The sequence below is a fragment of the Rhododendron vialii genome, chromosome 12a (genome assembly GCF_030253575.1).
Source record: "Rhododendron vialii isolate Sample 1 chromosome 12a, ASM3025357v1".
NCBI classification, from domain to species: Eukaryota; Viridiplantae; Streptophyta; class Magnoliopsida; order Ericales; family Ericaceae; genus Rhododendron; species Rhododendron vialii.
This window is the reverse complement of record NC_080568.1, coordinates 6,621,335-6,757,824: the sequence shown is the minus strand read 5'-3', so window position 1 is coordinate 6,757,824 and position 136,490 is coordinate 6,621,335. Positions and strand designations below refer to the sequence as shown.

The following is a 136,490-nucleotide window of genomic DNA, read 5'->3' as shown; positions in this document are numbered from 1 at the left end:
AGACAATGCTGGCTGCTACAATTGTCTATTTACATTCAACTTTGTGTGCTGATTTTACAGTTGTTTTGCTTTTCTTTCCATTAGAAATGAATTTTTTTTTCATATATATCTTTCAATCTGGTTCGTAAATGATTAAAAAGAGCAAGATATACTATTATCATAAGAAAATAAATTTGGCATAACGGGTGGAATTCTTACTTTTGACTATATGGAGTTGCAATCTGGCAAATAGACAAATGGTCTTCAAATTCCATTTTTGCCAGCTTCAAATTTAAATGGTTAAAAACTTAAAATGCTCTAATAAGTCAACTTAGATCAATTAAAGCCTCAAATGAAAAAATCACATCATTTTTCTGTTTTTGCGTTGATACTGCAATGACCTCTACAGTTCTGTTTATGTGGAATCCATACACTTAATTGTAAACCCTACGAGAATGTTTGGTTGTGGAATGATCCGGAGCACCGCGTGGCAATGCCCCTGGAGTACTGAATAATTTCACCATTTGTCCCCTTTTTTTCTTCCCTTCCTCTTTTCTTCTTCCATTCTTGCTATTTGATACTCACGGCCACAAAGGCCAAATATTCCAAATTTTGAGGTCATTGGAGGAGTTGCCTGCTCATTAGCTTCAAGAATTAGTTGAGATGCTGTTTACACCATATATTACCACCTGTCGATATCGATCGAAATGTGGCAATTATGGGAATGCAACCTATTTTATTGTTATTAGTATTTCTATTATTATTACTTGTATTTGGATTTCAAATAAAGTGCAGGACACTTGACATGTTCCTATAAATTTGGAAGTTGAAAGGAAGTTATTTGGACAAGTGGAAGCAAAGAAGAATGGTCACTTTTAGAAAAAGAAGGTAATTTCAAGGTCAAAAGTCATGTGTTTACGTAAATAATTTTTTTACCAATATGGATCTTGTTTGATAGGTCTCATTGAAATCTTTTAAATGGTGCAAAAAAAATTGAAAAATCATTTTTCATTTTCGTTATATTTGAGTTTGAAATTACCTTCTTTTTTAAAAAGAAGATTTTGAGAGAAAGCAAAACGGGGCCTGAAGAAGTTAGGAAGTTATTTCCTACATATTTGTTGTTTCCTATAAATAGTTTTTTTAGACTTCATTGTAAACTCTCTCTAACAAATCAAAGTTTTATCTGTATTTGTTCTTAAATTTTTGTCTTACTAACCCAATTCTGGGTTATAATTAGGATTGTTGAAGATGGAAGAATCTCTTTCATTCATCTTCAACTTGTAATTGGATTCTCTCTTATCTCGTGTATCGATTTCATTCTTGAAGATCGTTATGCCTTGCATCAATGATTTTCTTTTATGTGTTGATACACTTTCATTTTTACTACTAATTTTACATTTGACTCGACTGCCATTTCACATCCGATGAAGTCCTACGGCGAGAAATCACGGGTTTGCCTTTGGAGATAAGCCACATCGCTCTTTTAATTTTGTTGTTGCCCAATTTTCTTTCTCTGTCCGGTGCTCCGGAGAAATAAAATATTGGTAAACAATTTTTACCTTTGTCAGCAGTTGTTGGTGAAGGAGATTGATTTACTTCTTTGGAGCCATGACAGAATTAGGGTTTCTGAAGTTCAAAGGCTAGAACGACGTTTGAGAGTTGGAATTATTTGCCTAATTTATTCTAATTTAGGCAAAAGGGGCATTGTTTACACCCTAATCTGACACTGTCGAGCGAGATATTGAAAGGGACAGATGGCGGAAACCTAATGTTGTCGTGGACACTTGGCATCCAAAATGCGCCTCCACAGAGGGTAGGTCTTCAGAAATGTTAGAATCAAGTTTGAATTAGAGAGGGAAGTTTCAAGTTTACTTGTAAAACCTATAAATAGAGAGACTTACAAGTACAAGAAGAGCCTGATCAATCGCCCAAAGGCTTTAACTTTTTAATCTGTCATTTACTTGCTTTTCTTAGGAGTAATTCATAACTGTAGCAACCATCGACTGTAACATTTAGTTACATTCGACTGTACTTTTTTTGAAGTTTAATAAAAGTCACTTTTGTTAATTTTCATCCACCTCCATTATGTTTGATTCTAGAGAAGTCTTTAAATACGGCAAGGAATCAAACGTCACCTTCACATATCCACATTCCAACACTCTTTTCATAAACCCAGTCGATTCTCGACAGGGTAAGATATTTTGTGAACAGATGCGCACAAATTGGCCTGGATGTCCGGTTGGAATGAGAAAAAACTGAACCTACTAATACCCCCACCTAACCGTGGAGGCGTGGATGCAGCACGCCTTTGTTTACTTCTTCTACCTAATGGCCCACAATAAAATCTGCAGCAAAAGGCCAATAACAACCAAACTTTCCATAAAGGCCACTTGGCAAACTTTTTTTTTTTCTTCCAAAAATAGCCTTTCAAATCTCAAAAGATGAAATGTTAATAAAATAATAGGTGAACAGAATGCGAGGATAAAAAAAAAAAAAAAAAAGTGAACAGAATAATCCACCAATTACATTCATATTATCTTCTTGTTTTCGTTCTTATCCAGTTTATCGACTTCAGATATGTTATTTTGTGTATAATTGCCAAATTTATAATGTACCGATACTTGATATTGTGTTCTAAAGAATGGAAAATCAGTAATACAAAAGGAAAATGACGGCCCAGGACGTGTTTTGATAATTAATATCCGTCAAGGACATTTTCAGTATTAACAAATGTTCTTACAAGTATTTTTTGCTAGAAGTGTTTTGAATTAGCAATAAAGTGTTTTTATATTCTATTTCTATGCATCTTTAGTTTTTTATTTTCAACCCTTTTATTACCAACCTTAAAAGTCTCCAAAGTCATCTCATCAAAACATATACAGTATAAATCTCCAACCATATTTGACTGATTTTGATGGGCAAATCAACTGTTTGGTTATCATTCATGGCCTCACAAAATAGGAATTCAAAAAATAAAAGAAAAAATAAATCTATAAAAGCAAACCTTGAACAAATTTGGCTTGTGGGCACGGTTAGCCAACACTAAAATGACTTCCACGAGATATTAAAACTTCATCGAGCCTAGAACCATCAGATACATGAGGATCCTATATCATAAATACGTGGATTACGTAATTTCTATACATGAGATGGTTGCAAATACGTCCGTGTCTCGATTTGTAGACGACAATCTGTGTTTGTAACATTTTTGAACATTCATAATATTCCAACGAGTCACCAACCAAAACTTGGGGCAAAGCAGAACCCCACGAATCAAACTCGTAAGTCTGCTAAATCTGTTGAAAGAAGGAAAAGCTTCATACTCCTAATTTAGTATACTTTAAATGTCATTTTCAGACCTTTTTCTATTCTTACATTTCCCCTTTCTCTCTCATACCCATTTGAGGAGAGAAACGAGAAGCATTCAACCAATCCAAACGAGCTCATGGAAAAAAATTTCAGTGCCGAACGGGTACCGCAGACCAATCCAAACAAGCTCATGGAAAAAAATTTCAGTGCTGAGCGGGTACCACGTGAGATATACCCGCTCGGCACTGTAGAATCTCTCGAGCTCGTGGCCTTCTTCCAAGACAGTGACGATGCGCCAGATATTGGACATCGAAGAAAAAATAACGTAGACTAACACTAGCAAATAAGGGTTGGTTAGCCTTGATATTATTTGAGATGATTCAATTCATGCACAAAAAAAAAAAAACATGATTAATCTAAAAAAAAGTAAGTCACCAAAATGATTAGACCCAGTTCCGCTTAAGATTCTTATTTTTTAAGTATTTATTTTTTATTTTACGAGACGTGTCATTTTCTCACAATACATCACTTTAAATTCAAAAAATAAATACTTACGTATCTTAGCGGAAGGAGCCTAATTACGTGGGGTGTACCCATAAATCAATATTTGTAGCTTTAAAAACAAGGCAAGGTCAAATTAAATGCTTTTATTCCAAATTTGCCCTTAGTTTTTTGGTTCACTAATGATTAAGTTAACTTATTAGCTTAGCACATAATACAAATTTGTAACTAATAACTAGTGAGCCAAAAAAATATACATACTATCAAATATATGCGTATCATGTAGTGGTGCAGGCAGTGCATGGTTAGTGGGGGCACATGCCCCATATCACTTTCTAGTCATTTTAATTTCACCCTGAACTATAGAAGTCATGACAAATTGTATCCCAAAAATTATACACTTTTCCCATTTATATCACTTACATGCATCTCCTAGTATTTTTGTTAAGTTTTTAAAAATGCTTTTTTTAATGGTTTTACACAAAGACTCAATACATATATTATAGCAAATTTTAGGTTTTAAGTTCATTTTTTTATTACTTGTTTAGTATAAGTAAAAATAATAATTTCTACGACAATATTTAATGATGCCCCACCAATACCGAGCAAGATTTCTGGATACGCCACTAGTATCATGCACTGTTTCATCAAACTATACATCCAAAAGGGACCAAAACTATGAGTGCACCAACTAACTAAATTTTTCACTATCCTTGTACTAATAAATGTATGCAGAAACCAAAAAAGGGAGTACTATCCTTTCACTTCTTCTTTTTTTGTCTTTATTATTTATGTAAAATGATAAAAACGCCCATCATATATGAAGGTGACTCAATAAAGCAAGGATAATTTCGTAATTTCATTTAAATAAAAACAAAAAAGTATCAAATAATAAAATGGAGTGCAAAAACAATTACTCCTACTAATTAAAAAAGGTACTACTAATATTTCTACCTGGCTTTCCTTTATTTTTATTTTTATTTTTGGTTGAAATTCTACCCAGCTTTCTCCTTCTCCTTCTCATTTTTTTTTTTGGTTGACTCAACCCCTCTCTCTCTCACCTAACCCCACTCTCTCTCTCTCTCTCTCTCTCTCTCTCTCTCTCTCTCCAGTTTCTCGGGACTCCATCCTAGAGAGAGAACCAAGAACCATTCACAGATCGGTTGAATCGAAAATTCCTATTTTCCACCGATCGAGATGGCACTAATCCACCGCTCCTCCATCCTAAAACCCCTCTCCACCGCCGCCGCCGCCTCCTTCCCCTCCCTCCGCCGCCCCTTCTCCTCCTCCGACACCATCACCGTCGAGACCAGCATCCCCTTCACCGCCCACAACTGCGACCCCCCCTCCCGCTCCGTCGAGACCTCCCCCGCCGAGCTCATGTCCTTCTTCCGCGACATGGCCACCATGCGCCGGATGGAGATAGCCGCCGACTCGCTCTACAAGGCCAAGCTCATCCGCGGCTTCTGCCACCTCTACGACGGCCAGGAGGCCGTCGCCGTCGGGATGGAGGCCGCGATCACCAGGAAGGATTGCATCATCACGGCATACAGGGATCATTGCTTGTTCCTTGGCCGTGGCGGAACCCTAGTCGAGGCCTTTTCTGAGCTCATGGGACGCCAGGTGATTCGATTTTTCTATTAAGTTTCGATTTTTCTACAGACTAATGACAAAAGTCAAGTTGTTTCTGCTATTGCAATTGATGCAGGTCATTCTCCTCACCTACATAAACTAAGATACCATTTAACAGAAACAACTTGACTATTGTCATTAGGCTTAGTCCATTTAGTTTAGCGGAAACAACTTAACTATTGAGCTAATGGGATGCCAGGTAATTCAATTTCTATTGAGTTGCGAGTTTGAACTAAATTAATTTGTATTAAATTGTCACAATTATGTTATTTTAGTGGTCGATGACTGGGACTTAGGATTTTCTCCCTCCCAAGGTCTTAGGTTCGGTATCAACTCCTTTGTGGCCAGTCCATACGCAGCTTTCTCCAGCTTTAGTTGGGCTCCCCACAAGTGGTTCCGGTGGAATTGGGCCATTAGAATTAGTTGAGGTGCACATAAACTGGCTCGGACACCTGAGTTATCAAAATTTTAGTGATCTTTAGAAAATTTTGTTTGTAATTTTTGGAATTAATCCTTTGTTTTGACTTAGTGTTAGTGTGTTTGGTCTAAATTAATTTGTTTTGAAGACTGTTGGCGTTGTGTACTTTTAGGGTGCATTTCCACTAAACTAACTAAAAGCTCATGTTTTCACGGATTTCTAAGCAGGTCATTTTTCTCACCTACATCAACTAAATACCATTTAGCAGAAACGACTTGACTGATGCCATTAGCCTGTAGGCCATTTAGTTTAGTGGAAACAACTTCACTATTTATTAGACTCCATCTTTGTATATTTTTCGTCATAATTTTTGGAATCACGCCTCAGTTTCAAAGCCAGGTGATATAGTTGTTACTTGTTAGTGTGTTTGGCATAAATTAATTGTTTTGAAGACAGTCTGTATAAAAATATGGACCGAAATTAAAAATATGGTCAGATAAGACGGCACAAAAGACAATAAAGACAGCTGTTGGTGTTATTTAGTTGCCAAATTTAATTTGTTTGATTCCTGTCAATACATGATTCTAGCAAAAGAGAGTAATGATGTTTGATAGCAATTCTGGATTATCACTTATTTGACCTACAAAAATGAGATTTTTAAGTTGCAGTTTGTATCTTTTTTGCTTTCTTAAAGTATTTAAAATGTGTAGGGACAAAAGACCACTTGACTACAAGAGTGGAGAACGTCTGTAGAACTTTTAAGGGCAATTTGAATATGTGTTTGATAAAAAAGCATTTTTACAGCTAATTTTACCAAGCGGGTTAAAATTTTCAAGCGGGCAATTTGAAGCTAAGAAAGCCGTTCAGGATGCTAAGTTGAAAGCCTATATGAATTTCTACGCTAGACTTGATAGTAGAGATGGAGAAAAGATTTTTTATAAACTTGTCAAGTTGCAAGAAAGGAAAGCTAGAGACGTTTCTCAGGTTAAGTGTATAAAAGGTATTGATTCGGTGGTGTTAGTGATAGACGAGGCGATCAGGGATAGATGGGAGTCGTATTTCGAGAAGTTGTTAAATGAGAAACATGCAGGAGGCTTTGGTAGGGAGGAAGTGTATGAAACTGGCGAGAACATAGAATATGAGTTTTATCGGAGAATACAAAAGTTCGAAGTGGTTAAAGCTTTGAAAAAGATGAAACCGGGTAAGGCCTAAGGACCAGATGATATCTCTATTGAAGTGTGGAAAAGTCTAGGTGACTTGGTTGACGAAGTTGTTTAACAAGATTATTATCATTCGGAAAATGCCCGGCGAATGGAGAAGGAGCACCTTAGTACATATCTATAAGAATAAAGGGGATATTCAAAGTTGCAACAACTATAGAGGTATTAAATTGATGATTCATACAATGAAGTTGTGGGAAATAGTTATTGAGCATCGTTTGAGGATGGTGACTACGGTGTTAGAGAAACAGTTTGGATTCATGCCTGAAAGATCAACCATGAAAGCTATCTACCTATTAAGGAGATTGGTAGAAAAACACAGAGCAAAGAAGAAAGATCTCCATATGATTTTCATAGACTTAGAAAAGGCTTATGATAGGGTGCCTAGAGATATCATATGGTGGGTTTTGGAGAGAAAAGGAGTGATCAAAGGGTATATCAAGGTGATTAGAGACATGCATGAAGGTGCCATCACCAGTAGGGGAAACAAGTGAATTTCCAATCACTGTAGGATTGCATCAAGGGTCAGCGTTGAGCCCGTACCTCTTTGACTTAGTTATGGATGAATTGACTAGACAATTTCAGGAGGATATCCCATGGTGAATGATGGTTGCAGATGACATTGTCCTCGTAGATGAAACCGTTAGAGGTGTTAGTACGAAACTAGCAATTTGGAGGGAAGTATTATAGTCAAAGGGTTTTCGGATAAGTAGAAGTAAAACTGAGTATATGGTGTGCGAGTTTAGTGGTACCAGCAGTGCGCATGAAGAAAGAGTGATGATTCAAGACCAGGAGATATCAAAGAGTGATCATTTTAGGTACTTAGGCTTAATTATTAGTAGAGATGGAGAGATTGCCGATAATGTGACCTATAGGATTCAAGTGGGGTGGCTCAAGTGGAGGAGCGCTACTGGTATATTATGTGACAAGATGGTACCCACAAAATTGAAGAGAAAATTCTATGGAACTGTTATCAGACCAGCGATGCTCTATGGAACAGAATGTTGGCCTATTAAAAAACAATAGTTGAGTAAAATGAGTGTAGCAGAAATGAGAATGTTGAGGTGAATGTGTGGTAAGACTAGACGAGACAGGATTAGAAATGAAACGGTTCATAAGATGGTAGGTGTAGCACCTATAGAGGAAAAGTTGATGGAAAATAGGCTACGGTGGTTTGGGCATGTATATCGTAGACCAGGAGATGCAATAGTTAAGAGAGCGGATAAGATAGTTTTGGGTAGCAATGTTACGGGGAGGGGTAGACTTAAATTGACATTAGATGCTGTGGTGCGCAAAGATATGGGTATAATGGGTTTCTGTGAACAATTGACCATTGACAGAGCTCAATGGAGGAAAATGATTCATGTAGCTGACCCCAAGTAATTGGGACATGAGGCTCGGTTTGGTTTGGTTGGGTTTATAGTTTTTTCTTTCATCAGAAGTGCGGAATTCTATTGATTCTGAGTAGGCATAAGAAAATCTAGGGCCTCATCCTCAATACGGTAGAGTCAAACGACAAAATGAACATTTTTTTGATAACTAGGTATCCCTCCCAAGGGAATGACTAATTCTAATTTCTAAGACCAATCTCGCCGTCAACTGGCGGGACCTTTTCACCTAAGTACCCAACACAAAAATTATTGATAGCACACAAGTGGGTGTCCAACACAGACCAAAGACTTCTAGAAGCCCCCAAAAGAGCATTTTTAGATGAAGAATGTGTCTTGGTTTACCCGTAATCCGTTCAGCAAACAACCCTATACTCAACCAGTCAACCTTTCTGTGTTTATCATTGCTTAAAGAAAGTTGCACCAAACAAACAACAAATTTGAAGTCCTTCAAGCAAATAGTCTAAAAGTTCACGATGTAAAAGGCTTAGGTGGTGTTCCGGTTTACACCCTTAAAAAATAAGTACTTATTTGTAATTTTCAAGCTTAAAAATAATAGGCTTACTGAAATAAAAAAATATTCAATATAGATCTTGTTTGATACCCTGCACAAAAAATTGGAAAATTATTTTCGTTAGCTCATTATTTTTAAGCTTGAAAATAGTTTCTTATTTTTTAAGTCCTTATTTGAGAAAGTGGAACGGAGCCTTACTTATCCTTATTTGATGTTATTTTGTTATTGTGCTTCTTTTTTAATTGAGTCTATATAAGACATGTAGATGTTGTACGGAGTATAACTTAACAAGAAATCAAAAAGATTGGCGGCCTTATGAGTTTTGGAGGTTAGAAACCCCACCCCAAGGAGGTCTGATCGCCACAAAGTCGTATATTACGCCCCCATTATTCGATTTTGCGTTTAATATCTAGAGTGATGCTCTCTCCAGGCTGGGTGTTCAAAGGGCAAGGGTGGATCTATGCATTTCTACAAGAAGGAAGGTGGATTTTACGGAGGCCATGGGATTGTTGGGGCTCAGGTGCCCTTAGGTATTGGATTGGCCTTTGCTCAGAAATACTCAAAGGAAGATCATGTGACTTTTGCCTTGTACGGTGATGGCGCGGCAAATCAGGGGCAGTTGTTCGAGGCCCTTAACATGGCTGCGCTTTGGGATCTCCCTGCAATTCTAGTGTGCGAAAACAACCATTGTAAGACTATTTCCATCCCTTACTCAAGCATCTACCTCAAGTTTGAACGTAACTAGTAACTGAACTCGACAATGAAAATGGCTGAGTTATAAGATTCATTAGCACTCCGATGGTGAAACTCTATCAAAGCTTAAATTTGTATAAAAAGATTCATCAACTGGAGAGCTGTAGATGGAATGGGAACAGCTGAATGGAGATGCTCTAAGAATTTAATATTTGGACACCGAATTCAACAGTCTGTTACATATATGTATCTGATTTGATTGATTTTGAAATGTTGTTGCAGATGGAATGGGAACTGCTGAATGGAGAGCTGCAAAGAGTCCTGCCTATTACAAAAGAGGGGACTACGTTCCTGGTTTGAAGGTAACATTGAATTCTATATGGTTTTGAGGTGTTTGTTTTTGCCTGGACAGTTCTTTTGATCTGTTGTTATCTGAACATTTTGGTTATTTTTTTAAAGACCAAATCGGTTAGAAATGTTAGTTCTTTTCGATTATGTTATTGCTGTCGTATACCATTGGAAAGATTTTTTCCTCTACATTTTTTTGATCTTGTTTACAAGGTAATTCAAGCAGTAGATGTTTCACTTTTTTTCAGTGACAGCCCTGAGTGCATATTTAAAACAAGATGTTAATTTATCTGATTGGAGTTTCGCATTGACAACTTGTAAAATTTCAAATTGTTTGACAGTTGGTTTGTTTGGCAGTATTGAACAGCATTTATGTGTCGTGAGGAAGTAACATTATCTGTGGAATAAAGGATGGAATGAGAGATAGCATAATGCATCAGGTTGTCAGTATGATATAAAGTTTGGAGTCAACAAGGATGAAGTTTTTGTTTTTTCTTCTCTTGGTTGCCATTTTCTTCATTGATGGACAATTATTAAGGGCTGGATTTGATTATGAAAGGTTTTGCAATTGATTTGACAATCTCTTTTCTCTAATGTGCCTTTTGATTCTTAATTTTTTGGTATCAAGTTTTCAATTGAATAGTTTTTACCTAGGAACTGCAAAATGCCTTTTGGGCCTTTGGCAATTTGCAGGAAAGATTAGTGAGATCCAACAAACGCAGCTGAACTTGTGTTTAGAAGATCTGGATGATGGCTTTCTTGTTGTGAGCGTACATTAGTAGATACTTAAAGTTTGAACTTATTATGGTGTCTTCTTGTTGTGAATCTTTTCCCTCCATATTATGCCATTATTGAATTCTATTTCTAGGTGAATGAATAGAAGAAGTTATTGTCATTCTACTGCCATGCATGAGCTGTTTTTTTTGTGTATCACATAGTTCATATTCTGAAACAGGTAGATGGTATGGATGCCTTTGCTGTGAAACAAGCATGCAAGTTTGCCAAGGAACATGCTTTGAAGAATGGACCCCTTGTGAGTACATCTATCAGGTTTATCTGTCATTCGATGATGTTATTGCTTTATATTGGCAAAACGGTCTATAGAACCTGCATATTGTTTCTTCCCATTTATACCCCTCGCAAAGCACATACTACATTGCCGTACAGAGGCTACATTGCCGTACAGAGGCCGCTAAGGAAATGCCATGGATGAAGAGATTTCTCTATCCCAATTACTTGGAACTAAACGGGGTGTACTTTTTTTCCAAATAAATTTAGTTTTCTGTTTAGTTGCCTTTTAATTTGCCGTAGCCCGTAAGAAGCAAGGATATTTCTAAGGAAGTGTCTAACGTGGATCTTAAGCGTTGTAGCCTTTTAGCCGTTGGCAAAAATAGTGGGACATTTTTTTGTGAAATGCTGTCTGTACAAACAGGATAAAACTAGGTTCTGGAAGAGATGTATAATCCTACTTATTTGTTTTTGTACTGTCCCATAATGGTGGACATAGGTTACCCATGCCGATTCTTCATAATTAATTCTCCTATTTGACCTAAGTTGCTTGGAATATTTTCAGCTTCATTTTTGTTGTTATATTAACCTGGAAATGACTAATTTCTTCTCATTTGTGATGTCTGTTTTCAGATTCTTGAAATGGACACTTACAGGTACCATGGTCACTCTATGTCTGATCCTGGGAGCACCTACCGCACCCGTGACGAAATTAGTGGTGTGAGACAGGTGGATATGTATTCTCAGTAACATTCTTTCTCTCAATGGAACTAGTACTTGTTGATATTAAATGTTAGATGTATGAACTTTTGGGATGCGTAATTCATATGCCAGGAGCGTGATCCACTTGAAAGAATTAGAAAGCTGGTTCTGTCTCATGACCTAGCCACTGAAAAGGAGCTAAAGGTATTTAATGACTTAAAATCCTTATGCATGTTTGCATTTATGAGAAATTCTAGATTTCGAAACAAAATTCTCCATTTTGAAACTCGGTTATGAAATTTTTCTTTGCTAATTTTTCTCATGGCATCTTGGTGAAGATTTTGGTCATAGCTTGTGTAAGAGCATCTGCATAATGGTGATTTTTGTTCTCGTCCTATCTTATATGTTTGCATACGCCTTTGTAGGATATTGAGAAGGAAGTGAGAAAAGAGGTTGATGATGCCATTGCTCAAGCCAAGGTGAGAAACCTGTCTTCTTTTATATCTTCATCGTTATTTTGTCATAGTGAAACACCTTTGAATTTAACCTCCTTCATGTATTTCCCTTTATAAGTAAGTTACATCCGTTTTCCCTGGAATTTCAGGAAAGCCCAATGCCAGAACCCTTTGAACTCTTCACCAATGTGTATGTGAAAGACTTCGGAGTTGAGGTAAGCTTTTTTGTTCCTAAAATTCTTTTCAGTAGATTAGACTGAAATAAAAGCCCTTAGATAAACCGAATCAAACTAAGCCTTGTGTTCCAATCAATTGAGATTGGCTAAATAAATCATTTTTCTTCATTTTGCTCTACTAAAGGCTATACAATCAACTAAGTTTAAAGCAGAATGCTATACACTGACAGTCATTGCAATTCTGACATGTTTTTTTCCGGAGTTGAACTCTACTACGTTAGAAAGAGTATGTATTGAATGGTGCCCTACCACTTGCGCAGATGATTTGGTATTGGATTGTCATCGAGTGTTATCGATTAGTAAAGTGAAAAATATGTCTTGGTTAGTCTTTTGGGTCATTATTTGGAGAGTTTCATTGCAATGGCTATATCATATCAATTGGTTTTGGATCTTTGTTACAGTCATTTGGAGCAGATAGGAAAGAACTCAGAGCTGTGCTTCCTTGAGAAAATCCAATTGGCGACGTCTGGACCAATAAGACATCAAAAAAAAGAAGAGAATATCCCCAAATAAATGTTTTTGACAATTTCATCCCGTTACACCAGCAGCCTTTTTGTGGTGTAGGTAGTATTTTTTTACGTTCCAGTTATTGGGTACAAAAATTACCCTCAAATGATGTATTCATTTTTTGGGTCCCACGTTTCATTTTTACCTGACCTTGAATGTGCTTATCAGGTGCCCCTGGAGTTTCTGAATATTGTGGTGTGTAAATTGATTTTTGGCTTGAATTCACCATTGATTTCTCTTAGAGATGGCAATCTCTACCTATATTTTGTAACTAACCCGGCCATATTTTATAATGAGTTGAACCCATATAAATCTACATTTACATGGGTTACAAATGGGTTCAATATGGGTTGGAATTTAAATATTTGTCCTTGCAAAAGAGTGAACTACTCTCTTGCTCCTGTACGTGCGCCTCCTGTACCAGCCAAAACAAGAATGAACTACGAGAGGCCCGTTCCTGTACCAGACAAAAAAAGAGATAAATACATGCTCACGAATTCTCTCTCTCTCTCTCTCTCTCTCTCTCTCTCTCTCAAAGACTTTAATCTTCAAAATCGACCAATTTGACAAGGCTCGTTCCGCGAGAAACTATTTTTTTTTAGCACTTTTTGTTCTTATTCAAATTTTTTTTTTGTGTTAGTTAGCTTTACGTCAAACTTTTGTGGATTATTGATTTGTCTAGTCAAGATGAATCAAAATTAGAAGAAAAATATTACTTTTACCCAAATATTTTGAAAAATATGCACTTTAAGTGACTTTTTTGATATTTAAAAGTGGTTATTTCCCAAAACATCTAGGTAAAAGTCATAATTTTTACTTTTTCAATTTATTTTGACGAGATGAATCAAAAAATCAAAAAAGTGGAGCAAAACTAACAAATGCGAATTTTTTTTTGAATAAGGATAAAACAAAAAAAATCCTAAAAGTTCTAAGTATAACAACACCCAAGATATAATTACAATTGATGCTGCTTTTTGGCTAAATAAGTTAATAAATCAATTTTTTCGTTTTTATTAAAAAAATTAGGTTTGGACCATAATTTTTTACTTTTCCAATTCCTCTCATCAAAAATCAAACCAATAAATCCACAAAAAATTAATGTGAAACTAAACTAAAGTAAAAAATCTTAGATAGTACAAAAAAAAATATCAAGGTAAAAGAAAAAAAAATTACGAATCAACAAAGGTAAAAAATTTATCGCAAAATAAACCAATGCAAAAAAAAAATTGCATTAGGACAAAATGAAAAGGAGAGAATGAAAAAATGAGTCCCATTCCTGCGTTTCACTAAAACTGATAGTAATTCGTTTGCATGTTGTAGAGAGGCCCATGATAATACAACTGAAGTTCTGATTTATGTCATTCTTATTTGTTATCCGAATTGCTCTTTGAAGCATCCACAAAATGGACTCATATTCAACCCATACCGGGGAAGAAAGGGGAGATGGAAAAGGAGGAGGGGAAAAAGAAGGGAGGAAAAAAAAGAAAAGAAAATTGGGCCGGGTTGGGTCTGGTCGGGTTTGCATTGACCCATATTCGATCCGACCCATTTTCAACTCACCTACTATTCAACCCATATTCGATCCGTCCATATTTGACCCGTGACCCATTTCAATCCGTCCATTTGCCACTTCTAATTTCTCTCTTTCATGTTCTTTGGGCTAATTTTCGTGACATATTCAACCAATTTTCAATTTCTCATATGTACCAATAAGCCGCAAACAAGCCGAGCCGAGCTTTGTCGAGCTCGAGCTCGGCTCGTTTACTAAACAAGCAAAAAACTTGAGCTCAAGTTTTAACGAGTCGAGCTTAGTTATTTATTAAACGAGCATCTCTAATCAAGCCGAGCCTCCTTGCTTACTAAACGAACCGATAACTCGAGCTTGAGCTCGTTCGGCTCGTTTAACTAAACGGCCGAGCCAAGCCGAGCGTTAACGAGCCGAGCCGAGCCAAACTTGCGAGCTGCTCGGTTCATTTGCAGCCCTGGACAGTACCACTTTAGATGAGCATGTGAGCATCTCCTATTTGTCACATGCTCTTAAAATCTTTTTGGCATACAGTACTTTTGAAGATCAATAGTCTAATGTGGCCACTTTTCCCTTGTGTTCTCTATGCCTTGCCAGTTCTAAAAAGGAAGTACTACTAGGATATATAGTGGGAAGATAATCCAGGGAATTGGAGGAGTTGGTTATTATGACTAGGGCTTCCAAGAATGGATTGTGAAACATTGTAAATTAAAGACAGAAATAGTCTTCGTTTCTAAAAGCATGAAAATGGTAGTAGATTGGTTTGTTTATAGGTCGAGTTAATTTCAAGTGAGTTTTAATTGAATTATTAAACAGTAATCATATCTTAATTTCCATATCCGTTATTTTTTTTTTGGGAAATTTTTAAAAATGGTCCCTCTAGTTTGCACGAGTTCTCATTTTCGTCCCTCTACTATTAATTGTATCAATTTTAACCCTATAGTTTTCATTCCATCTCAATTTCGTCCTTCTCCCTGACGCCGTCCATGAAACAAACGGAATTGAAGGGCAAAATTGTCATTTTCTCTCACAGAGGGACCAAATTGAAATTTTATGCAAACCAGAGGGATTATTTTTAAAATTTTACATTTTACTTTCTTTTTTTGCAAATAAAATAAAAAAGACCATAAGTAATGTATTTGACAACAGAATTATTGGGTAATCAAACTATATTGAAAAAATTATATTTCATTACACATTACAAAAATATTAGAAAATGCACAAATCAACCTCTTAGCTAATGTCTTTGTATCATGTTCTTATAATCTTCTTATTTTTTCACCCAATAAAAAAATATTTAAAATCCATGTTTATTTGTTATATGAGTGATCTTATGAGTAAGTCCCAAAATAAATACACTTATATCCATATTTTAATGTATTTAATCTCTTAATATTTAATAGTGTTTCATTGCTTAATTAAACACAATTACAAGATTTCTAAATACTACTGAACAACTTTTTCTTTTTAATCATGTGACAAAAAAAATAGCGATAGTGAAAATTCAATTGAAAAAAAAATACAAGACCAAGACAATTAACATAAGGGTTGTTTTTCGAATTTTCTCATATTTTTTGTGATGTATATAATAAAAACTTTAAAAAATTTCAACATATTTTTTACTATTCAATATAAAATGAGATGAGAAATATATTATATATGATGTATTTTAAATTTATTTACAAAACAAAAGTAAAAAATAAAATTATAGAAATAGTCCCTATAGTTTGCATGAAATCTCAATTTAGTCCCTCTATGAGGAGAAATGACAATTTTGTCCTCCAATTCTGTTTGTTTTATTAACGCCGTAAGCAAGAGGGACGAAATTGAGACAGAATGCAAATTATAGGACTAAAAGCAACACAATTGATACTAGAGGGACAAAAATGAAAATTCATGCAAACTAGAGGGACCATTTATAAAAATTTCCCTTTTTTTTTTTTGATAGGCTTCCATATCCGATAACTTCCTTCTTCTTTTTTTCCCCCTTTCTATACAATAGTATTATAAACTTAACGAAGCAAGTTTAAAGTGCTACAATACACATCTCTTATTTGGGTGTGTATCATATGCACTCTCATTGAAATACATTAAAATGTTATGATTCCCAAAATGTTATGAATGTATTACTCAAAAGTTACGAATCATATGATGAAAAGTTACGAATTTTTAGTATAAAAGTTACGATACGAAATAAAATGTTATGAATGATCGGTCCTACAAGTAATTTTTTTATGAGGTGGCACAATATGAACCACACAATAGGTGCATATGATACACACCTTAAAGGGGTGTGTATTGAAGACTTTCCTTTGAAAATTTAAGACTACTGATTGACGTTCAGGTTTTACGTTCAAACATTACAATTTGTATAGTGAAGTACAATCGAACCTCGATCGGACCTTATCACAGATCACCTGACTAAATCATAATGAAGTACGTAATCGAACTTCGATCGTTAGATTTAGGCTGAATTTTTCTAAAAAGGACAAATCGGCTTTCTACTGTAAAAAGATTGTGGCCTCGCAGTTAGTCCTCACAGACGATCTGGATTATGGGCCATCCAAAGGATAAGTTTTTGGGTGCAAATTGGATATCACGTGACGGTATCTAACTCGCATCCGAGCTATCCAAACGTGACTTAGACAGCTTAGATCCGAATACTCTTTTTTCCCCTCAGCCGACCATTTCTCTCTCTAAAATCCTGAACGTCCAAAACATATTTGAACAACTCGAATGCGCGCTCGAATACTATGTGAATTATATCCTGCTTGCACCCAAAACCTTCTCCATCCAATGACATGGTCCACCGCAACCATATGTCTTCCAAGAAACCTTGATTACGCCGTCGTTTCAAAGATTCAACTTTTGAGATCACTAGTCACCCAAGTACTAAACTCGTGGAGTCTGATCAATAGAAATAGTTAAGTTAAACGGCTCCACGTGTCCCTCCCAATCCCCTCTCTCTCTCTCTCTCTCTCTCTACACTGTTCTACTTCCCTCTCAGTGGGCCTTCCTTCTACTCTACTTCCATGGCAGATCTCTTCAATACTACGGAGTATCTCCGTAGATGAGAAGTCTACAGGTACGACATCTTCTCTCTTCTCAAAAACTTAAAAAAAGAGAGAGACTATCTTGTTTTTTATTTGCTGGGTTTTTATCAAATTAATGTGCTACATTTTCTTTCTTGAATCTTCATAACTCAGGCAAAAGTACTCCTTTTTGAATTTCATTAACAATGTCCACATCGCGCTCACTTTCCTCTCTCCCATTTCCAAAAAATCCCAGTAGCGCTCGAGAGGAAAAGCTACCAAAAGTACATCCTTTATCACTCCCCATAGAAACAACATTATTATTAGTAAAAAAGATCTACCCTTTTTTTTTTTTGGAGTCATTTCACAATCAGATGCAAACTTTTCTGTTTCTCCCTGTTCATCGTACTTCTGTTTTGGGGTTTCCTTTCTTTCTACGAGTTTCCACCTGACACAGGGTTTTCCATACAGAAAGAAGAAGAAAAATGTTTGGGTAATTGGAATTTGGATAGCCACATTATTTTATCACCTATTTCTATTAGGAAAAATATGGCCGAAAAATTAGAAAACAAACCATTTATGTTTTCCAAGAAAAAGAAGATGTGTTGAAATGCTATGTGAACAAATGGGTGAAAGACAAGGATTAAGGTTTTGATTTTAAAACAAGAAATATTTTGGGCACGGATCTTGACACAGATACTTTTGCAACCGTCAGATATCACGGGGTCTCACACGCATCTTCTGAGTCTTGAGAATTTTTTTTTTTTCCTAATGAAACGGTTACTTGTAACGTCCCTACCTAAGGTAGAAGCTACCCATGTAAGACCGGCATTCGACGGCTACGGATATATAACAACAGTCTGCTCCTTTAAATTTAAGGCGTGGCTAAGATTACCGAACCAAACAATAGGAGGAGTAGTTTTTTCCTGTGTTTAATTAATCTATTTGTGGGCTCCACATATAGCATGGTCCATATCCCACGGATAGCATCATAGCATGGTCCACAGTGGACTGACTGGAGCCTTGATTGCATCTGACAATATAGACCATAATCGAAACACAGCACATGCTGATTTCTCTTGTTCACGTTATTGTTTAATCTTTTTTTTGTCTTCATGAGAGATCCTTCTTGTTCTAGGGTCCCTCAGAAAGGTTTGAGTGTATCCATGAGTCCCCCTTGCCTTTACAGGTGATGTGAAAATGTACATTGTTATGGTAGCTTTGTGATAATTCAACCTTCATAGATTGAGCTTCAAAGAGAAATCAATGGGTGAATCAACTGCAGCAGCTGCACTTGATGTTGAAAACAAGGTAAACCCATTTGTCCTTTGATCAATACTGACAAACCCAGTTGTTGAAATATTCCCTACTACTAGTCTACTGCAGATAGAGAGATTTAGCTTCTTTGTTTGTAGATTTATGTTTGGTTTCCAGTTCATAGTTGCAGAATTTTCGTACTGTGTGTGTTATTGTGAGTTGCCAATCTATTTATAGGTTGAAAATTTCCATGGGTGTGTGATTTTGTGTTATTGTAAACAGGTGGGAGAGTCAGTTGCCTCTGGTGCTGCTCTGGAAGCATCGGTTTCTTTCGGTAGGTTTGAGCGAGATTCGCTTTCGTGGGAGAAATGGTCGTCTTTTTCGCAAAATAAGTACTTGGAAGAAGTTGAGAAGTTCTCAGCACCTGGATCGGTAGCTCAGAAGAAGGCTTACTTTGAAGCTCATTACAAGAAAGTCGCTTCTCGGAAGGCTGAACCACAGGGGCAGGAGGAGAAGCAAACTGAAATTAAGGCGTTGACGATGAATGATTTAAATGGTGAAGAAATTCATCACAGAAACACTTCTGGGACTGACACTGAGGTTGATATAGTCATGTGTCAAAGCTCAGCTGAAGAAGTTGAGCAAGTTAGTGATTCAAATGATGTATTGGATAGCAGCCTCTTAGATGAGTCCAACGACAGTGCCACGAGCACGATAGAGTGTCGAAACTCATTGGTAGATGGAGCAAAGGAGGAATTTGATAGCATACCAGATGGCCTTGAATTGAGCAAACTAGAAGAGGCTGTTGTAGTTCAAGAGGGCACTTGTATTAGTGGATCTCAGGAGAATGTGAATCTTCTCCCTGTAGTTGTTCAAGAGGAAACTAATCTGAATGGAGCTCAGGACATGGTGCAATTTCGATCGGTATTGGAGGAGACAAGAAACAACATGGAAATCGAAAAGGATATTGCAAATTTGGATTCATCGAAAATTTCTGAGAAGGTCAAGTTCTAGATTTTCTAATCAGTTTTTGTTTGGAGGACAATTAGGACTGAGTTTTTTTATTTATTTCTTAAGGTTCTAATTGTGGAATTTTTTGTTATCTTACATGTTGTGGTGTTCAGATAATTCCGACCAGAAAGGAGAGGGATTTGGAAGGAACAAAGAAGAAGCCAGCATCTCCTTTACCCAAAAAGTCACCACAAATTTCCACACCGAAACTAGCAAAACCAACACCAAGCCCCACTCTAATGTCTGCTTCGCGGTCCATAACAAAAAGGGAAAGTGGTTTAGCATTGCCGAGGAGCAAGAATCTCTCTGCAGGAGAAAGAAAGGAAATCGTTCCTCCACCACTGCAGATGTCACCTAGTTTGAGTCCTGCAAATTCTGAATCAACTCCTCCCACCATGACTCGAAAGTCTCTTATTATGGAGAAAATGGGGGATAAAGACATTGTTAAGCGGGCATTTAAGACATTTCAGAACAATTTCAACCAAGTTCAATCTTTTAGTTCTAGTTATGAGATGTCTTCTAGAGAAACGAAGGTTGGTTCTCCTTTAATGATTACTATGGCTCGTATATCTATGGCTATCTTTTCTGAAATATATTGTTACATTGATCGCAGTGAGTTTGGAAATTATTCAATTTTGTGGATTTTGATCTCAGCCTCATTGGGCAGGTGTCAACTGCCAGGCCGGAGCAAAAGTTCGGAACTTCTTTGACTTCTCGAAAGGAGAACGAGGGGTAATTTTGAACCGTGTTTTGGTTAAAGTGGAGTGTGGATATTATTTCTTTTCTTCTTTCCTGCACTTTTGCTAACGTCAACTCTTAAACTAGATTTGACCAACATAGTTACTTGACAATAATATGATCGTTTTAAGTGCAGAACTCTACGAATTTTAGTACATACCTTGTATGAAGTTTACGGAAAGGCTTGGTGGCCTTTTAATTGCTCTGTTTGCGTTCCTTGTCTCACCCATTACTGTTTTCCAAAGTCTGTTGGCAGATCATCATTGGAGAATAGTTTTTAAAATTATACTCCTACAGAGTTAGATTTCGGTAAAAAATATTTCCTGCATTGTGTCCGATGCGGTCACTGTAGTACAATATTTGGCAATGTGTAGTAATTATACTGTGTTTGCGTGGATCACATTGCCTCAATGTTAAACCATGGTGCATATGGGAAGGTTGTCATCTCTGTTGTTCTTGTGTGCATTTTGTAATTTCACATAGACAATCTATCTCCACTGTGTATGTGTTTAATCTTTTCTTTGATTTAATCGAATTACTGGAGCTGTAAACTGAACTTTGTTGTTCTCAGAGTGAGGAGGGCAGCAGAGAAGATGGATGCTCAAAAAGGTCAATTGGGAAGAAGCTTGAATTCTCCCTTGGGGAGGTATAATGTTTGAGTCTGGTTTATTTGAAACGTTCAAATATCTCATTGTGTTAGAAAATGCCAATGTTGTTCTGGGGTCTGAATTCTGATATGCAGTTCTTTCATCTAATTTTCTCTTGCAGCCTTAGCCGGTGTTATTCTTTCTCTTCTGCACTCCATGTAACTCTCTTTAAGTAGAAGTACTTAAGAGCAGCTACGGTGCTACAGTGCATATGAGTTTGACCAAACAATCTCAGTGGGGCTTTCATTAGCATTCAAAGTAATTTGATATGGCTGACTAGAACCTGCTGTAACTTGAGTCTACACATTGTCACGAATGATTTATGGCATCCAAAGCCCTTGTCTTTCCGAGCTGTATGTAGTCAAGCAGTGCCATTTTCACCCAATATTCCAATCAGACAGATTACTTAACTACCTCACTTATATGCTTATTCTTTGATGCTCCACCGTTGTAAACCAGAAATAATTGTAAAACTCGTTTTACAATTTTGTGAAAATAAAATGTTCCCAGAGCATGTTATCCAGAGTATTGGTACCAGATCATGAATGCAAATTTATGACATAGTATTGTCAAAAACTATATTTGATTCTCTAATTTGGAAGTCATAGTCAGTCTTCCCCCTGAAAACAATCTTATTGACTTACCTAGATCAGGTCGCTAAAAGGAGCTAGTATGGATCAAAGGATCGCAAAGCCTGCCCCATCTTCTATTGGCTCGATAAGTGATGGAAGAGCTGAAAAACAAAGAGAGGTATATGTTGATCTCATGCCCTTTCTATCTCACGTAAACCATCTTCACATTTGAAGATGTAATGGTGACTTCTGTTAACCACGTGCGGGTGTTTATTTACATTTTTTTTTTGGTTACAGTTGTCGAATAAGCTGGAGAAAAAATCATATGCCAAAGAAGTGGAAAAAACACGCCTTCACTCAAAGCCAAAGGTAAACTTTAACTGTTTAGAATTTTGTCACTAATGTCTCGTCATAGGCTATTAAATGAAGCACCTCTATTTTGTTTGCATTTAGTTTATCTAAACAGCTTTTTAAACTGTACTTAGGAGGAAAAGCTCAGACAGAGCCTGAATTTGAAAGCCACTCCGATGCCAGGTTCTTATAGGGGCCATGGGATATCAAAGAATCTTTTAGATAAGGTATGTCTTGCAACAATAGTCTTTCTGACCGTAACTTAAGAATTAGTTTCTTAGTGAAGGGCAGTTACCTTTTGAATATATCCTCCTATGTGCTTGAAGGAAAATATACAGATACATTGAAATTGAACCTACCATGAGGAGTCGTCGGGGAATAAACATGGAGTTTCTTTTTATATTGGCAAAAGCTATATACAAGAGACAAATATATTACTCAATATATGTTCTCTCTTCCACTTTATCACTTCTTGAAATTACAATTCTGAAGTTCTAAGATCAAGGAACAGATCAACTTAGAGTAGATTTCTACTGCTACAAGCGTGAGATAAGTAGACAATGGTTGGGAATGACTGGATGGGCCAATTGTTCCGTCTTTGGTGTTAAAATTGAAATTGATTGATTGTCAAGTGGGCATCAGAGTGAGTGAGTCACATATTCTCTATTGACTTTTAGGGTTCATTTGGTTGGCCGGGTTAAACATGAGATTGGATTACCATTCCGGTGGGTGATAGTTTATAGATTTGGAATGCACCAATTGACTGAGAGACTACTTTTCCTTTGTATAAAACCAATCCTACAAACCATGCGATATACAATACCTTGGGAGATGAGTTTTTAGATCATTTTGCACTTACATGAATCTGCGCAGCTTTTACAGAGAAGACATTGTGATGACTAGGACAAATGCACCTCTGTATGGTGTATATCATGTGGTTTTCTACATGTCCCATCTTGATAGACATCGACATTTCGGAAATCGGCAGACTTGAGTAAAAGTTCTTGATATCTTTGTTATGTAAGACTGCAAAATATTGGTCAGCTTTAGTGGTCCTTGTTACAAGGTCTTAGGTAGAACTCAACCCCAAAAGCTAGCTATTGAAGTGAGAGTGCCCTCACGCTTATAATCTGCATATTACTTTGGTACCCAAGCGATGTGGGACTTCGCTTCACACCCTCCCTCATGCCCAGCGTGCTCACTCGGCAGCACCTGCCACGTGCCGGCCAAGGACACGCACCCTACCCATCCTTGGCATACCCGGTTCTGATACCATGTTACACGGTCTTAGGTAGAACTCAACCCCAAAAGCTAGCTATTGAAGTGAGGGTGCCCTCACGCTTATGTTCTGCATATTACTTTGGTATCCAAGTGGTGTTGGACTGCTTCTTGTCATTTTGACTGGTTTGCGCCTTGTAAATCTGTAAAAAGATAGCTAAAGTCAGATACTTCCGATGGTCCGTGGAATTCTTGATAGAAGTTGATACCAATTGTGTTATAGGGTCAAATAACATACCCAAGCCCTGAAATTACTAGGAAAGTTTTGATTCTGAATCTCTGATCCTGCAGTATCAGGACCTCATTGGTACTTCTCTAAATTCCAGGTCTGATACTCCTAGAAAATAGTAAAATTTCAGGTAAGTAATGCTTATTGTCATAAGACGAAAAGAAAGAAAGAGATAAAAAGATATATAGAGATAAGCATAGGATCACTTAGTTCATTCATGATAACATTTGGCTTTTCTAATGACTTAGTTTTCTTTTTTTGTGGGACAAGTTGAAAATGATCCCACTAATACAACCTTAGTTCGCCTGGTCGCACCATAAACCAAACCCCCTACCAGAGTCATTTCACACCAATGCAACTAAAGTCTCTGGCTTTCAACTGCGGGGATCTAATGACTTTCTTTGTAAAGTCATTTCGCACCAATGCAACTAAAGTCTTTGTTTGTTTATCATTTCACACCAATGCAACTAAAGTCTCTGGCTTTTCATTCTCGTATTTCCTCTAAACTTACATGAGATTCTCTGATGCAGGAGGGAACCCAGAATCTACACCATCTTCGACCAGAAATGCAGAGGTGAAACACACCGGCAAGTATCCAGATTAAATGAAGGCACAAGTTCCTTTATCTGAAATTGGGATGTGGGCAATGGAACAAGCTCTTGAGGAGAAATACAGGAATGGATCTTGGCCATCTTAACAATGACCCACTCTTCTTCCCTTGGCCCCCCTCTGAATGGCTTTATTATGCATACAGAACAGGAAATGACCATAACATTGATGGATTTGCTAGACACTGCCCAACTATACGGACATGAATTTGTGTAATTTGCATCTTTATATATATTTTAGCTCCAGACTAGTTAAGTCATCATTCCGCAATGCGTTGTATATTGATGCATTCCTGTTTCGGCAACATGGGACTAGTCTGGTAAGAAAGGCCGAGGTCCATTTATAAGAATAAGTTTCTAGTTCAACATGGAGCAAAATTCCTTGGGCCGTCCTCCCCTTAGGCGAAAGCTTGTCAAAATGGTTGTGGTAAGGGGGCTTTGGTTTACGGTGCAGTCACGGGACCTTAAGGTTGCAGTTGGTGTAATCGGTTCTTGGGTTGAAAGAAATATCATGAGACTATTCTTGTGCCTAAAATAAGCTTAATGAATGATGGAAAATTTGAATTTGATCATAGAATATTTGGGGACTTTTAATCTAAATTAATGTGGGATTCCACACCATGTGAGGTGGGCCATGTGGGTTTAGAACTCCAACTCTAGGGGTTTAAGCCGGTGAAAGATTGAGCAAATTTCAATAAGAGATGAATGAGAATTGTCTCATTATGGGCGTTGAAAAGGCCAAGTTAGTTAAGGGATGCACACATGCTTGTCATTACCGAACAACCGGATGAGGCCGTGGCCGGGACTCAGGATTTGTGACCCGAGGCCTGTGGTCTGTGGTCTTGTTTGGGTTAGTTTGAGATTATTTGGGCTTTGGGTTTTATGGACTAGAATACCACATTATTCTGGGATGGATTGTAAAGAATCCATCAGACTCTTGAGTTGTCTGAATGTCTTCATATTTGCAGGTTACAAGAGTTTAATCCCAGACTAACTCCCACATTTATGCAGCAATAGTGACTGTATTAATTACTAAATCAATTTTTCCTATTTCAGTTACCAGGAGCTGTAAAGTCACCCCATGACTGATGGAGTATAAGACTAGCATTCCTCTTCCGCTTTTGATACACCGAAAATTTTAGCTTCTATACTTCATTCCAGAAATTCCTGTGCTCTGGTGGGAGATAGTCCGAACACTGTTCGGTTCGACGGGTAGTCCGGTGCTTCTGAGGCTGAGTTATTGCCGAGTTGGCCCGGGAGACAAATGCAGACAAATCCTCCAACTCTCGGTGAGGCGGCGAATTTGTCTCAAGGACAACACATGAAACACGGGCCTTGGTTTGCAAATCTCAAATCTAGTATTACAGTTTATAATCTTATTGTGTTTCTACAGTCTCTCTAATTGCATTAGTTTCCAGATTGTATTTCAATTCAGTAATTGATTTATAAACCAGCAGTTTATTTTTTTATTTTTATAACTGGTTTACTAACAATAACATGGGACCATTCTATAGGATAGTTTCATTTTCTGGTAAACTGGAAAAACAAAACAGATTACATAGTTTCACCCGCACCCTTGCTACTACGGTTTTTACTTTCAAGATACATTTTCTATGGGTTTTTTTTTTCCATGGATAGTGTGGAACTATTCCATATGCCATGGTTTTTCTTTTTCGAGACGAACAAGAAAGTACAAAAAAGAAAAGAAAAAAAGACCAGAATGTTTTCTAAAGAATGATTTAATTTGAGACATCCTGAGGTAAATGCAAGTGTGATATCTGTCAATGCATGCCCTAACATTTTATTTATTCTTCCATAGTCTGATTTCGTTTACATTATTCCCACGAAAACAAAAGGATAGTCAAGTGGCAAGACTTCATTCTACTAGAAATTATACCTAGGTTCGATTCGTATTATGGGGTAATCCCCAATCCATAAAGTTAGGTTAGGTAAGATCAGATTTCTTGTATATATTCAAAACAAAGGGATAGCCAAGTGGCAAGACTTCATTCTACTAGAAATTATACCTTGATTCGATTCATATTATGGGGTAATCCCCAATCCATAAGTTAGGTCAGGTAAGATTAGGTTTCTTGCATATATTCAAATAAAATATCCCTATGATACTTATTTTGTTATGTATTCCTATACATTTTATGGGTCACTATTGATTTTTGCTATGTTTTTATGCTTTTGGGTGATTACTCTGTCAATTTTTCCCCTCTTTATTTTATCTCATACTCTTATTGCTCAAGAATTCTTTAAATTATTTGAATGTACCAAGAAAATTGTGATTTGTTTTTCTAAAGTATACGAACATGTAGTTATTTCAAATTAAATTGACTATTTGAATGCTTTCAAATGTTATAAACTTAAAGATTAAGCGCCCCACTCAACCAAAATCCTGGCTATGCCATTGGTTTTAACACTGTTCTGCCAATGTACGTGCTATTGAAGCTAAGAGCGAGATGAGAGCCATAAAGAGAGACTGCTACACTTTCCTCCCCTAGGGTTTGCAGAAACCTGGCACCCCTCCCCCAGCCTCCCACTCCCTCTCTCCCTCTCCTCCATCTCTACCTCTTGTGAATATGGGTAGAGTCTCTTCCTCTCATGTTAGAGTCTCTTCCTCTCATGTTAGATGATATCTCTCCAAACCCTTATATTTTTGGGTTGACTACCATCAATCTATGGTTGCTCAGCAACGCTAGAGCACGGCGAAGAAGGCGTCCATGCCGGGTTTTTCCATCACTACTTCCATCATGAGAAAAATATGGTTTCCAACACCGAAACTACTGTTCAGGATTTTTTTTCTCCTTTTTGTTGTTGTAATTTATCTAGTTTTATGTATTGACATTTTTACTCCCAAAAATTGGATGGGGTTCACATCAAATTATCCGAAACCCCACAAGGGCCCACCTATGGAAGGAGTTTTGAACTTTTTGGGACCCACCTCCATGGCTCCATTGCACTAAATGGGCTGGACCGGAGAGAGAGCCCATTTCGCGATAGAAGTTGGGTTGGTCTCGGGTTTTCCCAGATCCATCCAATTTTCCCCGATCCATACCCAACAACGGTCCGAATCAATAGTCATCAACCGATTCTACCTCTCTCCCAAATTCTCAGTACCAGACGACTCTCTTCTCTCTCCGTCACTAGGAACGAATAAAATGGAGTGCGCCGGAAAGGGAAGCGGAGCACGGTGCGTGGGCCCACCCACCAGACGCTGCGGTCGCTGTGGAGCCGTTTCTTATTGCTCCGTCACTCACCAGGTACCCTAATAGTAATATTCATGTGAAGCCGTTTTCTTTTTTCCATCCCTAGTCTTGGGTTAGTTTTGGCATAACGTTTCGTCTTTAGCAATAGGAGGGTCTATGGGCTCACAACTATGCATGGGAAACCGTTGAAGTATCTTGTTAATGTAAAGTCTTTTGGGATAAACCAAGAAGTTTCTTTGATCTCTTAGGATTTACACCCCTAGGAATAATCTGCCCTTTCATGTCTTTCATCTCAAAAGTAGAAGAAAACCACCATTTAGTGGCGGCAACAGCCTCCTTACCAGTTCCTGCCAATAATATATGGTCGACGTACAAGGAAAAAACCATGAAGCTTCTCTTGGAACGTTTAAAATATGCGGTGGTCCTCTTTGACCATCAATCATTAAAAATGCAATTATTCTCAAACACAAACTTGAACCCAAATCTTAGCATAATAACTAAAGATAGTAGGTTTCGCCGAATATCAGGAGCGTATAACACATAGTGGAGTAACAGAGTGGGACTGCCTCTCATGTCTAGCTTCTAAGTGCCAACACCAAGCACCTAGCTTTCTTCCCAACTTTTATGCCTCCACTTCCCACTGGTATCGATTCTCCACATAACTTACTCAATCTCGTGCTATATGTTCGGTTGCTGCTGAATCTACAGTCCCCATAGGCAACAAATAAGCAACCATAGCATGACTTGTTACATAGGCACTAGACATAAAGTTAGAATGTACCTTCTTCGGCTCCGTGTATTCACGAGTGAATTCTTTTCTACAGTTATAGCACACCTACTTAGATTTGTCCTTCATACCAATGCATCTTCCTCTTTTGCGCTTGGTGATCATCATCTTCTTAGGTGTCGATCCATCTTCTGTCCCTTGTTTAGCCTTCTCAGGATACTTACCCTCAGACCTGAATGTCTTGCGTGAACTTGACTCAACCATGTGCGCTGAACTGTTTGGCTTAGCAGCCTTTGGACACTCTACTTCCGATTCCAAATGGCGCGACACGTCATTGAAAGTTTTAATGCTTTCATTATGGGTCAAGTTCTGACACAGTCTCTCAAGAATTAGGAAGTGAACAAATTAGGGCTTGTACTTATTGTTTGTCGGTAATATTATTTCCAGTTGCCTTGAGCTTGCGGATCATGTTTGACATTTTCCTAAGATGTTTTTTCATGGTTTGTTCTGGATGCATCTTCTATGAATCAAACATCGTAGTTACTCCACGTAGTGTAGTGATTGAAGTCTCACCATACTTCATTTTTGGCGCTTTCCACAAGTTCTGAGCCGTTTGACACCTTTCGAACTTAGCGATCATGTCATTGTTCATGCTGCTTAACATAGTAAAACAAACACAACGATCTTTCTTGCGCCAATTTTCATAGGCAGCAAGATCACGTTGATATTGTTTGGTGTCACTTTTCTCAAGTCTAGTCTTTGACTGGTCAGGTTCACCAAGATTTCATGCTCATTTATTATATACTGGATTTTTTTTGCCGATAGTTATCTCAATCTAGCTTTTCTCCCTTGTGTAAGTCATCGATATTATCATTTGAAGCCATTTCACTACATAAACAAAATATTGCACAAGCGGATATCACACACACATTCAATATATAGATTTTGCTACGTCTATCTAAAATAAATAATAAAAAGTTATCACTTGTCACAAGATTGAAAATTTGCTACGCGAATAATCTTATCTTGCACCCCTAGTTATTTTTATCAATGAGTGGGGCGGCCGCCCTAACTCGTATACTAGGTTTGGAGATTATATTAAACCAAGGTGGGACAAGCTCTAAGAATTTTAAATGAACACTAAATCTTAGAGAACATGACCCAGTACAAGACTGAACCTGAAAAAGGTGACACCAAACAGTTTCAACTTAATCTTGCTGTATATAAAAATTGGCACAAGAAAGATAGTTGTGTTTTATCTACTATGTTAAGCAGCATGAACAATGACATGATCGTTGAGCTCAAAAGGTGTCAAAAGGCTTAGGAAATGTGGAAAGCGCTGAAAATGAGGTATGGTGGGACCTCAGCCACTACATTACTTTCTAATTATGAGGTTTGACTCATATAACATGCATTCAGATCATACCATGAAAAAACATCTTAGGGAAACGTGAACCATGATTTGCGAGCTTAAGGCAACTAGAAACAACCTTACTGACGAACAACAGGTCCAAACCGTGATTTGTTCACTTCCTAGTTTTTGGAAGACTGTCAGAACTTAACCCACAATGAGAGCATTAAAACTTTAGATGATGTGTCGTGCCATTTGGAATTGGAAGCAGAGCGCCTAAAGGCTGCTAAGCCAAAAAGTACAAGCGCACATGGTGGAGTCAAGTTCACGTATGACATTCAGTCTAAGTATAAGTATCCTGAGAAGGCTACAAAACAGGGGATGGCTGATGGCTGGATGCCTAAGAAGGTGAGGTTCACCAAGCACAAGAGAGGAAAGCGTGATGGTAAGAAGGACAATCTAAGTTGGTGTGCTATAATTGTAGACACAAAGGTCACTTTAATCGTGAATGCTCGTAGTTGAAGAAGGTACATTTTGACTTTAAATCTAGCATTGTTTATCTAACGAGTCATGCTATGGTTGCTTATTCATTGCCTTTGTGGACTGTAGATTTATCAGCAACCAAACATATAACACGAGATAGAGCAGGGTACGTGGAGTACTGCTAGATACGAATGGGGTGTTGAGACCATAGTTCTGAATACCGTTTCGGACAGGGTACCGGTTTTCCTACTGGTACGGTACGTACCGGTACCGGGTACCGTTTCGGATTTACCGCAACTACAATATATATAATAATTATATATAATTATAATTCAAAAAAATCCCCCATATCATATAATTCATCATAAAATATCTCTACTAGAGATTCTCTAGTCCCACATTGCTTAGTTACAAAACTCTTTTCCACTTTAAATGACTTTGTACACTAGTGATCTTGTGAATGAGAACCCAATAAGAGGTCTCGCGCGCTCGGGAAAATGTGCCGTGGCCGAAGGCAATTTGAAAAAATTGATTCGGAAACCAATTAACCGGGTGCGCGTCACGGGTTATTCGTGCGCAGGGGGGGGGGGTGCAAATCCGGGATTTAAGCCTCGCGCACGTACTATGGTTAAGCCCATGTTTTGCTAAAATTTTGAAAAATGTTTTTTTATTTTTTTGGGCTTGAAACTTTTTTTTTTTTGTTTTTTCGGGACCAGAAAAAGTAAAAAAAAAAAACTGCAAAATTTCGGTCGGAATTTCCGGTATCCCGATACCGGCCGGTATTTACCGAAAAGTCCGGTACCGACCGGTAAGGACTGGAACGAAATTGGGGGGTTAGGGTACCGGTTCTTCGTCAAAATGGTACGTGCCGGCCGGTACGGAACGGTATTAATAACTATGGTTGAGACGTAGAAGTTGGGGAACAAAGCTAGCGCAGAAGTGCTTGGTGTTGGCACCTGAAGCTGGATTTGCGAGGTGGTCGCGCTATGTTACTCTTTGATGTGTTATACGCTTGTGATATTATTCGAAACCTTCTATCTTTAGTTACTATGCTAAGATTTGGTTGAAAGTATGTGTTAAAGAATAATAGCGTGTTTATTTACTGGGTGCATGTTAGTACGGGTATGGTTTTATGTTCAGTTTTATGATCATGGATATGGATTATCCCAATATGAACAAATCAGTTGTTTTATTAACTTCTTTTGATTAGGGATGGCAATGGGGCGGATCGCGTCGGATTTAGCGTCCCCTAAACCCGCCCCGTTCTATATTGGATCGGAGTCGGAGTGGGAGAAATTGGGGAGGTGTCGGGGTCGGGGGAAAATCGGGTCCCCATTTACCATAATAATTTGACTAGTTTTTTTATTTTTAGAGTGTTTTGAAAAAAAACAAGATATTGATGATTGATGAGAGTTGAAAAAAAATAGAAATAAAAAAACAAAGACATAAATTAGTGTTTTATTAATTGGTATATTGCTCTTATTATATCAAAACAATGAAATTTATTTAGACATATACATACAAAAATATAAATATCTATAATCGGGTTCGGATCGGGTTAAAACGGGGCGGGGGAAGCAAATACCATACCCGCCCCATTTGCCTATCGGATTGGGGAATACCCACTCGGATCGGGGCGGGGAGGTCGGAGGCGGGGACGGATCGGAGGTAGTTGCCATCCCTACTTCTGATAATGTATATGGTATTCTATTTGATGGCATCCTAGACTAGGTCATAGTGGGCAAGACAGGATGGCTAGAGTGGCTAGGTAAGGTTTTGTCGGCCAACTCACTAAATTTTCTTTGCCGTCATGTGTACACTATCTGGAAGGGAAGTATATTAGAAAATTGTTTAAAAAAGCCAAAAGAGCATCTTTTCCTTTCAATTAATCCACTTTGACATCTGTGGCCCAATGAATGTAAGAGCAAGACATGGGGGTTCTTATTCCATCACATTTATACATGATTTTACGCGATTTTGAATTAGAACAGAGGCGAAAAGAAAATTAGGGTGACATTTTTTTTTTTTCTTTCTATTCTTGGCACTTGGCAGTTTCTTTGGGTTTGGATAGCTAAGGGGTAGTTTAGAAAATGATAAGTGTGAGCTGGCTTCATAGCCACCGTTCACACCAAAAGGGGGTGTTACCTTTATAAAAATAATAATAATAGATATGCACGTGTGCGCGCACGCGCGCATGTAGTCTTTGTTTTGATGAAGCAAAGTTCTAGCTGCTATTTTTGTTATCATGAAGTGAAACCAAGCTGCTGTTTTTTTTTTTGGGCAAGTACCGAGCTGCTATTTTTTCACATTAATGTTATCTATTTGGAGGAACTAAAATCTGATGCAGACTTATAAGTAGATGATCAATAAGTATATTCTTAGTAGGTTCAAAATGAATTCACACACAAATATTTGCAAATAGTACGTAGACCAATTGATTTTTCTTATTGTTCAGTCGGGTTATCTCTCACCTTATTGGGAGCTATGTAGCTCCCTTGGGTTGTCTGGTGATGGTGATATTTAAGCTATTGTTTGTTTCTTCTACATACGTATATAGGTTTCACATTGGAGTGTCCATAAGGAAGAGTGTGAAAGGTTGGAAGAACAAATGGAACGCGCCAATTTGTTAAAGGAATTTCCTTTTACATTTTCTCAAGAAGCTACCGTTGAGGTAACAAATTATTTGATGGGTGTTCATGGGTGCGGTTCAATGCTTTTCTGCAGTTGTGCATTTTTAGCTGAGTTAATCGATGTGTTTATTTTGGTTGGTTCTTGTCAGGTGTGTGAAAAGCGGGAGACTCGGTGTTCATTCCTGGCAAAACGGGGTGTCCACCGAGTTGGAATGTGGATGTTTGAATGTTCTTGTGGAGCATCCGTTGATTTGTCAGATCTTTCAAGGTTTCTTACTTTAACATCCGTTAATGTGAACTGTGAACAGGGATTTTTGACTCTACACTATTCTCAATGTTTATTAATGTGGATGGTTATGGGCTGTATGCTTCTTAGAATGATCATGGCTTTAGTTTGAGCGAAGAATCCAGCATAGTAGAAACTACAGAAAGAATTTGACCTATTTTTCGTTTGGTACCTATGTTTGATTTGTTCACCGAATTGCTTCTTTGTATGTTTATATCTCCAGCTCTTGTACTAATAATTTAGTTGTTAAACTAGAAGAGTGTACTTAAATCCTAGGAGTACCATTAGCATTTGTAGCATGCTAAAATAGTGCATGAACCATGGTATTGATTCATAGCCATAACTCAAAGGTAATGTAAGACCTCGAGGCTATCTTTGAAAGTAACGGATCCTAATCCGATTTTTCATGTCAGTATTCAACAAGTCCAAGCACATATGCGATACTTGATTTTCCATGTACATGATTAGACTCATCAAACTATTGAAGTTGCAAATCTTTTCATATGTTTGTACCGTAGCCTCAAGTGCTATAGATAACGACAGTGTAACTAATGCTTTAGTGTGGAATCTGGGAATTGCATCTCTCAGTAGCAAATGCAAGTTTATAGCATTGAGTGTTTCATTTTCTTGGTAGGCTGATTGGGAGTTGGAATCTATCAAGTATTTGTTGCCCATGCAGAGGTATAATCTTTTGCTTCAACGATTTTGTTTTCTTCTTCAGGCAACAATTGACGTTTCTTGAATTTTTTTGGCAAGTATTTTAATTGAATTTCTGTAAACATCAACACACAGGTCCTTCATTACCAACACCGAAGCATTTACTTAGTTGGAAGGAATATTATGAATGGAGGTGCATACCGTTTTATTCTCCTGTTGCTTTGCTTCTTCACTGGGTATGGTATGCGTATTGCATTTTTCACTAGTTGTGAGTTGGGCTACGTGTGAAGTTGTGAACACACCTATATCTTGTTTTACGTTTGTGTAGCACATAATTGGATCATGAATGTGCATATGGTGGATTGACATGTAACTCATTTAGCTTGTAGTATGTAAGAATCCCCTGTGGATTCCCACAAAATTTGAAGTTAATCGTGTTCTATTTCATGTTATTCTCTATATTAGGCAATTGCTAGTTATTGGAGGATTATTTCTAGGTTGGTAAGGGCATATCTTAATTGCTGTCATTTTTTATTTTCCTTCCAGCCACTTACATTGTATCACGCCATTCGACTTGCTGCAGCAAGAAACTTGATTCCTGAATTCAGCAATGAGCTCTACATACACTACCTTGGTATTTTGTTAATTTGGAATTACCATTATTGATATATTCCAATTTCCTGATAATCACTGTTCAGTTTGTTGTTTTTTGGTTCTGCCGCTTATGTAATAGTATTGGCTTGTAAGTTACATCATCTCTTCCATCTCCTTCTCATGCGTGAGTGTCTATTGCAAGTGCTTGTTGCTTGTATGAAGTGCGAATGTAATGAGCTGTTCATGTTTCTTGAATCAGCTACTGTATCCCATTTTTTTCTACAACCACACTACTATAAGTACCAAGCATGTTCAGTGCACAATTAAAGAGCAACACCCCAAAAGAAAAATCTGCTACATGAGAAGTCCTCCCTTAAAAGGCTATATGGATTCGAAATATTTGTGAAAAGAGGTAGTCCTACATAGTTTGAGCGTTAAAACTTACCCCATTATCTCGAGAAACTGCATTTATCCGTCAAAGGATACTGACATAAATTGATAAACTGAAATTTTAAGGAGAAGCGATCACTCCCCTCTATTTTTTCTGTTTTCGCCACCTAATTTTTTTTTAGCCATTCTATAGGCTATTTTTTGCGTGGTTATCCTGATCATCAGTTTTGCTCAACATTCCAAGGACCTGAAAAAGAGCTTGCTCAGCTTGCTGTCTTTGGGGAGTTAAATTCGCTTTTCCCTGGACTACAGGTGCATGTAGAGCTTGTAGGACCGGCAATTCCAGGGAGTAGGTCAGTTGCATACCTGTTCATTTTGATACTTTCAGTTATTACAGCTTGCTGTATGTGCCAGTCAGCGGGTTGGCTCTTGGTGAAAGCCAATCCAAGTAGACCATGAGGGCAGAGCAGCCCATCTCTTACATGTCAAAATCATGAGCTTCTAATTTTGTGCTGGATTCACCTGGAAGTGGGGTTTGGAATTTATACTCAATTTGCTTCATGTTTGCACGTTTGGTGGTTTAGATTTTTTCTTCACAGCATTTTTCGGCTAGTTATAATAAGGTTATCAGTTCCTGATGTTCCCGTCAAGATAAACTGCTGCTTACCTGATGCTGAAATTCTGGTCCAATTTGGAATTGTCGAGGTGAAAAATTTCTCTAGGTTGAAATCCTGGCCATTAGTTTCGTCGGAAGTACCAAAAAAAAAAAAAATATATATATATATACACACACACACACACACACACACACACACACCACGGATCCAGTGAGGGATCCCTTACCAGTCTACCGTGCAGACCTCCCCTTTCCCGATCGAATTGCGACGATCCGAGCCGCTCAATGTGTTCAGAACGTGATTTTAAGGGCACCTGCGAGAAATCAGCAAAAAAAATGATCGGGAAGGGCTTGATCCGAGCAGTTTTTACTGAACCATTCAATAAAAAACTGCTCGGATCAAGCCCTTCCCGATCATTTTTTTTGCTGATTTCTCGCGGGTACCCTTAAAATCACGTTCTGATCACTTTGAGCGGCTCGGATCGTCCCAATTCGATCGGGAAATGAGAGTCCCGCACGGTAAGCCCGTGCGGGATCCCTCAAGGGAACCGGACTAATATATATATATATATATATTGCTAGCCATTCATTCTATCTCATTTTCCCCTTGGGGTTTATTGGTGATCTGTCTCAACTCTCAATCATCTTGTAGAGCATTTAACAGATATATAGTTCAGATAGGACGAATATCTGCTTTATATGTAATAGGCCGGTTTTTCAAGAAGTTAATTCATCAGTATAATGGACTACTTATGTAATTTTATTGATCTTTTTACTGTGTCCGGAAAGTTGTTTACATCCATTCCTTTACCTTTTAGTGTACCATGTCCTTACTTTGCCGGATTCCAGTCTTTCGCTTCAGGGTTTGGGTGTTATTTGGGCTTAATTGCTGGGTTTATCCCTTGTACTTGGGCTTTTAGGCCCTTTTAGGTGTTTGGGCTGCTTCCCTTGTGCGTGGTATTGTTTTATATGAGCTTTAAGGCCTTTTAGGTGCTGGGCTTTTTCCCTTGGGGTTTCTCTTTGGTTGGCATCTTGTCAATTAAGGGATTGGGTCTGGGATGGGCACTTGTTCCCCTTCTCCTTGCTCCCTTTGATCTTTGTACTCACATTCAAAGATTAATAAAATCTTTTTTCGCCGTTCAAAAAAAAAAAAAAAAGTTCTTACTTTGCCTTTTCATGACCTAGGGATGGTGAGAGGATTGATCTTCACGGATATGCTCACTGCATTGAGACAGATTGCATTTGCCAATCTCCAAGTGAGAATCAAAGCTTGCTTGCAAGTGGTAAAAGTTCAGTGGTCAGATTAAGGCTTCATTCAGGTTGTTATCATGACCGTTACAGAGATATAACAAAGGTTGTCTATGCATTGGTTTGTTCTTATATAAAACGATGCAGCATTGTGCTTCATGCTTCTTACGTACTGCTTCGATGATGTCTATTACATGGACAGGAGTCTTTACCTCATTTAGTCATTGCTCCAAATGCTGGTGTTGCAGCTTTCATGAGCTGGTTACCAACAATAGTATGTCTTTGACTCTCTCTCTCTCTGCGTGTGTATATGTATATTAATCTGTGTGTCGTCAAGATGTTAGTTTCGTGGGGGGAAAAACTCACTCCTGTTTGGGTCTAACTTGTGTCTTCTCTGTACTCTTTTTCATGGCTCCCTCTCTTTTTCCCCTCGTTCTTTTTTCTCCACTCGTTTCCTTATGCAGAATATTTTCAGTAAGGAATACAGTGAGACTTCCTACACTTCATCATGTGCTAATGGTGTTTTTTAGTAAAAACTAGTAGGTCAAATTGAAAGAAATTGACAAATTATTTGTGGAAGTTCTAGTCGGAGCCATTTTGGGGAAAGAAAAACGGAGAACATGTATGGAGATATAGTTTCTCAAAAACTTGTGTGGGTCAGTTCACGTTCCTTCTCCTTAGATAGCTCTGTCCATAGGTGTGTTAGGGTTTTAAATCGTGGTATCAAGGGGAACGTAATGTGATACGGTCATATATTGGCCGATATGGGACCGTTTTGGCTGATACGTAAGTTACTAATGGTATCAAAGATCCAAAATTCCAGTACGTAATGACCGATATACGATATGTAATAAAACCCTGGTGTGTGTGATTGGGCAAAGCTTCATCTGGGTTTTACCATACTTACTACTAGTAATTTTCTTTTCTGGATTTCTTTTCTTTGTTAGATTCGACTTGCTAAATTTCACTAGTGCACTTCAGGAGCTGATAAAGGCGATAAATGTCCCAGCAGTTTTTTCTGATTACTGTGAAGAAGCTGCCCATCTGGCGGCTCGTTGCATCAGCTCCGTTACCTACCGTCCTCCATCGATCCCCGTACATTCCCCTTCTCTAAAAACTCGATAGAAAGAACGTAAAAATTGATTGGGACTCGGATTGATTTCCACTGTTTTGTAGATTCAGCTAAATCCATTCAGGCAGCCAATGGTGGTGGAGGACAGTGCTTTGTTTCTTCCTTGCTATTCAAATTGCTTTATCTTTGGGATGTGAACTGGCATAGCCCAAGAGTTCGGATCTACCTAAATGAAGATTTCAAAGTTTCTTGAATTAACAGAGCAGAGGAGATGCATTATGCTCGTGTTGGGTTTGGAATCGGAGTATTCTCTATATCCTTGTACCCCATGTTGAGTGGATGGGTGCTTGTTCCAAGTTAATCTAGTCTTCGGTTCAACTCATAGCATTGCATATATGCCATCCGTTTTGATTATGTATTCGACGACAGCTAATTTAAACGGTAACAATTTTGAAACGTGCTAGATATATGGTCCAATCTGATGCTCATATCCATATGGAAAATGGGGCCGTCAAGTAAACATTGCACTTTTATCTGGGGAAAATTATACTTACACTCCCTGCACTTTTAGCAATTTTCAAAGGCACTATCTCAATTTGAAAAGTAAACAGTTGTATCCCTTGAACTATCATGTAAAATGGGATCTTGAGCAATTTGGCTCCATCATGGTTGCAGATTGTATGCTATGTTCTATACTTTCCGTTTGACTAATATAACAGTAAGTCTGCTCACACAGACTTTTTCCATACAGATCATGCACAGATCTGTGTGTGGGGCCCATTTTAGATTCCACACAAACGATTCGAGCCGTTTATTAAATGTAAAATATTTTTTTAGGCCTCCGCAAAAAATCAGCTCAATTCAATATCTATAGGTGCTCAATTCAATTATCTAACTTTTTATTATCCTGAAATCCGATATCTATGTGTGCACAAAATTTGTGCATTTTTGCTGTGTGTGTAGCATTATTGGGCTCCCATGCCATTTTTCAACCCCCCAACGCTGTGCCAAACCTTCGGCCAAAAATGGCCTTGGCCATTTGTGCCACTTGGGCTTTTCCTCCCATCTTCAACTACCAAATCCCCTCCCAGTTGATCAACTACCAAATCATGGTTCATGGATACCGATTCTCGATTTCTAAAAAAGGGTATTAGAGAAATTGGCTCCCATGAAAGCCCATACCTCCGGCCATGGATATGCTGGATATGTAAAAAAAAAAAAAAAACAGATTTTCTTCTTGGAGAAAATTCAGACATTTTCACATACCTCTGCCGGAGATGAATTTCATGAAATTTTCACACATGTCTGCCGGAGAAATTAGCCCATAAATCTGTGCCGAAGAGAGATTCAGAGCGTTTGGGGGGGGGGGGGGGGGGGGGGGGGGGACATGAGGTAGATAAAAAAGTATGTAGGACAGGTAGATAAGTAATTATGTACAACCAACAAAATTACGTAGGGGGAGGTAGATAAAAATTAGGCAGAACTCTAAAATCGTGGTTAGAAGGTGGTTAAACAATAATTCAAGTATATAAAAATTAATTAATATTTCAAAAGTTAGTTAAAAAAAGGTCATTGGAAGGTAGTTGAGGAAGGGTGCCAAATTTTGGCTCCCCAACGACTGGAGTAGTTTAGCCAAATGTGGGTGCCAAAAACACTATATATATAGCATGCCAAATTTGACTTTGGCAACCACCATTGGAGATGCTAATGTGTACAACAGAACCTTTAAAACTTTTCTAAAACAGCAAAAATATCAAATTGAAGGTCTAAATGGAGGAATTAGGCCGAAATCCACCATCGGTCATGACTTAGGGTGGTGAGTCTTGACCGCAGCGCAAAAATAAGTTAGCCCATTAAGTTTGGGCGCATTCCATGCTCATCCGAAATTTGCCAATTCTGGTAATCCGCAATTAAACATTGTTTGGCCTTCCGAGACTTCGACCGGTCCAATTGATCAAGAAATTGGGCCGCCACTTATTCTACGTCACATACATACGAAAAAAATTGAAACATAAAAAATAACGAGCACTCGGTTGCAAGCGACACGAAGCCTAATAAAACTTGATATTATGTATTTTTGTGAAAGACTCATATTTTGAGTACTTTTAACTCTATGTAATTTTTGTTTAGTTTTTCGTCGTATTTTTTTAAATTAATCATTCGCCTCAACGAGAGGAATCGAAAAAGTATAAAAAAGCGGATTGAAGTTGAAAGTTCATATAAGACGACACTTTAAACAAAAAAATACCCGTTGTTTGGTAATAGCGTATACAAAAAAATTACCGTAAGCTCGACACAGAATCGAAAATAATGAAATCAGTCCAAGCAATCAAACATTTCGATTCTATGGAAAGCTCAAACTTAAACAGAAATATGGGTAGTGAAATTTGTGCCTCAAATTAATGCTAACAATAATGCTAAAGGGCAAACAATATTATGTGTTCAAACAACATTAAATGACTATAACAGATAAGGATAAATGGGTTCTTCACACATTTTATAGGATGCTCTAATAACTCATGATGATATCATGGCCCAAATCATAAGTGTCGCTTGAGTTTAGGACCGTGCTTTAATTACATTTTTTACAATATCTAACAGGAAGAAATTTACACCGCAACCGTTATTTATGACGCAATCCCTAGGTCTCACTCCATGTGAGAAAAGCATTGTAAATAACAGTTGCATTGAAAATTTTCTCGTGTCTAACAGGGGATGCTGGCCGGGGTTCCCCTTTGGCCAGCAAGTTCATGAATGTCCTTGACGATATCAAACACCGCGTTTGGCTGAGCGAGTTGGAGCGCGTTCTGCGACATTTTCTTGAGCTCCTCAGCTCTGGTGCTAAACCATTCGGCCACAAGCTTTGCAGTTTCCTTCGGACTCGGGACGAAGACCCCTACCCCGTTGTCGACTACGTAGGGAACGTTCCCCTCTTCCTGGAAATGCCAAAGGGAAGAGGAAAATAATCGTACTGAGTTTTCATGTGATCCACATGCATCGGACGCTTCTAATCCATTAATCGAACGAGTTCTCTAGAAAATCGATAAGCGGATAAAAAACAAATGTGGTTCTTATGACTCACTTGCCCAGGAATGTAGTAATTGAGGATAATAGGAAGCCCTTTGATCAATGCCTCTGCAATTGTTCCAGGCCCTGCCTGCAGAAACCAAAAACCCGAAAAAAGTTCTAAGTCATTGACACTCGATATGGCCCGTTTGGTTCCATTATTTGCAGGACATGCACGGTATGTCTGGAAGGAGTACGAGTATTGGATTGTTGAAACATACTTTCATGACAATGCAGTCGCAAGCGCCCATCCATTTTTCGATCTGGGCCTCAAACCCTCTAACCTGCGACGCAACAAAACGGTTAAGAACGATACTTTGCTGCAAAGAAAAAATGGGGATCAGACTGATAAATATGGACAGTTTTTTTTCATCTGGACATTAGGGATTGGTTAAGAAGTAGTAAATGTAATCACCTTCACAGGGATCTTCCATTCGAGCGATCCAAGCGAAGAAGCTAGGTCTTTATTATGGCCACAGATGATGATCAGCTGTCCAATTGGTTTCGCGAGTTGTTCATCGAATAGAGTTTCTCCAAGCGCCTTTGCAGTTTCTTCCAAAGGACCCAATCCTACACCGCCTCCCGCAAGCAAAACCGCCGGCAATTGGGGATCCATCTCGAGTTCTACTCTCAAATCATCCTGTATGACGAATTACACAAAATGAGCATCCAAGGCACGGATAACATCAAACGACAGACAGTTTAAAAAAAAAAAAAAAACCTTGCAAGCAATAGCGCGGCAAAATGATGGTCGAATTGGCAATGCAAAAACACGTATTTGAGATTCGTTTAGGCCATCAAGCAAAGCCCTTTTAGCCACCATCTCCGATGGGGAGTACAATCTATCCACCCCGGGGTGGAAGCTGAATACAAAAAGACCAACGTGAAAAATTACAGGGAGTACTAAGTAAGAGGAAAATGATATTGGCACTCCAAAAATTGATGTAGGCACTTCAAAATCAGTGTAACTCCAAAGTCACTTTCCTTTGTTTTTTGGAGTGCCTGCATCAATTTTTGGAGTGCTAATATCATTTCCCTACTAAGATTGAGGGTTACAATTGACGAATTGAAAATTGAAAATCAACTTGTAGTGATCGAGAAACTAAGGGTCAGATCCAGTCAAGTCTTCCCTGACCAGTTTCGTCTATTTTTTTTTCATTTGGAGCGTCCAAAAGTGTTTTGGACGGTCAGCTTTATTCAGGTAAATTTTCATTAAAAAATATCCAAAAGATCGTGAACAAATCTGGACCCGGATGAAAAAAATGGACAAAACTAGTCGGGAAAAACTTCACCGTATCTGCCCCCGAGAAACTAACCATGCGCGGTGGCAAGTGTTAAGGTCTGTGATGACCGTGACGAAAGTTACCATCTTCTGCAGACGTTGCCGTTTTAGGACCTTTAAAGGAACATGTTGCATGAAAGGATGAACACTGATGATTATATCCGGATTGTGTGTCCATAAGACCCTCCTCGACCTCCCTTCAACCAACCAAAGGGGGTACAAATTAATTAGAGATACACACCCATGACATTATACTATTTAACTACAACCCACTTATTTTTTTCGCAAACCATACTGTAGAGAAATGCTAGGCTTATAACAAATTCTACTGCGTAGTTACAACATCCTTACATGTCAGTCGTCAACACTAGGACCCAAGAACATTCTTACACATCCTGAGTTCCTGGGCCTTAGTGCTAACGTGTAGGGCTGTAGATAAACCGAGTAACTCCTGAGCTTTGCTCGGCTCGTTAAGGCTCGGTTTGGCTCGTTTAGTAAATGAGCCGAGCTCAAGCTTGAGTTTTCGACCCGTTTAGTAAACGAGCTCAGCTCAGCTCAACTTATTTGACAAAAGCTCGGCTTGTTAAGGGTGGCCCAGCTCGATTAAAGAGGCACGTTTAGTAAATGACTCAACTCGGCTCAATAACGGCTTGGCTCGTTAAGGCTCAAGCCAAGCTCGAGCTTGACAAAGCTTGGCTCGGCTTGTTTACAGCCCTACAGTGACGTGTAATGATGTTGTAACTATGTTCTAGGATTTTGGTGTAAGCCTAGCATTTTTGTAGATTTTACTAGATAGGTGTACGAAAGCAACCACTCGAATAAATTTCTTTTACTTCTGGTGATTTTTACTAATTGAAAAGTGGAAGCGAGAGAGAATTAACCCTAACGGCCTGCTTGGATGGAGTTAAAAGAGGAGGGGAAATATAAGAGCGATAAATGGGGTGGGTCCCCTGCTTTTCCGGTGCTTAGATGCAGAATTGGTTTCCCTCTTTCGTTTTCATCCCTTCTTTTTTTTGACGCATACAAGGGCTTTTGTCGTGAAAGTTTTGGGCTTCTCTTGGATTTCCCAAATTTTATTTGGTTGTAGAGGGGTGGAATTGGGACGAAATCACCCTTGCTTATCCCCTTTCCCCATGCTTTTCCCATCATCCACCTCTTCTTATCTCTCATTTTATAAACCATCCAAACAAAGTCAAATTTTATCCCCCTATTAACCTATTTCATACCTCATTCAAACCATATACTATTTTATTCCCCCTTCAAAAATATCAAATCAATGTGGGCCAACCCATCAAAAATAATACCCCATGCTATCTTATTCCCCCTTCATATTTTTAACCCCTGAAATTTTACCTGCATCCAAGCAGGCCTAAAGGTGGACAACAAGTACTTTCTCCGTCCCTTTTTAAGAAGACTTCATCATTACACTTTTCACATCAACTTTTACTTCTACTTTCTCTAGTTAGGAACCTTTTTATGGAGATATTATCATTACATTTTTACTCACTAACTTTTCAAAATAGAATTTACTTATAGAAGCAAAATGAACAATGTATTACTCCCCACTAACCATACAAAATGATCACATATTAAGGGACAGTCCAAAATAAAATATTGGACTATAAAAAAGAGACGGAGGGAGTATAAAAGTTTGCAAGACCCAAGTGTTTTGGCTTAAACAATAAAGCCGGATAATTTTTTTTCCTTATTCAAATTTTTTTCACATTTTTTTAAGTCTTGTGTCAATTTTTGGTGAATTACCAATTCATCTCGACGAGATGAATCTAAAAAGTAAAAAATTAGTAACCAACTAAAGTTTTTGCGAATAAAGACAAAAATAATCCAAAAAGTCTGTCTGTTTTGGATTATTTTTGTCTTTATTGAACATTCTCATGATTTTTTTCCTTTTAGAATCCTCTCATCTAGACGAATCAATAATCCAAAAAAAAATCGACTCAAAACTAACAAATGCAAACTTTGTTTTAATAAGGACAAAACAATATATAATCTGGTTTAGAATGAAGATAAAGAATATGGCTTATTCGTGCATGGAGCCGCATTAAAGAGGTAATTTACGGAGTCGCTTAATCTCAGCTGTCCGTGTCGGCATTAGACGGTTCAAATTTTAATGAAGTTTTTTCGGGAAAAAGCTTAACTCTTTTCTGGAAAAGTTTTACAGTATTAAAATCCGGACCGTCCAGTATACTTTGAACGGACACGATTCACTTCCGTAAACCATTATTCACGGAAAGCTCCGCGAAATAGTTTTTCTCCAAGATAAAAAGGTCAATGGGAACAAAGAGAAAATATATACTTGGCATAGAAGGCAGCCAGGGCGGCAAGAATGAAAGAGTGGATCCATCGAACAGAGGTAAAATGAAGCAAAACCGTCTGGAGATGTCGATGTTTAAGCAGGAAATTGTTTGCGCTGTCCATATCATTCCATGGCCAGCCGATGCGTTCCTTCCAAACATCCTTCAGAAAAACCTTCAAATATTCACAAGTTCACCAGATCGATCATGTGAGAGAAACAATGGCAAACGCGCGGTACCTATTTGAAAATTTTCATTCTTGATATATACGAAAGCCTAAACCAAACCATTAGACCGGTCCAATATGGTTCGATTCCTGGTTCTAGATTTCTATAGAAACATATCTAAGGGTTCCAAAGAATTGAAAACCCATAACTAGACCGTTACACGTATGGAACCAAACCACAACCAAACTATTAGCATCCAAAAATTGCCAAAGAATAAAACATGAATAACTTACCACTAGTTCTTTAAAATAGCTAACAATATAGACCGCAAAATAATTGCAATTTGCTAAACTTGAAGAAAGTTAAGTTTGGAAACCTTAAATAGGAGTAGAATTTTTGTAAAATAGAAGATTGTGATGGCAAGTGGAAAAACTAGCTTTGGGAGAGTGGAAGAGTTTTGTGGAAAAGAAAGGGTTTGGCGGGGAGTGAGATATATACTGTATATTTTTTATTGACACAGATGCAACGTATTTACTGATAGAGTTAAAGAGTGTGTATATATATATATACAGTCCGTCTCCCGTAAGGACCACCTCATTTTAATAAAATGCGAACCTCCCTTTTTCGATTGAATTTCGATGATCCAAGTCGCTCAATGTGTTCAGAACGTGATTTTAAGGGTACCCGCGAGAAATTAGCAAAAAAAATGACCGGGAAGGGCTTCATCCGAGCAGTTTTTGTTTGTTTTTTATCGAACGGTTCAAACAAAAACTGCTCGGATGAAGCCCTTCCCGGTCATTTTTTTTGCCGATTTCTCGCGGGTACCTTTAAAATCACGTTCTGAACACATTGAGCGGCTCGGATCATTGAAATTTGATCGGAAAATGAGAGAAATGAGGAGGTCCGCATTTTAACTAAAATAAGAACTCCCTCATTTGAGACTGACTATATATATATATATATATATATATATATATATATATATATAAATGGTTCAGTTTGATTCGAACCATGGTTCCCAATTTTGAAACTAGTGACCGAATCAAAATATGTGGTTCTCATTTTTTAGAACCAAAACCAATCCATTAAACTGCATAACCAATCCAAATTCATTAACCAATCCAATATGTAGTTCTCAGTTTGGTCTGGTCGGTTCAGTTGACCGGTTTTTTCAATTTTTTTGAACACCCCTACTTCGAAATTCAATTCACAACCCATAATACTAGAAAATGAGTTCAATTACCCGTTACTTGTCTTTGTAGGCAGGCAGAGCCGGCTTTGAGATTCTCGAGGCCTTAGACGAACTTACGAGGGAAAAAAAAAATCATATGGGGAAGAAAGAAAGAGGCCCCTAAGCCTTGAATTAGGCATGTCAATGGACCGGATTTGATCCGAATCCAATTCGAAAAATTCAATCCAAATCCGATCCGAATTCAATAACGTCGATCTGATAATCCGAATCCGGTAATCCAAATATGGATCTGATTCGGATTCGGATTGGATTAAGTTTGATAATGGGTTTGAAGGTTGGGTATTAATACTTTGTTTGGTAACAAAAAAAGGTCCGGACTATTACTCCATTGGAATGTCCAAGTCGGTCGCTATGGGGTATTTGGAATACCCTCTTGGAGATGGTATTGGTAATCCCAACCCATCATCTCCTCATTATCAATCCCTTCTGATTATCAATCTCTTCTATCAATCTAATCTCATCATCTAATCACATCTCAAACAAATATAATATTAATAATCCCATCATCGAATCCTATCCCAAACAAACATATTCATTATCAATCCATTCTCGATCATTACCAATCTCAATCCTAATCTCATCTCCTTACGAATATCATCCATCTATCACTGTTATCAAACGAGGCCTACTCCGTTATCAATCCGATCCGAAATTCTATTTTTTAATTTTTTTTTAAAAAATTGTAAATTTTTTATTTTGAAAAAAAAATGTTTAAGAAGTTGTATTTTTATTTTAAATTTTAAATTAATTTTTTTTTTGGAAATAATTTTTTTAAAAAATATTTGAAGTAAAAAAGTTTTTGGATCGGATCCGAATTTTTTGGATTCGGATTCGGATTACCACTATCGGATTCTAGCCTTATCGGATTCGGATCGGATTTGTCGGATCCGAATTGGATCCGGCCCATTGACAATTGGATCCGGCCCATTGACAGGCATACTTTGAACCATGTACCTCTTGGATATAAAAACTAAGCTTTTCCACTAAGCTAGCTAGCCTATTTGATATATAAGTGCTAAATTAAATATATATTACATATCTGACTGTACTTATTTGGGATCCTAATTTTGATCTAAAATTCAGGAGCTTAAGTTCGCTGCCTTGCTCGTCTTAGCTCAGAGCCGGCCCTATAAGCAGGTTTAGTTTTTGGGAGTAGCAGTACGTAGTAGAAGCGTCTTTGTACTCTTTTAATTTCTCTCAATGCATTTCTTATTATACGAACCAATTTCATCATTTGATATTTATGATCGATCAATGAAATTTTCTTCGCCGATAGAAAAAAAAAAAGAATATTACCCGATACTCATCGCCAAACTCCAAGTGGAAAGCGTCCCGAATCGCCTCTGCCGAGGCACGGGGGCCGCCGCCCATATCATTCATCAAAATGAGCACATTCTTGGCCCTCCGTGTACTGGCCATTTGCATCGTTCCCTTCTTCCTCCTCTGAAACTCCATATATATCAAACTTGAGATACCAAGAAATGCAAATAATTTGGCAACGTCCAAAAAAGTCCGACCCACTAAAAGATTTGAAAAACCAAACAGAACCCAGAGATGGAATTTTCTAAAGTTAAAAGAGGAGAGAGAATTGGTGAGGACAAGGGAGATACTCTATAAATAGTTGAGAGAGAGAGAGAGAGAGAGAGAGAGTTTCCATTTGCGTATGCTCGAAGGATGGATGCATGTTCCTCATGGAATATTGACACCTCATACTTTTTTACACTCACGAAACCCTAAAATTTTATTTGTTGCTAATATTATTGTACAGTACCGCCGCGTATGTAAAATCCTGGTTTCGTTCTTTGGTTGTCAATTTTGAGATAAGTTTAAGAGTTAAAAATGTTGTATGTGTTGAATTTCATCATGAGGCAATTTTTTTAAACGTTATAACCAACTTTTTTTTTTTGCTTTTTGAGTAGAGCTATGCCATATACGTTCAAAAAGGTAAAAGAATAATAAACAATCAAAAAACATGAGAAAACAAGAATGACTAAGCAGTTAAAATTTTTGGAGATAAATTTTCTGAGAGGAGAAAAGAACACGTACGCTGTCATCGTTTTTATTCAAATATCTTGGTAATTAACAAGATATTGAGAGAGACTATGAGAGGATCCAAATCTTGTTGGGGTTGGCAGATTCCAATCTTCACTTGTATTAATTTAAATATTCCTTTTACGTATGCCAATAATGCTAGGTCTTTTAAAAAAAATAAATACTTATTTGTAATTTTTAACCTAAAAAATAATAGACTTATTGAAATAATTTATTGCGCAATATGAATCTTGTTTGATAAATCTCAATGAGATATTTTGAACGATGCAAAGAAAATCAAAAAAAAAACTATTTTTGTCAATTCATTTTTTTTAAAGTTTGAAAATAATACTTATTTTTTAAGAAGGCTAGCTTAGCGGAACGGGGCATCAATTACGTGATTAACACTGAATAATACTAAAGGTACGGTCAGTGCCTTTCACGCACAATTCTTCAATATAATCCAGATCAACTACCAGATCTGATAATTAATACCAGATCTAAGGTCAACTACCAGATCAATACGACAGTTTTAAAATGCGATTTTGGAGCAGTAGGTCTCTTACCTTTGCCCAAACACATGGAACAACAGCTAATCTTTGAGGGAAAAACAGTACAAGACGTGTTTTGATAATTAACGCCAAGGACATACGGAGAATATTTGTTAATGTTGAAAATGTTCTTAACGGATATTAATTATCAAAACACGTTCTTAGCCATTATTTTCTCAAATCTTTAATTGGCTTACTTTGAAGGAAATCTTTTATTCTGCTCATTCCCGATTTAGAAGGAGAGGGTCAACGTACGCAAGAATCTGACTCCGAAGCAATCTCTGGAGTGCGGATGTTGGAGACCATTAGATGTGATCAATAACTAAACCCACTATTTTTATACTACTATGAAACAAAATATATACCCTTTTAGTAGTACCCTTTTATACCTTTAAAAATACCCTTTTAAGTTTCAATACTCTCACTTTTCGGTCATTCGCTTCCCTTCTATTTATATATCTAGCCCTTTCTACTTCCCGCGAGTCTTTTATAAAAACAATTACTCTACTTTAATGGAAGATACGAAGAAATTAGAAACGCGAGGGTTAAAGATTGACGAACCAAGTGTAGCAGGAATTTCGGATAAAAAAAAAGTGTAGCAGGAACTTTTTTTAATAATAATAATAAAAAGAGAAGGTACTTGTAGCCTTTTTTTTTTAAAAAGGTAATTACATTCAAGTATTCAGATTATTTTTCCTCCAAATGTTGTCTGGAGTAATATTGTACATACTGTAGTATATAAGAATGGAGAGCTAAATGTGATAGTCCATGTGTTTGCGTAGGAACATTGTTTTCCGTGTTCGCTAAGTGTTTTTTTTTTTTTTTAATCTTGATTTGCATTTGGCGCATTTTATGTATTTTGTAGAAACGTAAATTAATTTGGAGGGGATATAATTTCGGCGATATACATTGGACGGGGGATATGATTTTGACATCCGACCCCTGGCCAAATATTTGGACCCTTCATATCTGTCTTCAAATTACGAAGTTTTATTACGGAAATGTCAAATTACGAAAATGCAATTATTCATCCATATTCCCTTTAGTCCAAAGAATTGGTTGGAGAGGGGCTTCTTCGTTTGGGGGTCTCAAAACTCTTGCAAACGATCTCTAATAAATTTTCTCTACTTATCTCTCTCTACTTAATACTCTTAAAATCTCTCTCGAAATCTAAACCAAACATGGTCTTCCTCTTTATGGCCCAAGGGCTTGTGCGCAGTTTATGGATAAACTGATGAAAAGCCTAACCCGCAAACTGAGGTTGGTTTGGGCTGGAAGATTGATGTTGGGCTTATAGGCTTTCTAAGATAAAAGCCCTTTCAATTCTTGTTTTGTTTTTGTTTGTTTGTGTGTTTTTTTTTTGGGTTTGGGGGGGGGGGGGGGCGCGCAATAATGAGTGACGGTGTTGTGCTAATAATAGGCGTCCATCGGATATTAGGAAGATGAGTAGGGGTAATTTTGGAAGTGCACTATTTAGAGAGAGTGTGTGGCACCGATGTATATCGGAAAAGAAAAATCTACCTAATAAAGGAGAACGGTTTTTGAATAAATCCTAACTATTGATTCACTTCATAAATCTTACGGCTCTCCTACTCTCTCATAAATAATAGTAATTAATTGCACAATTGCCACTAATTAAATCTCACGTTCAAAATTCATATTTTACTCTCTCTCTCTCTCTCTCTCTCTCTCTCTCACACACACACACACACACACACACACATCTTCCCTTGTAATTTTATTTGAGACTGAACACCCTTTGAGAACAAACACCCCTCTAAAATCAAATCAAGTTTAGTCACGAATTCAATTAATGATTCCTCCTCTCTCTCTGTCATTTCAATCACGAAGCAAGTCTATTTCAAGCTCTCTCTCTCTCTCTCTCTCTCTCTCTCTTAAATACACACACTCCCAATGGCAGCCAATTCGAAACCAAATTGACTCCATTTTTTTTCTCAGTTGAAAATGGCTATTTCGATTGCAAAGCTCCCACCATTGTCCAATCTGTAACAGGATTGTCTACCTTTGGGTCGATGTTTGATTTTGCAATGATTCCCTTCCCCCTCCCCAAATAGTAATAATAATAACAATAACCAAATGTTCCATATTCTTTGTGTGTATGTGTGTGCTATTTTCAAATTTTGAACGACCCCTCGGTGTTACATGAATAAGTTGATACTTTGTTCACGGTTACAGTGTTGATTTGCATGTGTGTTGATTGTTCGATTCGCGTCTTCGGACACGAACATGTACTAAAAAAACTCTGTTTGAACTTAATTTAAAAAAAATATTCCCGCCTGTATAAAATCAGTTTCATTGGCAGGGGGTGGTCAATAATTTCGGAATTTATTTTAGTTGTGTTCAAAATGCGTTACGCCGTGCTTTCAAACACGGACAAACCCTAATACAGGAATAAGCCTTAAGGGCATAGTTGATTTGGGCTTTTCTTAAAGAGTTTGGACTTCGTAAGCTAGTACACTCATGGACCTCAGGTCGAGATGACAATTTTGGCCGATTTGATCCTATCCCCTCCCCAAACAAATTGGGTTTCGGGGATCTGGGGGATCTTATAGGATTGAGGGAAGGTTTTTTTACAAAATTGGGGACGAGTAAGGGGTGTGTTTGTGTACATCCCCGACATAAGTTTTGGTAGTCGATTTTGTAAAGAATTGTTTTTGTAATAGGCCCAGTCCATTATATGTGTACGTACTAAAATAAGTGCTTATGTGAAAAATAAATACTTTTTTTTTAAATTATAGGTTATGCATGATCTGTCTCGTAAAGCAAAAAATAAGTACTTAAAAAATAAAAATCTTTTAACGCAACAGAGAGTGAGTAAAGAATTCTGCATCAAAAGAGTTGAATTGGTGATTCGGCTGATTGTTTATGTTTGGAGGTGCAGGTTCCATTTCCAAAGAAATGATAAAAGCTCACTTCACTTGCCTCTTGAATTTTGAATTGAAAAACTTATGTAGAATAGCTTTTATTTTTATTTTTAACAACTATTCTTTTTATTTTTTGCAATTTCCACAATAAAACAAATTTAAAAGCTTGGGATCCCACTTAAAACTAGCTACTCCAATCTTGCCTAAATTTGGCAAATGCGTTGGGAGCTTGTATAGGGAGCCCATTGTAGGCTTAAAACGGGAGAAAAGCGTGCTAAGTAATTGTGTCTCATAGGAGCCTCACTTGAGAGCATTTTTAGGAGTGCATTCGAGATTTATGGCCTTCTAATAGTCTCCGAACGGATCATGGAAATTTACGTTACATTTTAGGACGATGTCACTTTCCATATATAGTATTCTTTTCTTGAACATATCTTTTTATAGTGGTTTCCCGACTATTTACTTTTTCTAGCTACAAAGCTAAACACAGCTTTAGTTGGTCGATGCATGTTGGCTTTTGTTTATTAAACAACTCTGAACACACTTATGTTCGTAACATTAGGTCTTTAAAGTAATGACGAGGTCTCTGTTAGAAATAAAATAATATACTCCTACTACTCTTAATTTGAACCGGAGCAAATAGTTTAAATTTTCGATTGTCCTTTATTTCGATCAATGGTTCGAATTGATTCTATTAACATATTGTTCAAATTTGGACTGTTTTCTCCGATCTAAATTACGGACCGGAGAATATCTGATGCCAAAAGAATAATAATGATTCGATTTGATTTTATCTACGTAAGGTCCAGATTATATACTTCTAATTCTTCCCCCCAAGCTCAACGAAGTGAGTCAGTCAAGTCTTTTTTTTTTTTTTTTTTTAAGCAAATCAGATCATTCCAATATTATTAATAAATTCAGTCAAAACATACACAATACAATAAGGGGACACTATCGGTCCCAAAATATAAAAAATTAACAAAATAAAAGAAAATACAACAAGAACAAAAAGAAAAGAACCATGTGGAACCACGATGCCGGAGCCGGATCTATCGAGCACACTCGTAAAGAGGGGTTGGAGAGCCCGAAATTAACTAGTCTTTGATCCCATTTAGATCTCAACCGTGCATATCAGAATGATGACAATTTTCCTGGATCAATTTTTTGACAAGTCACCGTCTGAATGGCTCAGCTCACCACAGCCCTTAGCAGAGTTTCGGGTTCAAGTTGCATGGACGATGGGGTGAAATCTAAGCCATCTTATAGTTATGGTTCGAATCGGATATTTCATTGGCAGATAGGTAGCTTCTATAGTGACGCTCAAAGAAGTTGCTACGCTAGTGACTTTCTCATGCTATCAAATTTTTTTTTTTGACAAGTCAAAAAGAGTTCTACTTCATTGTTTTCTCTCTCCTCCCGAAATTCCAAACAGGAGCCTTTCTCTTATTTTCTCTCTCCTCCAACCAACAAATTTGGTCCGGTCAACAGAAGTCAAAATCAACAACAATCCATCTGATCTTGATCAAAATCCCCAAACCATGTAAAAACTCCCCTCCCTTAAACCCCCATATTCATCAACCTCTTCAACCACCACGATGATTCCTCGACCCACTCGGTTCCTCAAATTATTCATCGTCTTTCTAGGGTTGGGGTTTGGCGTGGGCTACGGGGAAGCCCTGAAGGTGCCGTTCAGGGTTAAGGACGTGCTTCCGGTCCTCCCGCGCCAGATATCGTGGCCCGTGCTCAACAGTTTCCACAGCCCCGTTGACTTGTTGCCGTCGTACGTCGGATCGGTCTCTCCTGCCAACGGGTCTGTTGGGTGGAAAGGCGCTTGCTTTTCCGGTAACGAAGCTCGGCTCGAGTTCACGCAGGGTGACGATCGGGGGTTGGGAGGCGGCGTCCTTTACCTCAAGGTTCGATCTTTATCACTGTTTTGTTTTTTGTTTTATCTGTGTCAGTATCTATGCATATGTAGCCCTGAATAGAGCTCAACGGGAAAATAGGATTCATGTAGCGGGCCGCAGTTGATCAGGACACAAGGCTCGGTTTAGTTTGGTCTGGTCTGGTCAGTACGTATGCATATTTAACAGAAATTTATAGTTGATTTTATTCTAATTGTTCCTGAAAATTCTTGGAGTTGATCAGCTTTTATGGATAGTTGGCTTGACTTAAACTTTTATGAGCAGTGGTTGGTAGTGAATAAGGATGGACCGCCCTACCCAAAATTTGAATTTTTACTAGAATTATACTAGTTTTTTTATTTATCTGAAAAACGTAAAAATTATACATGTTTGCCTGTGTTAAGTCATCCAACTCAAAACCATGTGACAATGAGTGGAGAGGCCGCCCAGGCTCCTATACTAGGTTTGAAGGTTATTTTTAACAAATGTGGGACAAGCTCTAACCCTCCCCATACGTGCTACTCCAGACTTGCACGTGGTGAGGTAAACAAACAATTCAGGTAAACAAACAATTCAACTCATACGACCACAATCAACTATCAACGACAAACAAAGGGGGAACCAACCATCAATGACATAGCGAACGATATAGAGTCTTGTCCAAAAGCCTCTGAAAACCTATCTTGGATACCATGTTAAAGCATCCAACTCAAAATCAATTGGCAATGAGTGGAGAGACCGTCCAAGCTCATATACTAGGTTTGGTGGTTATATTTAACCAATGTGGGACAAGCTCCAACAGCCTGCCCAACATGATTTTGGACAATCCAACACCCGCTCGACAACCCCGAGTTTTGGGAAAGATAATGTTATTTTTAGAAATACTTTGATCTACGTGTGTATAATAATACTATTGGTACTGTTTCACTACTTAAACTGGCCAAATTATTATTGCCTTTTGTGTGTTACTATTTTTGTTATGTTGGCCCACCGCACCTTAGAATCATGCATCAGTCCCTGGTAGCTCCTTGATAAAATAGTTAGTTTTGGTGTTTGTTTGACTTAATTGAAGTTGTAATTAATTCAACATTGTGTAATACTTTAACTAATGGCTCCATAACAGAAGTCACCGGACCCGTTAGTTTATCCGTCACCATAACCGAAGTCCCCGGACAGAGCCATGCACTCAATGAGACTTGTTCGACCATTTGAGGTGGAAATTTAACTCGCACCGATTAGTATATCCGTCTTACTCGCCAAAAATGTTGGTACTCTTGCAAAATATGATCATCTGGACAGAGTCTTTGACGGAATTATTAATGGATGAGTGAGCTTTTATTTCTGTTAGTTTCATTAGTTGTCCATGTGTCTCCTTCAAAATGGCAATTAGTGGCGGAAGAGGACTTGATCTGAATGCTAATTCCCTTAAAACTAGGATGAATATATATGGTTCAGGCAATGTTGTGTGGGGTTTGAATTGTATTCCTGAATGTGTGAAATACGTGTGATACAACAGCTAGTTTGATGATTTGCTCACTTTGTAGAATTTTGATTATTGTGAAGGCTTGTTGAATTCTTCCAATGTTGATTTTTATTTTTAACTTTCTGTCCCTTCCCACAGACTTCTGAAGCTCACAGCTGGACCTGTATGGATCTATATGTTTTTGCGACCCCCTACAGGGTTACCTGGGATTTTTATTTCTCTGCCCGGGAGCACACTCTGAAATTTGAATCTTGGGAGGAACCAGCAGAGCTGGAATACGTATGCTTGTGTTATTTGTTTTGTTTGTATACACTTATGTGGAAAATCTATCACATTAATGTTGACTTTCTGTTGGAAAATTGAGCAGGTAAAGCAACATGGAATCTCAGTGTTTCTTATGCCATCGGGAATGCTGGGGACCTTCCTTTCCTTAGTAGATGTTCTGCCATTGTTTTCTAATACTGGTTGGGGTCAGAATGCTAATCTAGAATTTTTGAAGAAACGCATGGGTGCAAACTTTGATAAACGTTCTCAGCCTTCACGTGCAACTATCAATCCGGATGATGTTCATTCTGGTGATTTTTTAGCAGTATCAAAGATCCGTGGTAGGTGGGGTGGATTTGAAACACTAGAGAAATGGGTAACAGGTGCATTTGCTGGTCACACAGCAGTTTGTTTGAAGGATGAACTTGGAAATCTTTGGGTTGGTGAATCGGGACATGAGAATGAAAAGGTTAGCATGGGTATTGCATGCATGGATGATATTTCTACCCTTCCCTTCCCTTCGCCCCCGACTCCAACGCCAAGCATGATCATATAATTGCTCGATAGGTCATACTTTTGAAGGGCCGGGTTAGATTCATATATTTATTGGCTTGGAAAACCATAAACTTAAAAAACTGAAATTGCCCAGAGTGAAGAAAATAATTATTCAAGAAAAGTTACTGACAACTGTACAAAAACACATAATAGGAAAAAAAATAAAAAAATGGATTGCAGTGCTTGTGTGAGACTTTGAAAGGGGTGGTTGGGAAAGTTGCATAGTATCTTTTCTATATATCTCTGGAAGCATGGTTACTTGCTCCTTTCCTAATTGTTGGTCCTCTTATCCTTTTTTGGGATGTTTTCAAAATTTTAGCCCTTTGTGGAAATTGAAGTGCATAAAATTGGTGGGTTTCCTAAACTATCTCCTCATAAATATATAGGACTTTATTCCAAATGAGTTAAAAAAGGGGAATGATATCTTGAGATGTGAACAGACTGAATGTTACATAATTACATTGTGTGTTTTGGTTGTATTTCAGGGTGAAGAAATTATCGTGGTAATTCCATGGGATGAATGGTGGGAATTGGCTCTTAAGGATAGTTCCAATCCACAAATAGCGCTGCTGCCCTTGCATCCAGAAGTGCGTGCTAAATTCAATTCTACTGCAGCATGGGAATATGCTCGGAGCATGTCAGGGAAGCCATATGGTTACCATAATATGATATTTAGCTGGATTGACACAATTGCTGACAATTATCCACCTCCTATTGATGCTCACTTGGTATGCATGTTTATTAAGTTTGACATCAAATGAATGTATGTTCATTAGATTGGTATTATTCTAACACCCTCCATCCCATAATGTTAGTCCCTTTTGGGAGTTCCAACATTTTAAAGCGACAGCTGTGACATGCATTTAATGCACTCAAACTTAAGTTTGAAGGGATTAATTTCCAACATTGCCTAACCAATTGTAACAGATCTTGTTGAAAAACTAAGTAGTTTTATGCTGGACAGCTCAATAACTGAAAGTTTCGTGACCATCTTGGACTCTCTTGTCTCGGAAACTTCTGGTTTCATTTGATGGATTGGGAAGATGGTTCCGTTGTGACGATTACTTTTGAATAAATATGGTTTCATTACGTAAGAATACTCATAGACTGGGTTTTTGAAAGTGCACATACATATGATCGTAAGTAATGACTTTATAATTTCACTATTTGAGTGGACTTATAACAAACAGATGAACAGGTTAGCATGACAGTAGTGGCTATTCGTAGTTCGCAGGAACTAATCTTTTCCCTTCCATTTGTTCATTCGGTTACACGTACATATATCTTTTGACGTTGAGAACTTAGTTAAATTTCTAACTGGTGGACCTGTTCACAGGTCACTTCTGTCATGTCTATGTGGACTAGAGTGCAGCCAGCATATGCTGCAAATATGTGGAATGAAGCTCTCAATAAGCGGCTTGGAACTGAGGTACTTTTCCTACTCCTGAATGGAACGTCCTCACCATGGAAAAAGAGAGAAGTAAAATAGGAAAGAAATAGACTAAAAAACAAAGAACAAAAACGTGTTGGTTGAATTTTCTAAATCTTGTTTGTTGCAGCCTAATACACTATTTTTTTCTCTGGTTAGATTCTGTCAATTAAGTAAGAACTGCTAGTGCCAGGTTGAAAGCAATGGGAATGCAACTTCTGAACTTGTAATTTGGCCCATCATTATACAAGTTTCAGTTGATTTGTACTTAATAGTTTGAGCTTAGTATGTTAAGTCTTGCTAACTTTGTTTGGGTGGGAATTGCATGGATATGAAATGATATCAAATTCTTAGAGTTACAGGTTTTGATGTTAGGACATTGTTGGAAAACTAGTAGTCCAGTGCCAATGCTGCCTACAAGTGGTTGTGGTGGGTTTTTGCCCTTTAAGGGTTGGAAGATTCAAATGATATGTACTGTCTTGATTTTCTTAACTTGACCCAAAACATGACCCATGGCTATGGGCAACTCAAGAATCCCTTCTTTGTACCCAGTAAATTACAGAAGTACTGAAATGCCTGATTAATATAACCTAATAATAAATGAAGACTATCATATTAGCAGCCTGCGAAATTATAAAAACGTGAAACCAGACTAGATTAATACTAACCATGATTGTGTAAAGCCCAGAGGGTACTTAATTCTAAGTTCCAGATTTACCCTTTTTCCCTATGCTTTTTGTGGGTTTGGTTTTGGCTATAGTCTCTAAAGCTGTTAGTCAGTAGTCTCTCATGTGCCTCAAAATCCGCATTAAAACTAGAATATATAGATGAACATGTTTGGTTAATGGGAGCATTACTGCCAGGAAACATGCTTGCAACACAGACCAATCTGGTGGATTGGTTGTTGACGTTGATGAAAAATGAGGGGATGAAAGCAAAAACTCGTAATAATTTAATCTTTGAGTCAATCTTAACACAAAAGCTCTTCTTGCAAGAAGCCTGTAGATCCATTGATGTTCATTCTTTTTCTGACGCAAACTAATGCCAGCTTATCTCTTATCCTTTCACAATTGAAACTAAGATAAGGAGAAACAAGTGGCGGTGGTTGCATCATGGTAAGCTGACCACTTGCGGTGGTGGTTGCATTGTGCTATTCTCTTGATCTTGTATTTTTTTATGCATGCTAATTGATCTGTAATATCCAGTGAGTGAGATTCTGCAGTGAGAGTTGTTCTGTTCATCTCAGGGAAATTCGAGGTTTCCAGTTGCTTTATTGTTGTTTTTGTATTCTGAGCTGCTTATAAGAAACAGGAAGGAAAGCTGAACTATTATTGATGATGCACGGCATTTATATGTTTTTTAATTTCTAATGCTTGGATTGGAGTTCTGGAATCATTAACCTTTTCTTATGTTAATGTTTTTAGTACCTTCTCTCTCTCTCCATATTTAGGATTTGGACTTGTATGGAATTCTAGCTGAGACTGAAAGGTGTGGTCTCTCTCTCTCTCTCTCTCTCTCTCTCTCTCTCTCTCTCTCTCCATATTTAGGATTTGGACTTGTATGGAATTCTAGCTGAGACTGAAAGGCGTGGTTGGACCTTTGATCAATTACTTACTATTCCGGAACAAGATGAGTGGGTCTACAGTGATGGGAAATCGACGACATGCGTGGCCTTTATTCTGGAAATGTACAAAGAGGCGGGTGTCTTTCATCCTATTCACGAGTCCATTCAAGTTACTGAGTTCACCGTAAGTACTTGGCACCGTATTTTCGTTTGATATTATTTCTAACACCATATGCAAAGACTAGTTTCTCTAGATGGACCTTTTCCTATCATCACCACCACTATACATGACATCTTTTATTCTTTGCTACTGTTCTCAGATTCGGGATGCATATATGCTGAAGATTTTTGAGAATAACCGAACACGCCTACCTAGTTGGTGCAACAATGAGATTGATCAGCTACCGTTCTGCCAGATTCTTGGCGATTATCAAATGGAATTGCCACAATACAACATCTTAGAGCCGTATGCTAACATGAACGAAAATTGCCCCTCTCTACCGCCATCTTACGAGAGGCCTGTACGTTGTTAGAGAAAACCTGAACTGAAGCTACACGTTAGTGTCCTAAAGTTCTCAAAGAGCTTTTTGCTGCTGCCATAGCTCTTGATACATCATCGGCTCTGTTACATCATCTTTATTGGAGATGTGTAAGCAATTTGTTCTCTTCCTCGGATTCCAGTTGAAATATAAGTGTCTGTCCATAAGTTGGTATTATATGTGTCTATATTTCCAATTATAAGTGTCTATATTTCCTACCTAGGCCTTTTGTTGTGCTCCTGATGCAGCCTGAGCGCTGATTGTGAATAGAATCAACAGACTTAGCGTCTGATGACTTCCTACGCTTCATATCCTCTTGAAGTCTACGTTGTATTATTTACCAATCTGGATATTTGTCTTATGGATTTACTGGCTTTTAATCACCAAATTGGAAATGTTTATGTACGCCAAGGGGTATTTGTATTGCCATCGTTTGCTCGTTAAAAAGTAGCTGAACTGGTGCCTCCTCACATATTCTTTATTGTTGCATTCTGGGTTGCCATGCTTATCCTCCCACATTGAGCCTTGTTATTTCCGCAATGATCGACATATATGCCCTCTTCTTTCTGAGTGATTATTCAGTTCTACTGGAGCACCGCCACACTAATGTGTGGTGGAGAAGGCCCCTGGAGCACCACGTGGCGGTGCTTCGCTTTGTTCTATTCTCTTTTATAGGCTCAACATTTATAGCCCCTGCTCATGAACTTTACATCTTTTGTGATTTTGTATAAACGGTGTATGATCGTATCAAAGTTCTCCATCCCAGAGTCCCTCAATAGACTTCATTAGCCCACTGACAAGGAAGCATACTTGCCTAATAGTTGCTGTTTTTGGGGAATTTAAGTTGTCCTTTTCTGGACTCGTCGTCGCATCAATGCCCGGTCGATGCAGTAGCCCTGTGCTCGTAGACGAAGTTTTGACATAATTTCAGGCAGCATGGTTGCAAACGGCATGAGAATCATGGGTAACAACTGGTTTTGCACACCATTTTTCTCATGTCCGAGAAAATGTCCCAACTGTTTATCTGAACTCGTTCGGCAATTGTAATTTGTAGTAAACTTCATGCAACAAGAGAGAACTGTTTGGAATTATGATTATCGAAATAGGACTGGGAACATGGTAGGTAATGTTACACCAATTTTAAAGTCGGGTGAACAAAACTGAACTCATATTTCCGTACAATTCATTCGTAAAATTACAATTACCACAGTAAAGTGAAAAAGTTGACCCATTGTTTCTTTTAACTTCAGCTGACACGTGGGATGCTTATTGGTTGTCCACACAACCCACTTACACAGAAGGTCAGGTGACTCTGGTCTGTATGAAACTTATATAGGACTTTTTGGCAAAATAATCCAAATTGATCAGGAGTTTTTTTTTGTCTTTATCTAATTTTTTTTCTTATTTTTTAATTTTTTGTTGATTATTAATTCGTCATAACGAAAGGAATTCAAAAATTTAAAAATTACGATCGAAAGTCAACTCTTTTGAATTAAAACAAAAATAAGCCAACAAAAAATTGGATTCTAATGTTAATTTTTTTTTTTAGATTCTTTTCGTCATGATAAAACAATAATCAACAAAAATTCGACGCAAAACTAACTAATACGAAAAAAATTTGAATAAAAACAAAAAAAAAATCATTTAGATCATGGGTGGTCAAAATAGGCATGGACGCACGGTACCATTCCCGTCAGTACCAAGTCATGGCAGTATGGCACTCTCTCATCACAAGCCCCAGTTTTGTAACAAAACAGTGCTTGAATCTCAGCAAAACAAACTCTGACAACATTCTCCTCGGGCTTTATACCCGTGGAGATGTCCAAAGGCCCTGTCTATCGCACGGTGATGATGAACAATTCGGTGGTGAGGAGTTCCCGGTTGTAATCCCAGTGGATTCATCGATTGAGTATGTCCATGTAGTGGGTAGCTTGAATGCTGAAAGTGGATTTTTCCTGGGATACAGAAGAACAAATAATTCTGTGGAACCCATCAATTAGGAAATCAGTAACTTTACCAGAGCCTGAAGACGCGAGTTTGTTTTTTCTTGGATTTGGTGTCAACCCCACAACTCATGAGTACAAGGTGGTAATAATAGCGTATGAGACCGCGTATCGTATGAAGGTTGAAATTTCCACACAAGGCACAGGATGGAGAAGGATAGGTTCTACTTTTTCCTAATTGCATCGTCGAACCTATGGCATCACAGGCTTTTGTTAATGGATCTGTGAATAGGATTGTAAAAACTTTTAGGGCGACCAGGGGATCCATGGGCTGTCGCAACTCTATAGTGTCATTCGATGTGAGTGCAGAAACATTCTCTGTACTGAGGCTACCGCCTACACTATCCAATCAGGAATCATGCTCAAAGTATTTCAGGGATCACTGGCTGTATTATGTAATCGGGAAAGGGACAATGGCGCCTGCAGCACGTGGGTGATGAAAGGATATGGAGTTCCAGAATCCTGGACTAAACTATTCAGCTTTAAATTGGATCTTCCTGTGATTCTCAAAGGAGCATTGGGGTTTTGGAAACATGGTGAGGTACTTCTATCGACAGAAGACAACCGGCTTCTTTCTTATGACATTGGAACCAAAGCTTTGACAGATACTGTAATTTGGGATAATATAACCGGAGTTCATGTTGTGCCTTTCGTGGAAACCGAAGTTTCAGTGAAAGAAATCTAAAACGGTGTATTGGACAAGTAGTTGAACCCTTTGTGGTGTTGCGCTTCCAACTTCCGAGAGACGTGGGGATGGTGTCTAAAGAATGTGCGAGAACACAAAGAACGGTTTGAGAACATAATTTATCTTGTTGTTAAGAACTATATATATATAGAGATCTCCATTTTTTTTTCAAAATATACTTGTCATACATCTGGGAGTACATCACACCTATGTATGAATCTCTTATTTAAACACTGTGTCATGCACACTTGAAGACAAGCGCACACTCTTTTGGCAGCTATTTTCTTCAACATTATTATGGTAAAATGGCACTGATGCAGGTGTTATTGTAGAAACATCCCTGCGACAAAACAGAGAGTCCTAACTTGTACTCCGAGTCAATCAGAGTTCTCCATCCCAAACCTCCTCAATGGTCTTGAAAGGGCCATAGACTGAAGTGTAGTCCTTACCAAGACATGCTCTACTCTGTGGGATCTCACCAATCTTCTGAGATTCCTCCTTGCTCAATGCCCAGTTAAATATCTCTAGGTTCTGTTTCATCCTTTCTTTGTTAAAACTCTTCACCACCACGCCAATCCCTTGCTCATATGCCCATCTCAGACAAACCTACATTGAACAAGGTTAACTTCGTTTCAGCAGAAAACTTTTGAACTTTTCTAGTTTCTCCGGTGATTGGTCAGACAGAAAACATTCGAAGCAGAAAAAAAACAAAAACAAACCAGAGACAATGAGATCGGAAAACACCTGTGCGACGGTCTTTCCTCTGGCCTTTGCGATTTCCTTTAGCGTATCGGATTCCATAACTCTGTTGGTGCCATAAAAGGTTCCAACCGCGCCTAAAGCAGCATAAGCTACCACAAGAATCCCATTCCCCTTGCAAAACTCTATCAGCTTCTTTTGTTGCCAAACAGGGTTTACTTCCACCTTTCAAACTTCAACAGTTACACTACCATTGCCTCATTGATAAGAAAGGATAAACAAAATAAACGAAACAAAGACAAGATTAAGAGTGGTCTTAAGAGTAATCCAATATCACCAGTGCACCAACTTAGCATGCTAATGTGGTACACCCGATTTGATATAGAGAACTGGTTACAAGATGGATGGAGTGAAACTGATTCATTTTCGTTGGCTGGGTTAGAGAGAAAGTTGAGCATCACAGATACGCCACGTTGGTGTTTCGGGAGTACTTTATGACTTTTCAAGACCCAAACGAGTGTGGGGCTCGTACATTTTGTGGCCCCATGACTAGGTGAGTAGCCTGTGTACTTTCCGCATCTAATTCTCTACATCGAATCCATATCCTTGTAAATGCATTTTTAGCCAGTAGAATTATTTGGATATCTCGAGGGATGGGAATTCTAAACGCACCTACAATGATTATGAGTACATTGGGACAATGGACAGAGGAAAACCGACAAGAATGCGCACTACTCTTGTGCGTTCGGTTTCTCTGTCCATAGGAATTCTGTTTTCGGGGTCTTAAAGAATCTTACTTGATTGACGGCTGGGGAAATAATGGCAGTGGCAAGGACATCAGCTAGCTTCTTGCAAGAGAAATTGCTCACTCCAATGGCTTTAGTGAGGCCAAGTCTCTGGCACTCTTCCATAGCAGACCACACAGACTTATAGTCCATGGGAAGAAAGTCTTCCTTCTTTATTGGGTATTTGTATATTCCTGGCTTTGAACTCACAGGCCAGTGGATGAGATACAGGTCAATGTATTCCAGCTTCAGTTTTCTACACAAGAAAATGAGTAAAATAAAGAAGAAAATTGTGCTGAATGCAAGAGAAGAAATGAAATTGCGAAGACAGAGTGAATTTGAGCAGGGATTTGGAAAAGGAAAAGGAAAAGGAAAAGGAAAAGGAAAAGGAAAACCGTAGTGGGCCGGATAAATGTGACATGGGCTGAACAAAAGAGCAGGCTTATGTTGTTACAAGTGAATTGGTTAATGGGTGAAACCCGTGTCAACAGGGCCAGGCTGGACTCTGGAGGCATGAGGCTGCTGGCTCAGATTGGACTGAATCACGCTGAACCCACTATGCCTATCTGGTCTAGTAGGCCTCATGTGAAGGTCAAGGTGGCACAGCTCAGCCACGCCGTCACGGGGCATAAGCCTGGTGGCCTTCGGCAACAACATGTATTCCCAGAGACTGTTCTAAGGGCACGAGGTGCTTGGAGGCCGAGCAACTCTCTTTATCTTGAGTACAAGATGAATCCTAGAAAATTAATTTTGTACTCTTAATCTTTATTGTTGAGTACTTCTTTGAGAGAAACGTACTAAACGAGTTATTTGTTGTGCAGTTATTAGATCTTTTATCTTTTTCTTCTACTTTTTCTTTCCCTCCACAAATCTTTGCACAAATTCATGATCCAAACACAATCTAATTGTGGGGTGGTGTTCAATCTGGATCTTGATTTGGCTCCCTCTTCCCTACCTACCTCTGCAATATAAGGAACCACGTTAGTGCCTAACCGGCCTTAGATGACCTGTAGGCACTCTGATGGCTAAATAAAACTCAATTAAGAGAAGGGAAGCACAGAGCTTGAGTGGGTATGAACTGCTTATCTCTTCAAGGTTTTATTCAAGTACTTTTTTTTTGGAGTTACTTGTCTTGGCCTCTAAGATAGCTCATGCCGAGCACGTGCCTCTAATAACGTCACAAATAACCGTTTCTACTTTCTTGGTATGATAGTCATGTATGACGATCTCCAAATGTCATGCTGGCTGGCAGCACGCGGCCAACCATTATTGGTGCCACGTGGCCGAAGCGATCTATTTGGCACTGGCGTGGCTCCGCCCCTGTTACACATCACCTTCAATGAACAGACCTGACACCTTGGCCCGCTCGTGACACCATGGGCCGAGCGACCCATATGGGGCTTTGGCTGTCGGGCTGCCCGGGCCTTCCCCGGGTTGGGCCCACTCGGACGGTCCCGAGACCCGCCATCCGGCCCACTACACTAAGTACTGTTGTTTAGTTAAGACATAAAAAGTCCTAGGCATTTCTATCCCATTAACCAAACAGTAGTGGTAATGACACAGATTTTTTACGCACAAATCTTCCACAGATTGGGATGTGGGGTTCAGTACGGTCTGACACAAACGATCCGAGCCGTTCATTAAATTTAAAACATGGTTTGAAGGCCCCATCCAACTTTTCTCGTTCAGTTTTACGATCCTGAAAACTTGAATGAAAAGTTAGATGATTGGATCGAGCAATTATAGGTAACGAATTGAGCTGATTGAAGGCCCTTGAAAACATGTTTTAAATTGGGAATTGATATTCGCGCTCCAAAATTTACTGCAGGCGCTCCACCTTTTTGTTTTTACACTGTGATGTTGTGATGTAAAAACAAAATATACACTGATGTTGCCAGCAACATCACAGTATAAAAACAAAAAGGTGGAGCGCCTGCGGTAAATCTTGGAGCGCGAAAATCAGTTCCCTTCAAATAATGAAGGGCTCAGATCATTGTGGGACCCGTAGTGGGCTCCACATCCCAATCTGTGCACGACATGTGCGTGAAAAATCTGTGTGGACAGATTTACTGTTAACCAAACACATCCTAACAGCCAGAATGAGAAAACTGTGCAGATTGTAACTTACATTTCCATAATATATATAAAACCAATTTTAATTTTTTAATTTTTATTTTTCGTTTAACAGATAAAATGGGTTAAAAGAATTAATTACTTGAGAGTCTTGCGAAGTGCAGGCAAAACAAATTCCTGATGAGAATCGCTGCACCATAGCTTGGAAGTAATGAAAATCTCTTCCCTCGATTTAATCAAACCCAAATTGATAGCTTCTGCTATGGCTTCACCGAGGGGCTCTTCTGTATAGTAAAGCGCCGCCGTGTCAAAATGCCTGTAACCCACCTCAATCGCGTGGAGCACCGCCTGCTTGGTGGTTTCTGCCGCTACCGGCGGGTCAGACGCCGTGCCGAACCCCAGCACGGGCATTTTCCGGCCGCCGGAGCTCAGGGGTGTTTCTGGGATTTTGGAAAAGGGGACACCTGCATTGGGATCCATTTGGGTAGGGACAGTTGAGGTGGTTTTGGGTGTTTTTGGCAATGGATATTGGCAGGCTGGTTCCTTTTATATTCTCTGTCCTTAACTATTCCATACGAAAAGATGTGCATTTTTTTTTTTAACAAAAAGATGAAGTCCTTCTGTGTATAAATTTTTCAATCTTTTTGCACTAAATTAAAGATTTAATTGAGTTTTTTAAATTGATGCAAAAAAATTTAAAAAAAATTATACACGAAGGTACTTTATTATTTTTCAAAAATTTGCATATGCTTTCGTAGAAAACGCGTATTTTGGGACGGATTGAGTAAATTTTTTTGAGAGCATCACGTTTTGGAAAATTATTATTATTGCTACTTGCTTCATAGAGCACCGCCACGTGATGTTACATGAGCCTTTTTAACTAGTATAAATTAATGCGGGTTTCACCATCAAGTTTATGACTCCCACATAGATGTGTGATATGAAAGGTTCTTGTAGCACCATGTGATCACGGGAGCACTGAGAATATTCACTCCTGTTTTTGTTGGCTATTTTCATGATCGCAATCTTATTTTAGAGTTTGAGATCATCAAATTATATTTGAAACTATGTCTGTCCAATATGAAAAACACACATACTTATCAAAAAAAAAGAAAAAGAAAAAAAGAATTACACATGATTGCCACAAATTCATCTTGATACAACAGGAATTGATCCGATGTGACAAAGAGCTTTTTGCTGTATAAATAAATGATTTCGAAATCCGAATAATTTATATCAGATCAAAATGATTTTTTATTTCCGCGAAATTTAAAATATGATCGATTTTGATTACTAAAACGAATTAGAAAGAGCCCACAAAAGAGAAACTGTATTGAACCATTGAGAGTCTCTTTTAGGACCGAAGAGGATCTCTTTCTATTTTATTCACACCTATTTTCTGTCATTTCTTTATCCATTTTTATTGATGTAATTTTGTAATATTACTCTTCGATGAAATTAACAATGCATACAGAATAAATGATAACGCGTAAATTCACATGCATGACGATGAAAAAAGAAAATGCAAATTTAAGGAAAAAGTGAAAAAATAACCACACAGTAGAATCTTTGTTTTCGGAGAACTGACGAGATTAGTCTTGCATGTTGGTAGGCGTGGTTGATTAGTGTGTATCAAGGTTATGAATCTCGTACTGTACTGGTCGGTATATATTGGTATTGTCCAAATCCGGTATCTTTTATTTCTAATTTTATTCTGGCTCAAATATTGGTCGGTACCGACTAATACCAGACGGTACCAGACTACTTTTAAATTTAATTTTCTTCTTCAAGAACCAGACAATGTACTGGTCAATACCAGATGATACCGGATTGTACAGGAAAGATACGAGACAACTTTTTATTTTTCTTTTTAATAAATATTTATATTATACTACAAATGCTTTTATGTGGGAAAATAACATTAATAATGATAAATCTAAAATGGTATCCAATATTTCACGGTACTTTAGCCGATACGGTATTCAGAATTTGGTGTTTATCTATCATTTTCTTTAGTCTTATAATCTATATATATATATTTTAGATCACGGGCTTTAGGGCAAATGCACACCTTGCCCCCCGAGTTTGCTCAAATGCAAATCACATGACTCATTTTGCTAACAATAAGCAGTTGTTTATTTTCAGATTTTCGTTTTGGGAGGTAGTGGAGTCACGGGATGGTGTAGTGTAATTTTGAAGGGGAGTTTCTAAATATAACTGCAAATAACCAAACCCAACCAAGACATAACAAATAAGTTATGTTTTGCTATGGTTCTGTTATGCTCATAATGATTTTGGTTATGCTCATAATAGGTTTTGATTATACTCATAACGGTTTTGTTATGCCAAAAGTTACGGTGTTCCCAAAATGACCGGGGACACCGAAGTCATTCCCATTAATCTTTGCTAAATAAAATCACAAATCTTATAACAATTTGCTACATGCAATTCCAAAAATTCCTCTAAACTTTTAAAATTGCCTTTGCATTCCCAAAAACCAGTTTTCCCAATAAAAATTGAAACCACACCCCCCCCTACCCCCCAACCCTCTCTCTCCCCATTCGAACCCTTGTTCCCCGTAAAACAGCAACGAACCACCAGCAGCAGCCTTCACCTCCACCATCGGCCATCCTCCACCTCCACAATCAGTTATAATCAACAACAAATCCTCCATAACCACCGCACCACAATCACCACCTCCATCACATGCACCACCACCAGTCACTCCATCATCGTCGGACCATCACCAGACTCACCATCACCGCCTCCTTTATACCAGGCAACAACACCTCCTTCCAAAAATATTTCCTGACATGAACACACATACTCGAAAATTTTAGAAAATTTCAGGTTTTAAAACTCGAAAATGTTTACAAAATTCGGATTCTAATACTTGAAAATCTTTGACATATTCGGATTTTGATATTTCAGAATCATATTCATACTTTAAAATCCGAAAATATATGTCGCCTTCAAGATTTAAAACCCGAGCACTTTATAACGCATCTTGAAGGTGCGTCATGTTTTTTTTTTCCGTAAAAAAAACTTGGGGCCAATTCCTCTAATTTTTGGTTATTCTGGTTATTCGGCTTTTTGGACTTTTTAGTTGATATATGTAACAAGAATATCATGTCTCGAAAAGTGTAAAAAGTTAAAAAAAGCTCCAAATGTTCAAAAATGCTCTTAGTGGAACGGCGCCTCATTTTCAATTGATCATAGCCAAACTACTTAACCCCTCTTGCGAAATGGTAATTCAATGGTAAAAACAAAAACAGTGTTAGCAGGTAAAAAAAAAAAAAAGTGTTAGCTTGACTTTTTCTTTAATCAAAAGAACATATATATTACGTCATTACTCCACTATTGTATTTGTTAAATGAAATTTTTTCACAAAGTAATTTAGTATTATTATTTTCCTACCCGAAACAGCGCATCAACCGTTTATATGCATTAGAAAACACTCCGTCGTTTATTTTTAAGTGTAAAACTTGCATAAATTGATACCGACTCCTCAAAATTAACTTGGAATTAGGAGCTTCCGATCCCATCCCTTCAATCACCGTTACTCGATCCGAATTGGAACTAGGTGAACCGGAGACAACATCATTACACGTTATAAAATTCAACTTCCCATTATTGCCCTTCTTGAAGACACAATCATTACACTTTACCGACTAACATGTCAAAATGAAATTTATTTTTAAGAGCAAAATGAAAAATGTACATACTTTACCTATTAACCTTTAAAAATGGACACTCATTAAGGGACAATCTGAAATGGAATACTAAACCATGAAAAAACTGGGACGGAAGGAGTAGTACCACTTGTGTCGCCTCCGAGCGGAATAGGCAGGTCAGTCCCTTCCCTTTGATTGGCTTTACCGGAGGAGTCTTATTCCAATCGCATGCAGTTACACAAACACAAAATCATCAAGGACTTTAGACATCAATTGGTTTTGAATGACTGTCTGAAAAGTGACATCAAAGCCGGTATAAAACATTATACAAGTCACAAAAATGCAAAAAAAGAAGAAGGATAAGAAGTAGTTTTCCTATGATACAATTTGCTTTTGGGAAGTAGGAATGGAGTTGTAGTTGTGAAGGGAGTGATCACAAGCTCTGTTACAAGGTGGTTCTTTTTTTTTTTTTTTCAGTGTTAAAAATCCTCTTCCTATCCCTTTTCATCTACCTTAAAATTCATTATCTGTCAAAGAAAATTTTGTGGAAGCAGAAACCTAAAAGGCTTATGGAGAAAGTGACCAACTGCATCAGATCAGAACTACAGTAGAAGAGTTTTGCACATAAGTCATCAGCCAGGAAGAATGTCAAAATAATGGTAAAAATAGCTAAAGTACAGCAAAAAAGTCATGAAAAGATGTCTAAAGAGCATCATAGCGAATTCCGACTTTCCAATTGAGAGAAACTCAAAATATACACCTTCCATTTGAGAGAAACTCAAAATATACACCGGGAGGGTCTTCTATATATCTTAACTCAACCAAACATCTTAGAAGCCATGGAAGTTCAAAATGATGAAACTTATGTACATCTCAAACAAGCTAAAACTATAAGAGAAAAATAAGGAGGCGGTAACAAACGCTCATCAGTCAAATAATAATCAACTGCTACACGATAAGATATAAAATCAAGAGAAGGCCAAAGCATATAAGGGCCGTTGGTGCATCAAAGACCCTTGACTCCCGGGCAACATCAGGTGAAACAGACCTAACTTGTTTAGAATCTTCAAGAAATTTAACCTTAGTCGACAATTCATCCATGACCTTTTGGCTTGCAAGCAACTTGGCACTGAGTTCTTGGGCTTTGGATTTTGAATTTTCAGATTCCAAAATCACAGCCATAACCTTTCTTCTTAAAACAGGTATGCTTCCTCTAACACCAACAGTTTTTGGGTCTTCAACTAAATCATTACGTCCCAACTTCTGAATAATACTTTCCAAAGCCAACTCCAGCTCAAGTACTTCATTCTTCATATTCTTGTAGTCTTGCTTGTCTAAAATCTGTTGTTCAACTTCCTCCTTCAGATGTTTAATTTCCAGAACTTTTTTCACTAGGGTTGACTGCAGTTCTTCCTTCTCATGAGATAAGGGGTTCATCTGATGCTGCAATGGAGCCTTGTTTGCACGGTCCGAATCATGGAAATCAGTATCTCCTGCTTCACACTCTGCAAATAATAGGAAACAAGTAAAGCTTCCTGTATATGAGATAGAGGAAATATTATCTAATACTGTAATAGGAAACATTGAGTGGTCAAATATGGCTTCGATAAGTTTCCGACTTCCAGTAGCTTAGAAGTAAAAAATCTTCCTCATACTACCCAACTTTAGCAACAGAAAGGTTCCTTCCTTTGTGATAGTTAAGTAGCAAGTTAAATGCAGGCGCTAACAGCGAAGAAATATCTTGTGATATGACAACTTCTCAACAGCAATTCTAAAGCATCCTTTCAGCTAATTTCAGAATACAAACATAGGGAACACAGAGACACCAAAAGAAACTTGCACATTGATCCATCCAAACAAAAGAACTCGTTACATGAGTGCTCTTGATTACTAAAGGATATCCAACCAAAATTAGAAACACAGCTTCGTTATCATATAGAGTTTCGCGAGTTCCCAATATAGTACGACACTATCACAACATATCAACCAATATATTCTATCACATATGCTAAGAAGTGGGTTTAGTCCATAAGCGAGGCTAAAATGATAAATACAGTACTAAAGCCTCTGAATTCACAAGCAGCACACTCACCTTTCATGGCAGACTTATCATCATGTGAGCATGGACCAGGTTGCATGCCAAAGTTTTCCACGCCTTCCCCACCCTGGTGGAATTGGTCAGCGACAGAGTCTTCAATCCTATGAGCAGATTTCCGCTCTCTTCTCTCTTTTTCACCGCGCCTTCCCTGCTCTTTGTCAGCTCCCAGCAGTGCTTTATCATGGCCTATATTGGGCCGCTCAACACTCAGGTCATGGTCAACATGCGGAACTATGGAATTCTAGTAAAATTATATATTCCATGAGATATTAGATGAGTAATCGAAGAAGAAATCTGGAGGAAGAAGGGAAAAATGTAATAGGAAAAATCACCTTTCCTATATGCTTCATTGCAGGCAAGGGTGAGCTCCTGTCATCACATCGCAAAACAGAATTCCTACCAGACGGAGTGTGAGGAATAGAGGCTGATGCTGAAGAATCAGGTAGAAAATGCGTGAACTCCACAAGCAGGTCAGGGTGGTCACGTAAAAGCTGTGTAACCTACAATAGGAGGAAGTTGACACCAAACTCAAAAGAGCCACAGATTATGTAAAAGTTAATGATAAGAAAACCCAAACGACGCACCACCTTGTTGAGCTCGGTAATGGATTTGTTTTCCTTCTGATGCAAATTCAAAATATCAAGAAAAGATTTATACACATGATCATCGCCTTGAAACCTTGTCTGCAAGCAAAGCACCATAAGTTGCAAACCCTTGAAGGAAAAACTGAAATACTCCGCTCAAATACAGCATGCAGTTTTCACCTTAATTTTGTAGACAAAATTAATTAATTCTTTAAACTCAACAGGTTTCTTGGCAGGAAGTGGATCATCCTCCATTGAAAGGGTGATCTCGTAGCCCTTTGGCAAAAAGATATTGAAACCTAAAAGTAGGTCTCGATGCCCTCTAAATAATTCTTTCACTCTTTCTATGACACCTGTCCTGTCAATTCTACAAACAAGAAAATGATGTAGCGCTAGGATCAATAAGTAAAAAACTTCAATAAGATTCTGCTCTTGAATAGAAGAAAGATAAATATGAGCAAACCTATTAGTATTGAAATCTTTCATAACATGAAGGAAATCATTGTATTTCTGCTTATTGTCTTGAAATATGTCCTCAACTGCCTTGAGATATGCCACTATATCATTTGTTGTTAATTTTGGTCTGCTCGCTCCACCCATCATCTGAGCTTGTCCAGAGCTTCATTACCAAAAAGAACACCCATAAATAAAAACACTTAGTCAAATTATTTATCAACTCCTAGAATAGAATTGGGGAGTATAAAACATTTTTCTCATTATACTGTGGTATGGTCGGTATTTTCAACAAATGACAACTCAGCATATGGTCGGAATGGAGAGTTTGTATTATTCCTTTTTTTAGTGAAATCCCGTGAAGTGCTAGACCTCCCCAGAGCCACCCCAAAGCCTATGCCCTTCTATTACCCTATATGCAAAGGACAGGGGAGGGACTCGATGACTAGGATTAGTCGGGGCAAAACTCCTGTGACCTTTGGCAACAATAGATTGTGATTCATTCAACTCCACTATGTTCTCCCAACAAAATGACTTGATATAGAGTGTCAGTGTTCCATTTAACGATACATATTCTTATCTTGAACCCTCGTAATCAAACTTCGACTGCAAATGGAAATCATATCTTTTAACTCCGCGAACATAAAGATATCACGGTTAATGGACTAAAAAACAAAACAACAATGACAGTTAATATGTAATCCCCAATCGATAGAGGTATGGGCGTGGATTGTGGAGGAATGGAGACAGATCTGACCTTTAACAACATATGCACAAAGTGATTACTCTCAAAAAGTTTTACGGTTTACAACTAAATAGCAGCCCCCATGTTCAAACAAATACCATATGTAGAAGTTGAACCAAGTTTTTTTTTTGGTAAGTAATTAAAGTTCATTGAAAAGACATCAAGGGATGTCACCAGTCTACAGAAGAAATCTTGGAAGAACTACTACAAAAAATCAAATCTTTTTCTCCATAAGCCTAAAGGTATGGAGATCAACAGAACAAAGCCAAAAAAAAACAAACGCAAACTTATACCCCCGAGGCTTGAATTTAAAAAAACCAACAAGTAACCTCCTAACAAAGACACACTCTCAACTTTCTACAAAAACAGAAAACAAATCCGCAATTATGATATGAAAGAAAAACAAAAGCAAAATTTCTAACAAAACTATCAATCAAAAACACACCATCGAACTACAGGAGAACAGCTGACCATAGAACTGCTACAAAAATCAAATCTCTTTTCTCCGTGCACCTAAACATATGCTGATCAATAGAATCAAACCAAGCACAAATTTCAACCCATGAGGTTTTAATTTATAAAATCAACCAGTAACCTAACAGTAACAAACTAAGATTTTCACACACAATAAATCCACAACCACGATATGAACGATTACAAGATTACTTGTCGTTACCTATCACAGGATTAAGCACATATAATCACAGCCTTATAATCTAACAATACTAGCACAACAAAATATGAAAATAACGAAACAGAGAGAGAGAGAGAGAGAGAGAGAGAGAGAGAGAGAGAGAGAGAGAGAGAGAGAGAGAGAGAGAGAGAGAGAGAGAGAGAGAGAGAGAATCAAACTTGGCAAAAGGGACTTCAATGTCATCATCTATCTTATCACTGAGGGATTCCAAGAGAGAATCAAACTTGGCAAAAGGGACTTCAATGTCATCATCTATCTTATCACTGAGGGATTCCAAGAGAGAATCAAACTTGGCAAAAGGGACTTCAGTGTCATCATCTATCTTATCACTGAGGGATTCCAACTGGGATGCCAACATGAAAGCTTCTTCAGCCTCTGAAACAAACACCATGAAAAGAAAGGTTGGAGGCTAGATTAAACAGTAATGGCATACCTTTAATGAGAATAATATAATAAAAATACCTTTTTCCTTAGTCAACAAAGCGTTGCGTAAGGATGAGATTTCTGCTTCTCTTTCATTCATCCGATCCTCCAAGGCCTTGCCTTTTGTCACAGCTAAACCAAGCTTTTCTTTGGTATTAGCATACTTGGTTTTCTCATGTTCAAGTTCCACTTTGAGTTTTCCAACATCTCCATTTGCCAGCTCCACCATTTTTTCCCCTTTGTCAAGCTGTTCCACTAGCTTCTTATTTTTGTCTTCCAAATTACTTAGTTTCTGAGCCAAGTCTACTTCCTTTCTTTTAAGCTCGAGCAAGACATCATGTGTAGCAAGAAAAGTTGTCCCAAAGTCATTTTGTACACTAGAATCTGACCCGACCTCAGTCAAGCACTGCTGAAGGAGATAAATTTCAGAAAGGAAGTGATTGTATTTCTCAATTAGAAGAGAAGTGGTCTTCTCAACACGAGACATAATGGAATCATCAATCGATTTTTCTTCAGTAACCATCATGGCCAGAGAAGCTAACACCCTGTCTGCAACAGCCTGAAAATGATGTTGTCCTTCATAAACCTGCTGTCATGCTTTTTAAGATTTAGACCAACTCTGATGTGAAAGTAAGAAAGAAATAACTTTATCTTTAGATCCATCGAAAGTTCAGTTACCTTTGCGTGAAGATATTCAATTTCTTGACCCTTCATAGAAAGCATGGCTTGGAACTCTCTAATTGTTTCCTCCTGCAACCGCACATCCAAAGCATTCCGAACAAAATTGGAGCAATCATGCATGATATCAACGAACGGATTATCAGACAATGATATCTTTTTCTCAACCTCTACCGTTTCTGCTTGATGAGGTCCATCAACCAGACCACTGATATTCCCCTCAAGTGATGATTGTTGACCGGTAAGAGCCTTGAGGTGATGCCGAAGACTAACAAGTTCTTTCAGCAAGACATCCCTATCTTCCTGCACGACAAGTACAATTAGTACCAAGAGCCAAATCATTCAGCTGAACAGAAAAAAACTAATACAGAGAGATAGATAACCTGTGTCACATTGGTTGACTCGTATACCCCTGCATCCCGCAAATCATCTTTTTCCTCCGAACTCTCTTCACTTTCAGGAGTCATTGCTTCCCTATTAGCAGAGAGAATTAACTCATCTGGGCTATCAACACCCATCTCCTCTTTTCCCCCATCCTCTTTCGCTTTAATATCGCTTGGGACGTATTCCGCAGAATCATCCCTAGTCAACAAAACCCAATTGCTGAGGTCAATGTGATCCACTTGAAGCGAGCTTGGCTCCTGCAGTTTATGCTTAGCATATTGATACAGACACAATGACCAGTTTAGATTGGGAACTACTCAGCATGGAGATGTATGCCCTGTTTAGTTTCTGTTTTCACTCTCCAGAATAGATATTGCTCAACACTATTCGACACTCCTTTTTGAAAGGAAAAAAAAAACACTAGTCATTTTCATCTTACATTCATTTTTCAGAATTCACTAACACCATGAAATATTGTCCAATAAAGGTCCTATTTACCAAACTATTCTCAAAAAACAAGTTTTGAAATTGTCAAACAAATGAATTGCTGAAAAGGATTTTGCAAAACTGATTCTAACAACCACACAAACCAGGTCCTACATGCGCGCGCGCACACAGATATAATCAGTTCTCCGGCAAAAACACTAGAGACAATTCGCCACAACCCAAAATGGATTGATGAGCAAAACAAAAAGGAACACATGTACAAAGAGCTAAGAAGCATGGACATGGACACGACACAGCATGGATTTGAAAACCGGAAGCTACATGCATATCGGCCGCTCCGTAGCAGTCCGGGCCTCCGGTACTGCTAAACCTCGCTGTACTGGTGCTATCCAAATTTCAAACCCGTATTAGGCAGTTCCCTCCACGTATCGCTTAAAAACCAATCTTAGCAGCCACGCTACGGCCGCTTCAAGTGCTCCGGCTCCAAAAATAATTTAAAGTCCTGCTATCCCCAGTTCGTGCTTCGTATCATTCAATACTTCCACTACTGCTACATAAACCGAGGACACATGATTTTAAAAAAACCCACGTTAAATATATAACACATATTTAACTAGAGACGGAGCCAGATTTTTTGTACAGGGGCGAATATACACAATCAAAAATTATTTTTTTAATGATAATTTCTTTTTCAATGTAAAACTAGGGTTTTTTTTTTTTAAATTGTAGGTAGGGGCCAGCCGGCCAGGCGACACCCGTACTAGAATCCCTCCTGCTCCATCCTTAATATAACAATAAATAACAAATACACAGGTTGTGTTTGATTGAGAGTTTAGTTTAGTTTAGTTTTGATAGTGGGTGGAGAGAGAAATAGAGTAATGATTGAAGATAGAGGTAATAATTGGAGAGAGATAGAGAGAGACGTGAAAGTAATAATTGAAAAAATAGGATAATAATTGGAGAAAGAAGTAGAGTAATGATTGAAAAACAAAACTAAAACAAAACTAAAATGACAAACTAACAAAGCCACATAATTTACCCAAAATTTATTTTGGTCACATTAAAAAGATGAAGAAAAAGATGAGAGAGAGAGAGAGAGAGAGAGAGAGAGAGAGAGAAATCGATACCGGGTCTAGGGTTTCTGCGAAGGAGAGAGAGCAGGGCTTGATTTCGAGTTCTTGTTCGTGCGAAATCTCTCTCCCTCTTGTCTCTCTAAGTTGATCTCTATCATGGCTCTCTCTCTGTCTCCCCATCGATGTCTAAGCTTGGTTTTCTTGTTCAGCGCTGAAAGCAGAGGGTGCCGGAGCAGAGCACATCGACTCTTTTTATAGGTTTGTGTTTTGTACATATTACCGTTTTCACCCTTTAGTTCTTGTTTTTTTCGCCGATTGGAGAAATCCCGTGCTCGGAGGCCACCGCCTAATGTTACAGGACTAGAATTCCCGACTCCTTTTCCAATTAAAACTTTGTCTTCTTGCTCTGTATATTAAGAAGGATTTGGAGAGAGAAACAGGAGAAAGAAAGTGTTGGGGTGGGAGGAGAGATAGAGTTTCAATTCGAGCCGTTCAAAAGTGTGTTGAACGGCCCGGATGCGCTGAGCAAGTACCAAGTGGGATATACCCACCCGGCACCGAAAAACTTCTCGTTTGGGATAGACGTGCTTTAAATTTCGCTCTTATGTTCTGACAACTCTCTTTGTTTCCGCAGATTTGGTGCTTTTCAATTTGCTCTCTAGACCTTCCATTGTTACTAGACCTTCCATTGTTCAAAGATGGCCAAGCACTACTTTCCATTGCTGAGGGACAAAACACGTTCGACGGAGAATTACTTCTTCCGGTCTTCGATCCTGTCATTGGCTCTCCTTCTCCATGTCAGCTTGCTGTTGCCGACTTTGCACATCTGATACAATGGTTCACTCCATCGTGGACTTGCATGATCCCACTGGTTCCGCCACCATTCCTTCCTCTCCTTCCTTGCGCTCTTGTTGCAGTCTTCACTCCATTCCGAAGGTGATGCCATAGAGCACTTTACCTTGCTGTGCGATCAGATCAATGACGGAAAAGCTGAGCTGCTTGGACAGCCGCTCTTGCTAGTTTTGGCAAATTTTCATTCATTGAGCAATATTGAGAGTGGCTAGAAGATGTACTTGGGTGATTTTCAGAAACTCTTTCTAAGGCAAGGATCTATGACGCTGTTTATGCTTCTCTATTCACATATGACCGTGATGCCAACCTCATTCAATGTTTGTGCGAGCTTTGGTGTCCTTCCACAAACACATCGCCTTTGGGACTTGAATTGTATTGGTGGTCTGCCGGTCTACGACAAATTTTACGATGAAGTCATCCCACCAGCACATGATCTAACAAGCCTTAACGGAGACAACAAGCACCAAAGCAAGATGGATAGCTCTCTTGCTGGAGTATGAAGCGTGTTTATGGAAGGACACCAAAGCTCGCAGAATGATTGAATGAGGTTGGCATCACGGTTATATGTGAATAGAAAAGCATAAACAGCATGGTAGATCCTTGCCTTAGAAAGTGTTTTCAAAAATTGTCCTAGTACATATTTTAACCACTCCCAATATCGCTCAATGAATGAAAATTTGCCAAAGCTAGCAAGAGGAGCTTTCCAAGCAGCTTTTCCATCATTGATCTGATCGCCTGGCAAGGTAAAGTACTCCATGGCATCATCTTCAGAATGGAGTGAAGACGGCAACAAGAGTGCCTTGGTGGAAGGAATGGTGGCAGAACCAATGGAGTCGTGCAAGTTCGTGATGGAGTCAATGAACCATTGTGTCGGATGTGCAAAGTCGGTAACAACAGGCTGGCATGGAGAAGGAGAGCCAATGACAGGATCAAAGACCGGAAGAAGTAATGCTCCATGGGATGTGTTTTGTCCCTCAGTAATGGAAAGTACCGCTTGGCCATGAAGTACGATGTCTGTGAAGGTCACTTTCTTTGAATTGGTCTAGAGAGCAAATTGAAAAGCACCAAATTTGTGGAAACTAAAAGAGTCGTCGAAACATTAGAGCGAGTTTTAAAGCATCTCTATCAAACGGAAGGTTATAGTACGGTTCAGAATTTCAAGACAAACTCTCTTGAGCAATCAGTGCTAAAGATCCACTGATTTTGTATTGTTCTTGCATGGAAGCCAAACTGTTTTGCACGAGTGCGGCTATTCCGGGAAAAAAAAGGGACTCTTTAATCTTTGGTGTCACAAGATACTGTGGGTCTTCACATATTTGATTCAAAAAGCCAAAAAGGGGTCACATGTTCCGATGCTTTTTTTTTTATTAAAGGGGGAAGCGATATTTTTCTTTTATTCTTTTTTTTTGTCATACGATATATATCAGCGGGGGTTAGCGGGCTGTTAACATGTTAGTCAACGGGGGGTTCAAAGGCTATTCATAGCCTTTGACCCCAAACCTGCTCTCTGTAGGACTCGAACTCAAGTTACCACTGGGAGAGAAATGACACGACCAACTTGATAAGCTTATATATTGCATAAATATGGGTTGTGCTGCTGAGAAAAACGGTGTGCTACATGAATTTTGCACTGATGTGTAAACAAAAGAAAACAAAGATAGAGGCCCACGTTGCTTTGTTAGCTTTCTCTCAAGTAGGAAATAGTACTACTACATGGCTTGTGCTTGGTACAGTATTGAAGCATGAAAGAGGCAGAGTGTTACGTGGATGAATTAGTGGTGAAGACAAAGAAACGAGCCGACCATCTTCATGATTTAAGGCAAGTGTTTGAGCGACTGCGAAGGTACCAGTTTAAGGTGAATCCCTTGAAGTGCGCTTTTGGGGTTACATCTAGAAAGTTTTTTGGGTTCATCGTGCGTCACCGCGGTATAGAGATTGAGCAATCTAAAATTGACGCTATCCTAAAAATGCCTAAACCTCGGAATATTCATGAGTTGAAGAGTCTTCAAGGATGATTGGCTTATCTCCACCGCTTCATATCAAATTTGGCTGCTTGATGTCAACCGCTTTGTGAAGAAAGCGAATCATTTTGAGTGGGATGAAGCGTGCAACAATGCTTTCAAAAGCATGAAATCCTATTTAACGAGCCCTCCAGTTCCAGTTCTCACTGCTCCTATACTTTGACGACCAATAATCTTGTATATCACAGCACAACAACGTTCGATTGAAGCCCTCCAACCGAATGCAGAGATAATTTTTGCAAAATTAAGCTTATCTGTTAGTTATTTTGTGCAGATATAGGAACAATATTTGCAGGAATAAGTTTCTCTATCTTTATCTGGGACACATACAGTATAAACTTTGCAGAGATAATTTTATGTGTTCATTACTTTATGCAGATATAGAAATAAATTTTGCAAAGATAAATTTATCTTAGTTCATTTGTGCAAATATAGTGACAAACTTTGCAGATATAAGTTTGTGTGTTCGCCCTTTTGTGCAAATATGGAGATTTATTTGCTACTCATATATATTTTCGGATGCAAAAACTTATGGATAGCTTGTGATTGTTTTTACCATGTGTTTTTTTTTTCTTTTAAGGTTTAATTGGAAGGATCTCCTAACTCGACCCTATCCAATTGGGGAGCACACGAGTGAAGATTCTTTGTGCTAATACAAATCAAAGTTGTTAATCCTGTACCGGCTAGCGTATTGTTTTCACTATTGGAATGGTAGATATCAGTACCTGTCCGTATCTCGATACCGTTTCGGGTTTACCTCAATTAATGTTTTAAATCAATATGTTCGATTTCGATATATGTCTACCTGGTTACAAAAATTTTCCCCAAGGTGGAATCCTATTGTTAAAATTTTTACTCGTTTGGTGTAGGGCAAAACAAGAGAAAATAACATATAAGCCCTTAAGTTTCTTTTAATTAGTGTATAGCCCACTACTTATGGCATGGAAAAAATAAAAACAAAGTGTCATTTTGTACCGGATGGTACACCGGAATATGTCCGAAATAGCCTGGTATTCCAAGCGGTAGCTTTGTGTTCCGTTTAAGCTCTGATACGGTACCTACAGATCGGTACAAAACAAGATTAACAACTTTGATACAAATAGACAACATGACGTTTTCACTAGTCTCATTCAATTCTAATAAAGAATCTACTACATAGAGAAACATAAAAAAGAAGAAACGTACACATAATTCTCACTCCATAAAACCCATTTAAGTTACAATATAAATACACCCTTTGTCAATATCTCTCCAACTAATTTCACAAAGTAACCAAAGTTCTCCCTCCACCCACACCCGCCACGAACCATGGCAGAGGCCACCAACCAATTCTCCTCGAAGGCAATTGCCGCCGCCTTCTGCTTCGCTATCATGGGAATAATCTTGACCGAGGGCCAACAAAATTTCCTAACCGAGTGTCGCAAAAAGCTTGCTCCTGGACAGTGTGGGTGGCAGATTGGCAACGAGTTGTATTCCGGGAATGCTACGGTGGACCAGCAGTGTTGCAGTCGCCTAGTGGATATGGGAGAGAAGTGCCACAAGGAGCTTTTGAACAACTATCTCTCATCCCCTGATCATGCCAATGTCAATGCCACCGAAGCTTGGCGGAGGAGTGACATCCTCTGGAGCCGTTGTTCCAAAATTTCTGCACACCCTTGACCTATGGTAGATGCTTGATTGTATTGTATGTTCATTTCTGTAAACTTGAGTTAAAATGGTTTGTGTAATCAAGGATACAAATTGAGGTTTTTGGGAGAGTGAAGAGGAGGAAATGTCTGTTTTTGCGAGAATTTTTTGTGGATCTTTGAATTTAAAGAATCTCTTGTAACTGTCGTTTGTTTGTTTGTTTTTTTTATCGGCAACTGTCTTTGTTAGACTAACGTAGGTACCTACGCGATCAAGGATGGATATATGATCTTAAGTTGAGGATTGCATATGAAAAAAATCATATCGACACGAGTTAAAAGAAAAAAAAAAAAAGCCTACAGAGGGACCTAGCTAACAGGCCGGATGGTCTATTCTAAATTTTGGGATCTCAACCTTAGTCATATAATGTGCTTGTGTGCACATAAGCGAGAGTGCGAGTGAGAGTATCAAAGTTGGTAGACCTACTTGAGTTTGAGACGAGGCGTTAGAATAATATTATGAATATTAAGTTTTCTAGGTTTTATTGAGTCCAGCTCCTCTCCAATCCATAGGAAATTGGAGGATCTTCCAATTTTAATTCAATGGTCAGGATTACTCTAGTAGCTCGAGCCCCAAAGCTCATATAGTATTTTACGGGCACCCAATTATTCTCCAATTGTCACATTCTAGGCACCAATTTACTAAATTCCAAACTTTAGTAAAATTTCATATCGTAACTTTAATAACAAATGCAAGTTCAAATAACTATCAGATTCACGGGGTTAATCAAAGAACTCCTTTTGCATTTCTTCTAAAACTATTTTTTTTTTTTGTAAAAATTATGTTATGTTCAATTACTTACTCTTATGATTTCTTTCTAATTTCCATAACTGAATCTTAATTTCAACTTTTTTATATATAAGAACAACTACATCAATGAGCACATGACACAGTGTGAAGCACACGTGGAAATACACTAGTATCCATAATAAAAAAAATCTCATGAGCTACATAATAAGATAATATCAGTGAAAAAAATCACGCTGAAAAGAAAAAATTACTGATATAATATTAGTAAAAAATTCTAATGAGCTATATGATATCGGTCAAAAAAAATCCTCATGAGCAGTATAAAAAAAGTTTTTCAGAGGTAGGTTTAACAGGGAGAGAAGACGCCGTTAAAAAAATTAATGAATTTTTTGTAACAACTTCGAATATTAATGAATTTTTTTCACCGTTCGGAAAAAAAATGGGGAGGGAAGACATACGCTTATGTAATTGAGAAATGTTTGGGGAGTAATTGGATGCCTGTAGAATATCATATGAGCTTTGAGGCTTGAGTTACTAGGGTAATCTTAACCATTAAATTAGAATTGGAGGATCACTATGGATTGGAGAGGAGCCAGACTCGGTTTTATTATTGTATTTCCTGTTTAGCTTAGGATGTTATCGGTCTATATTTCCTAGTTAGCCTATGTTTCCTTGTTACGTCTGTTTTTCCTTTTTTGTTTACAAGTCTCGTAACCTATATAATGGCATGTTCAACCAATGTTTTACTCACAATCAATAATATATTCTTTCACTTTTGGCCTCCAAGAACCCCCCCCCCCTCTCTCTCTCTCTCTCTCTCAATAATACATTCTCTCGCTTTTGGCCTCCAAGAACCTCTCTCTCAATAATACATTCTTTCGCTTTTGGCCTCCAAGAACCCCCCCTCTCTCTCTCTTCACAGGTTCTCTCTCTCTCTCTCTCTCTCTCTCTCTCTCTCTCTCTCTCTCTCTCTCTCTCTCTCTCTTTTGGATGGCTTCTCCGTCACAAGCAAGCCTTCTCCTCCAGAAACAGCTCCAAGGTCTCTGTAAACAGCCCGTCGATGGTTTTTCCGCTGGTTTGGTTGATGAAAGCAATTTATTCAAATGGAGTGTCGTGATTACCGGACCCCCTGATACTTTATACGAGGGAGGATTCTTCAATGCGGTCATGACCTTCCCATCCGATTACCCCAACAGCCCTCCTGCAGTGAGGTTTACCTCAGAGGTATGGCATCCAAATGTGCACCCTGATGGAAATGTTTGCATCTCAACTCTTCATCCACCCGGTGACGACCCGAATGGCTACGAACTTGCAAGCGAGCGTTGGACACCGGTTCATACGGTGGAGAGCATAGTTTTGAGCATCATATCAATGCTTTCAAGTCCAAACGACGAGTCTCCTGCAAATGTGGAAGCTGCAAAAGAATGGAGAGAAAGAAGGGGCGATTTCAGGAAGAAAGTCAGTCGATGCGTTAGAAAGTCGCAAGAGATGTTGTGACACTGCATCTGCACCTCTGTCGCCGACTTTTTATAGTGTCATCTATGTAGAATTTCGCAAAATTATCATCCTCCATCGATCCATTATCTATGTTCCTTTTGGACATACAAATTTCAGATATTTAGTGTGATCTGTTTTGTGTTGAAAATAATTTTTTTTTTTGGCTAAGAAAAGTGAAAGACAAGGTAATGAGAAGAAATTACCAATTCATGTATTCTCCAGGGGGTTCTTGTTAGAGCTTTTCTCCTCCATTCTACTTTTCTGTTTAACTACCCATTCATATAAATTGCTATTCTTGCTATGTTACTGAAACGTATCATGCTTATATAAGGACTAAAGAGATTGTTGGAAATGTGATGTTGTACGTGTTAGAATGGACTTGAGTTCCTGGGATGGTATTCGGAAAGGGAATCATGCATGTAGATGAATTAAATTAAGGAAAAAATGATACGTGTTGGAGGTGTGAGGAATGTGGATAGTGATTTGAGCCATGGTTATGATAAGGTTTACCAATTGGGCGCGGATGTTATTAGGTTACCAAATGGGCCTAAATCGCGGAAGAGTGCTAATAGGGGCCTAGTTTTGAGTTATGATGTTGTTCAGCCCTAATGGATGATGCGCCATGAGAAACTCTTGATCGTTGTTGTCCCGTTGTTATGGTTGCAGGTGAATCTATGCTAAGTAGATGGTAAGGGTGTATTTACTTAGGATCCTGGTGCAGAACAAGCAAGAGGGGAGTTGTTCCATAAGGCGGTCATAGTTAGTGGAAGTGAGAGGAAAGACCTTGTGGAGAAGATTCTTATATTTCACCTAAGTTAATGGATAGAGGATAATGATGAATGATGACTTGTTACCTTTCTGAACTTCTTATTGATACCAACCGTTGCTTGGTAAAGTAAGGGTTTATTAGGATATTGGGTTGTCCGCTGAGTGTCAATACTCACGGTGCTACTGGTGCCTTGGTATTTCATGCCAAGGTACTGAAGAAGGCGGTGTTACCAAAATTCTTGTTTTCTCTCCAATCGACGGAGAATCGACGGGAAATTGTATTGTAAGCTTGCTGGAATGTGGGTGTGAAAAGTGGAGTTTGGTTCCTTGCCGTATTTCAGGACTTCTTTGGAAACAAACAATGAAGTGGATGAAGTATGGAAGAAGATTAACAAAATGGACTTTATTAACCCTCACAGTAGAAGAACAATCAATCAAGATGATTGAGTGAGCAATTACAAGTTAACTCTACTCTTAGAAAAGAAAAGATAAAGGCCTGATACGTTGTTTGTATGTGTTGAAACTTCCACTAACTTGTACTTAAATAGGCCTCCCTGAATTTGAATTCAAATTTTCCCTCCAAAGTAGCAGTTGAAAAACTCCTTCGAACTCTGATAAAGAACCTTCTCCAACTGCCGATCATGCCCACGTCGAGGAAACTGTTTTGTTAATTGCGGTTAACATCCTCTTTAATCGTGGAAACATGGGACTTAACTTCTTTTGACACCTGTCACCTGATCGACGGTCCAAAGGGTCATAGGAATGCGCGACGTGTAGGCCAATCGACGGACAAGACTTTTTATAGTTTCATCGTCGATTTACTTCCATTCTAAATTATTAAGGTGAGTCCATTCTATTCTTTTATTTGCCCATATTTACCCTTGCCACGTGTCGCCCAATCGACGGGTAAAAAGGAATTCTCAGTTATGGTACAAACAGGCGGCGAGGAACAATATTCTTAGACAGACGATCAGTATCAAGCCGAGGATGTCCCAGTCGTGGGTGTCTTACCAGTAGTTGCTCTGATTTATCTGAAGTACTAAACTTCAAATTCCATAGTCCATGAAATGTAGCCTTAAATGATAACTCTACATCCTTTGTAAGACCTAATTTTGTGGAAGCAGAAACCTAAAGGCTTATGGAGAAAGTGACCAACTGCATTTGATGAGAACTATAGTAGAAGAGTTTTGCACACTAAGCTGTCAGCCAGGAATTAAGAACGTTAAAATAATGGTAAAAATAGCTAAAGTATGGCAAAAAACAGACATGAAAATTGTCTAAAAGAGCATCATAACAAATTCCGACTTTCCAATTGAGATGAACTTGAAATATATACTGGGAGTGTCTTCTATGTACCTTAACTCAACCAAACATTGAAGAAGTGGAAGTGCTTCTTAGTTCGAAGTGATGGAACACATGTACATCTCAAACAAGCTAAAACTAAAACAGATAATAATGAGGAGGTAACAAACGCTCATCGTCAAATAATCAACTGCTACTAGATAAGCTATACAATCAAGAGAAGGGCAAACCGTTACCTCTGGCCGAGTAGGCAAAGGAGGTGCATCAAAGATGCTTGATTTCCGGGCAACCTCAGGTGAAACAGACCTACCTTGTCATTACCTCCCAACTTATGAATAACTGTTTCCAAAGCAAACTCCAGCTCATGTACTTCATTCTTCATATTCTCGTAGTCTTGCTTGTCTAAAATCTGTTGTTCAACTTCCTCCTTCAGACGTTCAATTTCCTGATCTTTTTTCACAATGGTTGACTGCAGTTCTTCCTTCTCGTGAGATAAGGGGTTCATCTGATGCTGCATTGTGTATGAGTGAAACGAAATATTAACTAATAATAGGAAACATTGAGAGGACAAATATAGCTTCAATAAGTTTCTGACTTCCCGTAGCTTAGAAGTCTAAAATCTTCCTCATATTACCCAATTTTAGCAACAGAAAGGTTCCTTCCTTTGTGATAGTTAAGTAGCAAGTTAAATGCAGCCACCAACAGCAGAGAAATATCTTGCGATATGACAACTTCTCAACCGCAATTCTAAAGCATCCCTTCAGCTAATTTCAGAATTCAAAACGTAGCGAACAGAGAGACACCGAAAGAAACTTGCAAATTGATGCATCAAAACAAAAGAATTCCTCACATAAGTGCATATGAGTGCTAAAGGATATACAACCAAAATTAGAAACACAGCTCCGTTATCAGATACAGTTTCGCGAGTTTCCAATAAAGTATCACAACATATCGACCAATATTTTCTCTCACATATTCTAAGAAGTGGTTTTAGTTGACAAGTGAGGCTAATGATAAATACAGTACTAAAGCCTCTGAATTCACAAGCAGCACACTTTACTCACTTTTCATGGCAGACTTATCATCATGCGAGGATGAAACAGGGTGCATGCCAAAGTTTTCCACGCCTTCCCCACCCTGGTGGAATCCTACGAGCAGATTTCCACTCTCTTTCCCTTCGGTCTGTGTCTTCTCTTCTCTCTTTTTCACCACGCCTTCACTGCTCTTTGTCAGCTGCTTTATCATGGTCTATATTGGGCCGCTCAACACTCAGGTCACGGTTGACATGTGAAACTACGGGCTTCTAGTAAAATTATATATTGCATGAGATATTAGATGAGTAATCGAAGATGAAATCTGGAGGAAGAACGGAAAAAAGTAATAGGAAAAATCACCTTTTCTATATGCCTCATTGCAGGCAAGGGTGAGCAAGAATAAGGTAGAAAAAAGTAATAGGAAAAATCACCTTTTCTATATGCCTCATTGCAGGCAAGGGTGAGCAAGAATAAGGTAGAAAATGCGTGAACTCCACAAGCAGGTCAGGGTGCTCACGGAGAAGCTGTGTAACCTACAATAGGAGGAAGTTGACACCGAACTCTAAAAAGAGGCACAGATTATTAAAAAATATAATGAAAAGAAAAGCCAATCGAAGCACCCCCTTGTAGACTTCGGTAATGGATTTGTTTCCCTTTCCATACAAATTCAAAACATCAACAAAAGATTTATACACACAATCATCGCCTTGAAACCTTGTCTGCAAGCAAAGCACTATAAGTTGCAAACCCTTGAAGGAAAAACTGAAATATGCCACTCAAACACAGCATGCAGTTTTCACCTGTATTTTGTCTAGAAAATTAATTGCTTCTTCAAACCAACAAGTTTCTTGGCAGGAAGTGGATCGTCCTCAATTGGAAGGGTGATCTCATAGCCGTTTGGCAAAAAGTTATTGAAACCTAAAATTGGGACTCGATGCCCTCTAAATAATTCTCTCGCTCTTTCTATGACACCAGTCGTGTCAATTCTGCAAACAAGAAAATAATGTAGCATTAGGATCAATAACTAATAAACTTCGTTAAGATTCTGCACTTGAATAGAAGAAAGAATAGTTGAGCAAACCTTTGAGCCTTGATATCTTTCATCACATCGAGAAACTCAACGTATTTCTGCTTATTGTCTTGAAATTTGTCCTTAACTGTATTGACATATGCCAGTGCATCATTTGTTGTTGGTTCTGGTCTGCTCGCTCCACCCATCATCATCTGAATTATAGATTGGTTTTTTACTATGTTGCCCCTAGTATTAATAATAGGGTATAATATGTATAAATAATGTTTTAATCAATTTTTCTTAAATTTTATTTTGAAATTGTTTTATATACAAAGAAAAGGGATAGCTGTACATGCAAACTAAAATTCCAGATCCAGAAACTAAAATCTCCCTCAATTCCCCCAGAAATCCCTTTCTCCCGATAAATCGTGTAGGCTGGAATTATATGCGACAATGTTAACTAAAATGACATGGGTTATGCTTGAATTTTGGTGGCTTCTTTCACCTGGGTTTCTCAAGTAGGGTATTTTTAGATCTGAAATTGGAAAAATAGAGAAGGCAGTAACGAGTAGGGTGGGGGAGGAGAAAAAATATATGAACATGAGGTGAGGACGTGAAGAGGTGAATGATTTCAAACCACATTTAGAGATGGACGAGGTGACTGTGTATATTGGGAATGCTACGGTGGACCAGCAGTGTTGCAGTCGCCTAGTGGATATGGGAGAGAAGTGCCACAAGGAGCTTTTGAACAGCTATCTCTCATCCCCTGATCATGCCAATTGGCGGAGGAGTGACATCCTCTGGAGCCGGTGTTCCAAAATTTCTGCACACCCTTGACCTATGGTAGATGCTTGATTGTATTGTATGTTCATTTCTGTAAACTTGAGTTAAAATGGTTTGTGTAATCAAGGATACAAATAGAGGTTTTTGGGAGAGTGAAGAGGAGGAAATGTCTGTTTTTGCAAGAATTTTTTGTGGATCTTTGAATTTAAAGAATCTCTTGTAAGAGCATCTCTAACCCTTGACATCAAATTGAGAATGCCAATTTTTTTTTGAAGGCTGATGTGACATTTTGGTATCTCCAATTTAACATCAAAACCTCATCTCCAACCCTTATGTCAAATTCTATTTATTTGACATCAAATTATTCATCTCCAACCCTTATGTCAAAATACAAATAGTCATTTTTTGAAATTTGGCATGAATGAGGGAGGTTGTCAAAGTTGGCATGAAAAGGCTTGCCTTCAAATCCACGTAGGAATTGGCATCCAAGAATGCTGTTGGGTTGGATTGACATTTAGTGTCAAATTTTACCGTTAACATGTCCACGTATAATTTAACATCTCCCGTTGGAGATGCTCTAACTGTCGTTTGTTTGTTTGTTTTTTTAATCGGCAATTGTCTTTGTTAGACTAACGTAGGTACCTACGCGATCAAGGATGGATATATGACCTTGAGTTGAGGATTGCATATGAAAAAAATCATATCGACACGAGTTAAAAGAAAGAAAAAAAAACAGCCTACAGAGGGACCTAGCTAACAGGCCGGATGGTCTATTCTAAAATTTTGTGATCTCAACCTTAGTCATATAATGTGCTTGTGTGCACAGAAGAGAGGGTGCGAGCGAGAGTTTAAATTGTAAAAGCGTCGCTCAAGATCATCTCAGAATATCAAAGTTGGTAGACCTACTTGAGTTTGAGCGGGAACGTTAGAATAATATTATGAATATTATGTTATCCAAATTTTCTAGGTTTTATTATTGTATTTCCTGTTTAGGTTAGGATATTATTTATATTTCCTAGTTAACCTATGTTTCCTTGTTTTGTCTGTTTTTCCTTTTTTGTTTACAAGTCTCGTAGCCTATATAATGACATGTTCAACCTATGTTTTACTCACAATCAATAATATAATCTTTCGCTTTTGGCCTCCAAAAAACTCCCCCCCCCCCCCCCCCCCCCAATAATACATTCTTTCGCTTTTGGCCTCCAAGAACCCCCCTCTCTCTCTCTCTCTTCACAAGTTCTCTCTCTCTCTCTCTCTTGGATGGCTTCTCCGTCACAAGCAAGCCTTCTCCTCCAGAAACAGCTCAAAGGTCTCTGTAAACAACCCGTCGATGGTTTTTCCGCTGGTTTGGTTGATGAAAGCAATTTATTCAAATGGAGTGTCGTGATTACCGGACCCCCTGATACTTTATACGAGGGAGGATTCTTCAATGCGGTCATGACCTTCCCATCCGATTACCCCAACAGCCCTCCTGCAGTGAGGTTTACCTCAGAGGTATGGCATCCAAATGTGTACTCTGATGGAAATGTTTGCATCTCAACTCTTCATCCACCCGGTGACGACCCGAATGGCTACGAACTTGCAAGCGAGCGTTGGACACCGGTTCATATGGTGGAGAGCATAGTTTTGAGCATCATATCAATGCTTTCAAGTCCAAACGACGAGTCTCCTGCAAATGTGGAAGCTGCAAAAGAATGGAGAGAAAGAAGGGGCGATTTCAGGAAGAAAGTCAGTCGATGCGTTAGAAAGTCGCAAGAGATGTTGTGACACTGCATTTGCACCTCTTTCGCCGACTTTTGATAGTGTCATCTATTTAGAATTTCGCAAAATTATCGTCCTCCATCCATTATCTATGTTCCTTTTGGACATACAAATTTCAGATATTTAGTGTGATCTGTTTTGTGTTGAAAATAATTTTTTTTTTTTGGCTAAGAAAAGTGAAAGACAAGGTAATGAGAAGAAATTACCCATTCATGTATTCTCCAGGGGGTTCTTGTTAGAGCTTTTCTCCTCCATTCTACTTTTCAGTTTAATTACCCATTCATATAAATTGCTATTCTTGCTATGTCACTGAAACGTATCATGGTTATACGGACTAAAGAGATTGTTGGAGATGTGATGTTTTACGTGTTAGAATGGACTTAAGTTCCTGGGATGGTATTTGAATAGGGAATCATGTAGATGAATTAAATTGCAGAAAAAATGATAAGTTTTGGAGGTGTGAGGAATGTGGATAGTGATATGAGCCATGGTTATGATAAGGTTTACCAATTGGGCTCGGATGTTATTAGGTTACCAAATGGGCCTAAATCGCGGAAGAGTGCTAACAGGGGCCTAGTTTTGAGTTATGATGTTTTTTGGCCCTAATGGATGATGCGCCGTGAGAAACTCTAGATCGTTGTCGTCCCGTTGTTATGGTCGTAGGTGAATCTATGCTAAGTAGATGATATGGGTGTATTTACTTAGGATTCTGGTATAGGACAAGCAAGAGGAGAGTTGTTCCATAAGACCGTCATAGTCGGTGGATATGAGAGGAAAGGACTTTGTGGGGAAGATTCTTAGATTTCACTTCATGTATTGAGGAAAATGATGATGACTTGTTACCTTTCTGCACTTCTTATTGATATCAACTGTTGCTTAGTAAAGTAAAGGTTAGTAGGATATCGAGTTGTCCACTGAGTTTCAATACTCACAGTGCTACCGGTGCCCAGCTGGTATTTGACGCCAGGTATTGAAGAAGGTGGGGAACAGTATTCTTAGCCACACAATCAGTATCAAGCCGAGGACGTCCCAGTCCAGGAAGGGGATCGAGTTTGTCGAGCCGTGGGTGTCTTACAAGTAGTTGCTCTGATTTATTTGAAGTACTAAACTTCAAATTCCATGAGAAAATTTTGTGGAAGCAGAAACCTAAAGGCTTATGGAGAAAGTGACCAACTGCATTTTATCTAGAAAATTGTTTGTGGTAGAAGAGTTTTGCACTTTAAGTTGTCAGCCAGGAAGAACGTCAAAATAATGGTAAAAATAGCTAACGTGTGACAAAAAATACATGAAAAGATGTCTAAAGAGCATAATAACGAATTCCGACTTTCCAATTGAGATGAACTTGAAATATATACTGGGAGTGCCTTCTATGTACCTTAACTCAACCAATCATCTAAGAAGCCATGGAAGTTCAAAGTGATGGAACTCATGTACGTCTCAAACAAACTAAAACTAAAACAGAAAATAATGAGGCGGTAACAAACGCTCATCAGTCAAATAATCAACTGCTACTCGATAAGATATACAATCAAGAGAAGAGCAAACCGTTACCTGTGGCTGAGTAGGCAAAGGAGGTGCATCAAAGACGCTTGATTCCCGGGCAACCTCAGGTGAAACAGACCTACCTTGTCATTACCTCCCAACTTATGAATAACAGTTTCCAAAGCGAACTCCAGCTCAAGTAATTCTTCATATTCTCGTAGTCTTGCTTGTCTAAAATCTGTTGTTCAACTTCCTCCTTCAGATGTTCAATTTCCTTAACTTTTTTTCACAATGTTTGACTGCAGTTCTTCCTTCTCGTGAGATAAGGGGTTCATCTGATGCTGCATTGTGTACGAGAGAAACGAAATATTAACTAATAATAGGAAACATTGAGCAGTCAAATATAGCTTTGATAAGTTTCTGAATTCGAGTAGCTTAGAAGTGTATTATCTTCCTCATATTACCCAATTTTAGCAAGAGAAAGGTTCCTTCCTTTGTGGTAGTTAAGTAGCAAGTTAAATGCAGCCACCCACAGCAGAGAAATATCTTGTGATACGACAACTTCTCAACCGCAATTCTAAAGCATCCTTTCAGCTAATTTCAGAATACAAAACGTAGTGAACAAAGAGACACCGAAAGAAACTTGCAAATTGATGCATCCCAACAAAAGAACTCCTCACATGAGTGCATATGAGTGCTCTTGATTACTAAAGGATATAGAACCAAAATTAGAAACACAGCTCCGTTATCAGATAAGAGTTTCGCGAGTTTCCAATATAGTATCACAACATATCAACCAATATTTTCTGTCACATATGCTATGAAGTGGTTTGAGGCCACAAGATTGGCTAATGATAATTACAGTACTAAAGCCTCTGAATTCACAAGCAGCACACTTTACTCACTTTTCATGACAGACTTATCATCATGCGAGGATGAACCAGGGTGCATGCCAAAGTTTTCCATGCCTTCCCCACCCGGGTAGAATTGGTCAGCAACAGAGTCTTCAATCTTACAAGCAGATTTCCGCTCTCTTTCCCTTCGGTCTTTGTCTTCTCTTCTCTCTTTTTCACCATGCCTTCGATGCTCTTTGTCAGCTCTCATCAGTGCTTTATCATGGTCCATATCGGGTCTCTCAACACTTCAGGTCATGGTCAACATGCAAAACTATAGGCTTCTAGTATGGAGTATATTGCATGAGATGTTAGATGAGTAATCGAAGAAGAAATTTGGAGGAAGAAGGGAAAAAAGTAAAAGGAGAAATTACCTTTTTTATATGCCTCATTGCAGGCAAGACTGAGCTCCTGTCATCACGTCTGAAAACAGAATTCCTGCCAGAATCAGGTAGAAAATGCGTGAACTCCACAAGCAGGTCAGGGTGCTCACGGAGAAGCTGTGTAACCTACAATAGGAGGAAGCTGAAACCGAACTCAAAAAAGAGCCACAGATTATATAAAAGTTAATGAAAAGAAAACCCAATCCAAGCACCTCCTCGTAGACCTCGGTAATGGACTTGTTTCCCTTCCGATACAAATTAAAAATATCAAGAATAGATTTATACACACGATCATTGCCTTGAAACCTTGTCTGCAAGCAAAGCACCATAAGTTGCAAACCCTTGAAGGAAAAACTGAAATACACCACTCAAATACAGCATGCAGTTTTCACCTTAACTTTGCTGACAAAATTAATTGCTTCTTCAAACTCAACAGGTTTCTTGGCAGGAAGGGGATCATCCTCAATTGGAAGGGTGATCTCGTAGCCATTTGGCAAAAAGGTATTGAAACCTAAAAGAGAGAGAGAGAGAGAGAGAGAGAGAGAGAGAGAGAGAGATACCGGGTCTAGGGTTTCTGCGGAGAAGAGAGAACAGGGCTTGATTTCGAGTTCTTGTTCGTACGAAATCTCTCTCTCTCTCTTGCCTCTCTAAGTTGATCTCTGTGACTCTGTCATGGCTCTCTCTCTATCTCCATCGATGTCTAAGCTTTGGTTTTCTTTTAGGGAATAATATTAGCACTTTAAAAATTAATACGAACACTTTAAAATCAGAATAATTTTAAAGTCATTTTCATTTATTTTTTAAAGTGCTTGCATCAATTTTTGAAGTGCGCCGAAAGCAAAAAGCGGGGGAGCAGAGCACATCGACTCTTTTTATAGGTTTGTGTTTTGCGCATATTACAGTTTTCACCCTTTAGTTACTGTATATTACTTTTTTTTTTCATTCCGTTCCCGTTCCGGAAACGGAAATAAGTACTTATTTTTTAAGAAGGCAATTTCAAGCTTAAAAATCACGTGTTTACATAAATAATTTTTCTATTAACATGGATCTTGTTTGATAGATCTCATTGAGATCTTTTATACGGTGCAAAAAAAATTAAAAAATTATTTTTCATTTACATTATTTTTAAATTTAAAAATGTGAAATAAGTACTTATTTTTTAAGAAGGTGTTCTGGAACGGAGCCAATTTAGTAGTTTTACCCTATTTAAAGTTTTTAAAATTATACTTTGACCAATAACATGTCCCGCGCGTGTCCCGGATGTGTTCGGGTTTGACTCAGAAAAAAGAATTAGACACTCTAAAACATAAAATCACACGTCAGACACGTGTTGAGGACGTTGTCAGAGCGTGTCCGTGTCCGATACGTCTGGGATATGGCTTCATGAGGTCAGGAGGAGTGTTCGTTCTTCTTTGACAAAGAAATAAGAAAGTTAAGCTCCTATTTCACATTAACTTAGGATAATAAGTTAAGTCAGACTCCATTGAACTTATGTTTCCATCTTGTCCATTTTTTGGGGTTATATTTTCATCCTCACATTTAAAAAAACCCAAGTTTACCTTTATTGCATTATTTTTTCTAATTTCTTGATACTATATACGCATAGAATTTTGGGACTAAAACCTAAAGATTGAAGTCCTCCACCATTATTTTAGGTAACTACCTAGCTGGCAATCCTTATGATATGTTATTTCCATTATCGGTTGGTTTGCAGCAGGTTTTGAAAATCTTCTCTTTTTCTATTTTACAATATTCAAACGCCATACCCACACCTCGTCGATTCACCGCAAAACCTCGCCGACTCGTCGGAATGTTATGGTTTTTCAAGTATTCAATCATGTTCTTACCTTTGTTTTTTTCCTTACTGAGTGGTCTATTTCTGATTCCTATGTCATAGTTGACGTCAGAAGGCTGCGGTTGGAGTTGCTTTCATCTTCATCTATAAGTGAAACCCCTCCATTTGAAAACCCACACCAGTCCGGTAGAAATCCACACCAAACGGCAAAATCCACACTAGTCCGGACTCCATTGTTGCAAAGTTCGTGGAAGAAGAACGACGTGGTCGCGGTTGCTGTGGCAGCAGCGGTCGGAGTTGATGCCAGAAGGTCACGATCTGTAATCTCTAATTTTGGTTTTTCAATCTGGGTTTTCCGATTCTGATTTTATTTAGTTTTATCTATTTCATGATAAATTATTTACTTCATTTACCATGAAATATATTTGTATATGTTCCTATCATCTCATGGTAAATTATTTAGACTGCTTACCATGAAACTATTTGTTTGATTCATATTTTTGACAAATGTTATGAAATCGATTCATATTTTCAATCTGTGTTTTTCGATTTCGATTCCATTTAATTTTATCTATTTCATGATAAATTATTTACTTCATTTACCATGAAATATATTTGTATATGTTCCTACCATTTCATGGTAATTATTTGGACCGTTTACCATGAAACTATTTGTTCAATTCATATTTTTGACAAATGTTATGAAATTGATTCATATTTTTCAATCTGGGTTTTTCGATTTTGGTTTTATTTAGTTTTATCTATTTCATAGTAAATTGTTTATTTCATTTACCATGAAATATGTTTGTGTATATTCCTATCATTTTTATGGTAAATTATTTGGACCGTTTACCATGAAACTATTTGTTATGAAATCGATTCATATTTTGAAGGGATATTGAAATCAGCTTAGATATCATTGGAAATAATTTGAACATTTGAAATTTTGAAATCCTCCTATGATATCTCATTTAATTGCAGAGATTGATATATTTATCCCAATCCCCTTAATTTAGGAAACAATAAATGTGTATATATCTATATAGATCTAAGAAATTGATTTTAACACTTCAAAAATTGATGGAGGGGCTTTAAAACGACTTTGTTTTGTGTATCAACACAGTTCAGTTTTGGATCCCCTCCATCAATTTTTGGAGTGCCAAAATCACAATCCTAGATTTATATCATATAGTAAAAGGGTAATACGGGTAATTCATGCATTGAAAGGATGAAAACATAAGCACAAAAAGTGGGTGGGATGAAATTTTACGTTGTATGACTAATTGGGATGGATATTTAAAAACACCAAAAGTTAAACTTAAATTTTTCTCTCGCGAGATGCAATCTTTTTCTGTTCCAAATGTTTTCATAAAATTTAGCCTAAATTTTACTCTTGTCCTCTAACTATCTAATTTCTTTCTATTTCATCCTTAATCTATGAATTAAATCTATTGAGCGAAATGCATCAAAGGAAGGAAAATTTAGGGACCAACCCCAACATCTCCACCGCGTAGGAACTCCGAGATCACCCTAAGGATGTCTTCTGCATCCAGAGGTTACAGACCGGCCATAGAACCCTAATAATTACTTAGAAAACTATATAGATTTAGGGAATTGATTACTATATTGTGGACCTCGAAAAAGGAATAACAAGAGGGATATTCTGTGACTAGTTGGTATTCAAAATATACAGTTCCAGTACCCAAATTAAGAAAGATATGGTTGAATCAAAATTCAACAAAGAAATTTATCTTTCCAAATTTTAACTCTGCATCTGTTGAAAAATAGAGCCAAACTTTGTAGAGATATGTTTATTTCTCTGTTATTTTGGCCACATGTGTAGAGATAAACTTTGCAAAGATAAATTAATTTGTTTGTTATTTTGTTAAAATACATATATAAAGTTTGCAAAGATAAGTTTATTTTGTGCACAACATTTGCAGTTATAAGTTTATCTATTTGTTATATTGACACATACAAAGATGAGCTTTGCAAAGACAAGTTTGTCGATGTACTATTATTTTGTTCGGATGCAAATATAAATTTTGCACAAAAAACTTAACTGTTAGTTATTTTGCGCAGATATGGTGACAATATTAGCAGACATATGTTTCTCTATTCTTTATTTTGGACCCATACAATAAAAACTTTGCAAAGATAAATTCATGTGTTCATTACTTTATGTAGATACGGGGATAAATTTTGCAAAGATAAGTTTTTTTTTTGTTTGTTCATTTGTGCAGATATGGTGACAAACTTTGCATATATAAGTTTGTCTATTCGCGCTTTTGTGCAAATTTAGAGATAAATTTGCTACTCGTATTTTCGGATGCGGAAACTTATGGATAACTTGTGATTGTTCTTTACCCAAGAGGCATTTCGCTTGTTGCAAATGACTATTGTACCTATCTTTGCCTGTTTTGATTAGTCAAGAGGCTTTTCTTGCTTTTTTTTTTGCCAGGTTTTGTTCAGTATCCAAAGGGACAGTCTAATGTTTGGAAGGATCTCCTATCAAATTGGGGAGCACACCAGTGAAGATTCTTGATGCCAATACAAATAGACAATTAACATAGCGTTTTCACTAGTCTCATTCAATTGCATGTATTAAAGAATCTACAACATGGAGAAACATAAGAATTAATTAAATACGAAACGTACACACAATTCTCACTCCGTAAAACCCATTTAAGCTACAATATAAATACACCCTTTGTCAATATCTCTCCAACTAATTTCACAAAGTAACCAAAGTTCGATCCCTCCACCCACACCCGCCACGAACCATGGCAGAGGCCACCAACCAATTCTCCTCCAAGGCAATCATCGCCGCCTTCTGCTTCGCTATCATGGGAATAATCTTGACCGAGGGCCAACAAAATTTCCTAACCGAGTGTCGCAAGAAGCTTGCTCCTGGACAGTGTGGGTGGCAGATTGGCAACGAGTTGTATTCTGGGAATGCTACGGTGGACCAGCAGTGTTGCAGTCGCCTAGTGGATATGGGAGAGAAGTGCCACAAGGAGCTTTTGAAGAACTATCTCTCATCCCCTGATCATGCCAATGTCAATGCCACCGAAGCTTGGCGGAGGAGTGACGTCCTCTGGAGCCGGTGTTCCAAAATTTCCCCACACCCTTGACTGCATTTTTATGTTCTTTTCTGTAATAGTACTTGTGTTTAAAATGCTTTGTGTAATCGAGGATACAAATTGTGATTTTTTTGGGAGAGTGAAGAGGAGGAAAAGTCTTTATACGGATCTTTTGACTTAAAGAGAATCTCTTGTAACTGTCATTTGTTAGGTATACCTACATGATCAAGGATGGATATATGATCTTAAGTTGAGGATTGCATATGAAAGAAATCATATCGATACAGGATGGTCTATTCAAAAAAATTGGGATCTCGGCCTAAGTCATAAAATATGCTTGCGTGAACAGAGGCAGGAGTGCAAGCGATAGTGTAAAAGCGCCTTTCAAAATCATCTCAAAATATTAGTAAAGTTTTATTAGATCAAGAATTGAGAGTCAGAGACTCAGAATGTAACTCCTTTCTTCACTTTCTTCATCCCTGTGCGTGGAAGTCTGAGATCTTGGTTTTCTCAAACTTTTCACTCGCCGTCCTCGAGGTCGTCTTCTTCTCAAACAATCCTGGCTTTCTGTTTTCGGGTGGATTCGCCAGGGGGGTTCTCGTTAGAACTTTTCTCCTCCATTATTCTCCTTCTCCGTCTCCCCAGACCCCAAGAACAGAGGAATTGATTTTGTTTCTTGGGGAAGATAGAGAAGGAATGGGATGAGTTTTTGTCGAGCGCGGTGATCTAGGGTGTTCATATTGTGCGTCTAACATCACCCAAAATTAATGTGTATTTGTGATTTGGAGGGGGTGTGGTTGGAGCTGCTCTTCTGTACGAATAAGATCGCGCAGAAGTGTACGAAAGTCGAAAGAGTTTATGCAAAATCACAATCTTTATATAGTTCATGCGAAAATCACATCTTTATATACTTCAAGGCAAAACCACAAAAATGATAAGTGCGTCAGCACCCTTTAATAAACCTTGGAGCAAAATTAGCTGATAAAAGTGGCATAATAATGTTGGCTATTACCGCCAACGCATGCAGAGCCCGTTTAAGCCTACTAAATTAGTAATATATTCTCGATTGGGTTAAATATATATCTACTTGCCCCTTAAACTATTGATCGAACTTATCTTTACTTCATCCTTCAACTACCAATTTGCATTCACTTCCCCCCTCTAACTACCGAACCCTTACTCCATCCATCCAATTCCTCACCCCGTTAGAATCATGGACGGAAAACCCAAACAAGAGAGAGGAAAACAGAGCAAGCAACAATAGTATATAGAGCCTTGGCCGACTGAATTGGTAAAGCCAGGAAAACAGAACAACAATCATGTACAGAGCTTTGGCCTTTACCATTTTTTCATATTTTCAGTTGCCCATGTCATTCTCCACCTCTTTTGGCAGCTCCTCTTCCTCTTTCACCACAAATCTCTTCTCACCCACCTTCAATTACTCTTTGTTGGAAAATATTATTGGATTATAATATTTTTATTTGGTTTGAAGGTGAATTGACTTGATTTAGAGTCATGTCTTTTCAGTGACACCTGTTTACTGTAGATGGATGCATTCTTTATGAACAAATGTGTCATTTCCCTTGGTGATTATTGGGAGTAGTCACGTGGTAGTCTATAAATAGGATGTTCCCCATGCATTCTATATCGATTAGAAAAGACGTTGATGTCCATAACTTCATCGAGTCAGAGTCATTCATTTTGAGAGAGTACAAAACACATTGAGGTTCAACAGACCCATCGATTGTAGTGCTGCTTCTGCGGGGAATTCGATCAAGTAGTGCTGGCAGACATACGTTCATGCAAACCGTGAGCACCATAGCGGGGACAAATTTGTCTCAAGTACAGAGTGTTACACACTAACACTCGCCTTGATCACCAATTTTGTTGCATTGATTTTCAAGTTTTGAGTTCCGATTTTATTACATTCATATTTTCGGTTTTCATCACAAAAAGTAAACACACGTTTTTCCAACACTCTTTGTATTTTCAAATGCCACCAAAATAATTTCTTCAATTACTCTTTTGGACTTTCTCACCATCCAAAAGGGCTGTAACAGCCTTAAGGTGCGGCCGTGCGTGCTGGAGGATGAATATCTCTCCTGTTAATTTGAAAAGCACACGAGCTGGTTGCTAGTCACGTGAGGGAATATTCTTTGTGGCCAAAACAAATACTAGATAACATGGATTTTCATATAGTCACATCTATATATAATATGACTGGGTAGTTTTATGATGGTGTTTTTTGAATTTATGCGTTTGAATTTGTTCTATGAGTCTTAGTTTGTTGAATTTGTTGTTTAGTATTTATTTGCGTGTGCTGAATGTTCGAGCCGTGTCTTTCACTAGTTTAATTCTATTAAAGAATCCACAGCATAATTAAAGAGACATAAATACAATCGAAACGTAAACACCATTCTTAATCCTTAAAACCCATTAAAGCAGCAACAAAAACCTCCTCTCTAGCTCATAATATTATCTCCTCGACCCCAGAAACACCAATTCCAGTTTCACAAAATAAACCAAAAGTTCTCCCTCCGCCCACAAGCACTGCGAACCATGGCAGAATCCACCGCCCGATTCTCCTCCACCACGGTCGCCGGCTTGTGCTTCGTCATCACCGGAATCATATTCTTGACCGAAGGGCTCAATCTAGTCCCCACGCCACCAGCCAGCGGAAACCGAAGCTTCTTGAACGAGTGTCGTGAAAAGCTAGCTGTAGATCATTGCGGGCAGCAGATTGGCAACGAGTTATTTCTCGAACACGGTACGGCGGAACCGCAGTGTTGCATAGCGCTCATGTCGCTAGAGAAGTGCCACAAGGAGCTCTTGAAGGATTTTCTCTCATCGCCCGATCATGCCAACGTCAATGCCACCGAAGTCTGGCGGAGGAGTGACGTCCTTTTGAACCGGTGTCACAGAGTTGCAGGGCACTACCCTAGTGTCATATGATTGCGGGGCACTACCCTAGTAACACTTTACAACCAATTAATAGTGGGGGTGTGAAATCTCACATCGCTTGTATAATGAAATGTGGCAATAGCATATATTGTAAGCAATAGCATGTATCGGTCGAGATGCAATTTGGACTGTTCATTGCTTGCCGTGGACGGCCGAGATCGGCCCGACACGCATGTTATTGCTTGCCGTGGACGGCCGAGATCGGCCCGACACGCATGTTGTTCCTTCGGGGACAACATGCACCCCGGATTCTAACGTAAGACCCACCAACTAGTATTAAGCTGAGTTATAATTTTTGAGTCATGCGGTTAGGCTAAGAGTTAGCAAGTCAGTTACCGCGAATTGTTACAATTGTGTTGTTCAATTAATGCCTTATAGTACTACTAGGTAAACAGTAAACTTGATTGTTTTGATGTTGTTCAAAGACAGGTTATTCTCTCTCTCTCTCTCTCTCTCTCTCTCTCTCTCTCTCTCTCTCCCACTCCCATGTTAAGCAAATAACAAAACCCAAGGAATACAATTTCTCAAGCAATTCATAACCTGTGCATTCTCAAAAAAAATTCCCAATCAATAATCATAACCCAGGTAATTTTTCCAACAATTTCTCAACCAATAACCTGTGCATTCCAACCAAAAAATAATCTGGGCATTCCAACCAACAATAACCTGGTCATTGTAACCAAACAATTCCATAACTTGGGCATATATTTTCCGACATAGTTGACATATAAAGTGCAATAACAAAAGGCCAATTCCATAACAAAAACTTGTACTACTGTCCTAATATATTGCTAAAGTCATCACAAAAAGGCATCACATAAAGCCATTTCAAAGTGCACCCCACACGGACCAACAAAAGCTAAATTAAACATAGTTTCATGTTTTTGTTCAACTATACTAGATATTTGAGGACAAAAGCTTCTGCACCATTATCATTTTTTCCTCCTCCTCATCAAGGCTGAAAAAGTAATCAACCTTTTGTGCATCTTGGGTGATTACCATTCCAACTTTGACCCTATCCTCCGTCGTGATTGGAAGCTTCCTTATCGCTTCATTAACTGCGGCTCTTTTGGCTGAGAGATCGTGTTCATAACCCATCCTATTTCCAATTATTTCTAGCTTAACATTAGTCCTCTCAATAACACCCCAAACTTGTCAGCAAAATCACCCAGTCCAGCAATAATGTTCTCAGAAATCTTAGCCTTTTTCTTTGCAGGCTCTTGAGGGGTTGAACCAAGAACTGTGGTTGAACCATCACCGGTTTCATTGGCAGCTACATCCTCATCATCTAAGGCCTCAGCAATATCAGCTGCACTTTCAACCATGTCTCTAGTTGCTCTGTCATTCCCAAAAATAATTGATTGATGTGATCTATTCGTTCTTGGAATGGGGTTCGGTTCTGTAAACCTAGATTGGTGTCAAGAGTAATACCTCTCAAGAGCAACATGAACCGCAATTACAGCCACACAACATACTATTTGGATTTGCTTGATCAAATGTGTCACTATGGTGAACACCTCGGTCTCCTCTGATGTACAATCTAACTCATTTCCAGTGATATTGTCCATCTGTAGTAAGTAATTCTTAATAAGTAACTATCAAAGAATGATTTATTAGTTGTAGAATGAAAATTGATGCAATACACTCAGGCACACTAATGCATTGAACCCCACTACAATTGCTTCAAAAAAAAATGCACATACAAGACCAGAATAGAAGAAACCCAGCTGAATGGAAATTATCTATGAATATAGATATAAGATCAATACTGTCACAGAGTCAATATCCAGTTGCAGCGCCTAATCTTTCGCCAAATATATGATCACAATAACTCCTTTACCGAGCTTTTCCGTAAACTCAGTTTACGAGACCCAATCGCACGCGTTCAAAGTGGTTTTAGACGGTCTGGATTGAAAATCAATTTTGACCGATCAAAATTAATTGTTACTCGTCAAAATTGAAAAGCAATTTCAACCATTGATTGCGTGAATGGACCTCGGTGAATTCTCTCATATATGATACATTTGATATCAATCCTTCTAGCTATCACTACAGTCACAGGGTCATCTGTCCATGTTTTGCTGCTACTACTTGAGAATCTCCAAACTTAAATGGCATATACAAGACCAGAATAGAAGAAATCACAAACAAAAACTAGTACAAGATATCGAAGATAGAACTTAGAAGAACATAAGAAAGTCGAAAATAGAAGAAATCTGGTTAGAAGAACGTAAGGTGGATCGAACTCAGGTCGAAATCTGTATAGAAAAACTCATTCCCAGTCGAAATCCCAAACGAAATCGTTTTGGCAGATGAAAAACAGATCGTTTTTTTACATAGAAAATTGGTCACGAGAAGAAGAAGAGCAGGCGAAGGAATACCTGCTTTGATTATGGAAATCGCAAGGTGGGTCTTCTCCAATCGCAGCCAAGAACTCAGGTGTAGAGAGGAGAGAGAGAGGTAAACGATGAAGAACGAACAGTGCGTCGTAGGGTTTTGACTTTTGAGTCAATGGACAATGGCATTTTTGCAATTTCTCTCAAGCTCGCTCTCTCTCTCTCTCTCTCTCTCTCTCTCTCTCACACACACACACACACACACTCACACGCTCGACTTTTCGCGGTCGACGCTCTCTCGTTTTCTGCTGGATCACATTTTTCTTCAACTGATGATTGCTTGATTGATCAAATTATTCGTCTAGGGTTTGAAGGTTTTCAATCGAACTTCACATGGCAGAGACTTCGAGGTCTCAATTCACAATCACTCTGGGCCGTAGTGGTCAGGTTCGTCGTTTCTTATTCCTGATTCCTTCCTCTTCATCTCAAATCTAGTTTTCTTTTTTCATATAAAAAAGTTGCTATAATTAATCAGAAACGCTGTTATTTTCCAATTCATGGTTTTGGGGGCGAATGAAAATCCAATTATTTGTGTGCCCAAGGTGAATATAAAGTTTTAAGATTCAATATGTAAGATGAGTACCAGATAGTCCAGTTAGTTAGCTGCGGTTGATGAGCAGCTTCCTTATGGTTGAATGCTTGGGATTAAAGAGAGGTGCTGTGTTATCTATCTGAACTCGGTGATTACTGTTTTACCATATTTGGTGGCGGAAATTATTCGAATGAGCGGAGCAGTTAGTTGTTCAAGCTTTGAGGTTCAAAACATGTTCGAGGTTATCTTGATTATGGGACGAGCTGATCGCGAACGAGCTTTAATCGAGCAAATCTCAAGTAGCTGGAATTTTTTATACATGATAAGTCGAATAGGCCAAGTAGTAGCTTGTTCGAGCTTGGTTTGAAAGCTTAAACACTGTTCAAGCTTGATTGTTCATGTAGCAAACTGATCTTGAACAAGCTTTGAATGAATGAACATGAGCTCAAACTCGCGTAGCTTGGTTCATTTCTTGGTCTGCCATATTAATGAGAATCTGTTGGTTCGTGTCTTAGTTAGCTAACACTCTATATAAAGTATAAACTAACCCCAATGGGTTAGCCCGTGTGGGCATGAAACAGCAAGGCTTGCCCAAGAGGTTGCAAGGTTGAATCCCCTAAAGGCCAACCATTCGAAACCTTGAAGCCATTGAATTTGTTGACGTGCACAGAAAGTGGCTGGGACACCCAGTTGTAGAGAAAAAGACACTCTATACGAACTCTAAGAAAGGTTAAATGGCTATTTGATTAACGTTCAATATACAAAGGATATCCGGTTACACTAGCTACATACCGTAGAATCTGAAATGTTTGATTGGACGGTTCCAATTTGCTGAAAGTTTTTTGATGCTACGGAGTTGACCGAAATGGGTGTTTAGATTAGCTATGCGCTTCTGAGGAATTTATTTACAGGTTGTGAAAAGAGCAGGAGCAGTGTTAGATCGAGGTTTTTCTGATTCTCGGCCAGCGATTGGAGGCAAGCGATCGATTAGAGATAGGCTGGGAACTGATGTTGATGGATTTCAACTCAACAACAAACGGTGCATTTCTCTCTTTATTGTTTTTGTGAGATAGCTTGTAGTTTGATACTGGGTTGACTCTTCAGCTAATATCTTTACATATATTGACAAAAAGGCCAGGCCCAAATATGCACAACTGGTATTTCAAATTTAATGATGTTGCTAGAGACAATGTAGTTCTCAGTTCTGAAATTGAGTACAATATTCTCAGTTCGCATTTTACACTTACTGCCGTAATAATGGTGGTACTGAAGCTTGAAAATATGCTGGCTATGTTTGTTGTTAGGACGTAATACTTGAGTTAGCATTGATATAAGGTTGAGTTTGACACTTCAACTCACATTGTTTAATATTTTTGTCCTTCTGGCAGGCAAAGGGGATATAGTAATAAATTGAACAATTGGAATGGTGTAGAAGGTAATAAGTTTACTCAAAAGTCCTGCGACAATGCTGCATTTTCATAGTTTGAACTAATCTTGGTTTCTTTAAACATCTAAAGATGCACGGCTTGACAAAGATGACCTCAGATTCAAACTTAGGCGGAAAAACAAGCTTGGAAGAGAGCAGAATGATGTTCAGATGAATAAGGTGGATCGACGTGAAGCGCCTTCAAGATCAGTTCGGCATACCACAACAAGTCTAAACTTGCGGCCCCACATGCCTGAACGAAGACATGCTAGGGATCTTGGGCCTGAGCGTAAGGGTGCAAGCATATTGAGTCAGATTCCTTATACAAGAAGTGCTGATGCCTTGCCCCGGATGGACTCATTGAGAGATTCTTATTCAGCTTGGACCCCGAATAGGGTAAGGAGAAGATCACCGGATGTAGTTTTTCGTACTTCTAGGAATCTCTCCCCACAAAGGAATGATGTAGATATTACGAGAAGGCCGTTAATGAGGGCCTATGATGATGATAGAACACAGTCATATATGAGCAGCGATATTCTTGAGCGTGGAAGGTCCTTGGGCACTTCGTCTTATATGACAAAACCACCAACTGCTTCTGCACCTTTGAAGTCTTTTGTGCCACCGCTAGCCTTACCGTCCCGACCGAGTGGGATTGTGCATAGAAGTTCATACATGGTACAAATCACAAGCCTCGATTGCATTTTTTCTTTCCTCTTCTTTCCCTGAAATTCAATGCTGCAGCTGCATAATAATTCTCTTGCAGCTCTACAAGCAAACATGTTGATTTGTTTCATTGTCTTTATGCTATTGGTCAATAGCATGGTAAATAGTGCAACCCTGTTTTTCCTGGCCTTTTCCCCGTATAGATGCATTCTTAAGTTTTTGTGGAAGTAGAAATGGTTGTATTTTTGCTTATAAAAATCCAGCTTATTGTGCTGTTCTTGAGGATCCCCCCACCCAACTTCATGCTTTATCGGGTCTATCCATTTCATATGTTGGTTCTTTTCATTCACGTGCTGATGATATTTCTTTGTTTTGTTTGCTGTTATTTTATGTAGGGCAATGAACATCTTACGGTGGATGGCTTATTGTATTCATTGGGTTTGGAAAGTTACTCCATCTCTTTTAAGGCTGAGGAAGTACGTGGTTATCTGTTGCGTCCTTCTTTGAATGCTCCTTTAGTAGTCTTATGTTGAGAATTGCTTGAACTTTCGAATGACTTACACAGCTTAAGTAATCCGTGAAGCAGTATGGGTTTTCAGTCATTTCGATGAGAATCCCAAAAGGAAAAAAATTTAAACATTATAAATATGTCTGCCATTGCACACTTCTTTCGTGCACCTTTCACCTGCTTCCCTGATATCACCTTTATTCTTGAGGCTTGTAAACTGATTTCTTGTTTTTGCTCGTGTGAAGCAAAATCTACCAAAATTAACCTAAACAAGTTTATTGTTATGGCTGCGTTGTTGGTGTGTGGTAATTAACTGTAGTGGCAGTGCAGTGTGGTATTCTGATACAGTTTACGTTTACCATATTTAACCTCGATATAATTGTCAACATTCTTGAGGATAGTTTTTATATTTCGATTTTCTTTTGTATTGCGCAATGAAATGGGTGCTCAGTTGAGGTGGCATAGCCATATTCATTTTCGAATGTTATTGTGGTACTTCTCTAGTTCACTGCAGATAGGAATCATGGGGAAGCTTCCTGGTGTGAAGTATTCACCATTTCGGACCTGAGAAGTACCTCTCGCTTGGTACTACACCCCATTTAAGTACCACATTTCGGATACCATCTCATGGGGCATCAATACATTAGTTGAATGGGCCCCAATACATTAGTTGAATGGGCCCCACCTTTCAAAATTCTTCCTATATATTTGTAACACGTGGTATGGTACCGAACCATGATACCCAAAATTCTTCCTATATATTTGTAACACATGGTATGGTACCGAACCATGATACCCAAACTATTGTCAGTGTCACTCACTAATTACTGTAAAGATTATGATGAAAGTAAAGAGAATTTCTGTGCTTTTTATTTGTTGACATGTGCATGATATTTTAAAGGTGAGCATTTGTTTATGGAAAATGCTAAGCATCCTTTTGGGTCATGGTGAAGGTTAAAAAAGTGCGTGGTGAAGGTTAAAAAAGTGTGTCGAAAAATGTATGGAAATCTTTGGAGTGTAGCGAAATCTGTGAAATGTATTGAAGTTCTTACTTTTTTTTCAGCTTGTGCCCCTTAACCTACGGCCTACGCCCAATGGGGGATAGTTAGCTAGACGCTTTGTTTATTCAGCGATACCATCTATGAGCAAGCCTCAATAGTAGTAAATTTTATGGGATTGCATTACTTTCCATTCTCTCCCTGCTTTGCAGGCCGTTAGACAGGCATCATGCTGACTGAGTTCACCGCATCATGTCCTTTCCCTAGGTCTACATATACTTCAACCATCTCGGACTGATTTATTAATCAAGGACATCCTGTGTTGTCCTTATAGATGTTGGTAAAATTGAAGTAACTTGCTGTAGATGAGGGAGCTTATGTATCGTCTTTCTGATCACGCTGAACTCTGCCACATTTGATGTGTACTACAGGTGGATATGACTGCGCTGAGGCAGATGGGAGATAATGACCTCAAACAGTTGGGAATACCCATGGTATTGTTGTTTTTGTGTTTCCTTTTAGTTGACTTTTGACATCTGGATGGGACTTAGTGTTCGTTTTTTCAATATATGTAGTTCTTGAGTTTGGCAGTATCGTTTGCATGATCAGCACTGTAGTGATTTTGGGTGTTTTGTTAATGCCTCTAACGATATCGAACGAAGCTCATTTTTTACAGAGACCTTAAACGACATATTTAGAACAAAATGAGCGGCTCCGATCATCTTTGTGCGACCCGAGCCGGGAGAAAATGGCATCTGTGCACAGCTGCTGTGTATAAGCTGCTGTGCACATAGCTTTTCTGTTTATCTTGCATCCTTCAATGGTAAATGTGCTGTGCACACGAGACTGCTGTCTAGATCTAGAAATTTATCTTAGAGCGACACCCAAGCAATAGACAGTGAAAAATCAACAAGGGAGAGCAAAGATCGGTTTTTATAGAAAACAGCTTGAGGTTAGAAAATTCAGAATCACTCCAGAAATAGACAAGAACATGACCTGATGGCAAATTGTTTTATGGTGATTCAATAATTGCAAGCATCTAGTCTGTGAACACAGCAACAGGATTTCGGAGAATTCTCACAGGATATTTTTCCAAGACATTTAATGATATCATTCTGAATTGCAGGGACCGAGGAAAAAAATTCTGCTTGCCCTGCTGCCTCGTTCCCAGAGACCGTTGTGATCAAGTTATACTTTCGAAGACCTGAGAATATTTATGGGGCATTAGTGCTGTTACCGCATGGGAAGACTTTATTCCAGAATTTCCACATCCAGTTGATCCTGCATTTCATTCCAAGTTTGGTCTGGATCGCTGCTGTTGATTGGCTTCCATGTTTGTACTTTCTCAAGTATAGCTGTAAGGTTTAATGTTGTTGCATTGTAAAGAAGTTTTGTATTCTTTTGAGTTGGGAAGCATACTGGGAAAAGGATTAGAGATTGCAGATTTCTGTTAACTTAAATGGTGAAAAACCTAATAATTCCGGGTTAGACCCGTTACAAAGTATGAATGAAGGGGAAGCTTTTGGTTTTATTTTCGTAGTTTCATTTTTAAATTCTATTTATGCCTAGAGTTCGATCTCTGGGTGGAGAGATTTTTGGGGTACAAAGTAGGAGAGCCAAGAGCATTAGAGTGTTTGAGGTCGACTCGTTGATATATAGTTTACCTTGATCTTGGGTCCAGTTGAAAAGAAATTCAACCGAGATTTTAAAAGGGAAAAATGAGGATTATGAACAAATGAAATAATGCTCACAAAAGATTTTTTTTTTTTTTTTTGGTTGAAATGTTGATGAAGTTGTGAAATTCAATAACATTTTGTGGGTTTGGCCTAAATTAATTTTCCTTAAAGGTGGCCAGTATTATTGGCTTTTAGTAATCTTATGTTTTGTTTTTCGTCAAATTTTTTTTTTAGATTAGTTATTCGTCTCAATGAGAGGAATCAGTAAAATATTAAACTATGGAGACGCTAAAAAATTAGATAAAAACAACATGAAGCACGTACAACAGTTTCAAATTTTTTTCATTTGTACTGGGTTCTTTTTTAGATGTAATATTTTATTTTGTATATTTCTCTTGTTAAGACGAGTGATTTGTCTAGAAAATTGAAGCAAATTCAATAGAAATTTAGAATAAAAGAGATTAAAATTTAGGAAAAATAGTGAGTTCACGCTAAATTTTTTTTTTTGAATAAAACTTACTTTTTGTAATTTTTGTTTAGCTCTCCGTTGTAATTTTTTAATTAATCCTTCATTTTGATGAGAGAATTTGAAAAAGTATAAAAATTTGGACGCTAAAGTTGAAGTTTTTTCAAATAAGACTATACTGTAGGGCAAAAAAAAAAAAGAAAGCTTTTTGGATTTTTTTTCATCTTCATTTGGTTTTTTCTTTTAATTTTTTGGTGATCATTCTTCACATGTTAGACTCTAAAAAAAAAAAAAATGGGAATCTAACAAGGATTTCGAGAACGCAAAATAAACAAAAAAAAAATTATACTACGGCTTTGTTTAGTAAAGTTGTGAGTTTTTTGTTTTTCGTTTCGTTTATAAAAAATACGAAATGAATTTTTGTTTATTTATGAAAAAATAAAAACAAAAAACATATTTGGTGGCCATAATAGTTTTTGTTTATTCGTGTTTTGGGTAGCCCAAAGTATTTTCAAAACAAATAAATTTTGTGTTTCTAGAATTTTCATAATCTATTAAAATTGACTATGTATTTTGTAAACAAAAACAGTAACACAAATATGTTTATGGTACCTGTTTCAAAAAATATTGGAAACAAAAACCAAAAAAACTGAAAAATAAAACTCATCCAAATATCGAATGAACTCATCCAAAGTCATACCGCTAAATTAAATCCCAAAAAAAAAAAAATCCCAGGGAAATGAATTGATGCAAAAACGCCACACGCATTTCCCGTCCAAACAAACAGAAGGAAGCAAGGTTCACGTGGGTACGAGGGGATTCATGTAGAGATGACAATGGTGGGAAAAGCAGGAAATAAAGGCTTCTTTTTTGCCTGTGGCCGATCCATATCTGCGTAAGCTCTCTTTATCTTTATTCTATCATTATCTTCTTGATTTGCCTTCATTGTTATTGGAATAGTATGAAATATCAAACCACTAGAATCCAAGATTAAAGCACAAAATCAGCCCCCAAGATTAAAGCACAAAATCAGCCCCTGGGTTGGTCTGGTTGTTGGTGGATTCGCTCCCCAAACAATTGACAGGCCATGATTCGATTCTTGAAGTCAGGCTGCAAGAAAGAAATTTTTTGTGAATCCTCTAGTCCCAATGGGAATGACCTGCATTTGACTGAACCAGAGAGAGAATTTATTGAGGTGCGCGTATGCTGGCCCGATCTGCCCGGACACCCTTGGCCGTCAAACCAAAAAAAAATAAAAAATTTTGAAGCACAAAATCGTGTCATTACCATTCAAGAGTCCAAATGGTATGTAAATTTCAATAAATTGTGGAAATGGGTGGATAGGATTACACATTGGACCTTCCCAGAAATAGCTGGTTCTAACCTATAACTATGAGTTTCCATCAAATTTTGATGCCCTAAGAGTAAGTCCACATGTTGGTGGCAAAAGCCAAAACCATTTTGACGGCTTTCCTAATGTGTCAAAAAGGCGCCCAAAAAAAAAAAAATTAGTAGAATTTTTTTTTTATTGTACCGGTTTGTTGTCATTATGGCACCATTTCAAATTCAGACCATTGCATCAAACGCATCTCGATTAAGATCTATTGGCCTGAATGATGTGGGGACTTTTGCAAAGGCAAAATTGCTGCCTAATTTGGCTCTAAAGATGGCTTTGTCATCTCCGGGCAACAACTTTGACTTAGTGGAGTACCACTTTGCCATATATTCTGTCAATTTTTAGCTTTGGCAGCCAAAGAGCAAGTCTACTCGTTGGTGCCAAAATGACTGCCAAAGTCTTCTTTTTTTTTATCGGCGCCAAATTCATTTTTTGGCTTGCTACACCGTCAAAAGTGAAAAATTAGCAATCTTGTTGCACTGATTTGGTGCCATTTTAGCACAATCTCAAATTAAGGCCATTTGGATTAAACTCGTCTCATTTCGCGATGCAAATCAAATTGCTTGAATGATGTGGGAGAAATGGCAATAGCCATCTCGGGTGCAAATTTGGCACCAAAGATGGCATTGGCATTTGGGTGGACTTGGATTTTGCTAAAAAAATTGTCAAATTATGGCTTTGGCTCCCTAAATGGCAATGGACTTGCTCTAAATGGCTCATGGGTGGACTTGCTATAACATCCCAAGATAGCCCAGAGGTTCAAGGTAGTACCAATCGATCTAAACCTGAAGGTCTTGTGTTCAACTTCTGCTGGCAAGCCCTATCCAGGATTCCGAAAGAAAAAATAGATTCAGATGCCTTTTAAGGTTAGTGTCAGGGTATGCATCAGTAACCCATAGAATTGGTTAAAAAAAATTTACTCTCACAAGTAGCAATTTGAGCATTCCATTCATCAATTGTGGAGAAGTAACGGAAAGCAATTAGATTTAACAGCAAAGTTGAAATGAAAATCTTGCTTGTGCATCTTTGATATCCCTAGTCCCCTTTGGTTTGCCAAATAGCTATGCATACCACTTAGGATTTGTTTGGATCACAAATTTGTAATGGGTTTTGATGGAGGGAAGGGAAAGATGAAGTGGAAAGGCTAAAAAATTCTTTTGTTTGCTTACTATTTTTTTTTTTTTTTTTCTTTTCCTCAACTTGATGCTCAAACATCCATTTCTACTTTGTACTCTGGGCAAACAAGTGCAAGTGAGAAGGGTTCACTTTTTTGATTTCCTTTCCACTTTGTTCTTAATCCTTTTCACTCTACATTTTGGTTGTTAAATACATGCATTTTCTACAAATTATCCTTGGAGTATAAATTCTTCACAAATAGTCTTATTCCTTTGCTTTTAGAGAAAAGGGTAAACAATGACATCCCATCACATGTTTGACAACTGAGATGAGAACCTCCAAAAGAGTAGGTTTTCTAAAAAGACAAAAATTCCCCCAAAGAAAAATACTCCCTCGCTCCCTAGTTTTTTGTCCATTTTGAAAATTCCAACTTCTTAAGAGGACGTCACTAGTATACTTTGTATATTCTACAGCCCCTAGTTACTCTGTAGAAGTTTCATTTTGGTTTTGAATTTTGATGCAAAATCGAATAGAATGTAGTGCTTTCAGCTTCCAAGGCACTATCTGCGCATTAGATAACCTAAATCTCAACTGCTGTATCATGCCAAAACTGGTCATGAGGCTGCAAGATTAGGTTTACCAGCCACCTTGCTTTTATTTACAACTTTACCCTTCCTCTGATGAACTCAAATTTGGATTTTTCCTTATTTTCCAAGGTCTTTGAACGCGCAGTACAGTCAAGGACATCTACCTACATGAATATCCTCAATTGTTTATGATATGAGCCTTGTTTTGACTTTTGCCTTACCATTCATTTTTTTAGTAGCCTTAGTTGGAGAGATTATTTTGTGTTCTTGCTGCACCACCACATATTCACATGGGGTCCATATACATTGTGATGGGTTCCGCATGAATGTGTGGTGGTGGAAGCCCTTGGAGAGGCGGTGCTCCAAGAGCAATTAATAATTTCTCCCTTAGTTGAGCCTTTGTTTAGTTAGGTTCATATTCTACCTGTTCATTCATGCATGTTGGAATGTAGCTTTAATTATTTTAGTATCCTAAAACTATTCTAGTAACTTTGGAATGCATATCCAGAGGAAAAACACCTGATATCAATATAATACACATATAATGAATACATGTGAATATAAGACTGGTGTCTGCCGCATCAAATCTCTTCCTAAATCTTCTGCTAAGTTGTTAAATTGCAAAATGGTTGACATGTGTTGTGTGCTAATAACCCACCATAAAAGACAAAGTTTGAAACATTTTTTTTAATAACTCTGTATCTGACCCACCAGACAAACTAATATGAAGACCAATCCTGCAATCCACTAGCGGCGGGCCCAATCAAAATCGGTCAAGCCCTGTATGGATTGCCCGGGACAGCAATCGATGACAGGCGGGTGAGAGTCAAACTCCAGACCAAAGGCTTCCTGAGGCCACGTTTTCTAAGTGCTTTTCTTTCTACTACTGTTGTTTTGCCGTTACACTTTATTTCCAATATGATATCACTGAGTCACTGATGACCAATTTTGCCTTTGATAACTTCCTCTACTTGCTATAGACACAATGATCAACAGTTGAATGTGGCATCATAATGGAGTAAAAAAGTGTGACAATGGAGTAAAAAAGTGTGACAAACTTTGTGATACATAGGACTTTAAGTTCATAGGCTAGCTTAGAACTCTTTTGTGCCGTTTACTCCCACTATAGATTAGCCGTGATGTAACATCTTGTTTCAGGTCCTTTCGCATTATGGAGGCTGAAAAGACCATATGGTTGGTGTGGAAAGGCTTGCAATCTCAGCAGCAGGCACAGGACAAGGTTTGAAAATACATCTGAATTGCCATTATTATACAGAAAGGTGCGCCAAATGCGGTAATTACATATGAAACTTCCAAAAATAACACGTATGTACCCTCTTCCAAATTACTGTCCCATCACATATATTTTGCAATCTTGGGAAATTATTGTTTTAATCACTGCTGATCTTGATGGTTCAGTCAATTTTGGCATTCTTTGTTTGTGGGTGGGGTTTGTCCCTTTTTTTCCTCTATGAAGTGTTTCAAGTTTGTTTTCTGATTGTCCACAAGTAAGCAAGATGCAGTGGATGGGAATGCGGTATTGTTCATTGGTGGATCTACCTTGTATCATATATAAATATTGTAAATGTGCATTTGTACCCTAAATCATTTAAAACACCTCAACTTTGAACGTTTTTGCATTATCTATGTTCTACAGTATCAAGGTTTAGTAGAAGTCGTTTTCGTTCATGTATTTTATCAAAATACTCAAAGCTCTGATCTCTCTCATTTTCTTGTACTCAAATTCATGTATTGAATCTCACTGCCAATCCGATAACGACCATACTTGCACGTGATTGACCCACTTACGTGCAAGAGTCTAGCTATGCCTGAGGGGACGCATTGAGGACATAAGTAATATATAGTTAACAAAGCTGCCATTCTCTCAACAACCTAATCTTTAAGATGAGGTTATGATCTACTGATCTACAATGTAGCATTGTGATAATAACCTTTCCCGAATCCCAATATCACAAATACTGGTACTGAGTGGGAACAACGATCTGCAAAGGAACGATAACAGCTCATATCAAGGTTAGGGTTAGTGGTTAGAGAGAAGTGGTCGATGGGCAGGATATGGTATTTGTCAGAGTTGGGGTACGCAGGTGCAGATCGAATACTATCTCCATGCATTATCCTTGACCTTAACAGTGCCCCTAAACAAACGAAAGCAAACCAAGCTTTAAGTCTCAATCAATTGTGGTTTGCTATATGAATCTGTTTTCTTCATTGAGCCGACCTTAATAATGCCCCTTCTGGGTTGAAATCCTAACTCCATCACTAGATTAAAGTGGCTAGATCCTTTATCTAAGCTAGTGATGAATGAAATGAGCAGGATTGGGTATTTGTTAGAGTTGGGGTAGGCAGGTGGGGAATCCTATCTCCATGCATTATCCTTGACTTTAATAGAACCCCTAAATGAGCCAAACCATACCGAGCATTAACCCTCAATCAATTTTGCTATTTGAACCCTTTTTTAAAAAAAAAATTGAGCTGACCTTAGTAGTGCCCCTTCTGGGCTGAAATCCATACTCCATCACTGGATTAAAGTGGCTAATGGTAGGGATCCAGTGATGAATGCAATGAGAACAAATCAATCAATCATCCTACCCACCCACCCAGCCTCCATAATCCAATCCACCCCAGATTGGTTTTTATTCCACATGTAAAGGATAGTTAAAATTGCTTGATATATGACAGCATGCATAGTTGGAATTCTTCTTCTTCTAAAGCAAGAAAGCAATTTGAATATAGATCCTAGATAGAAAAATTGAACCAAAAAAAGGAGTGGGAATGGGTGAGAATTGAGAGATCTATTGGTGGGAAAGAAGTCCACCAATGGAAGATCTAATGAGAGACAATGGAATAACAACACAATCTAAAATGTCTCCAAAGCTACCCAGAGTGGGGTCCAACATCAACAACTGGCCAACACAAGTGCTTTACTTAAGATTTGTTTAATACTAGGCTAATGACTTGAATCACATAAACATATGCTTTTTGGGTATAAAATATAGGTTTGCCTGCCCTAAGAAGATTTGCCCAGATCTCCTTGAAGACCTCCTTTTTAGTATAATATATGCTTACATCATTATCCACTTCTTATATTCCTTTGTTTAGCAACTACTCTCCTTTCATATTCTACTCATTTTTTATTGCATGTTGGTGGATGGATCATCACAAAGAAGCTTCATTAAGTGCTGATTAATCCGAAATCTACAGAGAAATTCAACCTTGCAGAACTAATTAAACTGTAGTGGATGGGACTGGGCACCTATAATATTAGTATAATATTTAGTTGAATTTATATAATGATGGGCTTCGCTAGAAAAAGACCAATACATGAATCCACTAATTTGTTGGTCAAGCAAAGTAATCTTAATTAAGCCATTAATTAAGTACAGCAGTAGCTAGATTTCTTGTTTGTTTTTGTAACAACTCAGGTGTCTGGATCAGCTTATGTGCACCTTGACTAATCCTGGGGGACTAAGCTAATCCTGGGGGACTAAGCCCACGCTGCCCACCGCCCACTTGCGGGGTCCCAATTAAATACAGACTGACCCAAAAGTGTTGATAATACCTGAGAGGTTTCGAACCTGAGACTTTAAGAGGGAACAAACCCTTAAGTCTCAGGCCTTCATCACTTGTCGAACCCCTTGGGGTTAGCAGCTAGATTTGTTGCTAAGTTAGAGCCCCCTTCTTTCCTCCCAGGTGATTACATCCCAATCTTTCTTTGACTTTTGTTAATACACTTGATATAATATCATTAATCTCTTACTTAAGCATGGAATATTTGTCTTTAATGGACAAGTGGCTTTATAATTGCATGTTTTATATGCTCTAAAGTGCTAATAGACCATGAATTTCCTTGTTAATTAATAACCCACTGAATCCTCTTTGATTGGCAAAAAGTTTCAAGTGTATCTACTACAATATTATATGTTAGCTTTGAAACAATATTGCATGAGAGATAGCTTCCTATTCTGACTTTTCTTATTTTATAATTTAGTTTTTTGAATTGATCCTGTACTGGTCCTGTTCATTATTTTAATACTATCCCATGTTTAGAGGTACAATGCATTGTCAAAAAACCAATTGGGTTTTACTATAAAAGGAAGAGAAGCAAAACAAAGCTCGGTACATTAGTCCTAGACTAGAAAAGGAGAGAGAGAAAAGAAAAAAAAAAACTTTTTGTTTCTCATTTTCAGAGATATGGAGAAAGATATGTCTAGTAATCTTGTTTCTCCAACATGGGATGGAGATAATGAATACTCTTCAAAATCCTGTGCTGATAAGAAGTTGAGATTATTTGGGTTCGAGCTGGACCCAAATAAGAATAATCATGCCGTCCTGAGGAGCTCTGTGGAAGGAGATGAAAGTGTAAATTCATCGACCACGGTTTCCTCAAGACGGGAGAAACTTTCGCCCAAGGAGAAATCCTCGGTTTGTGAACCGGGGGAGAAGAAGTTCGAGTGTCAGTATTGTTTTAAGGAGTTTGCCAACTCACAAGCATTGGGTGGTCATCAAAACGCCCATAAGAAGGAAAGGATGAAGAAGAAGAGGCTGCAGCTTCAAGCTAGAAGGGCTAGTATAAACTATTATCTTCAGCCTAATTTCCAAAACAGCCATACTTTTAGTTTCCATGGCTCTTCCCCATTTTTTTACGATCCTTCTTGTTATGCTCCTGATTTTAGTCCCCACGAATCCCAAATTAGCTTCGGTCGGGCCGATCATGATCATGCTCATCTAAATGGATCCCATTTATCGGATTTATATTCTCCACCTTCCGAAAGTCCATTCCAGCAGGATACAAGTACCTTCACCTTGACACGTGCTGACCGATCAATGGAAAACCGGCATGTCATCTTCAAGCCTTCACCCTTACCTAGTTCAAATCAAAGTTGTAAGACTTTGGATCTTCATCTAGGGTTGAGCTTGCTTTCGAATAGTAACTGAAGCCCATTCGGAAGTGGGGTATGACATCCTCCTGTATAGCTGGATGGTGCGTTATCTTCTTCAGTCGATCATTGGTGGTTCAAATGCCTGTGTTTAGATCATAGAGCCGTTGAGGGATTTATATACCCTAGTGAAAGGAACTGACAAGGGAAACCGATGAATTAATTTAGCTTCTTCGCTTCATTATTTTTTCGTTTATCTTTTCTTGTCTCTCCATTTATCCTTCCACAATACGCGGTCATGATTTCCATACTATGAGAAATCATTCTCAGAGTTTGTTATATTGCCTCTAAATCACTGAAGTCTTTGATAACCTTTAGCAGCCCTTGTACAGCAACCATTTATGGTACTGTTTCTTCATACATGTTATACAAGTAATGCTAGGAACCCGGAAAACTTAACCCAAAATTGCCCCGAGAAGAACAATCAGTGGTTGAGATTCACTTTAATGTGTGGGACCTAAGCACCAAAGTGAATCTTAACCACTGATTGCTCTTTTCGGGGCACTTTCGAGGTACCTAGCATCATCGTATACAACTTAAGGTTGCGCGAGTACTGGCAACGCATAATAAGAATACTACAAACCTAGAAATTTTTGCAGGAAGTTTTTCGAATACAGCGCGGCAGCGCTGCATCCATTTTGGTGGAACCGGGTCCCATCACGAAGTAGTGGTGCCAGCATAGCATTTCTGGATGGTTTTCTGGAAAATTTTCTGTGTCTGCTGTTTTCTAATGAATAATGAGGTGAAGTTGGTGTACTACTGTACTGCAAGGAGACTACAAGTTTATTTTTTAATCTGAGCCAAGTACAAGTAGTTTTTTTTTGATCCGCAAGTACAAGTAGTTTGAATTTGTTGCAAGAAGCTTTGATTTCAACTCAATTTGCTGACAAGTACTCCCTCCGTCCCTTTTTAAGTGTCCTGCTTCGTAACTCCAACTTATTAAAAAGACATCATCATTACACATTTCACATCAACTTTTTCCTCCACTTTTCCTACTTACCCATCATCATTACACTTTTACTCACTAACTTTTCAAAATAAAATCTACTTTTAGGGATAAAATAGACAATACACCAACTTTTACCCCTCTAACTTTACAAAATGGACATTTATTAAGGGACAGCCCAAAATGAAATACTGGACACAAAAAAAGGGACGGAGGGAGTATGTTTTAATGTATGGCTATTTTATGTTGATGGATATTGTGTCATTGACTGTTTCTCTTCAATCTAGAACCAAAGGCCAAAAGTCTATGGTCCCATAATCTACAAAAACAATAACAAAACTCATCTAGTTCTTAATCATTGTGGGTATGGTTCCATAATCTGGTCCCTGAAAACCATTACGAATTTAAAATTTTCAGCCGAGATTTATTACTTTGATGTGTATGCACCGCACAAGGTTTTAAATAGCGGCAGCGGATTGCGTAACGGTAGCGGTTACGATGTAGTGGTAGTGAAAGTATCGAATGACACATAGCAAAATGGGATGTAGCGATCGTGAATGTTTTAAAATTATTTTTGCCGCCAGAGCACTTGAAGCAGCCGTAGTTAGTTGTCACGTAGTGGCTATCGCGGCTGTGATGCGGACGAAAAACTGGATATATAGCGATACACATTGGGAATCGACTGCTACAACTTTGAATTTTTGGCAAGAGCAGTTTACCAAGTGTAGCGGTATTGGAGGGTCAAAAAACCACTATGATATGCTACCTAATGGCCGATATTTAAATCTATGCTACACATCCAAGTGAATCAAATTAAACCACATGTTCTCAATCTGGAGAGATTTCCGAGAACTTTCTAGGGTTCCACATCTTTCTTCTCACTCATGATTCATGAGGAAAAGCATGTCTTTAGGTAATTTCACCAGTATAGTTCTTGTGAGAATTTGATCTAGTACCATGTAGAAAAATGAAAAAAATAGTAAAATCATGTTGATTGCAAAAGGCAAAATAAAAATGTTAGGCTTATAACAAAATCCTACTACACAATTACAACATTTGTATACGTCAGCACTGGGGCCCAAGAACTCACGATGTGTAAGGATGTTTCTGGGCCCTAGTGTTGACGTGTAATGATATTGTAACTATGTTGTACTCCCTCCGTCTCTAAATAAGTGTCCGGTGCGCAAAACTAGGCCTTACAAAATATGCATGTTTTTTATTAAAAAATTTAATTTTTTTTCACAATCTAATAGAACTCATTGCTATCTATTGATTTGTGAAAAAAATTTGATTTTTTTAACGAAACAAAAGCATCTTTTTGAAGGTCTAGGTTTGCGCGTTGGACACTTATTTAGGGACGGAGGGAGTAAGATTTTGTTGCAAGCCTAGCATTTCTGAAATACAAAAGAATTCAAAATGAAATAGATCTAGATAGGGAAGATTGATTGGTAGTTGAAATTTCACTATCTCATATCATGCCATTTCTATAGTTACATCTCGTGATGATGTGAAATTATTAAGTATTACGTGGGGAATAAGCTCAACTAATTCAATTTGTTTTCTCATCAAAACATACAAATCGCGAAAGAAACGTATTGAATCACTAGTACTAAAAATAAGTCAAGAAAATTTATTTTATTTTTATTGAAAATCTGTTCAATTTACGCCAACTTTTAGACACCTCGAAAACGTTTCCTACAAGTTTTACTTTGAGAATGGATTGTAGACTTCTAGTTTAATTCAAACAATAGATGATGATTTCTTCACCCACCTTTATGAGCGAATTGATGGGTACTCAACTAGGGTACTCAACTACCCAGGTTGATTTTTTACCGCTTTTCTTTTTGTTTGTTTTTTTTTTATAAATTTGCTCAAATCTTTGAGTGTTTTACTAAGGTAACTACAGTTTATGTTTCCTAAGAAATCACTTACTATGGAATAGAATTGAATAATAGAGTGGTAGACCAAAATTTGCATTTTCATTGGAATAGAATATGATTAATAGAGTGGTAGACCAAAATTTGCATTTTCATTGGAATAGAATATGATTAATAGAGTAGTAGACCAAAATGTAAATTTTCATTGGATGCCCCCTGTAAAAGCAACTGAGGTGAAAATAAGAAATGATGGTGGTAGGGGTAAAATATCAAATGGATGAAAAGATAAGGGATTAATTAAGGAAAAGACAGATTAGTAGCCCACTAAAAGAGGATTCCTTTGCTTCAAATTGAAGCAATTGGTGGTTAGGCATTATTGGTTAAAAAGAACCAATTTACACAAGGAAACTGTTATTAGTCGAGGTGGTTGAGAATTTGGATGAGCTTTATTAGTTGAGTTGAGTCACATTGATTGTCTTTCAAGGGTCTAGGCATAGGATTCTTCCATCCTAATCCCAATTTTCGTAATTGGTAATTATCTTAAACTAGTGACCAAGATAAAATCACATGTGTTTAATCCCAGCTTCCCTGGAAAAAAAAAAAAACCCTAGCCGCCTCTCTTCTTCCTTCCCCTCCCTCGCTCTAGGGTTTTCACCACCCTTATGCGGCTGCGGGAGGGTAGGGTTTCACAATTGATAATTATATGTTTTTCTTCCTTTGGAAGGATGATTTTTTCGCTTTGAATAACTCTTCCTTTCCGGTGAGGATTTTTCTCTCTCGATCTTAGATCTAAGAGTTTCTTTGGGTTAATTACCCGCGCGTCTTTTTCTTTTCTCTTGGCTTCCCTTCATCACCAATCCCTCCTCCACCGCTCCTCCTCTATTGTCGTCAACGCAAACGTCGCCGTTGGGTGATCATGGTTGTGGTTAGCATCTCGAGGTCGTTGGAGATTTTGGAGATTTGTGATTTGTGGTCGTGGTCGTGGTCGCGGTGGTTCTACCGGTGATAGATTAGGATTTGTGATGCATGGGTGACGCAGCGGAAATTACAAAGAGACTAGTTGCGTACTAATCAAACGAAAGATAGGTACTCGTAGCCACGAGCAGTTCTTGAATCCTCAAGAAAAAAAAACTAAGTCTGAATATGATTGATAAAAAGTTGCTTAAACATTAGGTTACAACCCCTTTTATAGGAAAAAGGCTTAACCCTAGTAAAACCCTAACTCAAAAACGAAAATTCCTAAAATTTGAGGAAAATAATAAAATTGGAAGAAGGAAAGAAAAACATGACTTTCTCAAAAAGAATCAACTTCTACGGAATTATACGCTAAAAGTTATTAACGAAACAAATATTTCCTAAAGCGGCAAAAACGTCCAATTGGAGGCCTAATCAAAGGAATTAGGCCAAAAAACACCGTTGCACATCAACTAAGGTTGATGTGTATTGACCGCAGCGCGAAAATAGGTCAGCCCACCAAGTTTGAGCCCGATCCGAGCTCGTCCGAAAGTTGCCAAATTGGGTAATTTGCAATTAAACAACATTTGGGCTTCCGAGGCTTCGACCGCTCCAATTGATCATGAAATTGGGCCTCCACGTGTTCTACATCAATGAGATTTTTTTCTATTTCTTTTCTTTTTACTTTTCGATTGGATTTCAATCGAAACTTATGGTGACGTGTGTGTTTTTGGCTGGGGAATGTTTGTCTAGGTTGGGGTATAGCCATTGGGTTAAGTCCCCACCGTCGTGATTGCTTGGTTTCCTGTTTAGGGATGAGTCTTCTACTTGATGTATTTTGATTGAGATTAGTAATATCATCTGTTATTGTTTTAGCAGCAAAAAAAAAAAACTCTGCTTCCCAATTTCCAATTAATTCCCCAAAGTTAACCTTCCACATCTCTCCTTTTTTTCAAATGAATTTAGTTTTTTGGTGACAAATAACGCCGCCCATTATCTCATAGATTGTTTCACAATTAATACGTGTTCACAAAGTCTTACAATCCCGATTCCCGACAGCCACAACGTTAATCAAATGATGCCTCATCTCCAACAAAGGTAGCAAACGTCAGTGATTTAAAGGTTCAATAATGTTTTAGGAGCTTCAGCAGAACCTTCAAAAGTTAATCCACCCTTCAACTTTCTATCCTCTCTCTACAAATTTAAAGGTTGAGTAACAACTTCCAAATATTAAAAGGATACGCTCTTTGTTCCATTTATATTTATTTTTATTTTTATTTTTTTTTGTCTTTGTTATTGTTGGATTTCTTCTACATCTAGCTGTTGAAATTTTAGGAAATAACTTCTCTTCTCTAAATTATACTGCTAGCCGTTGAAATTTCACGAAAGAACTTTATATCTCTAAATTCTGCTGGAGATGCTGTGAGATGTCAACAGCTACCTGGATGCCATTTTTGGTGTGGACAGAGAGATCCAATGACTATTGGCCACATAAGTAGAATTAACCAATTTTACTTAATAATTAAAAAAAATGAAAAATTTAACCAACCAAAATATGATTTTGCTTGATACTCAAATCCCTGAGTTATTTGAAAGGAAAACAGAAAACTAAGGTTTCTCACAAGACACTCCAGCCAAGTCTGCCGCCACGAGCCTTTTTATCTCTTGATCAGGCGAGGTACGTAACTTGGGACACCGTTTGGGGCTCTTGATCCGCGCGCACCCAGTTTGTCTTTCACTTTGTTGCCTTTCTCTCAGCACGTGCGAGAGGTAGCTTCCGGTTAATTCCAGCAGTCCTTGGCATTAATCACTGGCAAGGCTGCTATCCATGGCATTTGTAGAGGAGCCTTCATTGATCATCTGCACAGCTATTGATCAGCAAACTTAGAAGTAAACTAAAAATTCCATGAAATGGGCCAAATCCACTTATCTGGCACTGAACTTGGGCTTTTGGTCATTCAGATATTATGACTTACTGATAGTGGGCTACCAAACTATTACACACTCCAGATAGAGAGAGAGAGATATTATAGAGGGCTAAGGTTGCCCACAAAAATTCGAAACCAACATGGCAGAAAAAAAACACATACAGATTCGCTAGCTCTGTTTTTTTTGTGTGTGGGTAATTCGGAAATTTATTCGCTAGCCTTTTCATGTGAAGATAACAAAAGGAAACTAGAGTGGCTAGGAATGCTTGAAAGCTTGCATTCACAAATAAAGGACCCGACAGTTGACACTCCGACGAGATGAACTTAATCCCCGGGACCCCGTCGCACTGTATTTTGAACACTTTTGCAATGAAATTGTTCAGGTCATAACATTAGTATATATTGACCATCACCTAGCTCAAAATATGATTCCCATAACAAGAACAAGATAAGCAACCAAAGCAATGAGTCTTAACTAGTGGTGAAGGAACATGCTTGGTGAGGGTACTCCGGGAAGCCAAGGCAGGCACAGGGGCCATATAGTACACTAGGCATATCGGGCGTCTTATTACTCTTGTATGTTTTGCGTTGATAAATTACCACTAAGGTCTTGCTTGGATGAAGGGAAAAGAGGAGGAGAAAAATTAGAAGGGGTATATGGGGAGGGGTCCACCTGTTTTTTCCCGTTTGGCAATCCAATTTGTTCCCCTATTATTTTTCAGCCCCTTTTTGTTTTCCCCAGTTGTAGGGATTGTAGGGTCTTAGTTTTGGGCTCCTCTTGAGGTCTCCAAAAATAATCCCCTTGTGGAGGGGTGTTTTGTGAACAAAAATACCCTTCGTTATCCCTTTTTCCCATCCACCATTCAACCAACTTCTACTCTCTATTCTACCAAAAATCAGACTTTCTATTCAAACATATCTTAAGACTCCTTATTTAGTTTTAGGGCTCTTTTAGGATGCACATTGATAGGCCTTAGAGCCAAAATCCATTATGACCATTTAAGATAAAGTGATTACAAAAAACAAAAATAAGATCTTCGCACCGGTTTAAACGGATTGAAAATTGAAACACTTAATTTTTTAACTATATTTTTTGATATATATAAATGGTATAAAAAAATCAGTGTTCTAATTTTCAATCCGTTTTGAACCGGTGGAAAGATTTTAATTTTCTGATCATTTTATCCAAAATGGTCATAGTTAAATTTTGACTCTAGGGCTCTCGTTGATTAGCTCTAAGAAAGTCGTAGAATTAAATATCTCTTAGGGCTAATCAACGAGAGCCATATAATGAAAATTTAATTATGACAATTTAGGATAAAATGATTAAAAAACTAAAATCTTTCCACCGGTTGAAACGGATTGAAATTTGGAACACTTAATTTTTCAACCTTTTTAGGCAGTTTATATATTAAAAAATATGGTTAAAAAATTAAGTGCTCTAATTTTCAATCCTTTCGAACCGGTATGAAGATCCTATTTCTTTAATCATTTTATCCTAAAGGGTCATAATTAATTTTTGGCTCTAGGGCTCTCGTTAGTTAGCCTTAAGAGATATTTGGTTCTACAACTTTCTTAGGGCTAATCAACGAGAGCCCTAGAGTCAAAATTTAATTATGACCATTTAAGATAAAATGATCAGAAAACTATAATCTTTCCACCGATTCAAACGGATTGAAATTTGGAACACTTAGTTCTTTAACTATATATTTTTTACTAATATATAAACTGTTTAAAGAGGTTGAAACTAACATTTTATCTCCAAAAACTAATTAGATTAACATTAGGATCTTTAACAACATAATGAAAATTCATTCTAACACAATCGTCAAAATCAAATTCCTTAAAAAATCACTTTCCAAAAAAAAATGTTTCCATTTTTCGGAACAATTAAAATTGCATCTCCCTCAATGAACATTTTCTAGATTAAATGAATTTATAAGGGTTAAACATTTTATAGATTAAATGAATTGATTTTATCAAAAAAAAATGATAAATACGAACCATTAATTAAAAAAACGTTTTTTAATATAATTTTTTTAGAATAGACATTTTTTAATTAATTTATTTTGTTATACTTCCAATTGTCTAAAATTGATTAAATATATTGATTTTTGAATTTATATACTTATTTTAATATATAATCAAATTTAACACTGTATATGGGCAAAATAGTCATTTGACAGCTTTTCCCATCATTCACCCCTTCTTATCCCTCATTTTATAAACCATCCAAACAAAGTCAAATTTTATTCCCCTATTTAATACCTTATTCAAACATCATACTATTTTATTCTCCCTTCATAAACATCAAATCGATGTGGATCAACCCATCAAAATTAATACCACTTACTATCTTATCTTTCCTTCATATTTTTTACTTCCGATTTTTTACCTGCATCCAAGTAGGCCCTAAGGTTAAAAAAAAAAATCGTTCAACTAAAAGATTTGAAGTCATCATTGTCCTTAATTTTTGACGATAAGAGCCTTAAGGAGGGGGATGAATTATGAATGGTGATGAGGCGGTGGGACCCACTCTTATCTTTGTTTTTGGAAGCAGAATGACGAGGGAGATGAACTCACCCCCCTTGGTTTCTATCCTGGCGAAGGGGTATTATTTTTGGATGGCGTTTGACCTATCCATAAATTATCTAGCCTAATCCCCCTCATCCCCCTCCCCCAACCCCCAAGCCTCCATCTCTATCGCTAACCCTGGAAAACCCCTCGGCACGGAAGAACTGGGGTTTTTCGCAAAGAGTATCCTGCCTCCAATTGCAGTCCATCTCGAATGGATTTCTACCGATCGAGCGAATTAATTATGAGGCGACTGAATAGCCCTTTTTTTTTTCCCAAAATTTTGTGTAAGTTAATTTGTTAAAGAGTTTTCGTAATATTTCAGCGAGAAGGGGTTGTATTGTGTTTGTTAGGATAGTCACATACACGCACACGATTTACGAGTATAAACAGTAAAGAATCAACACAGAGATATACGTGGCTCTCCAAAATCGGGTACGTCCACAGGAGCGAAAACAGCTGTTGTTCTTTATTATCACAGTACGAATTAAGGATTACAACATAGAGTATTTATAACTACTCTATTCTAACCCTAACCGGATTTAGCCTGTATAACGAAAATACCCTTGTACGATACCGTACCATACCGCGGGGGGTGAAGCCCCCCGCACCCCCAATTACGGAACGCTTGGACCGAAGGCCCAATCTACTTTCACTAGATCATCGGCGATGGGGTAGATGTCGTCGCTCCGCTCCACTCGTTGCACTTTGCTCCACGTTCCGTTACGCTCCAGCATTTGGCCTTCTTTCTAAAACTCCTTAGTATCTCTTCATACTTAACATATGAACCACAGTTCTAACAGTGCTTGTGGCCTATCGATCAAGAGTGTGAATGTTGAGCTCCTATCGAGGTCAGCCCATCTCAGATCCGTTTAGTTAATTGAATAGTTCGTTTCCTTGGTCTCGCCGAGAATAATTCACACGTAGATCCATGTTGGGTAGACATTGATAGATATTTGATTGGAGCAAAATTCGTCTTCAATACAAAAGCAGATAGAATGATTTGCACAATAAAATGTAAGAAAAATGTACTCCGATGACTTATGTATCGATGTTCGATCAACCTAAATTTCCACTTGAGTCATGTGCGTTGGGGCTCGGGGGACCACGGCCCCAGTCTCCCGAGCTTCTGAGTTTTAAAATTTTTAGGATTTTGTATATACCTGATTTTGAATAGTATTGATAATTATTCCTGTATAGCTATTTATAATCTTAGTAATTTTGATTTGATTTGATAAAAAACCGGATATTTTACATTCGTATTTCTCAATTTCTTTCATAAATGAAAAAATAAGCACGTGACAGGCGAAGTATCCTAATGAAAAAAATAAAATGATTGGTATATTTTAACTACATTAGGCTAGAATCATTTCAATATACAAATGTAATGTATTTGAAAATTAAACTTTTATGATATAATAAGTATATGTTCCGAGAAAAAATATGTCTGCAAAGCTAGCTCTGGAGTCAAAATCTTGACTTCGCCACTAAAAAAAGTAAATTGTATCAACAAAAACATATCGAGGATCGGCCATAAGCACAACGCGCATGTTGTGCGCAATCACAACGCACATGTTGTGCATTGCGCACAACACATACCCCTTTCTGTACGTGCACCTATTATGGAACCCATCTCGGTTCCCGTTATTTGATTCAAGCCGCAAGACTCACCTACAGCTGGTTTTTTTTTAAAGCAAAACGTGTACTAAAAACACTCTCCATTCCTATTTAATTGTCCATTACGGTTTTGCGTGCATTTTCAACAACTTATATCTAAACATATATTGCTAAAAATATGCAATATAAATATTGTTTAATAGATCTCAATTTTTTCTATAAGATAATGATTTCAAATATATAAAACATAATATACATCGAGAAATATAAGTCGATTGAAAATGCACAAAAAACAGTAGTGGACAATTAAAATAGGGACGGAGGGAGTAGCATGTATTAATCTCCGATCTATATGAGTTTTTACGTCAACTATCCGAAAAGGCTGCAAACGAACAGAGCCGCTCGCGAGCCACTCGAGACTCGGCTTGGTAAAAACTCGTTCAAGCTCAACTCGAGACATAAATAAACAAGCCCAAGCTCAAATTCTAAACTCGTTTCATTATCAAGCTAGCCGAACACAAGCCAGCAGAGGCTCGACTCGAGTTGGCTCGCAAGCCAAGACTTAGTAGACTTTTCATGTTAATTACTATAATTAGCTTTAACATTTTGATACCCTGATGCAGAATCCTTACAAAAATATATTACATGTTATTATTGAGATAATCTTCTTGTAGAATAGAAAAATGAAAAATATCTACTTTCACAATCAAAATATTTTTGATTATTTTGATTGTATTAAGCCTATGTCAGGATATATATATGTTTTTCGTTGGCCCGTTAAGACTTGTGAACAAGTACGAGCTCGAGTCAAATCAAGGTTTGCTCGGCTCGAGTTCGACTTGTTAAGTTTTCATTGAGCTCGAGCTCGAGCTCAGATTCGTTAAAAACTCAATAAACAAAGTTGAGCACGGTAAAACTCGGCTCGTTTACGGCCCAAAATGAAAGATTCAATCTAATATTGGGACCCATGTTGGAGTTATCAAGAGTCATGTGCGTGGAGTAGGCCCACCCCGGTCTCACTCTGATGATCGGAAGCGTTCACTTTGTAGAGCTCGTCGAGTAGAGCACCTATGCAAAAAATCAGCTTAATTGGATATCATTAAGTGCCTAATCGAAACTTTTTTATCTTGAAAAGAATGGATCTGAAACACTGGATCAAATCCACTATAACCCATAGACCGAGAGTTATATGGACTCCGATCAGGCACTTAATGATATCCAATTAAGCTATTTTTTTGCATAATTATTCTACTCGATGAGCTCTACAAAGTGAACGCTTCCGATCATTGGAACGAGACTGGGGTCGGCCCAAAAATGAGGCACAGCAGCACACTGCCCCCTTGGGGCAGCAGCCTCTCCGCTTCCTGCGACGAGCTCTACAAAGTGAACGCATCCAATTATCAGAACGAGATCGAGATGGGCCCACAAATGGGGCACAGCACCCCCCGCTTCCCATGTGCGTTGGGGCCCCGGCGGGAAATCTAATATCGGGATCCGGGTGGGCTCCACAATGTGTACCTGCTTCCCTTTCTCCCATTACACATCATGTTCTCCTGTGACCATGTCGTACGTAGGGCTTAGAATGGACTTCCCCTCCTCGGGTTCGTGGTGTGACAGCTTTAATTTCACGGCTTCACGGCTGGAGATCCTCTGTCCGACTTGTGCCTGTCCGACTCCCTGTCCCAGCCTCCAACATGTGACACATGTTCCCCCTTAACTCATCCTCTCTCTGTTACAACCCAGTTACACATGTGACACCTGTCCTCCAACATGTGACACCTGTCCCCCCCGGCCTGGTTCCCCTGTTACACGGACGAAACTTCCTTTTACGGAGTACTTTTTACTAGCACTATGTTCCGTTCAATGCAGGAGACAAAAAAAAGTTACATTAGTGTTTTTCGGTGATGTTTATCGAACACTCACAACGCTAGTTGATAAAAAAAATAGTTTAATTTTTTTTCATTCACGTTCGATGCACGCTAGCAGTGTTCCTATTCTATTTACTGAAAGACATACATGTGATGAAGAATGAGTTTAAGACACCGCACCTTAAACTCATGATGGTGCTCCATGTGCGTAGAATAATTCTTCCTCAATGTACAAAGAATCCGGAATACACAAATCATAATGAAACAAAGTGTAACTATGACATAAATAAAATAAAAAAATCTTTGAAAAGCTAACTCTGATAACATGTTATAATTATGCTAATTCCCAAAAGTGAGCAAATTTCATGTGTCTTTTTGTGATGTACCAATCTAACTTACCATGTTGATTTTTGAAGTTCTATGTTTTTCGTTCTTTATTCCTCTTTATCAAAGCACTCACTGGAAAATGCATATGTCCAGTTTTTTTTTTGGGGTGGAGTGTGCGTGTTAAATAGTGCATATATTAGGTAATTTTAAAAATATCGTTTAAAAGAGCTTATTGAGATCTATTAAGCAAAATTCATATTGCATAAAAACAATATTATCAATTAAAAGTTATAATTAGTTTTTTTTACTTAGTTGAGATAGGACGAGAGACAAAAGATTAGAGACGGGGGAGTAATTTTTTTTTTTTTTGTGATAAATAGTGCATATGTTCAGTTGCAGAAAAAGAATGCGGCAATTGTAACAAGAAACAGAAGTGGGGAATAGTTTCTGGTGGAACTTGGTTTTGAAAAGAAATGGAAGTAGGGAACTAGTAAAATGGGGGAGTAGGAAAAGAATTGGAGGTTTAACTGGGTTGTAACAGGGTTTAGAAGATAAGTTAGAGGGGGACAGGTGTCACATGTTGAAGGCTGGGACAGGGAGTCGGACAGAGGATCTCAAGCCTAATCACGTGATTGAGTCAAATCTAAACCGTGGTGTGAAGCCAGCATGCGAGGGAAAAGAATAGTTTGAGTGCGTATTGACTAATTTTGGAACCCTGAAGTTGACCCTAAAGTTTGAAATGTTTGGCATTTATAGGAATGAAACACGTGATCTTGTAAAGGAGCACTTATTACTTTTTCATATCAATTTGGATAAATCCCTTGGAAATTGAAAAAAACTTAAAGCAGGCTTTTCACGAGGACTAATTTAGGGCTAAAAATGGACCAAGTTGTTCGTAAATTGTTTGAAACTTGACTCGATAAAGATTTGTTTTAGTTTGATTTAGCTACTAAACGAATCAAATATGAGCATCAATTTTACATTTACATAATGAAAATTTTATATCTTGTACATATGTAAACTTTCAAAAATACTAATAGTATAAACTTAAATTTTTTGCGTGTTTGATAATTTATATAATCTATTATGTAGAAAATAAAATTTATTTTTGCAGTTTTAGACCTATATAAGAGTGTAAATATCTAATATTTTGATTTGTTAAGGCTCGTAAATAAGTTCGAGTTTGAGTGAAACATAGGCAAGATTGGCTCATCAAATTTTTTTGAGCTTCAGCTCAACTCTGAGTTCATTCAAGTACTTATCGAATGAACTTGAACATTTTAAAGCTCAGGTCGATTTGGCTTGTTCATTGTCCCAATTAAGTACCATCACAATTGTTTTGACTTCACTAGAGTATTGGTATATGGGGTATTTAATCATAAAACCTTGTGACTTGTGAGGTCACATGTTTCATTTTCATAAAAACAAAGTATTTTAAATTTTGGGGTCACTAGAAGTTTGTTCAATTGTTAACTTCTAGGCTACGAAATTAGTTCAAATGTGTTCAAACTAATCCAAACGTCCAATTACTAGGAAAAAAAAAATTCATTTTTCCCCACATGTGGTGGCTTCAAAACACGTCTTAGATTTGGCTGGGTTGATGCCTTATTAACATTTCTTTGTTGTAGTAGCAACGTGTAAGTTTTTGAATGGCTGGCCGTGTAATCCAGAGTACACGGAGGACCGTGCAGAATTTAAACTCAAATAATAATTCTAACACCACATCCATTCACACACTCACATTCACAATAAGGGTGAGGCCCATACACATTGGATGTATAGTGTGTGCGGGCTCCACTTTTATTGTGAGTGTGAGTGTGTATGTAAATGGATATAGTGGTAGAAGGACTCTTGATGTAAAAATGTGCAAAAAAAAAAAAGAAAAGAAAAAGTAGTAAACCAACTCATGAATGTTTATGCGGTGCTAATTCCTCGTATGGCTCAGGGCAAATGCTTTCTGGTTGTCGAAAATGACAATGAAGGCCTTCTTCGGTCGTGGGTTTGAAAAAAAATTTGAATTTTGTTTTTGGATAATAAGTGAGAAGAGAAAATAAGGTAAAAATTAGGATATGGGTAATGAGTGGAGAGAGATAGAGATAGAGAGAGAAATGAGATTAATGATTAGATATAGGTGTAATAAATGGAGAAAAAAATGAAAAAAATAATTGAAAATAAAGGTAATGAGTGGATTTGAATTTGGAAATTTTTTTTCAAACCCACGACTAAACGACGGCGAAAAAGGTCGAGAGGCCCTTTGATGAGTCAGTTCGGTCCCCATGTGTTAACTTGAAGAAAAAGTAGAACCAATCAAGTGGTCATGGTGTACAAATTGGTTTCGAGGGAACCCTTTCATGGCCACCTACCGACATGTCGGGCCCACTCCGGATTCAGTATTGAAAATTTGAGCTGTTCAATAACTTTAAAACAAATTGACTAGCCTTGTGAAAAAATTTAGCTCAATTGAATAAGTTTTGAAATTTGAATGAAAAATAGAAAGATTAGATCAAACACTTACATTTATCCAATTGAACTGATTTTTCACAAGGCCATTTTTTTTTAAAGTTAATGAATGGCTCGGATTTATTGTGCGGGACCCAGAGTGGGCCCGACGTGCTAGTTAGTGCACCCACCGTCAGTGGTTTTAGGATTTTCAGTTCAAGGTGTACACATTCATTGAGGTGTTAGGGTTCAGATAAAAAAAAAAGGAGAATAATTTTCACACTCTCCTTTTCTCCATTGGCACTTCCTTTTTGTCTTTATTCAAGTTGAAATTACTAAATTACCCTTACCTCTTGAGTTACTTGTTCCATATGAAGGGCAATTTGGTACTTTCAAGTGAATGAAGACAAAAAAGGAGTGCTAACAGATAAAAATGAAGTGTCAAAATCATTTCCAAAAAAAAGAAGAGTTGTTCGGGCAATTTATGTGTGCAAATCGATTAATCACACCGTCTTCTAATAGGAGCCTATTCGAAGTCGAGACAAATCTTGTGTGGAATGACCTTATAGGAATTACTAACACCTAAAATGGAACAAACTCATAAATCTCAAGTTTTGCCACTAGGTCAATCGTGAAGGGCTTCTACAAATTGGTTTCGAATGGGCCAACGTGTTTAGTATTCGAAAACAAATTGGTTTACTATTGGTCCAAGGTGTTTAGAGTCTGACATGTCATTTCAACCATGTCATGCTGGGAGAGTAATTATTGGATGATCTTAGGGCATGCATTACTATGCATGTATATGCGCCACATATTTATGCGGATGGCGAAGAGCTTATACAAATTGGTTTGTATGGGTCAAGGTGTTAAGAAATTGAATACAAATTGGTTTAGCGTAGGCACAAGAAGTTCAGAGTTGCCATGTAGTATCTTAACACCCTTATGCATCACATATTTATGTGAATGGCGAAGAACTTATACAATTTGGTTTCGTTATGGGCCAAGGTGTTGAGAATTTGAATACGAAGTGTAGTATCGGTCCAAGGAGTTTAGAGTCTAACATGTCAATTCAACCATGCGAAACTCTGGAAGAGTCTTGGGGCAGTCTCCTGTGGGCTGTGGTGCCCAACTTATGTGAATGTTACACGACGTCACCCATTTTAGTTCAAAACCTGGCAACTCTTTGGGGCCTGGTCGCGAGAGAAATTTATTGTGAATTAGGCCTGTCAATGGACCGGATCTAATCCAGATCCGATCTGAAAATCCGATTCGGATCCGGATCCGATAAAGTCGATCCGATAATCCAATAATCCGAATCCGGTAATTCAATACGGATCCGGATTGGATCGGATTAAATCTGTTATTAATCCGAATACGAACTTTATTTTTAAAAATTTTTTAATTTTTTTTTTGAAAAAAAAAATGTTTAAGAAGTTGTATTTTTATTTTTAATTTTTTAAATTTTTTTTCGGAAAATATTTTTTTTTTGAAAAAATAAATTTTTTTTTTTGAAAAATATATATATTTTTTGGCTAAAATTTTTGAAGTAAAAAAAGTTTCCGGATAGGATTCGGATTTTCGGATCGAATCCGGATTTTTCGGATTCGGATCCGGATTACCACTATCGGATTTGAGTCTTATCGGATCCGGATCGGATTGGGTCTTATCGAATCCGGAATGAATCCGGTCCATTGACAGGCCTATTGTGAATCATTTAGTCCTGGGTCTCCCAACATAGTCGACCTATCATTGACTGGATCATGGAGGAGAAAGTCGGGATGCGTGTATAAGCTAGTTTGGACACCCTGGTCGTTAAGGAAAAAATCACAGAATATTACATCACCTCAGCTTGAACACGTGGTGTACATGGTATATATAAACATTTTACAAAACTTCATCATTTTATTCCAGCTATAAATGAAGTTCCCCACAGAAACCAAATTGCAGCAAAATCCAGCTGAACCAAAATGGAAGAGAAAAACCAAGGAGCCCATGTTGTGTTCCTCCCTTATCCAAGCCAAGGCCACATAAACCCTCTCCTCCAATTTGCCAAACGCTTAGCTTCCAAAGGTGTCAAAGCCACAGTAGCCACGACCCATTACACTGTCAAGTACATTTGCGCCCCGAACGTCGCCGTTGAGCCGATCTCCGACGGGTTCGATGAGGGAGGATTTTCTCAAGCGCAAAATGAGGATGTGTACCTCAAGGCCTTCAGAGACAACGGCTCGAGAACTTTGTCTCAACTCATCCACAAGTAGGGAATGTGGAAAGTTGATATTGTCTTTTTGTCTTTGGTGAACTTTTTTCCAGCTCATCTTCAAATATATATATTTTTTCTGGTTTGACTAGAAGAACCAAAAATGTTAAACAAATAACATATAGACTAAATTTGAAAAAAGCCCAACAAAGAAAAGAAAAGACCGAATATTTTGATGTTTTTTATTAATCCTTGAATGTTGAATTTCTGAATCTGCCACTGTGGATAGGTACCAAGATTCTTCTTTTCCGGTCAACTGCGTTGTATATGATTCGTTTCTGCCATGGGCTCTGGATGTTGCGAAGAAAAAAGGCATATACGGGGCATCCTTTTTCACCAACTCAGCCACGGTGTGCGCGATATTCAGTCGCATACACCGAGGCCTGATCAGTCTGCCCGTGAAGCCGGACGAGACGCCCCTGCTGCTGCCTGGCCTGCCGCCGTTGAACTTGCCTGACTTGCCAAGCTTTGTCTTGGCACCAGAAAGTCACCCTGCATACTTAGCCATGAATTTGAGACAGTACTCTAACTTGGAAAAGGCTGACTGGGTATTCGGGAACACCTTTGAAAATTTGGAAGGCCAGGTACATCTTTAATTTTCATAATATCTTCTCAAGGAGTTAATAATGTCTGTCACTTGCTTGGCAGACACCATTAATCTCCGGACACGTACTTGTCTGGCACTCAAATTAGAAGTGTCCTCAATTTTTCGCGATTTTTATTTTTTTTATTTTATCTGGAGACTCCTGACATTCTTGGCTGCTCTATGAACGTTCTCAGCACACTCTATGGACACTTGTGGTCTTTTTTTTGCGAATACCGGACATATGGTCTATTGATTTTAGTTGGAGACTTGTTTTTTCATTTCGTATTTATACGATAATAATACTCATATTATATGTTTCCCGAAACATGTCCCTAAGTCTCATTTCCTCAATGATTCTGGGAATATTGCACTTTGAAGTGTCAGTATCCTGTCCATATCGTGTCGCTTGCCCGCGTCGGTACAACATAGCATTGGGCCAATCCGTTCATAATATGCATACATGACAATATTTTGTGTGATGAATATTTCAGTGCAAAGAGCTGATTTATGTGTTTTATGACTCATTGAAAGGCGGCAAAAGGCGTATCGGACCTCTGGCCGGGAAAACTGATAGGTCCAATGGTGCCATCGGCATTTTTGGACGGCCGGATTGTAGGAGACAAGGGATACGGAGCAAGCCTGTGGAATCCACTCGGCAGCAAAACCGTCCAATGGCTCGAAACAAAGCCACGGGAGTCCGTGGCGTACGTCTCTTTCGGAAGCATGGTTTCACTGGCAGCAGAGCAGATGGAGGAAATAGCACTGGGATTGAAGTGCAGCAATACGCACTTCATTTGGGTGGTGAGGGAGTCCGAGATTGGAAAATTGCCTCCCGAGTTTGCAGATTCGACAAAAGAAAAGGGCCTGATTGTAACATGGTGCAACCAACTGGAAATGCTAGTGCACCCGGCGATCGGTTGCTTCGTAACTCACTGCGGGTGGAACTCGACGCTGGAAGGGCTAAGCCTCGGCGTGCCGATGATCGGAGTGCCTAAATGGGCTGACCAAATGACTGATGCTAAGTTCATAGAGGAGATATGGGGTGTTGGTGTTAGAGCGAAGGAGGATGAGAAGGGAATTTTGAGGGGAGAAGAGCTAATTTCTTGTTTGAAGCAAGTCATGGGGAAAGGGGAGAGAAGTCTTGAGATCAGGAGGAATGCAAGTAAATTGAAGGCTTTGGCCAAGGAAGCAATTAGTGAAGGAGGGAGTTCTGATAAGTGCATTGATGAATTTGTGGAACGTTTGAAGTGTAGGAACTAGAAAGGTTGACAAGTATCGGATATTGTCAGTTAGTTTCTCTGTCCCAAATTGCCTGTCACGAATAAAAAGTAGTGCAATTTTTGGATCGAAAATTAAATAAAACACTTTCGTGCGTAATTTTTAAAAACTTTTTTCACACCAATTTAAAGAACTCGTCAAATACTTTGATTTGATGCAAAGAAACTCAAAGAATGATGAGCGGCAAGTGCATGGGGGTGTGGATGGTGTTTGTTGTTTCCCTTTTTTTCTCTGGTCATTTATTTTTTCCCGTTAGGTTTTGGTTTGTGTTTCCCTTTTGTTACTCATTTCCTGTTGTAGAAACAGTGGGTTATGTTTTGTTTTGAAATGAAATTATCATGTTGTATGACCTTCAGTACTGTCGTTTATGTTTTGTTTTGATGATCAGAGAGCCCTAAGAGCATCTCCAGCCTTGATCCATTTTAAGACTCAAATTTAAAAATGGGGTAAAAATCACAAAAATCTCTCTCCAATCTTTGACCCAAACCCTTTCCCATTTTGGGTTTTACCCATTTTTTTGCCCAAATCTGAGACAACTTTTGCCTTGACCTATTTCTCCAACGGCTAGTTAGAGAGAGAGAAAGAGGGAGATGTATAAAATTTGGGTTTGATGGTTGGAGATGTGTCTACCCAAAATTTGACTCAAATTTGAGGAAAAATATGGGTGAAGGCTGGAGATGCTCTAACCAATCTAAATGTGGTGTATTGTGAGAAAATGACTGGTCTCGTAAAACAAAAAATAAGTATTTAAAAAAAAAAAAAAAACCTTAGTGGAACGGGGTCTATATATGTATATTTTAAGATCCGAGAAATGGAAAGCCTTCGAGGGTTCATATCCGTTTCTGATT

At 38.1% G+C, this 136,490-nt stretch overlaps 14 protein-coding genes, 2 long non-coding RNA genes and 1 pseudogene across 23 annotated transcripts; 13 read left to right on the top strand and 4 right to left on the bottom strand.

Moving 5' to 3' along the window:
- Positions 1-4,790: 4,790 nt before the first annotated feature.
- LOC131310329 (pyruvate dehydrogenase E1 component subunit alpha, mitochondrial-like) lies at positions 4,791-13,135 on the top strand. Its single transcript, XM_058337287.1, has 9 exons — positions 4,791-5,412; positions 9,392-9,650; positions 9,937-10,016; positions 10,958-11,035; positions 11,644-11,739; positions 11,845-11,916; positions 12,138-12,191; positions 12,317-12,382; positions 12,805-13,135. Exons 1-9 carry the CDS (start codon positions 4,987-4,989, stop codon positions 12,847-12,849), a joined length of 1,176 nt encoding a protein of 391 aa, XP_058193270.1. The 5' UTR covers positions 4,791-4,986; the 3' UTR covers positions 12,850-13,135.
- A 5,385-nt stretch (positions 13,136-18,520) lies between these two features.
- Positions 18,521-24,421, top strand: LOC131310318 (protein WVD2-like 7). The gene is made up of 9 exons (XM_058337274.1): positions 18,521-18,778; positions 19,007-19,726; positions 19,849-20,268; positions 20,403-20,467; positions 21,045-21,119; positions 21,774-21,870; positions 21,990-22,061; positions 22,178-22,270; positions 24,081-24,421. Exons 1-9 carry the CDS (start codon positions 18,734-18,736, stop codon positions 24,126-24,128), a joined length of 1,635 nt encoding a protein of 544 aa, XP_058193257.1. The 5' UTR covers positions 18,521-18,733; the 3' UTR covers positions 24,129-24,421.
- A 2,726-nt stretch (positions 24,422-27,147) lies between these two features.
- Positions 27,148-38,107, top strand: LOC131310320 (uncharacterized). Of its 3 annotated transcripts, XM_058337277.1 has the most exons (13): positions 27,200-27,427; positions 30,061-30,144; positions 30,847-30,909; positions 32,492-32,605; positions 32,714-32,832; positions 33,485-33,531; positions 33,643-33,743; positions 34,054-34,141; positions 34,736-34,844; positions 36,293-36,461; positions 36,558-36,629; positions 37,337-37,450; positions 37,532-38,107. In XM_058337277.1, the coding sequence occupies exons 4-13, from the start codon at positions 32,543-32,545 to the stop codon at positions 37,622-37,624; spliced, it is 975 nt and encodes a 324-aa protein (XP_058193260.1). In that variant the 5' UTR covers positions 27,200-27,427; positions 30,061-30,144; positions 30,847-30,909; positions 32,492-32,542; the 3' UTR covers positions 37,625-38,107. The 3 variants fall into 3 exon arrangements, with proteins under 3 accessions (XP_058193259.1, XP_058193260.1, XP_058193261.1); XM_058337276.1 differs by lacking the exons at positions 30,061-30,144; positions 30,847-30,909 and having other exon boundaries at positions 27,148-27,427; XM_058337278.1 differs by lacking the exons at positions 27,200-27,427; positions 30,061-30,144 and having other exon boundaries at positions 30,835-30,909.
- A 1,717-nt stretch (positions 38,108-39,824) lies between these two features.
- LOC131310327 (monogalactosyldiacylglycerol synthase 2, chloroplastic-like) lies at positions 39,825-46,944 on the bottom strand (annotated as a pseudogene).
- Positions 46,945-52,335: 5,391 nt separating this feature from the next.
- On the top strand, positions 52,336-59,134 carry LOC131310319 (uncharacterized). Its single transcript, XM_058337275.1, has 7 exons — positions 52,336-52,886; positions 54,496-54,636; positions 54,725-55,090; positions 55,662-55,904; positions 56,513-56,605; positions 58,153-58,353; positions 58,490-59,134. The coding sequence occupies exons 1-7, from the start codon at positions 52,569-52,571 to the stop codon at positions 58,700-58,702; spliced, it is 1,575 nt and encodes a 524-aa protein (XP_058193258.1). The 5' UTR covers positions 52,336-52,568; the 3' UTR covers positions 58,703-59,134.
- Positions 59,135-61,501: 2,367 nt separating this feature from the next.
- On the bottom strand, positions 61,502-65,493 carry LOC131310323 (non-functional NADPH-dependent codeinone reductase 2-like). Its single transcript, XM_058337282.1, has 4 exons — positions 65,096-65,493; positions 62,893-63,136; positions 62,141-62,320; positions 61,502-62,002 (listed from the first exon to the last, which is right to left on the bottom strand). Exons 1-4 carry the CDS (start codon positions 65,431-65,433, stop codon positions 61,778-61,780), a joined length of 987 nt encoding a protein of 328 aa, XP_058193265.1. The 5' UTR covers positions 65,434-65,493; the 3' UTR covers positions 61,502-61,777.
- Positions 65,494-69,393: 3,900 nt separating this feature from the next.
- Positions 69,394-93,092, bottom strand: LOC131310317 (trans-Golgi network-localized SYP41-interacting protein 1-like). 4 transcript variants are annotated; one of them, XM_058337272.1, is made up of 11 exons: positions 92,991-93,092; positions 74,686-74,943; positions 74,303-74,605; positions 73,664-74,213; positions 73,492-73,576; positions 71,773-71,928; positions 71,490-71,676; positions 71,310-71,408; positions 71,058-71,225; positions 70,720-70,966; positions 69,394-70,132 (listed from the first exon to the last, which is right to left on the bottom strand). In XM_058337272.1, exons 2-11 carry the CDS (start codon positions 74,818-74,820, stop codon positions 69,576-69,578), a joined length of 2,487 nt encoding a protein of 828 aa, XP_058193255.1. In that variant the 5' UTR covers positions 74,821-74,943; positions 92,991-93,092; the 3' UTR covers positions 69,394-69,575. The 4 variants fall into 4 exon arrangements, with proteins under 4 accessions (XP_058193255.1, XP_058193252.1, XP_058193253.1 ...); XM_058337269.1 differs by lacking the exon at positions 92,991-93,092 and adding an exon at positions 76,261-76,868 and having other exon boundaries at positions 74,686-74,955; XM_058337270.1 differs by lacking the exon at positions 92,991-93,092 and adding an exon at positions 76,261-76,868 and having other exon boundaries at positions 73,664-74,210; positions 74,686-74,955.
- LOC131310328 (uncharacterized) lies at positions 76,327-79,479 on the top strand. Its single transcript, XR_009195173.1, has 2 exons — positions 76,327-76,464; positions 78,792-79,479. It is a non-coding gene; the product is annotated as an uncharacterized LOC131310328 (long non-coding RNA).
- Positions 80,388-80,738, top strand: LOC131309365 (uncharacterized). The gene has a single exon (XM_058336022.1). It carries the CDS (start codon positions 80,388-80,390, stop codon positions 80,736-80,738), a length of 351 nt encoding a protein of 116 aa, XP_058192005.1.
- LOC131310324 (ubiquitin-conjugating enzyme E2 7-like) lies at positions 82,404-83,318 on the top strand. The gene has a single exon (XM_058337283.1). It carries the CDS (start codon positions 82,506-82,508, stop codon positions 83,010-83,012), a length of 507 nt encoding a protein of 168 aa, XP_058193266.1. The 5' UTR covers positions 82,404-82,505; the 3' UTR covers positions 83,013-83,318.
- Positions 89,129-89,910, top strand: LOC131310325 (ubiquitin-conjugating enzyme E2 7-like). The gene has a single exon (XM_058337284.1). The coding sequence runs from the start codon at positions 89,172-89,174 to the stop codon at positions 89,676-89,678; it is 507 nt and encodes a 168-aa protein (XP_058193267.1). The 5' UTR covers positions 89,129-89,171; the 3' UTR covers positions 89,679-89,910.
- Positions 93,093-97,008: 3,916 nt separating the features above from the next.
- LOC131309364 (uncharacterized) lies at positions 97,009-97,562 on the top strand. The gene is made up of 2 exons (XM_058336021.1): positions 97,009-97,331; positions 97,520-97,562. Exons 1-2 carry the CDS (start codon positions 97,009-97,011, stop codon positions 97,560-97,562), a joined length of 366 nt encoding a protein of 121 aa, XP_058192004.1.
- A 3,374-nt stretch (positions 97,563-100,936) lies between these two features.
- Positions 100,937-102,788, bottom strand: LOC131310326 (uncharacterized). Its single transcript, XM_058337286.1, has 3 exons — positions 102,651-102,788; positions 101,701-101,837; positions 100,937-101,607 (listed from the first exon to the last, which is right to left on the bottom strand). Exons 2-3 carry the CDS (start codon positions 101,835-101,837, stop codon positions 101,385-101,387), a joined length of 360 nt encoding a protein of 119 aa, XP_058193269.1. The 5' UTR covers positions 102,651-102,788; the 3' UTR covers positions 100,937-101,384.
- Positions 102,789-102,854: 66 nt separating this feature from the next.
- Positions 102,855-108,323, top strand: LOC131310321 (uncharacterized). Of its 3 annotated transcripts, XM_058337280.1 has the most exons (9): positions 102,858-103,052; positions 104,109-104,236; positions 104,586-104,632; positions 104,715-105,298; positions 105,682-105,762; positions 106,299-106,379; positions 107,224-107,286; positions 107,919-107,979; positions 108,068-108,323. In XM_058337280.1, exons 1-8 carry the CDS (start codon positions 102,999-103,001, stop codon positions 107,973-107,975), a joined length of 1,095 nt encoding a protein of 364 aa, XP_058193263.1. In that variant the 5' UTR covers positions 102,858-102,998; the 3' UTR covers positions 107,976-107,979; positions 108,068-108,323. The 3 variants fall into 3 exon arrangements, with proteins under 3 accessions (XP_058193264.1, XP_058193263.1, XP_058193262.1); XM_058337279.1 differs by having other exon boundaries at positions 107,919-108,323; XM_058337281.1 differs by lacking the exon at positions 106,299-106,379 and having other exon boundaries at positions 102,855-103,052; positions 107,919-108,323.
- Positions 108,324-109,617: 1,294 nt separating this feature from the next.
- On the top strand, positions 109,618-113,756 carry LOC131310316 (uncharacterized). Its single transcript, XR_009195172.1, has 2 exons — positions 109,618-109,829; positions 113,192-113,756. It is a non-coding gene; the product is annotated as an uncharacterized LOC131310316 (long non-coding RNA).
- Positions 113,757-115,566: 1,810 nt separating this feature from the next.
- LOC131310315 (zinc finger protein 5-like) lies at positions 115,567-117,308 on the top strand. The gene has a single exon (XM_058337268.1). It carries the CDS (start codon positions 116,246-116,248, stop codon positions 116,987-116,989), a length of 744 nt encoding a protein of 247 aa, XP_058193251.1. The 5' UTR covers positions 115,567-116,245; the 3' UTR covers positions 116,990-117,308.
- Positions 117,309-133,427: 16,119 nt separating this feature from the next.
- Positions 133,428-135,988, top strand: LOC131310314 (UDP-glycosyltransferase 74B1-like). The gene is made up of 3 exons (XM_058337267.1): positions 133,428-133,775; positions 134,008-134,362; positions 134,896-135,988. Exons 1-3 carry the CDS (start codon positions 133,489-133,491, stop codon positions 135,622-135,624), a joined length of 1,371 nt encoding a protein of 456 aa, XP_058193250.1. The 5' UTR covers positions 133,428-133,488; the 3' UTR covers positions 135,625-135,988.
- Positions 135,989-136,490: the final 502 nt, after the last annotated feature.

Excerpts from the sequence above, each read along its gene's own strand:
- LOC131310329 (XM_058337287.1), top strand. The coding sequence starts at position 4,987 with ATGGCACTAATCCACCGCTCCTCCATCCTAAAACCCCTCTCCACCGCC. Across the intron at positions 9,651-9,936 it reads AGTGTGCGAAAACAACCATT|ATGGAATGGGAACTGCTGAA; the intron begins GTAAGACTATTT and ends ATGTTGTTGCAG. Across the intron at positions 12,383-12,804 it reads TGAAAGACTTCGGAGTTGAG|TCATTTGGAGCAGATAGGAA; the intron begins GTAAGCTTTTTT and ends TCTTTGTTACAG.
- LOC131310318 (XM_058337274.1), top strand. The coding sequence starts at position 18,734 with ATGGGTGAATCAACTGCAGCAGCTGCACTTGATGTTGAAAACAAG. Across the intron at positions 20,468-21,044 it reads TCTCGAAAGGAGAACGAGGG|AGTGAGGAGGGCAGCAGAGA; the intron begins GTAATTTTGAAC and ends TGTTGTTCTCAG. Across the intron at positions 21,120-21,773 it reads TTGAATTCTCCCTTGGGGAG|GTCGCTAAAAGGAGCTAGTA; the intron begins GTATAATGTTTG and ends TACCTAGATCAG.
- LOC131310320 (XM_058337276.1), top strand. The coding sequence starts at position 27,326 with ATGGAGTGCGCCGGAAAGGGAAGCGGAGCACGGTGCGTGGGCCCACCC. Across the intron at positions 32,606-32,713 it reads CTCAAGAAGCTACCGTTGAG|GTGTGTGAAAAGCGGGAGAC; the intron begins GTAACAAATTAT and ends GGTTCTTGTCAG. Across the intron at positions 37,451-37,531 it reads ACCGTCCTCCATCGATCCCC|ATTCAGCTAAATCCATTCAG; the intron begins GTACATTCCCCT and ends ACTGTTTTGTAG.
- LOC131310319 (XM_058337275.1), top strand. The coding sequence starts at position 52,569 with ATGATTCCTCGACCCACTCGGTTCCTCAAATTATTCATCGTCTTTCTA. Across the intron at positions 55,905-56,512 it reads CTCCTATTGATGCTCACTTG|GTCACTTCTGTCATGTCTAT; the intron begins GTATGCATGTTT and ends ACCTGTTCACAG. Across the intron at positions 56,606-58,152 it reads ATAAGCGGCTTGGAACTGAG|GATTTGGACTTGTATGGAAT; the intron begins GTACTTTTCCTA and ends CTCCATATTTAG.
- LOC131310323 (XM_058337282.1), bottom strand. The coding sequence starts at position 65,433 with ATGGATCCCAATGCAGGTGTCCCCTTTTCCAAAATCCCAGAAACACCC. Across the intron at positions 62,321-62,892 it reads TTTCCCCAGCCGTCAATCAA|GTGGAAGTAAACCCTGTTTG; the intron begins GTAAGATTCTTT and ends GAAGTTTGAAAG. Across the intron at positions 62,003-62,140 it reads GAGGAAAGACCGTCGCACAG|GTTTGTCTGAGATGGGCATA; the intron begins GTGTTTTCCGAT and ends TGTTCAATGTAG.
- LOC131310317 (XM_058337269.1), bottom strand. The coding sequence starts at position 76,386 with ATGGGGAGACAGAGAGAGAGCCATGATAGAGATCAACTTAGAGAGACA. Across the intron at positions 74,956-76,260 it reads TCGCAGAAACCCTAGACCCG|CATAAACTGCAGGAGCCAAG; the intron begins GTATCGATTTCT and ends CAATATGCTAAG. Across the intron at positions 70,133-70,719 it reads TGATAAGTCTGCCATGAAAG|AGTGTGAAGCAGGAGATACT; the intron begins GTGAGTGTGCTG and ends TATTATTTGCAG.
- LOC131309365 (XM_058336022.1), top strand. The coding sequence starts at position 80,388 with ATGGCAGAGGCCACCAACCAATTCTCCTCGAAGGCAATTGCCGCCGCC.
- LOC131310324 (XM_058337283.1), top strand. The coding sequence starts at position 82,506 with ATGGCTTCTCCGTCACAAGCAAGCCTTCTCCTCCAGAAACAGCTCCAA.
- LOC131310325 (XM_058337284.1), top strand. The coding sequence starts at position 89,172 with ATGGCTTCTCCGTCACAAGCAAGCCTTCTCCTCCAGAAACAGCTCAAA.
- LOC131309364 (XM_058336021.1), top strand. The coding sequence starts at position 97,009 with ATGGCAGAGGCCACCAACCAATTCTCCTCCAAGGCAATCATCGCCGCC. Across the intron at positions 97,332-97,519 it reads AGTGACGTCCTCTGGAGCCG|GTATACCTACATGATCAAGG; the intron begins GTGTTCCAAAAT and ends GTCATTTGTTAG.
- LOC131310326 (XM_058337286.1), bottom strand. The coding sequence starts at position 101,837 with ATGGACAATATCACTGGAAATGAGTTAGATTGTACATCAGAGGAGACC. Across the intron at positions 101,608-101,700 it reads GTTCATGTTGCTCTTGAGAG|AGCAACTAGAGACATGGTTG; the intron begins GTATTACTCTTG and ends TGGGAATGACAG.
- LOC131310321 (XM_058337280.1), top strand. The coding sequence starts at position 102,999 with ATGGCAGAGACTTCGAGGTCTCAATTCACAATCACTCTGGGCCGTAGT. Across the intron at positions 104,237-104,585 it reads TTTCAACTCAACAACAAACG|GCAAAGGGGATATAGTAATA; the intron begins GTGCATTTCTCT and ends TCCTTCTGGCAG. Across the intron at positions 105,299-105,681 it reads TGCATAGAAGTTCATACATG|GGCAATGAACATCTTACGGT; the intron begins GTACAAATCACA and ends TATTTTATGTAG.
- LOC131310315 (XM_058337268.1), top strand. The coding sequence starts at position 116,246 with ATGGAGAAAGATATGTCTAGTAATCTTGTTTCTCCAACATGGGATGGA.
- LOC131310314 (XM_058337267.1), top strand. The coding sequence starts at position 133,489 with ATGGAAGAGAAAAACCAAGGAGCCCATGTTGTGTTCCTCCCTTATCCA. Across the intron at positions 133,776-134,007 it reads TTGTCTCAACTCATCCACAA|GTACCAAGATTCTTCTTTTC; the intron begins GTAGGGAATGTG and ends CACTGTGGATAG. Across the intron at positions 134,363-134,895 it reads TTGAAAATTTGGAAGGCCAG|GCGGCAAAAGGCGTATCGGA; the intron begins GTACATCTTTAA and ends ACTCATTGAAAG.